Here is a 113894-nt window from a genome sequence, read left to right on the forward strand (position 1 = left end):
CTGCCCACCTCTGCTGCTGCAGAAATGTTGTGACAGCAAAAAGAAACAAAGGACAAAGTATGAATAAGCAATGCACTCGCACACACACATGCTCATATGCATATACAAGGGCAAAGAAACAAACAAAATCTGTTGAGATATGCATACCCTATCACAGCAGCCTAACTTTATTTGAGCTGCATGCTAAAATAAAGTGAATAAAATCATTGAAGGATTCCCCCAGAAGTTACACTATTTGGCCAAAAGTATGTGGATGCCTGACATCCAACATCCCATTCAAAATGATCGCCATTAATATGGAGTTAGTCCACCCTTTGCTGCTATAACAACCTCCACTCTTCTGGGAAGGCTTTAGCCTAGATGTTGGAGCATTGCTGCAGGGATTTGTTTCCATTCAGAAGAGCATTAGTGAGTGTCACACGCCAGTGTGACACCCCGTGGAGGGGGATGCGGCAGTACCGGGGAACACTGTTGGTCGCCGCATGAGAGCGCACACACCGACACAAAATAAAATAAACGCCATCTTCACCCTTCCCCCTCATGGGTTCCAGGCAAAAACAATAAACTAAAACAAGCTAAAAATAAGACAAAAAAAAGTGAAACAGCGACAACTATTTCTTTTCCCCGCTCTGTAACTGGCCTGCTTTCCAGCAGACCAGCTCCTCCAACTTTTCAGAGGCGGTTCACTTCTCCCCGTCATGTTAAAAGAAACAAAACTGAAATTAAATGAAACTCAAATAAAGAAACACACTCTTGGTGTTAGCTCCCTGTCTCAGCCCCAAACTGTGGAGAGCAGCACACCTTTAAGCACCTGGGCTGATTAGTTAACGCAGCCCAGGTGTGCGTGTTCTCCAACAGCCGGCAGACCAAATACTACAGTCAGGTTGGCCACTAATTGGGTGATTAGGCCTGGCTTGCACTAATTTGGGAATTAGGCCTGGTCATATAGTGCTAAGGAAGGAAGCTAAGGAAACAAATGCTCACATTAGTTTATTACTATTACTATTATTATTATTATTATTATTGAAAACAGTGCATTGACAAAGGTACAAAACACCATGAAACTGTATGAAAAGGTTTATTTCATATTGCTTACACTTGAGATGTAAATAAGCAACACAAAGCCATTAAGTGAGAACTACACCATTACGTAACATGTTTCTACACTAGCTGGCTTTCTTTGTTTTTATTTTTAAGTCTGCCTGCCTGCATTTTTGTTCTGATGAGCAATCTCCAACAAGAGCAATTATCAAGATCAAGGGCAAACCTGGATAATAAATGTATATTACTTTTTGACAACTATAATTTTACCATTATGCCGGACAATAGATCTGGCAGTCAAATGCAGTCTATTGCAGTGACTGAACAGCAGCTGATATTCACAGTACATCGATAAATAAATAAGCAAATGAATAAATACAAACACAGTTACATATTGCAGTGAAACCTGAGGAAAACAAACTAGCGTGGTACCTTTGAACCAGTGCTAAAAAACACTGTAATAATAACTTAAATAATTTCACAGAAACTCCCAGGCACGCTCAGGTGCCCTCTGTCTTGGAAACTTGTAGAGCAGTGGTGTCAAACTCGTGCCATGGAGGGCCGTGTGTATGCAGGTTTTCATTCCAACCAATTAATGCTGCCTTAATTGAGTCCAATTACTCATTCAGCCATATGCGTTTAACTGCATTGAAGCACAGAATATAAGAACATTTTTATTTAGACAATGCGGGTCACCATAGACGTCGGGTCACCATTGTGCACAAACCTGCATCCCTAATTCAGCAAATAATTTAACTAATTATATAATCAAGATCTGAGGCTGGAATGAAAACCTGCATACACACGGTCCTCCATGGCACGAGTTTGACACCACTGTTGTAGAGTCAACTGCAACGTGCTTAGGTTCAAACTGCAGGTTTTAGACCACACGACTGCATTACATCTGGAACAGCTAGTCCTTATTTGGATTTGGATAGCTGCTCCAGTTTTAATGCAACTCTGTGGTGTAGAGGTTTAAACTCCAGCTAAGCATGCTGCAATTGCCCCGTAAAGCTTTTAAAGGCTAATGCAACTAATGCATTCCACATGTACATTATTAAACTGGTAAGGATAATGAATGTTTTGTCTTCTACTTTATTAAGGCACAACTTGCAGATATAATTTTAATCACACAGTAACTACTCTATGATACTAAATCAATGTGCAAATTGAAGAGAAAGTACTACCTGTCTTAAGCCTTGGGTTTGCACATTTGAAATATGTTAAAACACATCCCAATTGTCAATGGGACATTTTAATTCCAATTTCCCCAACAGTGAGGAAACACACTGAATTTGTAAATGAAAAACATATTTTTTAAATTTTTTTAACTTTATGATTTTCCATATCCAAACACGCACAACCCTGATATGGTAATACTGCACAGCCAAACAATATTTAATATATACAGTTAATAAATAAAATCCATATCTTTACAGATCTCTCTTTCTGTCTTTTTTGTATCTACAAAAATGTTTACATTCACAGTCAAATACAATACACACTACTGCCTGACTTGTTTCAAAGCAAAGCAACTGGCGTCATACTACCACTTGTTAACAATCCCATAGATACTGCAGTTTTTTGATTATCATCCATTATGTTTTTATAGATAAAGTAATAGGTGCATTGCATGTTAAACAACTGAATTTCTGAAGACATCTCTCTTCCGTTTCATAAAATGAACATCAAACAATTTTCTTCTGTTTGAATTCTTGTTCTGATTGACTATACTTTGCTTTGAATGAAATAATGCTAAGGAAAGGAAACAAACAACAGGAAGGATTTGAAAAACATATGCAAACAGTCAAAAGCACACACAACAGTTTGTGGGCAGGTATTAAAGGTATGAGGTATGCATTATGACCATGAGTAATGTGTTTTTTCCTTCCAGATTTTTCTCAAACCACTTTGGAAGAAGCGTTTTCAGTTCGAGAATACATCTACCATCCTGCATTAAAATGTATTTTTTTTCCATAAGGATCATGCGTTCTGACCAAATAGGTAAAAAAAAAAAAAACAGATTTGTTTTGTCACATTAAAATCTAATTCAAATGCTGGTGCACTTAAGCACTCTGTTCCATCCTTTCAGTAAAGGTGCTTGTGTGAATGTTAACCAATTATCTTTCATGTTTCCCTCTGCCAATCAGCCTGTTTTTAGCACAAACTCTGTGCATTTCTCCATGCCGCAAACCGCGGGAGGACAACCTTTGGAATTCACAATCGACCGTTCACCTCACGGCACTTTTTGACAATTCTATCGTCGCCCATCTTGAGCTGTCGCTCCCCCTGTTCTTCCGACAAAGATACCCTCCAAACCAGATACTCACACACCCGCCGTGTCTCTGCCTGTGCCTCTCTGTCACAACGGCCAAGCGCTGCTGGCTAGCTTTACCGTACGCTGTGTTCAGAAGGGGTTAATGCGCATCCCTGTGCCAAGCGGTGAGAACGGATTCACTTTGGCCCACATCAGGGCGTCGTTGAGCGAAATCGCTGACTTCCCATCTTCAAGGAAAAATACAGGGCCCTGCGTAAGCCGAACAAAATGGTAAGCGCATTCCCGTAAGTGCAGTACTGTTTCAATTACTATCAATCATTAATATTTCAATAAATTTTTATACAAATAAAAAAATGCTATTGTTTTAGGTTGAACTGTGGTTGTCTGTTTTGCCTCGCATTTAGAAATGCACGGACATCATGTGTGCTTGATTATGTGATTCTGCCTACTGCCATCCTTTTTAAGATGGCGTCTATCCCTCGGAGTTCCACGCTGATACCTCCTCAGACACTACCACTCGTTAAACACTGCCTAGTTAAGCCGGCCTGCTAAACATGTTCCCAAAATCACCCATCTATCAATGTCACTGATAGACATCATTATAGGCAACCAGGTGCATTCAGCTGATAATACAAGGCCCTGTACATGCTTGGGCACATTTGTGGGGTAGCTTCTGTTTTGAATATACTTTTTTATCCTTTTTTATACAGGTGTTTCCATGCCTTACCTGTATCCGCAGGCCTGTGAAACAGGAGACCTGGACGTCGGAGTGGCTGGGGAGGTTTGAGCCGGTCACATAGTCCGGCCCCTCCATCCCCCTGAGGGGCTCCTCCCTAATTCGGCCCAGCAGGAGGGCGTACTCAGCCTTCTGGGCCTCAGACGGGGGCGTATATGTCACCTCCTCAGGGGACCTGTCAGTGACAAACACCGATACAGGGACTAAATTAAGCAGTCACAAACACTTACACATACAACAATTTCAAGCACGGCGAACGTCTTCATACTAAATTAGTCGATAAGAGTGCAGTAGGACTATGTGCTATATTACTTTTCATTTTCCTGTCCACTGTACCAAAATCAATGTAATAAAGGATCAAACAAATGGAAATATATTGGAAATATCTCTTGAAATTGAAACCACTATCAGGACATGAAACTCAACTGTTCTGTGTATAAATTGCATTGTTCTTCCTACTTCTCATGTTACTCATTGCAGACTCTGCCTTATAGTCTTGTGAGCGATATATAAAAAGCAACATGTAAACACTCAGCCTGAAAAAAACAGTTTTTTTTCCAGCAATGTATTTTAGAACATAATTAGAATGTAAAGAAAGCAGAGAGATACATGAGAATAAGAAGTCCTAGTGCTGTCATATTGTATATCAGAACTCATTTAATGTCTCTTGCCCAATCAAATAGGTCAACCGGAACTAACAGTTGTATAATTATTCTGGCGTTTGTTACATTGCTTTCCATATTTCGGTCTTATCTACATGCAAACCTGTTAAATACAAACTGTGCTGTTTGTTTAGTGACTCTGTGATAAATGAATAATACATGCAGCGTTGTTGTCAGGTGGGGGACCCACTTGTTGTGAGGCATTGTGCAGGCCCGCCACGCGTCCAGCTCCACAGAGAGCTGCTGGATCTCCAGAGGGATGGACACCTCCCGCCTCTTCAGCAGCTGGCTGGAGAACACAACGACACACCACCAGCGTCAGGCATCCTGCACGCAACACGCCGCGCAGCCTCGGCGAACGGCAAAAGATAAAACACACGCAGGAACTCCACTGGCTCGTGGAGAGAAATTGACGGTAAAAAATGTCTACTTCTGTAAAAAAAAAACGGGCTTGATAAATGTGTGGGACATTTCAGATGAAAGCCTTCATCAGGGCAAATGAAAGAATCATAGGTCACGCGTGATGCATTTTAAAATTGTATAGTTTAAAGTTGTTTATAATGCACATGATAACCATATGATTGTATTAAAATAAATGGTATAACGTGGCAGCTGACCTGGTGTACTCGTACAGAGCAGGAACGATGCTAGAGTACTGCCTCCGGATAGCCAGGAGAGCACCGATGTACCCACAGAGGATGAGCAGCTCATTATGGCTCCTGGCAATAGGGGAACAGGCATTGATTGAGACAGAGTATTACCCACAGCACACTGCAAAACCGCCTTTGTCCCTAGAGGGTATGTGCGATACACTGGGTAAAGATGAATACTGCTCTCATTATAATACATCATCCTATCGCATAACACACAGTAGAACCTCCGAGTCACATACAAAAAGGGTATAAAGAAACGTGCACCTACACTTTATCAATATCAATAATCACTAATTCAGTAAAGTGAGAATGTAACTGCTAGTTTAATTGGTTAATTACATTCTTTTTTTTTTAAATAAGAGACAATAGACTTACTCGTTAACTTTAGGAAGAATGAGCCTATCGGTTCGGATGTAACTTAGCAGATCGAGGATGGGATGCACTGAATTCAAAGTCCAGTCAGTCCTGCTAAGTTGTTCTGTTGAATACAGAAATGAACCATCATTTGCAAACCCAAGCCACCCGACTAAAACCATGCAATGTTAAGCACGCTTTCTTGAAATAGAAGAAACTTCTGTAATGAGACAGATGACAGCTACAGTATATACTGTAAGATAGCAACTCACCTTTAACAAATGAGATTCCTATAGGCAGGGCTTTCTCTGGCTCTTGACTCAAAAGGTAGTATTTAACAGCTTGGAAAATCTCTCCATCACTGTACGCCTGTTCCCCTAATTCTTTACATTCTTCTAAACTTGGCAGACTGCACTGAAATGACAATTGTACATTTAAAAAGACATTATTTCAATAATAAATAACAATTTTACATTTGTATTTGAATGCTACGATTCCTCACCGTAGTCATGCTAATCAATAGAGCATTATTTGACTATGCTAATGTGCATGATGAAAAATCTGAGCAATGCAATATAAAATTTTAGTTTGCTCTTGGTTGACATTTAGATATGTACAACAGTGCATTTTCTATCATAATTTGATGAACATCCCAGTTCCATTAAATGATGGTAAAGCAAAAACACATTTTAATGGCTGACACAGGCTAAAGGTGTTAAAGTATAATCTGCAGGGCATCTGTGAGACCATCATATAGATCCATAAATGCCTTTAATGAATAGCATACTTTTTCATGAAGATCATTGATTTCTGCAGCACTCCCTGGGTAGAATGCACACAGCTTGACCAATAGGATTTCGTTGTCTGGAATCATTTGTAACAGATCGGCAGCCAGGTCCCTGTACATGAAGATAAGTGTTATCACGTTAGTACCGGTGACAGACAAAAGGGGTCCACTGACCATTAATCGCAAGAAAATGCTTTGTGTGCCAGAACATTGCTAGGGGTAAACATTACAATTTCACATTAAATATTTAGTGGCTCAGATTGTGGGAGACTGGACATCAATGAAGCAATATCATCATCAATGCTCTGCCATCTTCTGGGTGTTTGATTCCATTTTTTTCAAAATGTAAAGATATCAATTAAACACTCAATAACATACTGATTATTTTTATCAAGGGAAAAATAAACAGCACCTGTTGATACAGTCACACAGCATTGAGCATAGCGATTTTGTTTTAATTTAAACTTTAAAAAACAAAGTAGCACTTGTATGCACTTCATTCTTTCAGTAGCTGCTGTTATATTTCAGCTCTTCTGGAACTCAAGTAGCTGAAGTATTGCTGAACATGATTTTCTTCATGCATATCCATCACCAATATTAATCATGATTTGCCCTGAACAGGCATGACTAAGAAATGCAGTCAGAATAAAGCACTGCCTAACTGAGTTGTAGGGTAGGCTAAAAAATACACTATGAAAAGAAATGGGTATCACTGGGATAGTCTTTATATCAGAGACACCTTTTGTAATTATGAGTGCAAGACAAACACAATGACACTAAACAAGAACTACATGCAAGTTGTCCTTTTTTATTCAACTCAGGGAAGTGAAATACCTGTATCCAACAGATGGAAAGCTAAAAGAAAATGAAAATCAGAAACACCTCCGGTGAATTTTTCAGAATGATGGAAAATGTAAGTATGATTAAAAAGTCACACATATTCTGTTCCCGAGGAGAACATCACTGCTGGGCAGGTGATGTGTGAACCCAACATCCTAATCCTTATCACTCTCACTGGTTTCTCTGTTTAGTATTGCCCATGAGTCTCAGGTCTGAGTCATATTATGACACAATTTCACAGTAATTTATCCAAAAAGCGACTGCATGAACTCAGGTCAAGGCACATAATTAACTTTTCATTCTAATGCATCACTCTGTTATTTTACCAAATAATAACAAATATCATTATTTTCTCATTTTCAGGCAGAAACAGACAGTAAATATCCAATATATCTGAATAATTCCTACACAATAATAGTACAGATATGGTTGAAACACAGTAGATGGGTCTTACCAGGCGGGAGCAGTCATGTACTTCCTGGCCAGAAGTTCCAAGACGTAATGTGTCGCCTGATTGGCTGCCTCTCCCAGCACCATTCCAACGCATACGGCCAGTTCCAGCTCATTACCCCTAATCAGACTGGCCATTGCCAACTTCGCCAGAGACCAGATGAGTTTCGTTATTCAAAATCAAATAAAAATACTATATAAACACACTGTTCAATGTGTATTCGTAAAATGTTCATTGTATTGTGTATTGTGTTCATTGTGAAAAGTTGTATTTCATTTAATACCAAAACAGGAATTTTACATTACTAAAATTGTTTATTTATTTTAAAAAAATTTATATTCTGGATTGGAACACTTGATAAAATGAAGTTCAATAAATAAAAATCATGAACTATCAGAGATGTGTAGTACACATATGAGCATGTATGTGGAGATCCCAGTGAGCAGGTCTGTGATGGTGCGCGAGCGTCTCTACCTCTGTGTTATCCACTGCCAGGTGACAGCAGGCTGCCAGTATCGCTCGCCCGTCCTGAAAGTACCACTCTGCCAGCTCTGTACAGACGCCGTGCAGCAGCCTGGAACAAGAGCAAAATACAGCCCGGGCCAGGGCCTTTTAATATTTAAAGAAGAACACTAATCACGCTGCCACAGATCTAAGGCTATTCTAAGGGGAGCGCAATCCCATCAAGTATGAGGAAATTGAAAAGCGCTATAAAAAGGGAAGAGCTAAAAGAAAGCGTACCCGTTGTACATGCTGATGTTGTCTTCGTCTGTGCTCGCGGAGTGGTTTATCGAAGAGGTTTGCGGCACGTGAATGTTCCCCTCACATGCACCCTGTGCCACCAGGACCAAGTGACCAATGAGAAGACAAAAACACCAACGCTACCAAATACATTACAGCCATACAGCTGTACTTATCAGTGGGTTGTATGTGCATTTGAGGAGAGGCTAAGAACACATGTTGTCCAATGTACAGACTGAGGCAGAACCTGGAGTACCTGGGCAACGAGTAGGGCCTCCTTCAGTTGGCCCCTAGAGGTGAAGAAATTGACCAGTTTCTTCACGTCGCCTGTTGCTATGCAGTATGGGATAACATCATTGTTGTCCTCTTGCATAAGCTGGTCAGCTCTCCTAACATGCAAGTCATATACCACTGTGAGTTAGCACCCAAAATTTCAAAACTCATTTTAGACTCATATGATTTGCTGAATTCTTTATCCCAGGGACAATCAATCCAATAATAAAACTGTTTTTAAAGGATAAATTACCTTTGCATCAGTTTTTTCCAATATTTCAAGGATACACCAGGTGCCACTGATAGTGCTTTATCCCACTGAAAAGTGAAACACCCATAAATAATTTAAAAGTTATCACCTATACGGACATATGATACAAACAGACACTGTAGATACTGGAATTCAATCAAAATCCAACGCTGACTGTTGTCAATTCAAAAAATATCATGGATAGCTTTTTTTAGTGTTTAACAAAAATAAATGGTAACAAATCTTTATTATTTTGTGTGTGAAGGCTCCAGACCATACCTCTCCCAGCTCCACCATGAGCTCGCAGTATCTCTGTATCTGTCCCAGCCGCAGGTGAATCTCAGCGGCGTCCCTCAGCCTCTCCTCCTTACTTGGAGCTCCTATCCCTCCTCCGAACTTGGACATCTTCACTATCGTCAGCTCCTGCGCCTCTGACTGAAGATCAGATCCATAAATCGATAAAAGTAAATAAATTGGGTAATATTATGAGAAAAAAAACTAACCAAAAAAAATATTCTAAATATTTAATCTGATCAAAATAAAGCAAATGGTAAATAATTCCTTTCACCTTGCCCATCCCATTAAGGGAGGCGAAACACACATAAATTTTGAAAATGATGTCCAGCACCTAGATGTACAGAGACTCTACAGCAATGTGACAAATACGCTAGTATATTTCCGCTGAAAATGCAATCAGTTATATAAACAATACATTGTAATCCGCTTTACTTTATTATGACAGCATCAGCGTTAAAAAAACGATAGATTGAACAGCCAGCCCCATAGCTTGTAACATGACCTAAAGCCAGGGTAACTTTGGGGTTTTATTAGCCCATGTTTGAAAGCTCTCGAGCATTAGTGTTTATGGATACGGGACTTACAGTCTTGAACCTGACCAAGTGTTTCATGTGCATGATGCCCTTTCCATAGCTCTGGGGTAGCAAGCTGTCATCCTGACCCGTCGTCACGGCTACAAGGTCCCAAAGGTTGTTACTTCCGCCAGGAGGCTGTGGCGTGACAAATAAACAATCAAATAAATTTTTTTTTGTTCAGCGTCTGAAAAGTGATACATCATACAGTGATGAAAGGCCCATACATCACACACATTATTAAATGCACAGGTGTCAAACTCAAGTCCCCCAGCACCAGGGTTGGTGCTGCTTGTCTCACTGACCTTTGCTCTTAATTGCTTATTTGGCCCAGAACAACCACACGTTTGAAACATTTTTTTACATTCTGCTCGTGGCCCTTGGCAACAATGAATGGCATGTGCGGTGCATGTTGGGAAATGCGTAGGTGTAAATGTATCCAACTAATTCACTAATTGGACCAATTAGACCAAGGGGAATTGTTGAGAACAAACACTAGCGCACATACGGCCCCCCAGGAATTGTGTTTCACACCTGACTACGTGCATCTAATCCACACTATATAACACAGCCTGTATCCACAGAGTGGAGCAATTAATATATATATATATATATATATATATATATATATATATATACAATTATTTTTGTACTCACAGAGAAACACTCAGAGAACCACCTCAGTTTCTTCACACGAACATCACTAGACAATTTATCCAGCTCCTGTTTGATGTCCCTGGATACTTTACCACAGAGAAGGGGAGGGGCACCAGGCACCATTGCACGATCTGCACAAACAACAGGGCAGAGGGAGGGTAAGCCAAGCTGTCCAGGCAAGTGGAACCAGGGCGGTGTAAGCAGGCAATTGGGCCACGTCTTCCACAAAGGACACAGGGCTGTCTCACTGCATGCGTCACTAATCAAACCCGTATCATGTACCTGATCTCACTCACAAGCTTGGCTCTGCCACATGAATCAAGACTTAACATGATTAACATGCTATGCCTGTGTTCTGCCTGTCCAATGTCACAGGACACGGATGTTTTTTTCGTTGTTTGGTCTCAAAGCCATAAAGTTACATTGGTGGTCGAACCTCGGAAAGTATACTTAGTTTGAGGTTATAGTCACATCCTCAAACAGTAGGCTTGGCCTTGGTAAAATCAATTTCCTGACCGGTGTGCTCATATGCACACATCCTTGGTATCTTTGTCTGGGTTGTAATACTGATACTTGGAACCAAAAATCGGTCTTCATGACTCTCCTGTCCTGAACGCAGCAGTGCAGAACACCCCCCACCCCCCAATTACAAGCATGAGACTCACCTGTGTTCCCGATGATGTCATCCCAGCTGCGATCGACCAAGATGTTGATGAGGAGAGGGGCGATGAGGGGGGTGAGAGACCACAGCCTGACTGTGGAGTCCCGGGAACAGGAGGCCATGGTGAAGGGGCGGCTGGGGTGACACGTCAAACCTAAAGAGTGACAAATAGCACCTTTAATACATGGAACAGCTGACGAGATTACCGAAACTACACAAGCAAATTAACATTCAGCGTATAAACTTCAATTCAATTAAGTACTGCCATAGAATTGACTTTTATTCACAGATCATTCCCTTTATGCTTTCTCAAAAAAAAAAAAACAATTGCCTTTTTTGGATTATGCGGTTGAATTGCAAAAAATGTTGGAATGTGAGAAAGGAGTTTACTCTAAACATTTATATACTTGTGAATAGATAATACCATAGACGTCTGCCCCATGATCGTACACAGTGTCCAGACACGTCCCGTCTCGGGTGTCCCAAACTCGGATGGTGTAGTCCCAGCTCCCGGAGGTCAGCAGGTACGGGACCTCAGTGTTCCACATCAGACCCCTAACGGGTGCAGTGTGGCCGCTCAGCACGTTGATACAGGCGTCCTGAGTGTAGTCCCAAATTCGCACGGTCCTGTAGGATTCAATAGCTCAGTTTTACCAGCTTAATTCCTTTAAATGTTCAAAACAGCAACAACAATGGAAGAGACCTTTTGGGATTATTTTATTAGTTAATCTGACAAACAGAATAAGAACATTATGCAATGTGCACAAAGAAGTTAACATGGCTAACTAGGCAAGCAAAACCTACTTCTTTCAATATTCTGAAAATAGAAATATTGCTAATAAAATACAACTCAATTTTATGTTTAAAGAAGTAGTTTGTTAAGAATGGACCGATGTGCTCTCCCAGCCTGTAGTTAAGAATGGTATACCCAACTCTCAAACTTCAATGACAAAAAATATTAGGTTCATACTCCAAGAAAAAGTCCTGGTGGTTTGTCTTTTCATTACAAATGGCTTGGTTCATTGACTCCTGACCCTCACATAAACGTTTCAGATTTTGTCATTCATCCACCGTCCATGAAAAAAAATATGCAGCAGGTCAGGGTATTTACCTAGCGGCAGCATGCAAATCACATGGTTGACAACAGCTATTTATCCAGTCTCCTTGCCTGAATCATAATGCCATCAGTTGTTTACCCACAATCCCCCAAGAAAATCATGTGATGACCCAGATGGATTTACCCATCGTCAGATCCGCTGCAGAGGATGCCCTCCCTCAGGGGTGACCACCGGACGTGGAACACCTTGGCGGTGTGGCCGGTGAACACCTTGAGCGGCTGGTCCGAGCTGGTGGCCAGGTAGTACACCCGCACGTTCTTATCCTCACAGCCGGTGGCGATCATGTCTCTGAGGGAAGTGGTACATAAAAGATCTGTCAAATAGGGCCTGGATATGCTTCAGCTTAATGGAACGGTGGAGAGCAGAATCGCTGTTGCTCACTTGTTGTTTTGGCTCCAGTCGCAGCCGAACACCGCAGCGGGATGCTTATATTTGTGTAGCACCTTTCCGTCGATCGTGCGGATTATGCTGTGAGTCACGCATGTACACACACAAACACACAATCGCACAGGTCACATAATGTAAGAACAACAAAGATGCTCACATTCAAAAATAGGTTTTACAGAATAAACAGATATAATATTTGGAGACTGAACTGAACTGAAGTTTCCTTTCTCAATAATACATTTCTATGTCTGCTCAGTAATGGATGCTACTACATGGGCACGTTTTACAGAGTAAAATGTTCAGAATTAAGTAAACTCTTACAGAGTTTATATGGGTCCACTATGGCCAGAGTGGATTCATGTAAACTCTGTTAGAGCTGAATTAACACTAGACATTTTACTGAGTACTTCCTATGCAAAATGCAGTTACTTCAACAAGAAAGTCTGACAAATGACAACACAAAATGTAAGTCTGCCTCCTTCTTGTCACTTGCAGTCAACTCTCGTAATCTACTCCACACACTCTGCTGGTAGATTAGCAATAAGCTCAATTTTAAAAGACAGGGGGAAATGACAGGTTGTTCCAGGCAGAACTGAGAGAGTATTCCGGAATTCCGGAGCTCACCAGAAGCCATCTCCACTGCACGTAGCGATTCTTTTTGAGTCTTTGTGGCTCCAAGCGATGCAGAAGATCCCGTTTTTCCCATGCTTGAAACGAACGAACAAAACCCTCATATTGCAACCAAATCACGCCATCCTATCTGAGCACATACTGCTGACGATTATTCAAGGCCGTCATGAAAAATCATTTAAGCACAAAATTTATATGCAAAGCAAAATATCTCATGAATGAAATGAATGCGCTGGAGCTGTTCTTATTTGACATAATATTCAGGTATGCCGTGCTTCTAAAACCACGGATTAAAAACTTGCCTCGTTAAACCTGGTGATCATTTTGCCTTTTTTCACATCCCAGATGAAGCCACCATTTCGAGACGTGGCACCGGCAATACAGTTCAGGTCTCCTTTAAAAAGAATAATTATCCCACATATTGCCTATTGTTTCCATTAAGAAACATCTCTGTTTTAAAATTTCTTTTTCTACACAGTGTTAAGTTCATGTAAGATATAAATGTCCCAGGCCTACCTGGAGCCCAGGAGAGTGAGTAGACAACCCCTTCATTTCCTGGTGATGTGTAAACCGCGGTCAATGTGTTAATGTCCCACACTTTTATGGTCCCATCAAAAGATGCAGTTGCCAGGAGATTTGGGTCATCCGGTTTGAATTTGCAGTCAAATATCGTCTCCACGTGTCCCTGAGGATCAACATTCCCCATCATTTCATCGCTGATACTAATATCAGAGAACGTCTACACACAAGGTGAAAATCTGATCATTTCCATTTGTGCAGAAGAAAATGCACATCATATGTGTCAAAGCTTCCAGTAAGCAATGAAATAACCTTTCCAGGCAAGGAAAATTAGTGAGCAATAATACTCGCTATAAACAGCTCCCTCCTCTGAGAGGAAAAATGGATCATTTCATTTGTAATAATTCAATTATCTAGCATTGGTCTTAATATGCCCTGCAGTCTGTTCAGTATTGTGTCCCATATCATGCACCCATTTTAAACATTAAATATTACTGCTTTCATTACTATAGTACACAAAATGCCTCCTATGCAACATTATGGTTTGTATATTCTTTAAGGTAGGGGTGGTGGAGTCTGTGTCAGAAACAGTGTGTTCACACCTGCTTCAGCTCCAACTATGGCAGGCCAAACACCAGGCAGATATGTCACACAACGCCCCAGAAGAATATCATTGGGGTTCCTCACCAGATCTCTGAGGAAATCCCACTTCTTGGCCCCCATGTCGTACAGCCCCACGCCCCCATCCATGAAGCAGCAGACGGCATGGCCTGGGGGCAGAGAGAAGGCCCGGTTCTGGGACAGCGTGGGCGGGGGGACGGCCTCGCTGGTGGAGGACGTGTGGTGGTTTTTGGTCGGGGAGATCGACGCAATGGCTGGGCGGCGAGGACAAAAAAACGGACAGGGCGCTCAGACCACTGTGTGGTGGAATTGGACTAAAAATCAAACGTCGTTGAGCGTGAGCTTCAGGTACAGTGATGTCACTTACCTTTCTTAGCGGGTGGGGAGTTCAGCACGTGCAACGCATGGAAGCCGGTCTTCTTCAGCTTGAAATTGTCCAGCGGCGTAGTCCTCGACACGTTCCATACCCTCAACACACCCACCTGTGAATCTTGGGTGAAAAAGGCCTAATTCAAACTTTCAAATCAGGAGTTTTAAAAACACTTGCATGACTTTTATTTAAATCACTAAAACGAAATGGGAAAATGGAAGAAAACATCCAAATGTCAAAAGCCAAAAAAACTCAGATATATTTCAGACAATCTTAAACATTTATTTCACATGTGCAATCATTTGTTTGGCTGCCATATAATTTTTGTAAAATATTCAGTGACAAAGGCTTAACTGCTGATTAGCCTCTTGTGCTCTCTGTGCTCTCAGCCCTGAATTTTTATTTAAGAGCTCTGAGTGCTGCTTCTGCATAAATAAACGCACCATAAGAAACACTTGCCAACCTTCAATAAAACTCCATATTTCTTGTATTAAAAACTCCAGCGACAAACTCACCTCCACTTTTAAACATCTTCATGGCCTAACAATCATCTACAGTAATACATTCACTCACCACCTGCAATAAACACTTTCACATCCTGTAATGAGCATTTTCCACTCCTGTACTAAAAATCCCTCTCCGGTAATAAGCAACCTTACCCCCTGCAACAAGCACTCTAATGTCCTGTAATAAACTCTCGCTTCAGCTGTAATAAACACACTCACCTCCTGTAATAAACTCTCACTTCAGCTGTAATAAACACACTCACCTCCTGTAATAAACACTCACTTCTCCTGTACTAAGCGCACTTACCGCCTGTAATAAACACTCACTTCTCCTGTACTAAGCGCACTTACCGCCTCTAATAAACACTCACTTCTCCTGTACTAAGCACACTCACCTCCTGTAATGAACATGCCAGGGGCACTGGGGACCCAGGCCAGGCACTGTACGGAAGCAGCAGAGCTTGGGAAGCTGAAGGTGGTGATGCATGACAGAGACTCTGAGTCCACCAAACGAATGCCGTTGTGCAGGTTGGCCACCAGGAGGTAGTCGGTGGACAGGGGGTCCCACTCCAGGGCAGTGACCGGGTCCTCCTCATCAGTACCCTCCAAAGACTCTGGCCTCAGGACGTGCTTCTGATTCTTAGAGCCTAGCAATACAGTCAATCACCCCCATTGTGCTTGAAACTCACAGGCAATGGTAATACGGAACAAGTGATTTATTTAAGTGACTTGTGTTTTGGAAAACAAGTTTAACACTTTATCTCCTCAGAAAGGATCGCTAAGCCTGTCTAGACCCAGGAAACCAAGGTTAGGTGAGTTATCACTGTAATCAACTGCTTTAATAGATCTCTAATTGATTAGTGCTGAATAACAATGAAAACTAACACTGCTTGCAGCCCTCCAGGACCAGGGTGGAGTAGCCCTGTCCTAACAGTACCTGACCACTGGCGCTAATAGTTTTTGTGCTGTAAATGAAACCACTGTGCATGGTGTTTTTTTACCAGGCTGGAAGATGGACAAGCTCCCATCCGTGTGCCCGAAGACGACCTTTCCCCGCTTCGTGGGGTGCCAGCGGAACAGGCAGATGTCAGACAGGAAACTGTGGGCTTCCTTGTGCACGGCCACGCCCGAATCCGGTCCCGACACGGTCCAGATGTAGAGCGGGCCCCGGTGTGAGACGAAGGCAACCGCATCACCAGCGTTCCAGCACCAGCTCAGAGAAGCAGGGATTCCTGCTGGACAAGCCACCCCAGCACACACATGCACACACACACACACCCACAAACACACACCCATCAATCAACATCAGCCTAAAATCTGGAAAAACATGCCAAATGACTAAAATACTAAACTAAACCATACTTCTTAAGTAACATCTTCCTGGTATTTCCCATTCACATACTGAACAGGAAAAAAACATTCTAACCCTGTGTTTTTCAGCCTAGTCATTTTTCATGCCATATCTGTTTTTTTTTCTTTTTTTTTTAAATTCATGTGAGTCTGACCTGTGCTGGTCAAGTGAGTTGTACCAATGCTTCTTAAGATTCAGGAGTTAAATGAAGCATCCGTCTACCTATCATGCCTCACACAGAACGACCGCAGACAAAAGTGTAGTGATTTGTAGGGCGCTGCGCTTTTATCCGTCTTTTCGGAGACAGTACCCTTAGTGTTATCCAGCCGCGCCACCGATTTCTGCTCGGCCACGTTCCAGATGATTAGCAGGTTGTCTGCGCTGGCGCTGGCGAACACCTCCGGGTTGTGGGGACACCACGATATCGCCGTGATGGTCTTCTTGTGTTCGGACATGATTGCGCGAAGCTTGAACTCATTGTACCTGTGATCCAGCTAGGAAAATGGGCAGATTTTTTTTTTTAAAGACTGCACTGTACACAAAATGAGACTTGAATGTATTAATGCTAATGCAAATTTTTCATGCTACTTATACCGTATGTCCTCTCGTACCTCTCTCTCTCTCTGAGGAGAACGAACAGATATCCTAAGCATTCTACTGAAAGTATCACCCACATGGATGCAACACAATGGTGGTGGATGAGGTGACTCACCCACTAGATGTAATGCACATTAAGATCGTAAGATGAAAGATGCTATATCCATTATTTATATATTTTTTGGCTGTCATGTATGATGTGCATATAGTATGTTTTCATGAACACAGGTCACACGAGAACCTCTTCAGAATAGCCACTGTGATGCACTAACCTGGTAAACATATATTGCGAGCGTCGCACAATAGGCAAACCTATCTCCACTGGCCGCACACACGTCTTTGTTCCAGGGTTGGCATCCTGCAGCCAGAAGCCCCACCTGTTTCACCTGGGACATTTTTATCTGCACAGAGAGAGAGAACGACAGAAGTGCTCACTGACCACAAGAGACACGGCCCACTAATGCACATCTCCCAGCCAGATTACCTGGCAACCCAACGAAAAGAAGACCACCAAGTCAAGTGCTAAATTTTTCAGCACTGATACAATATTGTGAGCCAAGCATTTGCATGGCATAGTTAATAAGCAATGAAAAAAAACCTTTCTTTTTTAGTTCATCAGACAACATCACAGAAAAACCACAGAGAGAGGGCACCAGATAGTTCCCTCAGAAAGAACATTGCACTCTTTCTCAGTTACTGTACACATGACCTTGCACAAAGCACAAATACCCTGCTAGGTTAACAATGTCATCATGGTTTATGGCATCCTCTCAAAAAATTGAAGTTCCACGTGCAAATTATTTTGAAAAATGGACAACAACGAGCTATAACTTTTAGAACATGTTGTATACTTTAGCATTTAACAAGGCAATTAAGTTTTTGCAGTAATAAGTATGTGCTAGTGTGACTTCATACCCAGTAACGCTGCCTAACCTTTGTCTGATTGGTACACACTGTGTTAATTCCTATTCTATACATAAGCTCTAATTTGTCATTGCTGTAATTATTTGTAATTGACGTATCGAGCCCTGTGAGTTGCTCTGGACGAGAGGATTTGCTAAATAAACACATAGTGAAGCTGGGTACTCATGACTTGGCTTTCTTTTCTGTTAAATGTCTTGTGTTTGTGCAATATTTCACTTGACAAAGATGAAGCATGCATTTCCTCCTCTATACATGCCACTCTTGATAAATATAGCAGAGCAGATGAAAAAAAGACTGTAAAAAAAGGCACAGGTTCTCAGAATTCTGCATTAGACATAGTTGACGAACCTCGATTAACTTATGACACAGGTGCGATTATTAGAGAAACTGTGTGGAGTCACTCACACACACACACACACACACACACCAGTAGAACCTGGTCCTGTGATTAAGTGGTACAGTAGCCTTGAGGACCTGTTTGTGACTGTGATGCCATTTAAAAAATTAATATAATATTTGACTCAAGCTAAGACTAAAATGACATTGATTACCTGTTCAGCAAGGGAACAACCAAAACATGCAAATCCCCAAACTGAAGGGAGATGGTACATTACTAAAGTAAAGAGCCATGTAAGAATAATGACCTGAAAAGTGGACAGAAACTTATGCTAAAGGGAATGAACTTCCCACATACACGCACACACATTTATGTATGTATTTATTGATTTATTTATTCAATTTACTATATCAACAGGAAACAAGAAACACTAGTATATGTTAATCAACCAGTTGCATACAAGCGTGTTTTACTGCGGACTTAAGAAATTCCATCTTTTCAGTAATAGGTGAATATCTTCTTTATCAAGATAATTCTGCTCATAACTGTCTGTAACGAATGCCTCCGCTATGCGTTCACTCTGATTAGGACAAAAACTTGGCGTGCACGCTATTCTGATAAATGCGTAGCCTATCACATACAGTAAAGCGTGCACGTTGACTGAGTCATCGCTTAAAAGAACTGCAATGCAATTTTAGTAAGCGGTGAAAGAAATTAGCTGAACAATCCTCAATGCGCATGTAATGTCAACGTTAAAAGAACATACAACCAGAGAGCAGCGCCAAATATGTATCTTTCAGCATTTGAGATCAGATAACAGCATTCTGCAAGAACACGAAAGCCAAACACGAAAACCGAGCCTCTTGTTCTAGAGTAGCCTATGGACGCAAAGGCGCCGCACATAGACCAAGCAAACTGACCGACTGCCACGGTGAGCAATCCTACCTTTACATCGGTATCGTTTTTTGTGAACCACTTAAGAATATCCATCTCGGTTTTTTGGATCCTTGGGGCGAAACGCTGCTCGCAATCGACTTCCGACCGCACAAAACGTTTGATGTTCTCGTTTCAAGCGGACGGCGAGAGTCGGCAGACCCCCGTGTATGCTCATTGACGGGTACAGCTTCGCTGTATGCGAGACGAGCGGGAGGCGGGAGCGGCGAAGCAGCTCCAGTCAGTAGCCAGGCAACTGCGGATCCTCTTATTTTAATGATGCGTTTTTACGCGCTCTTCCGCCATCCCCTTAAAGGTGTTTTCCTTTAGGCTTTCGCACGACTTATAATTCTCTATATATAATTTGTTCAACACACCTACACTTGTGCTCCCCCACCTCCATAAAATTGTCTGATTTCCTTTGCCCATATAAAACGCAGCAGCGTAAGTACACCGGTGAAGAGACTACCGTAAATTGTTTGTGCATAACGTTACTGTGAATTATTAGTGTAATTTTAGAAGGTTGTTTTGCACTACAGATGGTTCTGCAAATGACAAGACGTTTTGGTCGGAGATCGAAATGTCACGATTCCTCAAATATGAGGATCAGTAAATGTCAGCTAGCGGTATGACTAATGCCGTATCCGTGCTGAGGGTGTCCAGGAAGACCAGTAGGTCCTGATATGACCTGATTTTCATGGGAAAAGGTTTATTTATGTATTTATTTATGCCGAGCAATTTGTAACTAAATATCTACATGTAGTACCCCTTGTTTCCGAGTAGAGAGATATGTTTTCTGTTGAAAATTAACCAAAGAGACCACTCTGCACTGCAGTGACTGTTTCCTAGGCGATGTAGACAGACACTGAGTAGCAGTTAAGCTGAAGTGGCACGTGTTCAGCCAGAGGACGTAGGCCTACAGTCCTTGAATGTGTGGTCACAGTGTCTGTCTTCCAAACGTAATTAAAGTAAACTCAACATATACCTTTTTGTGATGGCATCAACCACTTGATGCCTAACCAGAAATCCAATTTGGAATAATCAACGACACAAAGAGGTTCCGTCTCCAATGGCACATATCAGCCATGAAATATGCACATTTGTAGCTTTAATTTAAAGATCAAAATCAACAGAGTAAACAATTATTGAGGGTTAAACATGCATCAGGTATTTGAGGTATCAAAATGTGTTAGCTATGCAAAAATGTTTCAAAGAACAGACTATTCACTTTTGAGCGTTACAACAATCAATCCACTGGTACATTGCCCCTTCCAGTAGCACATTAAAAGGGTTAATGCACTCCCTTCTTAGAACTGAATGCTTTCTAGATGTGCACATGTGTTATGGTAAGCAAGCTATCTACTCTCCTTCAACCACTGTAATAAGAAAATGGATAGTGTCACATTCACAGATCTATTGTTTTCATCTCTGAAATGAAAGCTCTCTGCCATACAATTCTTCTTCTGTTTTTATTAACAGAGTGGACATTTCAATATGACAAATAGTAATGGTGTACTTACAACAGCAAATATAATCATTGTCATCATGATCAAATAATTAATTCAGCCAAATTGGCCTTGGTTTGTGTATCACATTAATTAAGTATAAATAATTGTTTGTTGTTTCAATCTTTTCAACATTGTCATCAACAATAACAACAAATATCCATTCATCAATTATCTATATGTGTTTATTTCTGATCAGGTTCATGGAGTCTATCCCAGCTTGCATTGATCGAGAGGCAGGAATACACTCAGGACAGGTCTAACAACAAATAATTCAGCAAAATTGATGCATATTGATATATAATAAGACCAGTTAATCTGTAAAAAATGATGTAGCCCTGTACTGCTATTTGCCAATCATGACCTGCACACTGGTTTCTGAAAACTGGACATCTTTACGCCACAAGCACTGACCCAATGTGATTACGCAAGTTCATTATTTTGCACATAACTAGTCACTCTCTTCAATGACATAAAATTAGCATAATGTTCTATGACATATTGTGGTTGTCTGATTTATAAGAGTGTTTTGGCTATCATAAATTAGGTTTATGCAGTATGGACCATTACTCAGTGTCTACTTGTCATGGCCAGTTGACCTCTTGTAATCAACCAATCAATCAATCTTGGCTAACGCTACTAATGTCAGCATGACACACAGCCCTAGATGCATACCCAAACATTGCTATGCAACAGACATTTAAAAGTCTCTTTTGCATTGGATTAGCATGTAATCACGCAACAGACTGAACAAAATAACTGTCATTCTAAAAGGCAAATTGCAGGCTGAAGTATCACAATGCATACACTCAGTAGCAAGACAGACAACAGCCAAAATGGCCTTTCTCCTGTTTGATGCATATTGAGTTCGACAGTCCTTCCTAACAGTCACCTAGGCTAGAGCTGTATTACATATTCACCCAAATTAAGAGTCTGTCCTCCATTACTGGTTGTTGATAAATAAAGCCTGCTCGAACAGGAATGTATTACTCACAGTTTTTAGTTTGACACTGAGTCAAATGTGATCAAGTAGAAGCATGCATTCAATATATTTATTCAAGCAGCAATGTTAACACTGTGTCTTCCTGTCATAGTGTGCTTAACATATCCAAATACTGCATAACCATATAAGTCATTTAAAGATATGTTAGTCATTGATTTTCTGCAACATTATTATTTTTAAAAACTGTAAACCAGAATAAAAATCGATAAACAAGCACCACATGTCCCAGAACAGCTCACTAAAGAAAGAAAGAAAAAAAAAAACCGGCAACACTCAAGCCAACAAACAAGAGCATAATGAACTTCCCAAATCTTAACATTTCATAGCTCCACAAATTAAAAACGTTTCTTTGAATGCATTTGCATAATTGTATATTGTTTTCATTAACTTGATATTAAAAGAGTTTGCTGCAGAATAAATAAATAAATAAAATACAATTTACAGAGCTAAATAACTTGCCTCCTCCGTGAATCGGAACTGAAACACATTGAGAAATGCATGGCGAGAGACTAGTTCACACATACTCAAAGGGGATTATTGTGATTAAAAGTGAAAGGGCCGTGCTCAGGATTCTGCAAATCTGATTCCTCATTGGACGGAGCCTCGGTGCTTCGGCGCGCGGGTGGACCTGTGCTGACCGGAAACCCCGACCCCCAGCGCAACTGCTGCAAGACAATGCGCGTTGACAGGAGCGCGTTCAGCTACACATGAAGACCGACCATTTTCCCGGATGTCCAAACTGTCAGACTGTTCTGCTGTGGTAGTGCTCTCGTTCTTAGACTATTACCGCACGGCAAATTGAAGTGAGAATGCGAATACTGCCCGCAATAACTGGCAGAATAAATTAACATTGTTCATTATCATTTGTTCAATAGCTTTGGCAAAAGTGTACGAATTAAAATACACTAATCGCAACATGTCCCTTTAAATCCAGTCTGACCTCTTGAAATATGTTCACACTCCTCCCAGTTTGTCATCTTTTAGGAATGAGGGATACAGTAACATGAGAGTATCATTACTGTAATTACATTACGGGCATTTAGCAGACGCTCTTATCCAGAGCAACGTACAACAAGTGCAGTAATGTTTTCTTATATGTGCAGAGATGTACTCATAAGACCTAGAGCTGTGGTCCATGGCTTATCTACTGTATTTCATTTTGTCTGACATTGGCATAGCATGAAATATTTAATACTGGGCAATCCCAAGGCACATATATGCAAAACACATCAGGAAAGATAAAAAGTTGCAATGTGCGGCTTGTCCCAGTTTAGTTTCTGACAAACAATTTTTTTTTTTAGATTCTGAGTGTGTTCAAATTGACTGGATATACATTTTATTTACCATTTATCTTTAAGTCAATTCAAAGGCAAAAGTTTCAGCAACATCATCTTTTCTACTTCTGTACTGGTATGTTGTGTGCCTCATTGCAAAACAGTTGTCTATGCCATACGCACATGAATGCCTCCAGCTCTCTAACATTCACCCAAAGCTCCAATTATGCCCTATAGTCACCTGTAGACCACAGACGCAACATTAGCTTACTGTTGTCAGAACTCTACATCAGCAGGTATGAGGGTGGGGAAAAGGCAAAATTATACTTCCCAATTTTTAGAAAAAATAAATACATAATTGGAACTGTGCTGCCTGAACCAACCCTGAATGTTCATTCAGATTGAACTTTGGCACCGTCAGCAATTGGGGTCAATTGCAGTGTGATTAGCTGGAGTTTAAACCTCAGGTTTAAATCTTTAGACCACAGAACTGCATGACAACTGGAACAGTTATCCAAATCAGAGTTGTAAGGATTATCTGTTTTTGTTGCAATGCAGTTCTGAGGCCTAGAGATTTAAAATGAGGTCCTGCCTAGGGTGTTACATTTACACATGCAGAATGTTACATTTTTTCAAAGTTTCCTTATAATCATGTATCACCACCACTATCCTTATTTGTTCATTAGAACAAGCCTTTTAATATATGATTATTAAAGGCACACTCCCTTAGGACGTTGGCAGATTTTCCTCCCACCCCTAAACCCCCCCACCCCACCCACCCACCACCACCCCTTTCCCCCACCCCACCCCCACCCCCCTGCCTCCAGGGCCGGGTCAATATACTCAGTTGCCCCCAATTCTCCCTGCCATTGGTGGCCCTGGTGACAGCTGCCTCGTGTACTTGCAAAATAGTTTTAAATCGTGAGATGACACAAAATATGGGATTGTCAATTATGTTAGTATGCTGAGCTCATTACAACACTCTCCGATATAAACTTGGCATGAACTTTTAACTTCTACTGTGACATTACATTCATTTAAATGTTTACATTTTCATGTTGTGTATTACTAATTCCCTTTTTATAGGAGAATTAATGGTTTCTGTTCTGCTCTATTCTTGGTGTGATATGTGTATTGTAAGACAAAGATGACAGACAGGTCTGAAATGTAGCTCTTAGTAGGTCTCCTGGTGTGTTTGTGTCTGCTAATTATGCTTGTATCTGGATGGATAGACTGTGGACACATGGGAATTTGCCACTGTGCCATTGAAGACTAAGTGCCTAATTTAGGAGCACAACTTCAAAAAGGATGGTAACAACATCAGCTGCCTTGAACTAATTGCACCTTATTGCATGCACCGTTCTTACATGTCGGTATCATGCATTCATGGGTAGAATACATTAACTACTATAACATTGACAAATGTGTCAAATTCAGCAAAGTGGCTTCAAACCTTATGATAGAGAACAAGACTAATAATTCACTTTTTTCCAGACTTTAAAAAATTGCTGTATGACTGTATTACTATTTAAACCACTCTGAAATGTTTGTCATGAAAAACTAATTTTGAGTAAATCATGATTAATTAGTCATAAATAGCTAATAATAGCTAATTGTGTAGTAACTGCATCAATAAATTACTACTATGCTACTATCAAACGGTAATAATAATAATAATAATAATAATCACGGCAATACTTTATTGGTATCAACTGGGTGTCATTGTTGTTGTTGTAAATTCATCAAAAAAAACTTTTGTTTTAACTTCGCATGTATGTTCATGTCATCATTTGCTGCACTACTCTTTACTTGCGTTCATGCGAGCCTGAGGTTCGGTGTCAATCAGAAGTCTTTCACTGAAGTTTCACTCGAAAGCGTATGTTCATATGTACACAGACAGGAACAGTACTGAGTTTCATTTGTTTCTCACTGTTCGCGTTAATGTGCACATACAGAGAGACTTACGGTTGAGAAAGAATTGAATCTTGGGTTGGTTACATTAAATCACAATGACACGCTTTAAATACCCATCGTAGCTATACAAAACGAGGGATAACAGTACGTGATTCGTAGGTTCTCCGCCATTCTTAATAATATTGTCATTAAGAAGTCAAAATCGTCAGTACACTTACCTTGCTTAATTCTGATAGTGGACAGCGAAGTGGTTCTGAAATTAGGTGTATTGCCGACCAGAAATACTGCTACGTGTACTGTAGGTACTTATTTCTGTTCATGTATTGCAGCGCCGATTGGACAATTCAAGTACTTTTCGTCGCTACGGTATTCTATATGTGAGCGGCCATTGGGTAGCTGATGAATCCATCAAATAAACCTAATCCCCATTTCTTGGTTTTACACTGGCAAATGGTTTCGTCCCTGTAAAATCTTGACCAGAAGGCGGTGTCCAGGCGCCATGGATAAGCGAAACTGTCGTCCGGATGAATCGGTTCCAGTCAGTTCTTCAGGGCAATTGTGTACTGTGTGTTACGATCATTTGAATTTAACAACGCACATTATTCCCGAAATTGTTTTGTCGTAGGCTATTTGGCTTTTGCAAACATGAAGGGACACACACCTCTGCATGTCGCACAGTTCTTAATAGGTAATGCATTATCAATTGTGCCATAAACATAAATTGTTTCGCCGTTGTGCAGCTTTTAAAAGACACGAAACCATTCCTAACAATCCATTTTTCTTCGGTATATTTAAGAGGACACTCGACATACCTCAAGTAGGCTATGAAAACATCCTTAGATTAGCCTACATCTAGCGGGATAACATTGCAATCATAGTATAGCCTAATTTGCCGGACATCTGAGCTCGGTGGGCTATATATGATGGATGGAAAAAAAAAAAAGTTTTATTTCTGTTTCGTTCTATGGTGTAACATGGGTAGGCGTACTCGATGGTTTCTCTTTATCTTCATTGTCTTGAGGCTTAGCAAATAATCAGTTGCGAATATGTTTGCAGGGTTAATATTGTGCCTACTGTATAGATGGAAATGTATGTTCATAGTATTTAATTATAAGAGATGCTTATATAATATTGAATTTATTTCGAATTAAGACAAAGAGCTTTTATATTTCAAATGAGAGGAAGCCTAATGGTTAGTTTTTTTCCCCCGTTTATTTATTACGTGCTCACAGCAACAGATGGCGCTGCTCCCATTATAATCGTTATTTTTTTTTCAAGCGAGATAAGGGTGTGTTCAGCTAAGATAGGTGAAAACAGATCGAAAGAAAAGATGAGAGCACCACAGTAACGCAGACATGATGTGGTAAACACAGACAATTGACAGTGTAAGCCGGATAATTAATAGACCATCTTAGTTGGATATGGACTAAATAATACTTAGGCAAGACAATTATACATAATATTAAGATTTATTTCTGTTTCTTTACAATTGGTCAAAGTGTAGGCCTATTTTTTGGTTTCATAAGACTAAGTTAATTATATACCATACGTTTTAATACACGGGACAAATATAGTTTTGTGTTCTGCATGGATGGATTGAGGAGGGCTTTCCAAACCTTAACTGTGCATTTGCATGCGTACATGTGCAGGTAACAAAACTGAATCAAAACTCATCTGTTTCTTGTCCTTCAGCAGGGAACATTTAACTACAGCAAACATGCCTGTACATCCCTTTCATCATAAAATACTGTCAGCACATTTTTTTTTTTACATAGTATATTGACTACAGTCTTTCAATGGTGTGAGTGCGCTGCCTAGCATTTCCTTGGATTCAGCCTGATGAAATATCGCCTTGAGCATATTTAATTACCCTTTAAGTTGATCAATAAAACTTATAACCAGGATAAGCTGCCCTGGCCCATGGACTGGTGTTTAGTGGATACAAACACACACACCTACATAATTTGATTCATTATTAGGATTAATGAATCTAAGTGTCCATGTGTTAGAGGTACTGAGCCATTTCATTTCATATACCTGCAAAAATTCTTAACTAGAAGTATTGGCCATTTGTATCAGCATTATTTCAGCTTTGAATGGTTCACACTCCATTCTCCAGGGCTAACAGCATGGTCTAGACCTCTGTACTGTATGTTCCACATGCATTATCTTGTTATGCACAGTAGAACCACAGAGATACAAATCTCAGTTCACACTGACTGGTCTAACAAACAGGACGTGAACCTGGAAGCAGCACAAACAATCAATCTCATTATTATATAATGCACAAAAAACAGAAAAAAGTGAGCATTAAATGAAAACAGGTCATAATTTTGATTTGAAAAAACAGGCTGGAAATACATTGACTGGGAGTAAGTTTCTCAGCATAATGAAACAAAAAAAGCCTTCCCCTGTGTAAAATAAAACACTTGTTTAAATGCTTTGCTTGAAACAATGACAAATGCATATTTAAATGAACAGTGCTAGGAACATAAGATAATCTGGGAATTCCACTTGTGTGCTAGCGATGTGCTATTCCTCATGCAGTGTTCCCTCATGGTTGCCTTGTCTATTATCACGTGACTAGAATTATCCTTAGCTTGCTTGGAACCCACTGTCCCGTCCATGTGTTCTTCAACCTCATACATTTCTTTTAAAAATTAATTTTCAGTTTGTTCTTGTAAATGGCACACATACATTCCTTATGACATTCAGCTTATAAGAATAAATGAACGGATACATTGCAAACCATGTGAAAATGGACACAATGAGAAAATCACATGAGAAAGAATTATGTGAAACACAACAAAAAAAAGTACAAAGTACAACAAAATTACCACTCTTCAATCCATTCTAAAAGAGTACTTTATGCTCTTGATATAGTAGGTCTAAATATGTTCCCTATTGGGCTCATATTAACTCTGGTTTAGAGCTGAGCTGTAACAGTGACCATTTTAATGTGTGCTTTAATAAAAATGATTTAAAAAGTGATGCATTATGCTATTTTCTTTTAGGAAGAAGTTTTCTGCACTATGCAAGCTGACAAAGGACATACTGTTAGGAATGTGTTGTTGAATGATAAGGGGCGCATGCCCTCCCATTAATGCAGATGGGCCTACTGTAAAGATAATTTAGGCATATCAGCTGGTAAACAAGCCCCTCCTGGGATTGCAGTTGAGTCAACCCTCAAGTGGGTCCTTTTTAATGTTGAAAAATAACAATGCAGACAAAATTACAATGACTATGACGGGTTAAACCAAGCGCATGCATGTACTATCCTGGCACTTTCTAACGGGCTGTTTCTAAACAGCTTGATATGAGTGAAAGTCGGGATAAACCCGGTGGACGGATTTCCACAGAATACAAAACGCCATGCACTTTTCTTTCAGGAACACTTTTGTAACTAGTTTCTCATTGATTCATTCGCACAAAACCCCATTGATTCTCAATCACTTTCTGCCGCAAAGAACTCCGCCCGCTTCTGGGCTCAGTGACGTCGACTGGTCCCACAGTCTGCTTTTTCCGACCCATGCGAAGAACATCCTAACAAGTTAGCCCACAACTCTGGAGTAAAACTCGAGTCTACTAAGCAGAGCGTCACATTCAGAGCACAATAACTCTCAATGGGTGAGTACACCTCGGTCATTACTTTTTAAAAAGTGAAGTATGCGGAATCACTTCAGGCGATTTCGTCTGCTTCTGACACTGCGAACCTTGAAGTAGTGAAGGCAATGAACGGTGGACCGTTTGCGGGGGATTGCCTAGCAGAGTGATAGTCTATTGCAACTACATAAGCACATGTCCTGTCGCTATGATAAGCAAATGTGCTTGTTAAATAGGCTATGTTATTTTTTTTATAGGCTAATATTCAAAAAGCCCATGTTATTGTTGCATAGCCCAATAGGCTTGTCGATGCTGTTTCCATGCAATCAACCATCACAATGTAGGCTACTCACTTCAATCCACAAGTTTAAGGGACAATTATATATTACTTCATTGTTGTTTAAAATAATACACTGAATTGGATAGCTCAAAAGTTGCTTTGTCTCGTGGGGCCGTCTGTGTTTTGCCGTTTGCTGACCGATGGCTAAGGGTCTTAGTCTGTCCAAGAGAGTGCAGAGAGTTCCATTCATCGCCAAATGCACTGAATTGTTTTAAAACGAATGAACGCGAATAAAAAATAAAATAAAAATGTATAAAAAATACATTCATAAATAAATAAATAAACCATGCGCCATCAGCTGCAGTTGCGCAGCACGTTTTACAAGCAGCCCGCATTGAGAAAGTGCAGCTGCACTGTAATTAAAAATGAAAAAGATAAAGCACACGCAGAGAGAGAGAGAGAGAGAGAGAGAGAGAGTTGACCTAGGCCAGGTTAAAAGAACTGTTCTTGTTTTTTTCTCTCCCTATATTACCACCCACACCCCCCCCCCCCCCCCCCCCACCCAAAATAAATAAGTAAATAAATACTTGACCATTAAGTGGTAGAAGTAGTGACAGCCGTGGCTGACTGTGGTGTTTATTCAGTACTGTACATACGTCATACCTATTTTACAGTTTAATTTGTGATGTAGTCATGTCATGTAGTCTGACACTCACAGATTGTCCAACCAATTGCAGAAACGATTAAAGCACACAACTGGCTGAAGTATTCACATTCAACTCTGTACCTTTGCGCAGATTAAAAAGATGGAACTAAAAAAAAAAGGAAAAAAAACGTTTTGTGAAATTTTACCTAAAATTTAACTAAAATGACTCCATGCTGCCTGTGTTAGCACATGAATCATTCATTTTCTTGACAAATAGTTTATTGGACTCTTCTTCTTGCTGAGCATTATTATTGGTGTAAAACAAAATCCTATCAGGTGTTACAGTGTCAGGAAGTTCTCCTCAATAGCAGGAAATGTTTTTTCTTTTTTGTCTGCTGAGCTGTGGCATAAAAAAGTGATTACACCGTGGAAGCAAATTGCTACTTCACACAGAGAAAGGCAGAAATCCATGGAACTTTATTTCACATGAAACATGGTTTGGCTGAACATCGTCTGGTGACATCTTTCCCAGTGCTGTAGAAGCACTAGTACAAGCATAAAAGATTAAATTTCATCCCGTAACTTTGAATCTTTATTCTACTGCACTACTATAACATGACACTGTCACTCACAAGTGCTTTAACATTATTGTCAATTTGTGTATGAAAAATCGATAAAAACAAAGTTCATTAAAAAAAGAAAGGATAATGATAGAATGTAATTTCACTGTATTCGGAGAAGGTTGAGAATGGCCAAATGGCATGAGAAAGCCATGAACCGGCATAGTTTTCAGTACAAAGACAGTCTTCATCAAACCTCATTATTCAACCAGATTGCATGCTGAGAGGCAAATCAATGCAAAAAACTGAGGGAAAAAAAGAAAGCGAGTGTCTGAGTAAGACATAAAAATATTCACTGTTACATAACTTCCTGGCAACACACTAACCTTTTTAATTTTATTCGTACAGCTTAGGAAAAAAAGAAAATAGTCACAGAAACTTCAGAGCTGTGCGTTTGGTTGCTTCGTCCAATTGTCTCACCATACTGTGACCACAATACTTAATTGTTGATTGTTTCAGATTCTGTTTCAGATTTTCATGCTTTTTCTTGCATATTTACTTCTGTTTACCACACAATGATGACATTTTGAAATCGATACAACCTGTCCATTTTGCATTCTAGTGGAGGCTCGCTGCCATGTTGTAATGTACTGCAGTCAGTAATGAGTGATGTCGAGCGATGAAAGGGACGCTGTTGAGGATCTCACTCCTTCACCCCTCTCTGTGGTTTTGTTTTTGCGTTGTTCTCCACATGCTATGCAGTCAGCAGTCACATGAGGGGCTAAATGGACGCATTGTGCGTGCGTTCTCCTCCTGTGTGGGGCCTTTGATAGGCTCAACAACTGTTACAGTGTTTGTGTAAGCATTTCTGTCCCTCTTGGCACTCGAGACTGGGATTTTTCTGCTTCTTTTTTTTTTCTTCCTTTTTTGTCAATGCGCATAACTTCATTTGGGTCACTGGGAATCTTGTTCCTGACTTCACAAGGGGGAAACGTGCACGAGTGACCCTCATTCCGTGTCTTGTTGGAGTCAGAGGGATGGCGATTGTGGGAGGGACTATCTGTTTCCGGCGCCTTCTACCCAGAGGCATGGTCGCAATGTATGGTTCTGTGATCCTGTCTGTGATTTCTTTATTCTTGCTATGTGTTTGTGATGTTGCAATGTAGTGTAGCAGTTGGGTGGGGTGGGGGGGGGGGGGAAGGGGGGGGGGGTGCGGGCACCTGTAGCCAAAAGCATGTTGGATCCCAAAGTGAGGCCCTGATGTTTTTCCCTTCCAGCACCATACTAAACCTGGGTTGTCTGAGTGAACATCTGTCCCTGAAAACGTATCACGCATAGAATGTGTCAGCTTTTATTTGGCTTGGATAAGGATACGTGCGAAATTAATCAGCAACACAATTTCAAGGAAAGGACTATAGTGTTACAAAGACATTGTTTGTAGGTCATGGTTTCATGCTTGTGTACATTGGACTGGATGACACTAATTTGTTTGGTTTGGTTTCTGCTTTTATTTGTCTACGTGAGACAAATAAAACCAAAATAACACCGAAAACCAGGATGAATTTCAGTATGCTAATGCTGAATTTCATCCTGGAGCCTGCAATGTGAGTCAGGAAACGCTGCCAAGGTATTTTTGCTGTGGAAGTTGAGTCTCAATGATTTATAGTGAAGAGTCCACAGCATTGCATGAAATAGTAGTCATAAGTGCAAACCACTGTGCTTAAAACATCCATCGTTCTGAACTTTATTTGCTCCCATGGAAGGAGCTAGTGACCGTGTTCGGTGTTTATTTGTCCCCAGACTTACCTGGGAAGGCAGGTCACCCTTTAGTTTAGGGCCACAGTGTCCACAGGCTCGGCCTTCTCATCTCCCTCCACTGGCTACTGATATCAGCTCGCATCAGATTCTACATCATAGGGCTCGCCTAGTAGGCGACAAAACGGAATAATCTGTTTCGTCACCAGCCTCGGCCTCACTTGGCCTACACATCCCCAGTCTTTTCTGGTCATCGGACTGAGCTTCTCATGGTGGTCAAGACAGCAGAGCTCGCACCTGTCATTTGAAGCGGATTGAAGACCCATCTCATTTGGCTGCCCAATGGCTCCTCCGACCCTCACTAGCTATTTATTTCCTTTTGAATGTCCGTCTGGGGTAGTAACGTTATGGGTATAAGCTGTGTTCAGATAGGTTATCTACAGTGATGTTTATTTTTTATTTATGCTACTAGTTGTTGGTTTGTTTGGCTGACTTTACATGTCTTGAATATAAATGGGCTATCTGTGCCTTCCTGTTTTGTATTCTGGAGCATTACACTGATGCTCTTTGCTTTCAAAACTCTGTCTGGATAAGAGCATCTGCTAAGTGAATGTAATGCATGTTTTGGGAAGAACGGCTTCCAGCCCTGACAGTGAATTAAAACCCAACATTTGAAAAACAGACGATTTGCTGTGATGCACGCCAAACCGGAACAAGACGTTTGGCAGCCAGACTATTTATGTTTCTCCATCCTGTTCATGTCTCAAACGCGTTGGATTCCCTCAGGGACAATAAGCACACTGTGCAATAAGCCCCTATATATACACGCTTTCATTTTTTATCAGAGTATCTCATCCCCCTCATTCTTCCGTTCCTTACTGCTTCAGAGTATTTTATCTAATTCCATGCGGTGCGATTCACAGATTCTTGGTCTGTCAGACTGTATGCAAATCCATCTGTCCAAGGTTTCTAGAATCACGGTTGTGTGCCGGTGGGCGGTAAAAGTACTCATCTCCAAGCCTGCAGTGGTACAAAGACTACAGTCTGCGTGGCTGCGTTCTTCATTATTACCATTGTGTGCTGGGGGCAAGAGGTGAAAGTATTTACATCTAATCTGTGCCATGCATGTAGGACCAAAATAAAATCGTATGGACATGTTTTGTGCAAATAAAAATATATCGTGGAGGTGTAAAAGTTGACTGCTGAATATTCCCTATCTGAAAGTATTCCCTATCCCCAGAACGTGTATCAATTTATCGAGCATATCACTGAAAGTATAGTTTTGTCCAAGTATAGTTGTTCAGTCTGCTGAAATGATTTTATCCTATTCAATGAACAATCATTTTAAATCGGTGTTTTACTGTCATCTTATCTGTGTGAGTACATAAAAAGTGAAGTCCTGCGTTAGGTCGTTTTTTTCATCTTCTTCTTTTAGAAACCCAGCGTGAGTTCACACATAACCCTGAGGCCTGGCAGGGCTCCACTGAGTCCCTGCCAGCCATTGTGCTAGAGCAACTGCAACTCATTCTCACAAATCTTCCCCCGCGTGGACCGACACCCCTCCATGCGCGTCTGACCAGCCACTGCTCCTCTGATCTCCTCTGCCAGGCTGAAGACACCTGCAGATATCGGCTGCTTATCCAGCTGAAGTTGTGGCGGGGGAGGGGGCTTTTAATGTGAAATGCAGTAGATCGGCGGAAACAGCCGGGATTAAGTCTTTCGCCCGGGACACAGGAGGCTCCATTTCCTGTTATTTTGTCTGGATTTTTAAAAATGATTCATCCTTGAGGTGTGTGTTCTGAAAGAAGCTTCTTAAAAAAAGGTTGGGAGAAAATCATAGAACCCCTGGCTCAAAGTACCAGATAAGCCCACATACAGTTATAATGACTAATGAAATGGTCAAATCTTATAATTGTCACAGTAAAACCTTGTCATACATCATTCATATTGCCTAGGCCTTGCTCATCAACATTCAGTTGAAAGTGTGGACTAATTATGGAAAAGTCTTGTGTAATTGACCATCAAAGGTATTTCTCGGTGGCAGTGCTTATTTTCCAGGCCAGGAGTATTAAGTCGGAAAAATGGGGCGGTGACGGATGTCAACTCATGCAACTTCATCTGCTCATGCTCAAATTTCCTATGAGGTCATAAGAGGGCTTTCAGTAGGTTGAGGTTTTAGGAATTTCAGATTATGAATTAGCCAATCTGATGTTAGTTCTGTGCATCATGACCGTAGGAGTGTGGCTGCAATGTAGTGCTGAGAGAACTGGACTTCTAACCAGAGAGACGGTTGTAGGTTCAGTTCCATAGCAAAAACAGCTACACTGTTGTTTAGTATCACAGAAAATGTCCAGTGAAGATTTGACTCTAAATAAAAAATGATGTGAGTCCAAAGCAGATAAGATATATGTATCAGAGTACAATGTACTCACGTCAGATTGAACAGTACTGTACTAGCAACAGTGTGTTCATGTGAAACTCTTTTCTAAGGAGACATTGTGTTTTTCTTTCAGTGAATTCTGCTCCTCATGCCTGACCACAGACCCATTGCTTTTATACCCCAATCACAGGCCCAGAAATCATGATTTCACAGCCATTTCTGTTGGTTGGGTTTATTTTCATTTTCTTTCTGCCAGTGCGCACTCCCACGGGTCAAATAATTATTATAATGGACAGAAAGATTTTTAAATCCTGACACTTATGCTGAGTGCTGAGAAACTTGGCTTGAGATTTAAAACAGTGTTGCAGTGGCTTTCATAACCACAGGAAGAGCTTGAACATGATTTCACAATCCCAATAAACACATTGGAGTCCTCCTGGCAGCCAACCTTTAAATGAACTGCTTTGTCTGTGCATTGATGCTCTTGTGCAATGTTTATGTTATCAATGTTAATATGCAAGAATGTGATGTTTTTACTGAAAGAACTGGCTAATGTCAGCAAATGTTTTTACCCACAAGTACTATGCTGCTCTAAAATCATAATTTAGCAAAATATGGTGTATGTTCAGGGATTAGCCTGTCTATCAGACCAATGTGATCATAGATAACACTAGGCTGAATAAATCTAAATGTCTTTGCAGAATGTTCTTCTTCAGTCCTGCTATGACTTACTTAGTTTACGTCATCTGACCAGAAGGGTAGCCAACTATCTCTCTCTGTATCTTTTCAACCATTTCAAATCCTTAAGCTCTCTCCAACAACCAAAAGGCAGCCCAATGCTCACTCTTGTTTTCCCATGGCCTTTATCACTCAGCTTTTGAGATGGATAGTGGGGTTTTTTGGGTCTAGTGCTTACGAAACTTCCTAACTTCTGGCAGTCATTGAAATGAATGGAAAACCTTTAGGGAGTGGTAGGAAGAGTGGTACTGTACATGTGTTACTCAAATCAGTAATGTAGATTGAAAAGCCTGGGATAAGCAAAGGATCACTACATGACCTATGTGAGAATTTTAAGCCTGTGATTTGACAAATGCAGTCGAATGTCTTTGCTGCATCGTGCCTCTTCAGTATCTTTTTTAAGATGCATACATCTTTCAACAAACCTCCTTGCAGTTGATCGCATATATATCTGTGTGTTCATAATGCCCACCATTGCATCAACTCTTGCACACTGGATTCATTTCTGAGAAATGCCTCTCAAGGCATCATCTTAAGGCTTGCTTCCTGATTTCCTATTCCTACAAAGAAAGGAGTATTTCTTAATCTAATCGCGAAATCATGTTGTCTTAATGCAAGGCCTATGCTCGGTGTTCATCTTGTAAAGATGGCAGATCATAGCACCACGCTCGAGCGTTTGCTAAAGCAATATTTAGAAGGAAAAAAAGGATAGATGTAGGATTACATCAGGTGTCGTCTGTTTTTTTTTTTCTTAGGTGCCCCTCCCACCCCTTCCCTCACCACCACCACCACCACCTTCATAGTGCAGCTCTCTGGAGTTAGTTGCCATGGTTACAAGCTAATACTGAACCAGGAGCCAGTGATAAGCTTGCTTTCAGCTAATTCCATAACTCCCTCTGTTCGAAAAATCGGAAAGGAAACCGTGCGTTCTGCTTCAGCTGGGGAATGGCATTACATCATTCCTGCATCTGTTAATGTATATGTATACTGTATGCTTTATCTGGCCATCTGCTGTGGGCATGTATGCGTTTGCCCTGCACGCATACAAATATGCTGCTGCTTTGATGGCAGGACAGCAGCCCTCTTAAATATCATCTGCAGAATGATATGCAGTTTGATCAGGGCTGCACAGCGATGTCCACTGATAATGCAACTCCTACAGAGTAAATCTGAGTCAAACAGAGACCATTATATACTCTGTAAGATTTGATTTAACACTGAACATTTTACTGTGTGCAATATAGGAAGGCGGGGTGGGAGTCCTGATGGATTAACTGTCACTAGAGATTCAGAGAGGGAAGGGTGGCTGCAGGGTGTGGTATGGGCATGTCAGGGTCCACAGGCCCTCATGTTGCGTTGTGTGGTAACTTTGGGGCACACGGTGTCTGACCCCTGAACAGATTGGCCAGAATCACAAACAGATACACGCACACACGTGCACTCATGCTAACACACAAGCATTCGCACACTCATTCTTAATTGGGCAAATGTGGGGAGGCGACAGTGTCATCTAAGTCACGGGTGGGGCGTGCATGCATGTCTCTGTACATGCGCTCGCCGATGATGGTTTAATGAACATTTAAACCTTTTTTTATTTTTATTTTTTTGCTTCCAGCTGCAGATGCATTATTTTGCCTTCGAAAAAATATCTGGGAAGGATACTTCTGGGAGCTTAGCCATTCCTCTTTGAAAAAAAGTCTTCCAAGCTGTTCTCTGACATCAGACTGTGATATGAGACATCTAAGAGTAAAAAAAGGGTAGGGAGGTTTCTATAAATAAGCCATTCAGTTACACTTCATCTCGCTCTCTTTCTCTCTCTCGCTCTATCTCTCTCATACCTATCAACAGCATTTTTGCGTATGTGTTTGTACGTGGTCTTTTTGAGAGCCTTATTTCACCCAGTTAGTTATTACCTCTGAATACCATTTTTTCTCCAAACACTGCTCTCTCTCTCGCCTTCTCTGTCATCTGTCTATAAAGTTCTAATTTTCCTCTGTAGTGACCAGTGCAAGTGCTAAAATGTCCCCCAATACCCCTAAAAAGTGTAGTACTCTGTAGTTTTGAACTGCAGTTGCACCTGCTTTTATGGTTTTTCAGGTTGCTTGAGAGAAACTGGATACATGTACTTCAGGTTGTTGGAAGGGCCCATCTCAACAAAATTCTATCCATTCACCCCTATTGAAACAGTCACTTTTCTTTGTTCATCTTTTAGGGAAAAATAAATGTGAATCAGGCTCTTAGGAGATTGATTAAGCTCTTGTTACTAAATAAATACTAAATAAATGAATACATTTTTTTTAAAAAATAATGTGTTCATCCCCATGATCCTAGCAAAGGAAATTAACAAAATTCAGAAGTTAGAAATAAAATTCGGCCACAGTTATTACATCATCGTATTTCCAGGCACTGCGTATGCATTGGTCTGCGCAGATCCTGTCTGAGGCCTTCTCCCTTACTGCCCGCCGCATGAAAAACTGCGATGCGCAGCAGTGCAGCGGCTGCAGCAGATGAGCTGCACCATGCAGCGCGCATTCTACGAGGGAACGCGGACGCTCCGTGCTTCTTTGTGCATCTTAAGAATGAGCACACAGCCCGCTGTGACTTCACTGCCATTCGCTTCTGAAGAAAAGGAGGGGGTGTGGGGGGGAGGGGGGGGCATTTGACGGTTCTGTTTGAGAGTAAAACTGAATGAATTTTTAATCCTGTTTGCAGAGCGCTATTTAAAACATGAAGGGACTCCTTGGTTGCTGTGGTGCTTGCTGACTGGCTGGGAATGTAACAGGGGAGTAAAGCAGGGAGCCGCTGCCCTTTGTGTGTGTGTGTGTGTGTGTGTGTGTCCGAGTATGTGCGTGCGCATGCCTGTGTGTGTGCGTGTGCATGTATGTGTGTGTGTGTGTGCATTTTCTGCATGACTCAGATGAGCCTGTGGAAGTATCTGGAGCAGGTTGGCACAGAAAGGAAACAGGCACTTTTACTGAAGCGGCCAATGCATTAAGCATCGACGTAATGCCATTAGATATTTTCGGAATCATATTACGGCGGTTATGATTGCGATTGTTTCTGTCAATGGTATCCAGTGATGACACAAGGACTTAATTTGCCCTGGTCTGTGATTGCATTATGTCATATATACACGGGGGCACGCAATGGATTGCCTACCACTTAACCATCAGGCTGAAATCTGATTGTGTAGTGCTGGGCATTTTCATTAGATCTATCCTAATGTAATAGCACACACATTTTGAACTGTAATGATCTCTGTGGCTTGCCATACTTTATAGCCGATAGTCGGGGAATGTCTGAGGGAGCTGGGTAGACCGCAATCCGGAAAGGCGGCCATTTTCCGAGTGCCATAACAAAGTGCCACAAAGAGCTTGTTGATGTCCCCATAGGTTCTTTTTTTGGCCCCTAAATGCTTAAAAATGCATCCGACAATCATCAGTTGTCTCCGTACCGGGAGGTTGTCATCCGGAAAGTTCTGTTAAGGGCTTATAAGGGCTGTATGTCCCTGGTGGGGGCAGGGGGTGGCAGAAATCGCAACCACAAGCTCTGGAGCTCCAGTCCAATGGAAATTGCGCCATGGGCCGGTAAGCTTTTGCCCTGCCCCTTTTCAAAAAAAAGGAAAAAAATAAAAACACTTAAAAAACTAGGCTTACATTTGGGAGGTCACCCCATGAATATCACTTATAAAGAGGGCTTTGTATGTGAATATTCTAAGCAGTCAGGCAGATAGGGACCAATATGGCCTGGTCTCCATGCATGCATGTGTGTGTGTGTGTGTACAGTACATGTGTGTGAGTGTGTGTGTGTGTGCATGTGTTTTTTTTTTTTTTTTCGTATGTGCTCTTCTTGGTAATGCATTAACTGGCCAGGGAAAGGAGCATTCCTGCAGATCCCAATGAACCTTTGCTCAAACCCAGACTCACAATGTAATTTTACTTAATTACTATTTCTGTACAGTTAATCAGTCCCCACAAGTAAGAAGAAGAACAGGCACTGCTGTTCTGAGAGTTCAGGAGAACAATGAAAGTTTCTGCAACACTATCATACCATATGGGATTTTAAATGCCCTTTTCTGTCCGGATGTACCTAATCTAAATTGAAATTGGCTTGAAAAGAGATATGCATATATGATGTATATATATATATAAAGGATATATAAAGGACCACCTTGTTGCTACGTTCGTGAGTAATGCTGTATCAATAAGATGACCAGAGATGACGAAACACTGAAAGTACAACCTTATCTTTGGAGTAACATCCAAAAATTAATAAAAAGCAGGACAATGACATGACAATACAAGCTGGTTTAAAATCTGGGAAAGTGAGGGAGAATGCAATGAAAATAATCTGAATTTCTCAAAAGAAAAAACATTCATATTGGGTGACAGATTGCACACAAAAGACAATCGATCTGCTGAGTGCAGTGTTTATTATGGGCTGTGCGTTACCATTTAGGCACCAGCTTCACACAAACTGATGAGCTATTGGGCTAATAATTCCATCCAGTAGATCACAAATACAGCAGATTTCTGAAGGGAGTGATTAATAGAAGAGCACTCCCCTGCTTCCCGACTACTTTCAGAGAGCCGGCCTGCTGTCGATTTTTCGTAGCCGAGGTTCGACGGGTCTCTATAGTTACAGTGCTCCCGGTTGCTAAGGAACCCTTAAATAACTAATTGCGTGTCAAACGGCGCGCTCTTACAGTGGAGCTTTTCGGGGGCGACGCCGCCTTCCGCGGAAACGCGGCGGCGCGGACCGGACTCCCGGGCTTACGGCGCCGCGGTTCCCCGCAAGACGCCATTGTCTGAGGCGTACAGGCTCCGCCCTTTCCGCGTCGCGTGCGCATTAATCACACCGAAGAGAAAAGGAGCGCAGGGGGGCTGGGCGTTCGCTGTAATTGAACGTTCCGGCAATCGGAAGGACAAAGCGCGTGAACAATTGCCGTGTCTTTATCCATGTTGAGTGCATTCATTGCAGTAATTGTGCTTATTTTCTTTACCCTTGCAGAATTAAAATTGGGTGTTTTTTTTTGGGTGCACCAACTCAATTGGTTGGTTCAAGCCTGTTAAAGTTCATTCTGGTGAATGTTACACCACAAAAGAGTTTAACAATAGATGAGTGGTGACAATGTGCTAATAGACAGAAATGATGGTTCTTGGCGTTCTTTTCGTGTAATTATTTGCAGTGTTCCAGGCTTTGCGGTTCTCGTGTTGTTGAGAGGAAAATGGCTGGCACACCTACTCACACCTACTGCAGCCACAGTTCCTCTGTAACACACCAGCAATAATTGCCTTTAAATTAATACACTGCTCCCACCAGTAAATTTGATGCCTCTGAATGTTTAATGCCTTGTCGGTAGGTCGTGATAACAGTCAATGGATTTTCCATTTAGACAGAGCGTGTGCTATCAGGCAGAGATCGGCTGCACTACCATGGTGTGAGGCTGTTCCTCTGTCAGCACTCTCACTCTTACTCAATGAAAGATCAGCATGTTTCTTTCCATAGCAGTTCCCCCAAAGCCAGTCCCCCCCCCCCGCCCCCCAAAATTACATACAAGCATTATTATGCTCAGGTCCCACTGTATTATGTTTACCATGGTACCTCCTTGCTCACATGGGACAACATAATAATATTTGCTTAGAATGAATGAGGTCTTAATAATTGTTGGGGATTGAAGAGTGTGTATATCGGCCCTCACATGATGTCTATTTGAACAGTGCGCAAGCAGCGCACCACCATGTACTCAGGGCCTAACGGATGCATAAAATGACTAATCTGAGCTAAATAATAAAGGGGCTCGGCCTGCCCTAGGCAACTCGCCTTATTCAATCCAAAGTCATTTGATGATTCAGGGGCAATAGCTGAATCGCTGAATAACATACACCGGTCGTCCATCCACCCCTCTGAGAGCACAGCATCTTCTCTTAACGCTATCGTTGACACGTTTACATAATGTAAATGTTTAAAAGCCACGTTTGATGGCCGACTTGCTGTCTGAGAAGAGCCAGGAGGTGTCTGAAAAATGGAGGATAAAAAAATGTGCTGTCACTATAGGGATGTATTGTAATTAGCCGGCTGATCAAGGGTTTGCATTGTCGTTGGAGACAGGCTGCTGCCATTGCCCAGGTTTATGAAATCATGATCAAAGCTAACTTTCTAGCTGAACAATTATCACAGCAGTGGGCTTCCTTCCAGAATGTAAAGCTGAAGAGAATACTGGGATCCTTAAAATAACAATAGGTTTATAACAATAGCTGAGATTCTCATCTCTACAATGTGTCCTTTATCCCCTACTCCCTGTGGAAGCTGGATTTGATTTTTCCAGATTATGGAATGGCCCAGCTAATGCAGTGTCCTCTGTGCGCTGATAAGAGTGAGGACTGGTACAGACGTTCTCCATCAGACGTGATGTGAGCTGAAGGCTTCTTCTGCTCTGAAGTCCACAGCATTGGTGTGGCACTGGGGGATGACAGAGCACATGTGGACTGATTAACTGATGCCTGAAAGCCAGGCAGTCACTGATGGCTGAGGAGGGGGGTACTCTGTCCAGGGGACCCCTGCCTTAATGAGTGACCCTGTAGGAGTGGCTCCCAAACCTTCTCAGAGCTAAAACTTAACAAGCAAACCGATTTTCTGTGACTGACCTTTATCAACAAGTGAACTGAAATGTGTTTAAAGCAATTTATTTCCATTTTTTAACATACTTCAGTGCATGTTACAAGTGCAACATTTATTTTGGCTGGAATTAATGTAAATACAATGCATGATATACAATAAGTTATTCTCTTTTTTTCTTTTTTGTCTTGTGACTGACCCCAAACCGTCTCACACCCCACTAATGCACCTCAACTGTTTGGGAACCCCCGGGCTACAGCTAGTTGTGCATCACCGTTTGGGGATTCCAGCTCTGACAGGGATAAGACTCCAGCTGGGTTATTTGTATCAATGAAAAGATGGGTTCTCACTCTTCTACCAGTTGCTGTCTTTGCTCAAAGATCCTGTGTGACTCATATAAATCATATATTCATATAACGGACCTCCGGAAGAACCGTGAGGAGGGGGAAATTATGTAAGATGTTACAATTGGATGCCATTAACTATAAATTACATTAGCTACATACATCAGTAGCTAATAATACATCTCTGCTTTCAGTAATATTCTACACTGTGAAAATGTTATGTCGAAAAGCTTGAGATTTGTTTTTTGAGTCCCTGCACAGATTTGATATAAGCTATTTTCCAGCCTTAAATTCTAAGCTGGATAATACATTGTCTGTGCCTCCCTCCCCCCCTTGGAGATGCATTTGGGTTCACAAGCCCATCTGATTAGTATCCAGAAGATATGTTCAGCACTTACTCATACGGTAAGTAGGTCACAATGTATGGTGCTGTAAAAACAATTTATGAAGCAAGCTGAAGAGGAGAGGTGGTTTATTTCCCTTATTTTTCTTGTAACATTTTGCAGGTTGTCGTTTCTATATAAAAGAACAAAGAAGTCAAAGAGCCAAGAGTCAGCTGCATGGTGTGCTGGCTATGGGGATCAACGAGTTGATGCCCATTCTTTATATATATTATATGTCACTTTGATCTTCAGGCTTTTTTTGCTAAATTGATGCAGAATTATTTTGCTGCGGAGCTGGGATTCACTGACTGTTGTGAGTCTACCCAGACTCCGCGTCTTTTACATGCTCAGCAAATGCTTAAAATACCAGCTCGTTTGATGTCATCTATTACCGTGTCTTTACATACGCAGGGGCGGGTTCCACAGGGAAAGCCTGATACAGCTCAATCTATACACAAGTAAGCTAAAAGCTGCAATTCAGCACTGGGGAAATTGGATGTAGAAGCTACATCCAGCCATTGCTTTATGACATCATTTGAGCAAAGGTATACTGATTGTGAGAGATTTATACATTAGGAATATTTCATGTTGATGTATACAACTGGAATTCTTATGAATTTACTTGGCATTGTTACTTGGATATTGTATACAAACAATCATTATGCCTTACTTTTTCCTTGACTAATATGATTAATGTTAATATTGTACATGCATGCTATATTTGAATTTAATTTCCAAGTCAAGGTGCAATTTGAACCATTTTTGCTGAATGAGGAATATACTCTTTGAGTTTGTTTTCCTTTGAACCATTTGCCTGAAGTAACATAAGGAAATCAGGGACATTCCCCTTTTGTTTGCTGCTATTTTAGCATTGTACTGTGGAAGCGACCAAGGTAGGCTTCCCAGGAGCTGTGTGCTATATTATGCATGTGCAGGCCCGATTCTGTCACTTCTCTGCTCTTCCATTTGTAGCACTGTGATTGGCTGTGTGTGGCTCTGTGGGAGAACCCCTTGGCTTGGGGACGTTGATCCTTTTCCCTGGGTGAGGACTGGTGCTGGTTAAGGTGAAGTGCTCATGTTAGTGCTAAGCCATTATATCTTTCAGGAAGGAGTTCTTTTCATTCATTCTGCACTTGTAATGCGGCAATAGAACTCTCAAACAAGCAGTGATATTGATGTGTCTTTTTGCTGGTACTGGTGCTGATGCAGGGTGGCACTGTTGCATCATAACAAGAAGGTTTATGGTTTGAATCCCGGCCGGGGCCTTTCTCTGTAGAGGTTGCATTTTCTCCCTGTGTCTGCATGGGTTTCCTCCGGGTAATTTGGTTTACTCCCACAGTCCAATGAAATGCAGGTTAGGTTAAATTGGCAGTCTAAATCGCCCCTAGGTATGAGTGTGTGAGTGAATGGGGTGTCCTGCGATGGACTGGCGAACTGTCCAGGGTGTATTCCTGCCTCTTGCCCAATGCATGCTGGGATAGGCTCCAGAACCTCCCACGACCCTGACCAGGAATAAGCGGATATAGATAATAGATGTATGGATGGTGCTGATGTGAATCCTGCAGAATAAGTTGTGTTAAATGTGTTAGGTGTAGCTTGAACCCAGATCTCCCACAGACTTTAAAAATGTGCTCAGCCTTGCATACAATCTGCTTTTGTAAGTTTGACTACCAGTCAGTGAATGGAGAGACTGCAGAACATGATGCAAGTTATGTGATGACAGAAGCTAGCCTTTTAAACTTGACAAACAAGGCACCCATTTAAGATTAGAGTAGCATGGTAATAGTAGCCATGGTTCAGGGTAAAGTGCAATTGTCTGGGTCTTTGCCTCAAAGTGTAGTGGTGACACGAACCTGACCTCTGAACAGCCTGTATTAGCGCCAATAATGTATGTTCAGAGTTACAACCACACTTCAAGTTTTACACTCAACATTCATTCTCTCTCTCTCTCTCTCGCAAAGACAACTGACACAATAAAGACATCAGAAACGAGAAGACAGGTTAACAGCACCTTTCAGTCTTGCCAGCGTGTGCAGATAGCAAAGAATGCGGTGTGCATGTTGCCACTCACTTTGTCCCCTGTGGAGAGCAGGAGTCATGCAGGGATGTATGGAGAGTAGATGCCAGACTCACAAAGGCAGACATTCTGACGTGCGTCTGTGCTTTTCAGACTGTGGGCTGCAGCACAGTGTCTCTCCCGATACCAGAAGGGGGGTGTAAATGGGCTGAAGTCACAATGGCAGGTATTTTGTGAAGCTGGTGTATGCTAGTTCCCTTCATACCCCTTTCGCAACAGTCAGACAGCAGCTTAATTAGATTTAAAAATTCAGCTGATGAATTTGAGGACCTGTCAGGGACTTGAATCTTGGCCTCAGCCAGAGTTGTGACTTGCTGTATTTAGTCGAACCGTTAAACCGTCTGGGCAGCAAACCACTGACAGCTTGGACGCGAAACTACTGAAAAACCTGACACCAAGTCAGTAACAATCTGGGCACCAAGCCACTGACAAGCCAGACCCCAACCAATGACTGCCCTCGTGAAAACAGCATAGGAGAGACAGTACTAACCTCTCCAGCTCCATCACAGCTTGATGTTATTTAAGACTGGATGTGTGACAGAGCATGAGTGGGAGTGTGTGTTTCTGTCTATAGGTGTGCCTGCATTTAAAGTAGTTATAATGATGTACATAATTACCAATTATTAAATGTTCCCTTTATCTCTCTCTCCACACAAACACACTCATATTCAAACATGCATGAAAAAACTTATGAATTATGAAAGACTTGGAGTTGGTGACATTGTTTTGTGCAAAGTGAGTTAATGGGCTGTGGATGTGATGTAATTGGTTGAGGAGTCTGAATTCATCAAAGTGATTTATATTTTTTTTACAGCAGAATTGATTCACAGGCAAAAAAAAAAAACAGCCAGTAACACCATCTGGTAGCTGGGGAGTGTCGACTAGGGTTTGGAAAGTAGTTTCATGATAGCGGTGCATGCTGGTTAATCTCCTTGTACTGTAACTCGAATCATATGATACAGGCGAACATGTTTGCGCCTATATTTTCCTGACAACAGACATAATCTGAGAATAAATATTACAGTACACACACGATCTAGCTTCAAGGTCAAATTTAAATCTATTTTAAATTTAAAGGTATCTATCAATAGCTTTTTGTTTCCCATTATTGTGTGAGTAAAAGGTAATTGCATGAACATATAAATTACTCTGAGAAAGACTATTTATTTTGTATAACCATTGTTCTCACTATACGGGTGCGTCCCCTGAAGATCATTTCTCTGTTAAAAATAGGTAACCGAGCTGCACCTCGAGGCCTTTGCCGAAGTTCTGCATGTGAAATGCACCGCCATATGTGAGCGTGTGCCTGTGTGTGTCTACCTCCCACCATCAGCGTGACTCAACCACAGAAGGTGAACGCCACCTTTCATGCACGCTAGCCAATGAGAGCGGGGCTGTCAGGTTGTCATGCCAGCACTGCTTTATTTCTGTGAATCGGAATATAAACCAGAGTGTAGCAACTGTGCATACTAATGCAAAGCCAACAGGCATATCGAAACATGGCTTGTATCCTTCCCAAGAGGCAACCGTAAAGATAGAGCAAAAAAAAGCAACATGGGTTTTACATTGCAGTTGACACAGCTGTCATTTTTCTATGTAAACATCATTGTTTTTAAATGGACTGTGCTGCTTAAAGGTTCAGTGCTTTCTAAACTTTCTTAATAATTAGAGATGGACTGAGTGAAAGCAACAGCTTTCTGCCACTGGACATTTGCAGATCAGACAAACTGAAGCACTGGCTGTAAAGCTGCCCAATTAATGAATATTGATATTTATCACCAACATTCTCTATGCCAGAATGCACTCATTAATGGGGTGTTCTTTCAGTCAATTCAAAGGTAAAATTTACTACAGATGTCAGTTAAATGATAACTTTGCGATTTCACAAAGGCCCATTTTTAATATTTAACCCTTTAACCCCCTCCTTTTCTCCTGTTTCTTTAACCAAACAATAAACAAATAAAGGTACACTGTCTTGCTGCACTGGGAGTGCTAAAGGTACACTTGACTATGAATCAGTGACTACATTCAGCTACACAGGCCACAGCGAGCTACACATTAGCTGGGGCCAGTCAGTCGAGAGATGACTCTCCGAATACAACTGGTAACCTGTGTGCCCCTGGTGAGCGCTAACACAGTACCCGGAGTCCCGGTTGACTCTGGCACACTTCGTGCCAGAAGGATAGATTAACAGCCAATTGAATACCTCACCTGTAGACTCCCAGGTCATAGTTAGCTGATGGCGTACCTCAGAATGGAAAAGATGATATCTAGGCTATAAGGGCCCAGTCCGTGCATGTGGCTGGAACCGTTCCCAAGGGAGTCGCTCAGCTGAAGTGTGTGGTTTCTGATATCACCCCACAATAGCACCTGTTCCGGTTTCAAAACTTTGATTTGTTGTTACTCTTTTTGATTTTGAGTTCAATTTAAGTGTCTGCAAAGCAATTTGGCTTCAGCTAGAGAGGCAATGAAAAGAATATTGACTATTTTCTGTTGTAACATTTTTTTTTTTAAGTGCATGCATTTAAATGTGGTTACGAATTACAATATTAAAACAAAAATCTGTTATTCAAAGTCAAGTTAAAACATGCTATGAATGTGACAAATCACAGAAAATATGTTGAACAGAGGAGGAAAGAACACCATACAGATGTTATAATTATATTAATAAATATTAGGAATGGACACATGCTTATAGCATTACATTGAAAAATCATAGCCAGCATTACTGTATGTTAAATTGCATCTTAATCCTGCATACTCATTTAATCTGTAACTTTAAAACCATATGCGGAGAATGTGACATATGTCAGTTAAGTTGTCCTTTTAAAGAGACAACACCAAAGCATCATAATGCGTACATATTACAGAAGGTGCTCCTGTTTAAAATAGTGGGTACTATTATGGGTACTAATAGTGGGTACTTGAACTGAATACCCACAACATTTCTTTGATCATATGTGCTTTTGTTTTATGACATGCTGGCAAACAATAAACAGTAAAACATTAACCCAGGGTACGGAGTGTTATGGCCTTCATAGCAATACACAATGATGGAAATGAGATTTCATTGTTTACATTACATTTGGCTTGACCAGTTGTCACTTAGAATTCAGATGCAAATTTCAGCTGTTGTCTGGAGTGAAGAAGACAGTTGTGTTGGTGGCATGAATTTCACTATGAATATACATGGGACCTGTGCTAAGTCCTGTTTAGTAAATTCTAAGAGAGGACAATGTTTCAGTCTCCTGACCATTATTGACCATCTATAAATGCTACCTTCACATTCCATTCCAGGCTTGAGTTCTTTCCTGAAATTAACCTTCCTGAAATCTCTCTCTCTCTGAGTGTTGTTTTAGGGTCAAAATGAGGGAAAAAGTTTGTGCATTCCAGGAGCTAGTGAGTGACGGTTAAAATCACACTCACTGCCTCTGTCTGAAGAGAGTGTGAGAGAGAGACGCTCTGCTCCCAGCAACTGTTGCTAGGGCAGGGCGTCCTTTCCCCAGCAACAGCCAAAACCCGTTCAGTGTGAAGGCAAGAATGCACTGGCTTTCCGTTTCTCCTCCAGCACTGTTCATTTATATTACGTTATATTTATATTAGGCAACACACATTGCTTGTGAATTGACACGTAATTCAGCACTTGATAATATAATTTATAAATGTTATGTATTGTCCTTTTAGCAGTTTAAAATGACGGTGGGTTGTACAGTCGCGCCCCCTCTAATGGTACGCCCACAAGGAAATGGTAAAAGGTCTACATTGCCTACGCTGAATGCCAGACAACGTGCAAAAAAAATGGCTGCTTGCTATTTTAATTTTTCATTCAGTAGCACTTATATACAGCGCAGGTATTTGGACAGTGACACAATTTTTTTGTTGTTGCTATTTTGCCTCTGTATTCCAGAACATTGGATTTGAAATAAATCAATTAATGTAGTGTTAAAGTGGAGACTGTCAGCTTTAATTTGAGGGTATCTACATCCATTTTGGGTAGTCCTTGTGGGAATTACAGCCCTTTGTGTGCATACCTTGCTTTTTTAAGCAGAGCAAAAGTAATTGGACAGTTGGCTGCTCTACTGTGTTTTGACCAGCTGTGTGTCTTGGCGTCACTAATTCATGCACAAGGAAGCTATGTTTTAGGTGTGAAATTTGCGTTTGGAGTCTGTTGCTGTTGTCTCACAACATGATGACATATACAGAGAGTGGTTGTGATTTAACAAGTGACGTAATTTTACATGGTGCTTTAAGTTCACATTACCTGCCTCCTACTCTGATGTGGACATCATGTGATTTAATTAGTTCTAGTTTTTTTTTTTTTTTTTTAACCCTGTGGGTCCCTGCCTGTCTGTTTCATTTCAGAGCATGTTCCACTGCCATGTAATTTTTACATTGGCATTTAATGATAGGCAGGGTGAGTTCACTACAACTTACACCACTGCTGCTGCTTGGCGTCTTGACTAGGCAGCCATGATTACCGTACCTGTGTACACAAAAATAAATAAATAAATAAAATACTTGCATGCAGTTTCATGGCAGATGCTATGTGTTATATGTATTTGTATTTTTTTTTCAACCCCAACTCCCTCTTATTATTGGGAGGACAATAATGATGATGGTGATGGTAATTATTTCCAGTCTTCTAGCCGAATTGGGGTAGGCTACTTTCTCAGTGATGATGGTAGCCTGTGTTTAGCTCAAGCGATTGAGTAAACGTGGAACACGACTGGATAATGGTAACTTATTCCCATACAAATCATGCAGTATCCAGCATCAGAATGCTCATGTCACACGTACGGGTAGTGATGCCACTACATGCTGATATAGTAAATACGGATTAGACGATAAACATGTTATCAACCCGAATCCCAGATCACCCAAATTTAAGAGACGGGTAGCGACCTGTTGAGGACTTGCGTCTTCTTCACCTGGAACATTATAAACGCAGAATGGATTTGCCGCGTAAATCCTCCACCCCTCTTTGTGTCTGCACCTCCCCATGCAAAATTAAGCTACTGACGAACAACCATTTTAAACGCCTCGTTCCATTTCTTTAACAATAAAAAAGTAATTTTCGATGGGTGAGAATTACGCGAATGTAACATGATTTAGCCGGGGGCTGGTGGGCTTTTCCATTCTGCCAGAAATAGGGGGATCGTGGGTTGGTGGTCTGTTCGTCTCTGTGATACACCCCTTCCCATCTGTTCTTGGTGCGGAAGGCTGTTTTCAGTGCGGGCGCATCTATTTCAACACAAACCCTACCCCTTCTTCTTAAACACCTGCCCTGCCTAGGTCCAAAGCGGCACAAAGCTTAACGTCTCTTTGCCCCTGTTGCAGACAGCGCAGAATTTGCCCTCCGTTTCGGTGGGAGAGCTCCAGCACACTAGCCGCTGAGGCTTACAATGGACAGCGTTGGGAAGGAAAATTGATAATTTTCACGGACGAGTAATTTGAATGAAATCACTGTTGACAAGCAGTCTCCGAGCAAAGCGGGCGGGGGAGAGTCTGTGTGCTAAGCTTCGAGGACTGTCCTAGGTCACTACCCGTGGGTGCTTCCTGGGAACCAAAAAAGATTATATCAAACACCAGAACCAAAAAAAAGGGCTTTGACCGTTCTACCGAGGGCTTTACTGAATCACGTACCGCAGCTGCAAAATAAAGACTAGCAACAATGGAAGAGAACATGGAAGAAGGACAGACACAAAAAGGTACTGTGCCCAAAACAGCTTTTTTTGTATTTATTTATTCTAACATTTTATAACACGTTATACAGTTGCCTTTCCTTTTTGTATCACAGCGAATGTACGTAATATCAGTATCATTTGAGCGAGTAAATGCAAAAACAAACACGGGTGGAATGTGCACGGTATTTTTCGCTCCTTGTGATTGCTCGTACAAACCTTTTGTTTCCTCGTGTACAGTGAGACTGAGGTGTGAGCGAGGGTTGTCTTTTCAGCGTCATCGGCTGAGATGAGTCCCAGATATATGAACATTTTCTCTCTTTTTGTATACAATTTATTCATCGCTGTTGCATTTGCCAAGATTTTTAGGACAAGTATTTTGTAAACTAAATATTGCACCCACGCGACTTTTATTTCCCAGTGTAAATTTCGAATTTACGGTCTTTTGTTTTTTTATTTGTTTTGCCGAGGCTTAAATTCACGTAGTCTGAAGGGGGACTGTGTTGCGTGGCAGGAAAAAATAAGATAAGTGTGTCGTGATCAACCCGAATGAAAAAAAAAATATAGAACATAAATCACTGTACAATTATCAAACACGTTTTGAAGACCAACTGCAAAAGCCATTGAAAATAATAAACAAAATAAAATGCATTGGCGTGTTTAGCTCCGTCACATCACTCCGCCGCAGCACGGCAACATATACACAATTTTCATTCGAATAAATAAATAAATAAATAAATGGCAAAGGTACTGGGTAAACTGGGATAGCAACGGCGACAGACCATTGATAGTGCTGCCATCTATCATTCTCCGCTTGTCTTTAAATGGCTGTACGTTTGCTTATTAGACCTGACCCACTTATGAAAACGACAGAGTAGCTTTAAGCATGCAGAATTTTCGTTTTATTCCGAGTTCCCTTTGTTGACTGCCAGAAGGATAAATTAAGACCACAGCTGTCCAGTAGCCATATGTCAAACCATTTCATATGGCAACGCACACGCGTTAAAACAGTGGTCGATGAAAACCTCTGCGAGAGCGTTTATTGGTGGTTGGCTCTCACGGTTCATTGCCTATAAAAACTCACTGACTTTGGAAACCCAAGAGAATGTATTGGTATTTTGGCGTGGAGGTGTGTGCGGGCGAGCGCTTGCGTGTGTCGTGTGTTGTGCTCAAGAAGCTAGTCCTGTGGAATCAACCACTGGAGTGTCCATTAGCAAATACCCCATTTGTATCGGGAGTTAAATTTGAATGAGCATGTCAATTTCACAGATATGAGAAATGACGGCGTTAGAACATAACGGCGCTTTGGAACGGGTGATGCCTTGAGATGAGAATGCCATGGGATTGACTGAAAGGCAGCGATGGTTTCCTTGCGCTGCTGTTCTAGACTATTTAATTAACACACTGTTGGTTGCCCGCAAATTGAGAAGAAACCAACGAAACGTCAATGCAAATCCAGTTAATAAACTGTTTGGCAGTGGAATTGTCATTGGAGGCGCGACATGGCATAGCAAAGCTTTCCAGAGATACAAAGGGAAAGGGGGCGATAAAGAGTGGAGGAGACGCTACCCCCTCCCTCCCCATCCTATGTTTTTGTTGTGGGTGGGAGGGTGGAGGTAATGGGGGACTAGCTGTAATGGCGCTGATTTCTCTGGCAGAACAGCGTTCACACGCCCAACGCCCGACAGCTTCCCCCCACGGTGCGAACGGTGCTCGCCTGCCCATCAAATCTTCATAACACATAAATAAAACATTCATCTTTAGCAGATGGCAGAGAGCTTCGGATTCATTTTTTTCCTTTAGTGCTCTTAAGTGGATCAGCCGACAGATGAGCCTCCGCAGAAAGCGTTCCCTTGAACCCCGATGCTTATGATGTCCAGTGGGGACCGAAAGGCTAATAAATGTTTATGATGACCATGATTATGATGATGACAACGTTGTCAAAAAAACCCCCCCAAAAAAACAGTTAATTTATTTAACGTTTTTTTTACGCATCGAATGATACTAATATGAAAATCTGATTTGACTGATTAAAATATGCATCAAATTATTTAATATTTGAAATTGTAAATGTGATGATGATGTTGAAGAAGCATGTTATGTAGATTATAATGGTGATAGTTTACACTATACAATGACTGTCGTGAATCCATATCATGCTATCTTTGGATGCGCCTCTAATTTTGAGATTATTTATTTGTCATATTCAGTGCTAGTTAACAGTCAATTAACAGAATTGTTTAATCTTCCCTCTATATTGTCAACAATAAAGACCTTTAACTTTATTATTATGGCACCAAATAAGGAAAAGGCACGTATTGTGTATACTGTAGAAGTCACAGCCTGTCTGGTCTTCAGGCAGGACTTGTTCAAAGGAGTCCGTTTTCCCCCTGTGGTGATGTACACAGAATCTAAAGCTTAAAACTGAGCTGCATGCAGTGGTTGTCCCCCAGTGTAACAATCTGTCTGTCTGCCTCTCTGAGTCTGCATGAACTGTAAAGCCAATATGTGGAGTGCACGTATCACTGGGAAACCAATATATACAGTTGCAAAATAACCAGTCACACATTAACTGTGTTGGCACAGGTTATTCAGCATGAATCTGAGAACAAGTGGGAAATGTAGGCGTACCACAGTAATTGTTTTCACATACAAAAAGCTGAAAATATCCTTCGGAAAATGCATCTGAATTATAGCAACGTGATCTACAAGAGCAACAGCATTCATCTTGGGCTTTGAAGTTGGTTGCTTGGGGCTGAAGTAGTATTCAGGATCTGGCTTCATTTGGTAGACCTTTATAAAGCCCATCAGATTGTATTCAGTGCAGAGAGATAGCTTACCTTCCTCGGGCCGTTGGCCTTTAATTATGTTAATGATTTTAATAATCTGTGTTGCTGGAAAGAATGCTGAGCTCTCGTAAAGAGGTCAGCCTTCTGTTGTAGTAGCACATTTCTACAGAGCGCTCATTTTCATGGTGCTGAACTCTACACTGTGTACCATTTATCAATGTGGCCTGTGGCTTTGGAAAGTTCAGGAATGAAATGCCTATACTGATTAAGTAAAAGCAAAAACAAAACACACAACTCAAAATATTGTAAACCATAAACTAAAGCAAAATCATATGTATCATAGTCATGCATATTTCTTACTACTTGTGCTACAGATATATGTAAATGTACTGGCACATTCATTTGAGAGAGAGGTGTTGTCTATAGTACTGTGGCTTAGACAAATTAGAGCCTCATGTGGTTCTGCTACTCAGGTGAGATAGGTGCTGTCCATGGTACTGCAGTGCCTCTAGTATTGAGCTCCAGTGGTGGGGTAGGCCACACGACACCACTGTATGCACTGTATCACAGTTATATTGTGATATATGTGGTCTTATGTAGCACATTAAGCATTCTATAATGGGAGTATGGACTCCGTAATCCAAATCTATAATTTATCATTAGTTGTATCTGTACAGGTGAGGCCATTGATCTGAAGACTTGTGGGGGAGTCAAGCTTATCTTCCCCAATGGGAAACCAGTTAAGCCGCAACCCTTGGACATCTCTGGCTTTACTTTTGTAGGGCTATTGTGACATCACTAGTGTTAGATTAGAATGCAGGATCTGAAATGGTAATGAAAATTTCTACATGTAATACCTATCTGGAGTGAAATTCTATTCAGTGGAATGATTATAAATCACTTGTGACAGAATAATCAAGGTTTGGATGAAAATGAGGGCATTGACCCACACAGCAATGATAAATTATAAACACAACTGTTCTGATAAATTGTTTTTATAATTTTTGTTTGGTACAGAATTGTTTATTTAATAGCATATCAAAGAGTTTATGGATGCAATGAGATAGATTGTACTGCATTGTATTGAGCCTCCAAATGAGTTGTGTGTGTGTGAGAGAGAGAGAGAGAGAGAAAGAGAGATTTATTGTCATTGCTTTTTTGGAGTACTTAATGAAAATACTATACTTGCAGTTGCACAGTATTTTTCCTTACTAACCTTCTTCTCTCAGACATTTTATGTTCTCAGACAATTTGTTGGGAGGAACTGCTTTGCCAAGTTAAAAGGCATTAGTGACACTGCAGTCAAGATTCCTTCTAACACCCCAACCTTTGTTTTCTTGATGACATTTTTCACTTTTGCAATTATTCATGGTAATGTGTCAAGTATATGATTAAATGACACGCCTGCTCAACTGCAATATATGTTGTGCCAATTAATTTGCCAATGCTACTGCAATACAGAACCATTATATTTTCCATAAGACAGGAGTCACCAGATTTTTATCAGATTTTATTTTAATGAACCAAGTGCTTTAGATATTGCTTGCTAAAAACAAAAATGACAGGTACGTGCATTTTGGAGCTTGGGTTCAAATCAACCCTGGCATTGTTATTGCTCTCAAGGGACATACTTAACATCTACTTTATGAGCATCAAACTGTGGGCCATTTAGCATAGAAACATGCACTGTGTGTATGAATAATGCAAGAAGATGGAAGGGTTGTTTCATGATTGTCAAGCCTAATGAGGCTAATGTTGTTTATATAGCTTCCGCTATGTTGAATTCTTAATTATGAATCTGTCTGTGTTATTGCAGGACACAGGTACTGTTTTTGGCATGGAGATGTCAACTGCACAAACTATGTGTTTTAGCTCCGAATCACAAATGTGATTCTAACAAACAGAAAACACATTTGTTCACATATATAACCCAAAAGGGCTGACGTTACATGGGACTATTTTGTATGGGCCTAAATTGTTTCTGAAAAATACTGGAAAGTGAATGAAACCATTGAGCAAAGCATTTGTGGCAGTTGAAGCCATACAAATGTAACCCCCAGCGTTCAGCAAAGTTGTGGAACAGCACACCCAGAAGGAGAGTGTTCAGTGTTTTATTAATTTTATTGTGTTAATTCGAACAGGAGCCTTTGCCCCGTGTTGATTAGGCTATAAAAAACCTCTTCATGTGGCACAGATGCACTGATTCAAGTCGAAACAGGTTTTTATGTTACATATTTTATCAGACAAAAATGAATTGCCATTTTAGTGGCATAGTTTATACCCAATGAAGAGTTTGGCTGTGCTGATCCACAAACACATTTCCAATAAAGGTTGCTAGTAGCTACAGTGTTTATTGGATTAGTAAATAATTCTCTAATAGATAATCAGAAAAGCTGATTTTGCCAATTCAAAATGTACTTAATGAATTAATGTTGGGTGAATAATAACACTATCATTTACAAGACTAATTTACAGGATATACCAGCTTTTTTGTGTTTTATGTGACTATCTTGATATCAGTATAGAGAATATCTGTGTTGTAACGTCTCTGTCCATCTATCGATCTTGGGATCGTTTTAGCCCAAAGAATTGAAGATCTTTGTTATGCAGAAATCCAGGCTCTTGCTGTCTGTATTCCCAGCCAACAGAAGATGGGCACAGGAAGAAAGCTCTTGCCTAGAAGCTGTCAGCTTCTATTCTGGGAAGACATTTGGGCCTCTGGACATTTTTCAGTCTTGTGAGGGTTGGGTGTGAAGTTTAGCTGGCTTATTTTAAAGTTTGGAGCACTGGACATCCCCAGGGCCTTTGAGCGTGATAAGGCTGAGAAGTCAATCAATCCTCTTTTTTCATAGTCTGACTGCAATCCACTCCATTTAGATCAGGGACAGAGATCAGAGGAAGATCTCAGTTCTTCTTACCCTTGGGGAGATTATCAGAGCTTTTCCTCTTTGTTCATTGCCTCTTTAAAGGTAGGTACCGGAGGTAGTGCTAATCTTTCACGGTTAGCATCAGCATTAAATACGACGACTCTTGTGCCAGCATTCATCACGTCATAGTCGGGGTCACTTGAAGCTTAATCCCCGACGTGACATCAGAACTGGACCAGGCAGAGAGCTCAATTTTAGGATGGAGGGAACAGTCAGAGACTCAGAGTTTGGACCAAGCGGAAGTGATTCCCACCAAGGCTAGCGTAGCAGGCAACCTGCAAAAAGGTGATGGTTTCTTAACCATTACCCAACCTGCACTGAGCATGTGCTGGAGGCACACCTTCATACTCTGAATGGTAATACCACAGTTCCACACAGGGATGAAGTCATATATTTGACATTCTGAATATGTGAATATTCAAGCATGAGATAATTAATTGATTACCTGGGTCAGAATATTACAGATTGTCAATTAACAAAAGTCAGTGGCGTGCCCTTTCTCATCAGTATTGGTGGGCGACAGCTTCAGAAAAAAAAAAAAAAAACATCTCACTGATATTCATTTTTATATCTGAATGCATGAGCGAATTCAGATCATTAGTTTTCACAGACATAGGGAATCAGTGCTTGGGGGGAATGAGGAATTGGATAATTCAAGCATTCAATCTTGGCAGTCATCAAATGCATTTTGAAATACAATGAATAGAAGTTCACATCACTAGCAATATTCACATAAAGGGGAAGCAGGTCTTGACTGTAGGAGGAGATTTGAAAAACTGTGCTGATTGACATTTTGGAGGGAGCTAATGGACCTCATGACTACCTTCTGAACTGTTCATGTTGATTAGATATGTAGATTCACATTCAGTTCAGCGATGACCAGAATGATAGGGAAAAAAAAGACATTGTTTTTGCTTCATATAGATTCATATGTTATATTGCTTTATATTTATTGATTATATTTTATTTATTTCCAAGTAAAACATAAGGACAAAATGCAAAATTTGTCAAAGATTATGTTTGTTGGTAAGGGATGTAGCAGAAGGTGTCCCATTCTAAGTTGGTTCGAATATTGTATGTCTTGGATAAAGAGTAGCCATACTCAAGAGGATGCCTCTTAATGTGATGTTCAGCCACAATAAATTGGTTATAACCACAGAGTATGCATCTTTAAATACCCCTTTAACACTGAAAAGCTTGTGGTTTGGGAAGCTATGCTATGGAATATGCCTTTCATTTCATTCGTTTGTCTTTCTAGGGTTGATCCCCTGCAGTCATGTGGCACGTACCGCAATAGCAAATTCTGTTTGGTCTAATCTGATTCAGATGTCAGCTCTTTTGTCACACAGTGATTGACGAGCAGTCATTGCCTTGTGAGACCATTAATCATATTTGGGGGAAAACAAAAACAAAAAAACAAAAACCTTTCAGACCCAGTCTCAGTTTGGCACCATGGTGTAGGCGTTTATAAATGCTTACCTTACTTATGTCAGGAACAATTAACAATGGGCAGTTTTGATCCCTGCATGATTTTGCTTTCATTACGCTGTCACAACTAATTTTCATTGATCTTTTTATTAGCTAATTTGTTTGGTATTTTGTAAATGTGTAAAACATTTTAATCCATAAACTTTGATTTGATTTTGCTGCCATTATTTTGGTTTGAGGAAATCGATTTTCTCTTTTGAATGCTAATATAAGAGCTGATAAATAATAAATAATAATTTTTAGATGAAATGTGATATACTTAAAAAATGTATATAAGCGGGAAATAAGAAATGCATTCTGGGTATCAGTGCTATTGCATCATCTCATCTTGTTAGTTTCTGGAGGGGTGTCTGGCACGTGTGTGTGCTGCTACACAAATGGAACCTCCTGTTGGAAGTGTCATTGGAGTGTTCGGTTTGACAGGCAGATCTGAAAATTGTTTTAGGGACGCGTGCTAAACTGCCGCTGACCGGGAGTATCAAATGACATTCATCACGCAACTCCCCTCAGCAAAAATCTGTCATTTCTATCCAGGAAAGAGAACACTATTTTCTTTCAGAAGAGAATTGATACTTAATCCTGGGAAATGCAGTTATCATGCTGTCAACAGAAGAATGATATCTACAAACATATGCATCAGCCATGAAACACTGAGGAATACATCTATGAATTAGCGACTTTTTATAATTATTTCACTGTCAAATAGGGCCCATCATTTTACTGTATTATATAGGGGCCTACAAATGACAAAGTGTGTGTGTGTGTGTGTGTGTGTGTGTGTGTGGGAGAGAGAGAGAGAGAGAGAGAGAGAGAGAGAGAGAGGGAAATTGTGTCACAGGGTCAGAGAACAGCGGCCATATTTTAATGTAAGAGGCCCATTAAGGCCGGACTTGTTTTGGTTAATGGGTCAGATAGATTTTTCCATCTGGCAGCCGTTAAACATTGAACAGGCAGGAGGCCGTGATGGCGGCGTTATGAGCATTTCGGAGATGAGCTGTTGAGTGGAACCGCAGTGACATCTGGATTCTGTCTGGCCCGCGCATGCAGGCCCGTCTTCAGTGCCCCGGCACACTGTCGCCCTTTACGCCGCAGCCATAATCCATCATGGAGTCAAAGGTTTACACTGTGCCACATCTCTATTAATCTGTACCCTTCTGTACTAGAAGCACTCTAATGATGAACCACATCTCTACACAACAGTCTTACTAATGAGGCATTTTCTGATGGGGCATAGACATATTGTACGCTACAGCCATAATGTACTGCCTTACCCTGTTGAGGCGTAGATATACACACTTCACGAGTCACTGTTTTTAACAGGGCCTTTTAAAATTTTCTGAGGCAGGGACCCCACCCAGGCTCAAAGGCATCCATGGGACCCCATCATAGGGGTTATATAAAATTTTAATTTTGGAATATTTTCCCAAATCTGTGCAGTATATTGTCATTGTATATCACGTCTGGCCAGGGACCCCCAACAGTACCTTCAAGGACCCCCAGGGGTGCATTGGCCCCCTGTTGTTGTCCAGTTCTACATAGTGGCTTCACACTATGTAGTCTTGCACTGCTGAGTAATATTTTTCTTTAAGGAGACATGGGCTTACATAGCAGCCTCTTCCTATTAATGAGTAACAGATTTATGCTTCCGTACAGTCTTATGTCATTAAAGAGACACAGGCTTGTACTGCAGGCTTAGTGCATTAAGCATTTACAGGTTGACGTATCGCAGGGCAAAGAGGCAAGAGGGAGGTATGAAAAACGCTAAGGCCAATTACTTTCAGGTCAGTAATTTATATCACTAACGCTGGGTTTTTAAAAATGTCATAGAGTCAGCAGACACATCTTTGGATGGCACATGCGGTATGTGTTTGATCAGTAGCTGGGTCTTTTTCTTGCATTGCTCACTATATCAAGTGAATCAGGTAACTGTCCGGTGGCGAAGCATAGATCACACTCCTGCAGCCGCTGCGCGTGAAAGATCATTTTCGGTGGGGCAGAGGAGTCGCCCCGGTCTCCGGGTTTAATGACGCTGTTCTTCATACAGCTCGGGACGGGGTAATGCATTGCTCCACCGCCCAGTGCGCCCTGTATCTGATGCCCCATTCATTATGACGAGTCCGGGAGCAAGCCACAAAATTAAATCACGCGCCCCACACAGACAACAGAACCTGACCAGCGACAGCCTAACGGAGTAGCATTTTTAGATGTATTTTGCATTGAAGATGCAAAACACGCAACTGTTTTAATACTCGGTGCATTTTATGCGTGCGGTATGCAGTATGTGGTCTGTGGCTATGGAGTCATTTGTGATTAAAAAAAAAAAAGTTGCATTAGGCCATTTGTAGTTGACTTGCAATGCAATGTGGAACACAAATGGTTATTGTCTTGCTGTGTGTGCGGTAGTTGTTTGCGCGGCCGGTGTCCCAGTCTTTATTGTCCCCCAGTGTCTATTGTATGTTAATAGGACGGGCTCGATTTGCATGCGCTGCTCTCTCTGGGCACCTACACCCCCTCTCCCCACCACCCCCCTCCCACTGAGCTCAATCTGTCTGCCTTGCCCGATGGTCTGGCAGGTCCAGCCTGGGCCTTTCCGGGGGATTTATATGGCTGCCATAAACCAAGGGGGGAGGGTGGGGGGGGGGCGGGGGGGAGGGGGCATGGACCAAAAAGAAAAGATTTTCAGCACTCCCAGCACTGGATAGTTGGTGTCAGTTTCAGTCCAAAGCACTCTGCCATTGCACTCTATCGCTATCTTTTACTGTTATTTACAGTATTGTATTACAGAGAGAGAGAGAGAGAGAGAGAGAGAGGGCTGGTTTAATGAGGCTGGGTAGCTGCAGTAGGGTTTTGGCTGTGAACGCGGAGCTCGTCACCTGGAACGCTGCCGATGTCGTTATCATCGCTATCAGTCGAATTTCACGTCCAATCTGCTTGCCTCGACTAGTCACTCATCTGTTCTCAGGGTGGTTGGTGAAGCTGGCCAATCTCTGTTCATTAGTCAGATGGGACAGGTGCACTTGGCTTTCCGCAGCTGCCCATACAAACATAGCACCTTATACACATTTACCCCACTAAAAAAAGGGGGGGGGGTAATTTATTCATATCTAAAATCCAGAATTTTTTGTGATATACAGTATATTAAACATGTAATCGTAGACAGCATTAAAAGTAGTATATCTGTTTAATTCCATAATTAAATATATTCTATATGCAGTTGCATATATTGGCAGTAATGTATTTCTTAATGTAGGCCATACAGTGGGGTGTGCATTGAGCTCTGTGGAATATGTATAACTTATGATTTCATTAAAAAGTGCAGAGGAGGGGACCTAGGGCCTCATAACCATGTCACACAGCCTAAATCCTCACCCCCCTGCCCCAGGATAATCTTCAGTCAAACAGGGGCACGCGTTGGGCACTCAGAACATTCTGGAGATCTGTTATTCTGAAGAACATGGTGGACACCATGAAGAACTCCAAAAACCTATTTTCCTCCATATATAATTGTATACATATTGAGCATTAGCTGAAGGGCCAATCACTTTAATAAAAGCAGGAATGCCAAACAGACATTTTCATTCACTCACACACTGTTTCGCTGTTCTTTGGATCAGATTCCCAGACAAACACAATCCATGAAAAACATAACCAGGTCCTGTCCTGTTAGGGTTTGTAGACAAATGGGAATCCGGCTTCTTATTTTTTTTGCTCAACCAGTTGAACCAGCTGCAAGATTTCTGGGAAGTAACCCTGACTTTTGTATTGAGAAATACATAGCAAAAATAAATAAATAAATAAATATTACTGTAATAATGATAATGTCCATAGACCCAAAAGACTAGATTAAATCTAGCGACAATGTGGTAAAACTTTACTCTACTTTTTATCTTGTGTAAAAGGTTCTTGCACAACACAACTTGGAAATAGGGGAAATATGCAGATGATTGAGACCACAGCCTGCATGACTGGAGGGCTTAGAAGAAATGAGTAACAACATTCCCACAGCTGTGAACCAAGCAAACATGCAAGTGAATTCAGAAGAAAAACAAGCTAAATCAATGACAGCACAGTTTCAATGAATCAAACAGCATCATGTACCTCCTTATATGTACGGAACTATATATATATATATATATATAAATAAAAGCATTTAAAGCCACAGCTGTACATTAATTACCAAAATTTATACAGGAGATGATGCCATTTGTAACTACACAAATGGGGTATTCATGTCCAGTAAGAGAACAGAAACAGGCACAGTCATTTGTACAGTGTGAAATACTTGTCTGAATGTACAGCTTGTTGGCAGAACAGTAGACAGCTGTCTCAATCCCTTATACAATAGGTTGGCAATGGGCTTTTTGTGTAAGGATTACCAGTCCTGTCCCTTAAAACCAGTCTTAACTGTATTAGGCCAGCGATTTTCCTCAGGCTTCCTGGAGCCGTGTGTCGAAGCAGGGCACAGTGCTATGCCTCCACCCCCAACCGTGCGCCCTTTAGCTGCACCCTCCTGTACGATTGCCCCCACCACTCCCACCCCCACCCCCACCCCCATATCGCACTGATCTCCGCCCATGACTAGCTCAGGCCAGTTCCACAAATTGTTCTTCATACTTGCTTTTATACCTATTAATAGCAATGAAGCATGCAGAGCTCTGAAGGATGTAGCTGGTGAGGTCAAATCTGGGGGCATTTCTCGTGTGAGCCATCAACAGTGCTCAGATACATTCTTTCACCTCATTAAAAAAGCATGTTACAGTCGTCGGTGCAGATGTGAATAATCACTTTTTTGGCTATGAGTTTAATAAGAGATTACTAGGATATAAACAAGGTGCTTGTAGGGGGATATTGTTGGGTGTCATAAGTTAATTGTTTTCACATGCACATTACGGTGAACGAAACTGTATACTCAGCTATTGCGTTTTTTTTTTGTTTTTTTAACCCTGAAAATCAGTGTTTGAGCTTTCAGGCAGGAGCCCTTGCCTAATTGCCCCAGAGCACAATCTTTGTAATGTGTCTGATTCACTATTGTCCCACAGAAATTGTTGACGTACAGTAAGTGGGTCACTGCTCTCAAGTAGAATTTGCACCGTTGGTTGGCATGGCAACCCCGCTGGTCGATTAAACATGCGCGGATGATTCAGGAGCCCGTAGAGTTCAAAACCTGCTGGCTTCAGGCAGGGGGGTGGGTCAGAAGTGAAGGGAGAAGGGAGCTAAATGTTAACAAACATACAAACCCTTCACTTTTTTTTCTTCTTTGTTTATTATCAGTGGGCCAGGCCATAAAGACCCACCATCCCTGGTCTTGCTAAGTTATTCTGTACTGCAAATGTTTGGCGGCACTGTTGGTGTGGAGTGAATAGTTAGGGTTTGTAATTTTTGTCCATGAAAAATTGAAGGTGCCATGTCTCAAACGTACCTGAATTTCACCAATTACTGTCAGATTTCCTAGCGGTCTGACAAATGACTCGATGAAGACATCAATAATACAGAAAGATTTAAAGCCTAATTTTTGTGTTATTTTTTAAAAACCCAGTTGAGGGTGCTTCTGGGGTGATTTTATCCCAGTCTGTATTGTCATAACTGTATATATTGTCATAAATCATTTTTGCACCACAACCGCCCCAGTTCCTCTGACCGACCCCTTGTCCTCACAAGGCTGTGTGTATTCATGTAAAGTGAGATACAGGCAAGGCTGGGTCTCTTTGTCTTTTAATTGTTACTTGGTCACTCTTTCTATAAAGCACCTCCTCTTTTGCTTCCCCCAAGAGGTAACCATTAGATAATTGTGACCTCTGACCTCGTTTGGATTAAAGCAGAGGCTAATCCCCCTGTTGCCCGTTTGTTGTCTGGCAGATGGGGTGGGGATCGGAGGGGGAAAATGAGGGGACGTCGGGACGGATGGACGGGGGGGGGGGTGGGGGGTGGGGAGGGGAGGGAACCCCTTTGTCGTCGGGGGCAACGCGTTCTGTTGCTCTGAAGGAGATGTGTCGTCGGCATCAAAGCAGTGATTCAGATTTGGGTCATGTTAAAATTAGAGGCAGGATCACATGCCTTGTGTTATTCTGCCCTTTGTGTGCAGAACAAAGTAATCAGCAGATCCCTCGCAGTAAGAAACCTGCTAAGTCATTTCAGCTGTGTCGTAAGGCTAATGGACCACTGTATTGCCATTCAGCTGGCGGTTGTATTTCAACACAATTCACATTAATTGTGGACTTATGTTAAGGTCTGTGCATCAGTTACTGTTATTTGGCACAGGACATGTAAGATTGCAGTTTCAGACCTCAAAAGCTATAACCCCAATTAATCTGGATGAACATTGTTTTTGACGTGATCCTCAGAACTTTGAGTTTGCCCAGCAATAGAGAATCACACGCAAAGCATAGCTGAAATACATTTGTCTGTTTGGGACTGCTGTCTTTGATACATTTTATAATTATATATTTTTTAAAATTATATGTACTGATCCTGCACCTGAAAAAATAAGTAGTTTTCAGAATTTTAATTTGGAGTTGAGAACATCTAGTTCCCTTTCAACTCAGAGCATTCTCACAGCATTTCTGCTATGCGTCGACGACACTGGGATGTTGCCCTGACATTGCAGCAGCCTCGCTATAAAGCTACCACTCACGCTCACTCACGCTAAAACCGCCCACAGCAAATATTACCCTGTCACTTTTTTCGACATCCCATTGACTCTGATCTACCCACCAGCCTACCAGGAGCTGAGGAGAACCACAGCCGGCGAATCCCTTCAGCCTGGTCTCTCGTTAGGGAAGGGGCCTGAATGAGAGAGCGGGCGGGCGGGCGGGCGAAGAGCGGGGCGGGCGCCGCGAACGCCGCTGAATTATTTATGGGCTCAGAGACACCTCTCGGAGAGGCAGGCGCTGAGCTGGGCCTAAATTATGGATGAAGCAGCCAGAGCTCTCTCACTCGGCTCACCATTTGTTGTTTTCGATAGTGTGCGCTCATGGGTGGGGTGGGGGGGGGCAGCGCAATAATTAAGCCATCGTGGAAAATAAAGTGGACGATAAGTTTGCGGCAGAGCGGTCCTGGGGCCGTCGGTGCCCAGAGGAGACGAGGCCGAGATTCAGGATGACTCATTTGGTTTACTGTGGAATGCAGGGGGTGGTATTGGCGAACTGCTGGCTCGAGAATTGGAAAAAAAATCACATTGTTTTATTTTGCGAAGTTGCCGCTAAACCATGACATGATGGTGGCCAGAGTAAGGGTGGGGGGAGGGGTGCATCAAAACTGATACATGAGACATCACTACTTCCTGGTCTGTGGTGCTGGCATATGGTTCCCCTGAGGTGGGGAGGGTATGGGGGAGGGGGTCTTCAAGACAATCAGGATGCTCTAGTGCAAATCACAAATCTCTGTGGTGGAGGGAAGGTCATGTCATGTGGTCATTTTTTTTGTTGCTCATTCTATTCTGATTCACACTTTGTGGCACATTGGTGTGTCAGTCATGGTGCTTGACTGACATGTTAATCAGGCCCTGCAGGAAGCTCATCTCAGCTGCCCAGGGTTGGGAGGCAATCTGGGTTAAGTATTTTGCTGAAGGGACGCAAACACATGACCTGCTCGTGTCACTGGAGGTCCAGAGCCCTCCATGACTCTACGTCCAGCGCAGCTGGTGATTTAGTGGGCCGTTAACGTCCCGGACGTTAAGGGATTTGGACAGTGCGGAGCACGCGGTGGGGGTTGGGTGGAATCGGGGCGGGGCATTGATTCTAAGACCAGGTTTCATCAGCAGCTGTCTGTGTTGCATCTCTCTGGGGACCAGATGCTGAAGTGGTTTCCATAGACAGTGTTTATGGTTCAAGGGCACTTGGAATGACCGAGTGGCTCCCTGTTTGCACAGAACCGTGAAGGAGAGTATCCCGTGTATTTGCCTACTCCCATCCCAGGTCTGCAGATCTTGGGTATAAATCTTGGGTCTTGGTTATGGCTTTAGAGAGGAGGCGGACAGGTTCCATGACATTTGATCCTATTTCAGAACTTCTTTAACTTCAGAGACAAGTTAGCATTTTTATTTCTTTCATTCTTACACAACACACAGTGTACACTACATGGCCAAAAGTATGTGGATGCCTGACATCCAGCACCCTCATCCAAAATTACAATGAACATTTTACAAAATGGTTACCAGGAATGTGAGGCTTAAGATGAAAAATCCTTTGAAAACAGGCCTGAGCTACTATTTTACAAGCCATTCAGTTATACCCCCTATCTCTCTATTCTCTCCCTCCTTCTCTGTTTCCCCCTTCAGACTTACCCAACATTCCATTTAAACTTTTAAACCTATGGGCTTGTAATTCCCTTGGCCTTATGTAACCACTGTTTATGTCTTTCTCTGGTGTTAGGAGAGGCCTGCACCCCAAATCTATTTCCTGACTTGTTCTTCAGTCAGTGTTTTAATAAATTATGTGGTGGGGGAAAAAAACAAAAACAACAGGAACCTACTGGAGTGGAATCCTCACACTGTTAAGATTTTTATTTTCATTTGACGGTTTTTATCACCTCATGCCTCTCTGGTCCCTCCCTGGTGAAATTGCAGTTGCTGCCCCGGTCCGCTTCGGGAAAAAAGCAATTAATTCTCACACCATTCTCACACCTTGTAATAACCCCTTGTAACTTTGACACCACTTGGTGCCAATCAGGAATTCAGCTGGGGGCAGGAGGTGCAGCCAGTGTTTGTGGTGAGCCTGCCAGCAGTATCTTGTGCAGTGGCATCATGCGATACTTCTGTCTAGCTCAGGGCAATTGACTCTCTGGCCACCCCTCTCTGGTGATTGGATTCTATTAGAACTTCGGGAAGCTCACTCCAGTCAATTTCAGCGCGCTCTGTAATAGGGTTGAGTACCGGAACCTGGTACCACTATGGCACCGGTTCCCTTATGACCAGTACCTACCGGACCGAATCGTAACAGATTTTGGTGCCACATGTCTTCACTAACTGACTTCACCCTCACGCTGACCACTCATTCAGTGACAGCAGGTACCATCAGCAAGCTAGCTAGCATTAGACTTGGTCAAAACACCCAAAGCAAAATAGTATAACTTATAAGCGTAAAGTATAATTCTAACAAGAAAATAAAACAACTCTGCACGTTCATTTTACCTTTGAAAAAAAAGACATTATTTAATGTTGTTGTTTATTTTAAAGAAGGTACGGGTACAGGCACTGTTTTGGCACTGCCCCAGTATCATTTTAGCACCAGTATCAGCAAAATCTAAACTATTCCCGTCCCTACTCCTTAGCAGTGTGTAGTTTCTCTGCATTTCTCAGCACGTTTTACTCTTGAATCAACCAACCACCCACCCCCTCTCCCTTGAGATGTGCAGCCCAGGTGATATATGGGACTGCGGCGTGTGTGTGTGTGTGTGTGTGTGTGAGCACCCCAGAGCCATTGTTCTTCTGTGCTCCCGATTGCTCACACTCCCGTGCCACCTCAGCCTTTCTAAAACGCCCAGAATATACTCTTCTCTGATAAGGCCTGCGTCATAAGGCATTTTGGGTGGCGAGAAAAAGTATTAATCTTTTCTTATTTCCTCGTTTCTTCAGTTTTTTTCTTATCCCTCCATTAGAATAATCAAAAATCATTTAAGAAGTAATAGCTTAAGCTAAGCCCGGAGGCAACTTATTATATCAGACCCTCACAGCTTGCTGTACTGGGGATAATTTCATCGACCGTTGGAATTTTTATACGGTTTACAGCCTGATTTACCAAACACTATTAGAATGAAACAACCAGTCTTACCATCCTAATGAATTTCACTGCAGCATATGACTTACGCTGCCATTTATTAGACCTGCCTTTATTAAAATTAGCACGTTTGTGTTTAGCATGTTAGCATTTTCTGGAATTGGAACTGGCAATAAGTGAATTTCTGTTGTCACTACCCTTGTTTAAAGTAAACTGTAGCAGTGTGAGTGCTTTACCGTTGGAGCCAGCGGTAGGCCTTTGTTTTCTTAAGCTCCTTGGGTAGCATGTTCTGTTGCTATAACGATTACGACTGTAGAGTCACAAAGTCCAAGCTCTGGTTCGGTCTTAGAGTTGTTGCATCATTGTCATCTTTATCCGATGGGTTGACCACATGATTGGCATTTCAACGGCTATAGTATTAAAATTTTTTAAACTAAGCCAATCCATTGAACATATTTGTGTTTGAACGTCAAAGATATGTTTTTTTACAAACAGAACCAGAAGTGCCTTCAGCATGTGAGTTCAGCATGCTTTAAAATGTTTCTGCCTTTTGCATTTTTCATTTATGCACATCTTAATGAAGGAAATGACGTGCAAGCATTGTTGAAGCGTCACAGCAGGATTAAGTTGCTCCCATTTTTTATCTCCATGGAGACAACTGCATGAGTTTATGTGGGCACCTTCAGTATCAATATTCACATTGAATGTACAATATCTGCACAGTATTTATCATTGATGCTTAATAGTAAGTAAATAAAGGATGTGCTTTAGATACCAGAGGTCATTGTTTTAAAATGATATCCACACACACACACACTCACAAGCACACAAGGCCAAGTAGCACTGTGCCTTTGCACTGTGTGGTACTGTGAGGTCCCCCATTCCACTCAAAAGTGGTAGAAATGGACGTTTTATTGACTTCCCTTGCCAAACAGCTCTGTGCTGATTAAATTATGCTGGAGCAGTGGAAGTCTGCGTCTCACAGAGGATCTGCAGGGGGCGCTCCACAGCCCCTGATTGAAACATTAAGCGATTCGGTGGCGTATTAGATTTGTCTGCATCTGGAAAGGGAAAGTGAGGCCATGAATTCTGTTTAAACTCTGTGCTTCTTCAGCCATTAGCTTCAAATAAACTTGTAAAGAGAATGGATGTGCGTGTCTGCCTGTGTGTATCTGTATTTCAGTATGTCTTAAATGATAACGTGTGTGTGGTGTGTGTGTGTGTGACTGGACGTTTGTGTATATTTGTCCATTTGCATACATGTCTGTGTACATCTGAGCACTATAAGTGGTGTTGGGAAGTGTAGATATATAGATTATGCTATGATTTGTTTGGTGTCGTTACACAAGAAATGCATTTGCGAAGGCTTATGCATCTTTGTAGTCCATCAGTATGTGTTCCTGCCTTTAGATTGACTGCATTATTCCCCTTTATCCCCCATACGCATTAATGATGTCACAGACAAACAGTCATCACATCATTATATTCCAGTCACACATACGCAGGAAACCAAGCAGAAATTCACTGGAGATGAAACAGAGCAACCTCTGAGCTTGATGGGGCTCTGAATGCCATCGCACCCCATGTCCCTGACAGCCCAACTTGATGCATGGATGCTAACCACATTCATGCAGGCATCTGTGCACAGATTTGAAACAAACGACGGATGGAGATGCCATTGCTTTGCATATATGAAAAGGGTCTCTGGCTAAAGCGGCTAGCAGTTTGCATCTGCGACCAAGGTTAAAAGGATGGCCACAGCATCGGCAGCTGTTAGCTTGTGCCGTTCCAGCTTTTGGTAGGACCGTAAATGCATGTGGATGGTAAATGGTAATGGTAAATGGTAAATGGACTGCATTTATATAGCGCTTTTATCCAAAGCGCTTTACAATTGATGCCTCTCATTCGCCAGAGCAGTTAGGGGTTAGGTGTCTTGCTCAAGGACACTTCGACATGCCCAGGGCGGGGTTTTGAACCGGCAACCCTCCGACTGCCAGACAATCGGTCTTACCTCCTGAGCTATGTCGCCCCATATGGGCAGCTGTACTTGTACTGACTGCTGCTGAATGCTGGCAGGCCACTATATCAATCACAGCCAATGAAAAGTGGGGAAGATTAAATGAATTGGCTTCGTCCAGCAAGCTAGCATCATGGCGTCAGTACTTGGGGTAGGGGTTCCTACGAGTGACACTATATCACGAATGAAGTTAATTATCCAGCCGCACACAGGCTTAATGAATACCGTCTAGGATGTGTATTTACCTTAATGGGCAGCGTGCAATAAATTAAGTAAAATGCGGCGCATAATCGTTTGATTCAGCTGGCATTTATTTGGCTACGGGGGATGCTGTTGACATATAAATGTTCCTTGATTGATGGGTTGAATATCTTTCGCAACAGCAAATAATCCCCCTCCCGGCCAATCGCAGGACTCTCACAGGAACATTAAAGAACAATGTCATCATGTTCCCACAACAGCGAGGCCCCAGCAGTGTTTGTTATGGGTGGCGCACTACCCGGCTATTCACAGCTCAGCTATCTTCAGATTACATCACTGATGTGAATCTGTGGATCTTAAATTGCTCTGTCTGTTTCATAACCTTAGATTGAAGATGGCATTGCTGCACAGCTCTCAGTGATGGAAGGGACTGAACAAAATTCAAGACATATGTGGCCAATCAGACTGGCTCTTGTGGCAATATATGTACCCTGAAGTCTTGTCTTGTACTGTATAACTATTCAAGGCAAACACACACACATACACACACACACACAATTATTTTAATGTATTGTTATATTCCACTACAGGTATATTGAACACTTATTAAAATATCCTATGCAACACATTGCTTGCTGAGAGTCTAACAATGTGAAATCATGTTTATTTTATTGGTTAGGCCGTACTCTATATCACAGTCGTTTCCTTTTACTACCAGTTAATTTAATCACTGGCAGACGGAATTAGATCATTTCACAGATGGACGCGCAAGAATAAAAAAAAAAATTCATATAGGCAGGCATAGTCAGTTACAAATCAATTTGGAAATTGGCTCGCAAGAACTAATCACATGCACGCAGCTTTTTTTAACTAGAGGGTGATTGCTTGCACAATGAATTTGTGGCAAATTGTAAAATTCTGACAGTTATTATCACAGAGGAATAACTTTCTGAGAGTCAAAATAGAGGAGGAGGAAAAAAACTGCTTCAAGGAGGCATATCTGGTAAATGGACTGCATTTATATAGCGCTTTTATCCAAAGCGCTTTACAATTGATGCCTCTCATTCGCCAGAGCAGTTAGAGGTTAGGGGTTAGGTGTCTTGCTCAAGGACACTTCGACATGCCCAGGGCGGGGTTTGAACCGGCAACCCTCCGACTGCCAGACAATCGGTCTTACCTCCTGAGCTATATCGCCCCTATATCGCTATATCTTTGGAAGTCCATTACAGTCAATGTGCAGTCCATTGCCAAGGTGTTTCAATATTGGACTAATAGATACTAATTGAGTTGTCTTGGCTGATATAATTCAAAGACAAAGTGTTCATTGCAAATGGGGAAACAGGGCATACATTTTTAATCTTTAATTTTTAACTTAATATCAGTTACCTGCCAGAAACAACTAAAAAAGTAACAATTTTCTAAAACAAAAAATATAAACATAGTTTTTCCTGTTTCCTTGTTTCATTTGCTTCTTACATTGTACTATTGTACTAAAAAAGAAGAAAAAATTATCCGCAATCAAGAACAGACTGTAGTGTACTGTGCACTTGTGTGAGGGAGGCGAGATTGTCAGGTACTGAACACAACACAAAGATGCAGATTCAGGGCTATATTTGGCCGTGGGTATCTGTGCACGAGCATAGGCATGTATGAGCTTGTTTGAGCTGTGGATGTCAGATAATAATTGGCTTGTAAAATCAACTTTGTGCGTGTACGTGTGTTTTGTGTGCACATACTTGCATATTTACGTGTATGTGGATAAAGCATTAGCCATTGCAGGAATCTGGCACATGTGCACTGTGTGCTCTACGACAGCTTCTGATTGGCTACATTCCTGTGCACAGGCATGACTGGCAGTTTTCTACTTCAGGGGAAGAAGCACTGCCCCTGTGCCGTGTAAACCTTTGGCTTTGAGATCACTGGCATTAAGGTGAATTAGAGATCTGTCGCAGATAGCTGCTGTGCATTTATGACCACTGGACCAACCCAGCATCTCCATCCCACTGGTTTGGGGCTCTGTATCAGGACAGCTTATGCCTTCAGTGTACATTTTCCTCAAAGAGTAATTCCACCTGTTGTTTCAGCATGGCTCCACCTACCACAGAATTATGAAAAATTCTTCCTGGGGTTGGTTGGAGTGGGAGTGTCCATCTCATTTGCATAAAGTGTTCTCTATGCAAATTAGTTTACAGTGTAGCTGCACCTAGCTGTTTTAAACTCTGATAAAATTGTCCCACTAGGTGTTTCTGATCAAATTTGATTCAAGACTCAGCAATTACATGATCTATTTCTCACCTCAAATGTTTTCAGAAACATATATTAGTGGGCTGTTTAGGTGGAATATGTGAGTTTATGAACAGGCAGCCATGTTTATCTGGTTTGAAAATATTGGGCCAAACAGCAAAAAAAAAAAAAAGAAGTTATCTAGGGTATAATGACCCTTTAAGGGAAGTTGTTCTGGAATCTTCTCCACAGATGCCAAGCAAGAAAAATGCATAAGCTGTTGGAAGTTCAGCAACTTCGTGTCCACCTATCCAAGTTTTATCCAGAAGTCGGATGCCATTCTAAATATCTGAAGCTGAGAATAGATCAGAAAAAAAAAACAACAACAAAAAAAAAAGAAAACAGGGCAACTAATGTATGGTATTCCCAGAAAACTCAGCCTGTTGCTCATACATATTAATGAGTGCAGAGAGGAGCATTCCCTCCTTTAGTTAAAGTAATGTTTCTGCTTTAGGCAAAAGCAGAGGATTACCATTTAAATGAGTTTTAACTCAGGTGTGTGTCCCTCATCCGGTGGACAGGGGCTCGAAATGGCGTTGTGCTGATAAGGCGCTATTGGGCTCACCGAGCAATCCGTCTTGGTGAGAACTCTGGAATAAGCCCTGGATGTGTATTAGCTCTGTCTATTTCACAGCTACCCTGTGTCAATATTTTCTGGAGGAAATTTCTATGCCTCATTGATCAAACCGCCACTGCGTGAACGCTGCTTGTTTATTTCGCATTTTAGATGTTGCAGTGTAGAGGAGCCACGGCTGGGATGTTAAATCATAACACTTAAAATGGCATGATATTAAAAATATTTATTTTTATAGTGCTTTCTATGTGTAGTGCGCTAAGTGAGCATATTATTGAGTTTGCTGCATTACAAGTCTTTATTTTTTCTACCGGAATTGAGTGTAATACTAGAACACCCTTGATATGAAATTATTGACCAAAAATACATATCATGTTGGGAATTTTTTTTTTTTTTTTAATTGTAAGTTTTCAGTGTTGTACCCTTAGCTACATGTTGAGCCTTATTAGTGCAGTAAGTGACATAATGCTCAAATTTGTACCCATCTGCTAATACTAACCATTCAAAGCATGGTTTCCTATTTGTCAGTATTCCCGAAAAAGAGCCTGCCAGGTAATACTCTGCACCCATGTTAGTAATGAAGGGAGGGGTCAGGGTATTATATTATCATTGGCCAGTCTGGGGTCAGTGGAAGCTGTGAATAGGTGGGGGAAATGCATGTACAAAAAAAAGTTAATTAATTAAAATCCCCATGGAGACCAGATTTGACAGATCAGTAAGGAGCTGGCCCATGAGGAACTGAACGGCTTTCCTTAGGCCATCTATCTGTCTTTGTCAGAGGTCTGCAGGGTCAAGGAGGGCTTTGTGTGGGGGTCAAGAGGCCATACTACCTCTATACTGCCACCAGGGGAGCACAGACAGACTGTAGGCTGGATTTTGGGGTCAACTGGTGGTCAGTCTGTCAGGGGACAATGTAAGGATGTTGGGGTGGGGGCTGGAGGGGTGGAGAACATGACTGGTGTCCCCACTCACCACTCCATGGGGAGACCAGTAAAGCTGCTGGTTGAAAAAAAGGGGGCAGGGAGGTTGAAAAGGGATTGGGGTGGGAGTGGGGGTAGAGGTGCGGGCGCGGAGGGGGGCGCATATGGATGCTGCCTGGGAGGAATGAGTCATCACAGCCTGTGTCTGAGAGCCCCGTACCGCTACCTCTCTCCCACTCAGCCAGGGGGAAAACATCATGAAAAATCCTGACCCATTCCATCTGATGCTCATCCCCACCCATGCGTGCGCAATAATAATGACAAAACAGCCCGTCTCATTTCTCCCTGCAAGCCGTGAATCTGTAACTGCACTTAATGGCCGACGGGTCCGATGGCATTCCGCCTCCGACTCTGCGCTAGACTCCGGCTTCTTTAGCATTCCTTGCGTGCATCCGAGCTGATTTAAATCCAGACGCTCTTCCGTATTCCCAAATGAGGGAACGCTGTGACTTTATTGTTCTCCTGCTCTGAACCGGCTGTGGCTTCCACGGCATTCGAGTACCGGGCGATCGCCTCAGATTTCTGTCGTCAAACTCTTGGCATCAAATTCCATGTCCAGATGATCAGAATGGGGCCTTATACAAAGAAGCAATGGTTTCAGGATCACCAAATGTCTGTTATTTTGAATAGACATTATGCATTAATAATATTTATATAATTTGGTTTTAGGGCCAGCATGGTGGAATGGCAGGTTGTGTTTTCTCAGGGGTCGAGCAAGAAGGCTCGTACATATCTGTGGCAGCTATAACTGAACACAGATTCTACTCGGCTAGGGATAGGTTACTCCATTTGCATTCCAGAAAAAATAATAATACTATTCCATATATTTACTATCCAGCATTTATGTTTTCAGTAGTGGTAACTAGAAGCACAATGGGCAATTCCAAACTAGTGCGGCAAAGAGAAATTAAAGGCAGGTAATTGTGTAGAAAAAAAGCTACAACCAGGCGCACATGAATCACAACGCACAGTACGTGATCTCTACACGTAGACATGCAGACAACCTGCACACACACTGCTCTACACACTCAAACATACAGCGAGTGAACAGTAGCTGTATTTAGCAGTTAGACTGGCAGACGGCCCCAGTGGGATATTGATCTGAAATTATATCCCACAGAGATCAAATCCCAGGCATAGGTTACATTATTAATTTTCCCACTCTGGGTCAGTAGATCGTATCACCTTTCAGATGAAGAGATTCACGAGGAGTGCAATCCCTACGCCCATTTTCAGTAACAGGTTGAAATAAACAAGGAGGAAAGAACTATGAAAACAATCAATCTTTTTCCTACCTACTCTGGCATGCACACTGACTCTCTGAATTTGCACTGCATCAGAAACATGGACATTCTCACCAGATATTCAACTGCTACTGTTCTTTCATCTACTTTGCTACTCAGCTGCATCAGGCTGCCCTAACTGCGCATGAGGCTTTACTCCTCTGACACAAAGACTGCGTAGCACAGTTTATGGACTGTGCAGTAGCTAGCAACATGGGATCTTCTGAATGTAATAGAGAACATTGCACTGACAATGGGATGGGATCATTGGACTTCAGAGATTGGGAGAAGATTGAAATATAGAGGAAGAAAACATTTTTCCTCTATATTTTGTTTCTTGACTTTCTGTGTAAAACACATTTTTTAGTGTTTTCCATGCTAAAGAGAGCCCTGAACATACTCCAGTCAAGCAAGGTCTGAAAAAGCATGTGGAGGCATAAATAGTATGGGCTATTTTAAGGCGTGGCGTGTGTGTCGAATGATTGTGTATTGAAGCATCGACAAGATCTGGGGTGACGCACAGTTCAATTTCCCACAGTGTTTAACAAGCAAATGATCCAAGCCAGTGGTCCAATATGGACCCATATGGACTAGTATGGCAGTTGGGGGGGGGTGGGGTGGGGGTGATGATACAGACATTTTCATCAAATAACTACACAAAATAGCACATTTGTGAAAAAATAAATGTGACAAAACATGGTTGTATGGGTGTGATTGGTCACGCGAGTCACTCTTATGATGTACGGTCATTTTGTGGTCTGGTTGCGGTGCCCCGGTCTTCAGCTCCCAGCCTCGTTCACTGTGAACCGTAAATCGAGTTCGCTCACAGCAGCCTCAGTGGCTTCCTAACATGCGCTGGCCCCTGTATGGGCTGCGGGCGCAGATCGATACTGTTTGCGTGCTGTGTATTAAAGCACTAAATCTGCTGCCGGCAATTTCTTTTGAAGAGCACCACAGAAAACGTTCCGCCCGGCGACAGGGAAGTGATTGGTCAACTGTCAACTGGCTCCCTTGTTTAAATCCGGGGGGTGTTCCGCTTTTTTTAATGCATATATTTAGGTTTGTATTTATTTATTTATTTATTTATTTATTTATTTATTTATTTTCCCAGGGTGCTTTGAGTGCTGCATCAAATGCCTGGGCGGCATCCCGTACGCCTCGCTGATCGCCACCATCCTGCTCTACGCCGGGGTGGCGCTGTTCTGCGGCTGCGGGCACGAGGCGCTCTCTGGCACCGTCACCATCCTCCAGAACTACTTCGAGGTGGTGAGAGGACCCGTTGACTCCCTGGACGTCTTCACCATGTGAGTACCCCTATGACAGCAGCAAGAGCTAATGCTTTGAAGAGTTGATTTTTTTCGAAGTCTAGTGTTCTAGAACTCCATTGCTGTCAGTTACCAGTAGTGCTTGTTACATCAGCATTAGAATGTTCAGTTAAGAACATTCTGATCACACAGCTTGTTATTTATGCATTGCTGGTTGTGTTAATCTTTCACTTTTTTAAATTGATAAAAACCTACTTGTGCATGTGTACTTTATATATATTAGATAAAACAGAGTGTGCTTAATTATTTTCTGTAAAGGTTTTGTAGCACTCTACAGACCCACTAGTGGATGATTTAGCATCTGCCTTCCCCAATGTGTGTGAAGAATAGCACCCCACACATTTTATTTTAGGCAAACACATAGCAAGCAGGTGCAACAATTATCAGTCAGCCCAGTCTTTACACTAGGCACCTAAACAATGAATTTACCTCTTTTTAATAGCTACCCTCCCCCCTCAGTCAACAAACTGAATCCCAGTCCAGGATATCAAACAATGGACATCAATTCTAGTGCCAGGACAGATATTTCAGTTTTTGTGTATTTGTGTATATACAGTTTCTAAGCATCCATCTTCAGCTTACAGTCAGTCATTAAATATTGTTGCTTTCACTCTTTGAACTGGATTTCTAAAGGGAATTTAAATAGGCTAAAATTATGATCTGTCTTATTTGGGGTAACCCCAGTTCATTTTCAGTTTATATTTTGTCTTTCAGTGGACTGCCATTGCTTTCAAATCACTCAACTTCCATTTGAAATGTTGTAGGCTGTTGATTATACAGGCAGCCATGTTAGAAAATCATCTGTTTCACTTGGACTGGGGGCTGGTTGACTGTGATTATCCATGCATGGCCATCATTTAGAAGCAGATAAACAGTGAGTCTGATGGCTGACAAGAATCAAATCACACCATCCACCCAGATAAATGTCACAGTGACCTGAAAAACCAAGGTACGAAGGTACAGCTAACAAAATATAAAAAAGAAAATGTATTTACGCCCTCCTCGCGGGTCGTGGATACTTTTTATTGGGTGAGGCTGGACGTGTCTTGTTTTTTCCGTGACATTTCTCCCGTGCGCCTCCGGTATTGATTTGGCGGGGTTCCCGCGTGGAGCATTAAGCGCTGTGAAATCCCTTCGGGGCGTCCGGGCCACACCTGCTCGCCGGAACTCCGCCAGCTGAGAGTGGCGGAGCGTTGCCGTGGCAGCCGCGGGACGCCGTGTCAGAACCGCGCCCCCGCCCCCGCCACGCTCAGCTCTTCACCTGTCACGACGCTCTCCTCCTTTCACACACAAAGACCCGCGTGAACCGTAGATTTACCGATATGTGAGCTGGGGTGTTTCCCCAGTGGTGCGGCTTGAGCATCGAAAGACCTTGTGTACCACCTGTTTCACAAAATGGATAGCGTCAGGGAAGGAAGTTGCTTACATTAATCACACTGTCAATTCTGTAAGCGTCATTCCAACAAGTGCCTGGCAGGTCTTAAAATGGGAAAATGTGACTGTTTATTAGGTCTTATTTTCCAGTTTTTTTAGCAGTATGTGTGTCTGGTTAGTTTTTTTTTTTGCCACTGTCTTGATTTTTACACTGTCCTGACATTATCTACCACCCAACAATGTAATGACCACAAATTTAAATATTCAGCACTGATGTGGTTAGGGTACAGCTAGAAATTGTTATGAGCATACGTTGGACAAGATTACTAGCACATATTTTTATAGGACGGTTAGCACAGGTTAGACAGCATTTTTACACACATTTGGATAGGATGGTTAGTACAGATTTGGATAGTATTATTAGCACAGGTCTGGATCAGGTGGTTAGCCCAGGTGTGCATGAAATTAATAAGTATTCTCTGTTTTACTCTACATAGGTTTAGCATCAGGGGGCAGCTCTCTCACAATTGCCTACCCACAACTGAATGTCCTCTGGCTCTGCTCTGGAAATGAATCCACCCTGCGAAACTGAGTGGTCTTGTTAATTACACGAGCGAAGGACCAGAGTGGGAGAGGATCAAAGCCAATCATTAACCCAGGCAATGGAACAAATGGAAACATTTCTTCCAAGTTGCTGAAAGAACCGAGGAGGCAAATTGTACCCAACAGCATTCGACATGCTTTCCCCATCCATATTCCACATAAAGCGCTATTATATTCATTTTTCCATTTCATTTGCTGCATCGAATTATTTTTTACATATATTCAATAGGCAATTTACCTGTATAGTTACAATGTAGCAAAATGAGCGTGCTGAATATAGCTACAAGCCCATATTGTATCACTGCTGGGTTATGACGGGTTTTGGGGTCAGCAGTTTTGAAGTTACGCTTAGAGTCAGGTACTGGAATAGGTCTAAGGTAGGGCTGCACAACTCAAGATTCAGTGTCTATGCTGGTTTTTGTTCTGATAGATCGTTGTGACAGTACACAACAGTAAATCGATTTCAACAAGACTGCAGTTTCCAGCTGTAGCTCCTGATTTTTTTCAAAAGGATCACAAATTAAGTCATTAAGAAGAGAACCTGGCCATGCAATGTTAAAACATATCGGCCCTCATAGCACATGCCTGGTTGAAGGTTATTCAGGTAACCTGCACAAACAGGAACTTCCTACGGCACGCTTTCCTGAATGTGCTTCTTGTTCCTCTCTCTCTCTCTCTAGGATTGATATCTTCAAGTACGTGATCTACGGCGTGGCGGCAGCCTTCTTCGTGTACGGCATCCTGCTGATGGTGGAGGGCTTCTTCACGACCGGGGCCATCCGGGACCTGTACGGAGACTTCAAGATCACCGCCTGCGGCCGCTGCGTCAGCGCCTGGGTCAGTGGCGTCACGCGTGCCAACGGCAGTGAATGCCAATGCGCGTTTACTCAACGCCATGACTGGATATGAATAAATAAATGAATATGTAAATAAATAAATGAATTGACAGGATGCGAGGGAAATGAAATGGAATAAATTACTTCCTGCCTTTGAAACGTTACATCAATAAACTTTTATCCAGTTTTAATTTGGAATATGTAGAATGTTGTTTATGTAACTTCTTATATCATGTTTAGTTAGCATATATCATAAATAATAATAATATGTAAGTATTTTGCCATTTTCAACTATATCCATTATAGACATAAATAAAGATTTACATGGAGAGAAGCATTCTCAGACATATAATTGGCTGAAACAGAGAAGTATAACCATTAATACAATTTATTGATGATGCCTCGACTTTTTTGCATTTAGAAAATCCCAAACTTGTCAGTGGTAGTTCTTTCTATGGCTGGCAGTTACGCATGTGGTCTGTATGAATGAGGAGGGACGTGTTAGCAGTGTTAGCACGATGTTTGTTTTGTGTCAGACACGGTCAGACAGGTGTGTGAGTGACAGCTCTCTTTCCCCGCCTCCTCCCCAGTTCATCCTGCTGACGTACATCTTCATGCTGGCCTGGCTGGGAGTGACTGCCTTCACCTCCCTGCCCGTCTTCATGTACTTCAACATCTGGACCATCTGCCAGAACACCACCGTCATCGAGGGGGCCAACCTCTGCCTGGATCTACGCCAATTCGGTACACCCTGGTGCAATTTGGGATTTTACCCAAAGCCAATTTCTAACTGATTATGAATAAATATATCCTCAGATTCTGTGATGAAGAACTGTTTGGTATTCAGCAGACCACAGTCCCACTGCTCTCCTTTCTGGTTCAGCTCAGGGTTCATGAAATAGGTTCAGGCTAGACTCTAACAGACAGATGGCTTCCTGGTGTTAAACCACAAAGGAACTTCATTTCTGTACATGGCTGCTTTACTTCCGGTTTGGCACAGGTCTATACTGTAAGTGAATTTGTCACGGTCTGTTGTAACGGTAATCCCGCTTGTGGAGTTTCTGTCATTATTTAAATAACCAAACTAAGAAGTTCCTATGAAGTTTGGGTCCAATAGGGGCAGTGACAAGACTTATACAGACAGCCGTACACAGACTATTTCATGTTAGCACTGTATGTCCATGCGTATGTATTTAGATTGCACTTCTCTTTATATTGTCTGCTGTATGACATGACTCACTGTAGCTCTAACGGAAATGATGTGTTGGCCATCTGTGGTCTTGCTCTATAGGACCCTCCTTGCTTCAGGGGGCTTTCAGCACACAGCACAGGCTCACTGTAGCATTTTTATTTTTATTTTTTTCAGGAATTGTGACCATCGGAGAGGAGAAGAAAGTCTGCACCGGATCTGAGAAGTTCTTCAAGATGTGCGAATCTAACGAGGTCAGCGGGAAATGCACAGCGGAATCTCCCCTCATCTATGTTCCATTTAGCCTTCCCTATAATGAACTCCAAGACTTGGAGTGCATCCATTTATGCTAAGCACCTGTGATCCCGAGATTTATAGCCGCTGTTGTTAAATGTAATTGATCGGTGGGCAGTAAAATCTTTTCACTGCTGTCTTTTGGCAACCATAATGCATTCCCTTAATATTAAAATAGCACCGAGGGTTTCCCTGTATCGTTTTTTACAGTATGGCAGTCACGGCTCTGCATTGATCGATTGCGATGCATTGAGAATGTCTGGAGCATGCAATTTTGTATCCAACATTTACACCAAGTACACTAAATATTAAAACTATAAATATTAGACATTAGTATGTCATACATTAGGGCATCACATTCCTATTGTGGTCATGTGGATACTCCTTTAATCTCATGTGATTTATTGCATTGTGTTCCTCCTTCTTCATCCTCATCACCCGAACCACCACCACTACTGATGTATGGAGTTTTTGGTGTGTCACCCTCTCCTTGCCCCCAGCACTAATAAAGCTCCCCTTCTCTTTGGACATCTTCCAGCTGGACCTGACGTTCCACTTGTTCATCTGCGCCCTGGCCGGGGCAGGGGCGGCGGTCATTGCCATGGTGAGTGCCCCGAAAATTCATTGCCCCCTTTATCTCCACAGCTTTGTGCAGCCTGGTGCACCTCCACTGCCTTCCTGTGATAGTACAGGCGCTCCCATATTTCACACCCGTCTGAACACATAAAGATAGTCTATGATTTCAGTGGTACACTGGAGACAACCCAATTGCCATTATGCGGTTAATGTATTATGTCGTGTTATTTAATGGAACGTGCGCTAGGCTAAAAAAAGGCCCTGGTAGGTATCTTGCACTGGTAGCGGGGGAAAATGTAATCCCATTGTTTGGATTTGTGTAGCGGGAAATCTCCCGTTTCAGGTGAAAGGTTAACGATGACGTACGCGCTCGTGTGCCCACATTAGGGCTGATTTGTAAGCTGTTTGCGGGGAAGGGTTTTGCATTGTAGCGCGCCGGGGAGAGAGAAAAGGGCGGGGAAGGAAACGTTTCCGCGCGGCGAGGGGAACGAGGCCGCTCGGCGTCTCCGAAAGAGAGAGAGAGAGAGAGAGAGGCTGGGCTCTGAGAATGCACGGCGAGCGGTTGCCATGGAAACTGCGAGAAGAAAGGAGCTTGTTGAAAACACGGCTCTGGCTAAGTGATTGCGAGGAGCCATCTTCTAGGAGAGAGATGGCAGTCTGCAGTCAGAGATGATGGCTTCAGATTTTAATTAGAGCGCATTTGCAATAAATAAATAAAAAATATATAAAAATCTACGGACACACGAAAAACTGATAATTAAAACAAAAAAACAAAAAAAAACAAATGATGTCTCACAGAGCCTTTCGACCGCAGCTGAGCATGAAGCGAAATGGAACATGATTGCGGTTCATTTCATAGCAATTCATATCCTGCACATGGCTGGAACGCAAACAGAGCAAAATGATCCTTTCACCAAAATGTATTTATTGCATCAGAAATTACCGTCTCTCTGGCCGCTCGTTGTTCGTTCCAGTCGGTGGAAAATATGAGAGAAAATGACTCTGAACTCCTAAAGGATAAAATGGACACGCTGTGATAAATGCGCTGCCCTCGCACCGGTGTGCTCCATTACCCCTCATCAGCCCGAATTTGCTGATATCTAGCCTTCCGCGGAGTGTGTCTGAAAACCATATCCACCTGCCATATCCTGTTCCAAAGCTTTTGCTCCGCAGACAATAGGAAGACAAAAACGATAAATATTTAACCGCAAAATAAAGCCAATAAATACGGTAATTAATAAGGTTTGGTCAGTATTTCGATTAAATTAGTCCCAGCCGCAGGCTTGAATGAATATGAATGTGATAACATTTAGAATACAGAGCATGGAAAATTATGACATTAGTTACACATTCATTAAATTAACTGCTCATAATTAAACACACACACACACACACACACACGCACACACACAGTATGACAAAGAACCTGTGTTTCCAGGTCCTGGTGTCTAAGGTATTAGACATAGTTATAGAATATATAACACAATTCAAAAATGTAACCTTTGAACAATGATTTAAACCCACAAGTATTATTTTCGTGTGGCCTTTTATCCTATTGGCTCTTGATGGAGAGCAGAAGTCATTCAGAATATGCCCTTATCAGGATGTCTTAGAGCATATAGTAGGGCAATTATTATCCATGTCCAACGAAAGCTTAGTCACGGACATGTAATTGCAGTAATGAGATGTTGACAAATAAGCAGCAAGAATGTCCATGTACCTTAATTTGATTAAATAACCAAGGAATGCAGTGTAAACAGGTGTGTCCAGATGACAGGCAACAGAACTTAATTACAAATAATTGATTATGTCCTTGAATGCATGCGATCTTTATTCTTCTAAACGATCATCACATTTGCCTATAATATTTGGAGGAAACAAGAAGGGAACTTTTACCCAATCAAAATTTAGCCAGCAATAAAACTGAACTGGTTTAACAGGAGGGGAAGTATTAGAAAGTCTGGATGCATGATTTGTAAGATGTATTTCCTGACTAGTAGAATGTAATAGGCACCATTTTTGTTAATTGCTGTTGTTAAGCAGTGCCCTTAGGTTTTAAGTGCATAAGCACAATTGACGCACCCCTCAAAATCCATGTGTAACAAAGTTGTGATTGTATATCCTGTCCACAACCAGGGATTGAGAAGCAGGCTGATTAGATCCAATCAGAAGCCAGAACATTTGAACCTGTTACGCACCACTGGTAATATTGCATTCAGAATACAAGAAATGCAAGCCTGATTTGTTGATATGTGACCTGATACTTGTGGGTTTGTGTTTGAGTGATAATTCCAATCACGTCGTATCCAAAACAAAGATACAGCGTGATTGGAATTATCATTCAAACTCCCACAAGTATCAGGTCGCATATCAGCAAGCCCGGGTTGCATTTCTTGCATTCTGAATGCAATATTACCAGTGATGAGTAACTGATTCATGTTTTCTGATTGGATCTAGTCAGAAGCCATAAAATATATATATATATATATAAGATTAAATCATCATCACTGTGGATTGGGCCAAATTTTATTCTGAGTTTCATCTCACTGTTCAACTCAGAATAAAATTAGAGATTTTAAAAATCCACAGTCACGGTGATTTGATCTGAATTACCGGGTTAAAATTACAGCAGATCCTCGGTCTCTGTCTGGATCCTGCATCTTGTCCGTTTAGCATCCTTCAATTGTCTGACCGAGATTAGAGTGGAGGTGAGGAGACGCTGAAAGGAGAGCCTCGCAGCTGATAAGGGCAATGAAAGCCGGAGGGTGTATGAGCAGCCACTGCCTTTGGAAGCACAGCCCTGGTTCAGAGCTGTGTCGCTTATCGCCACCTGCTGGATCTTCGTAGAAACACAAGGGCGTGAAATACTCTTTCCCCACTTACACCTATGTCATAGACTGGCGTGTGCAAATATTATATCATGTGTCATTTTCCTCGGTAATTAGTATTAGATGCATATGTAGGACATAATGTTTGATTCTGTTATACGCTGTTTCATAATATATGAATTGTTTATACATATACATTTGATGTGGATTAAGTATTAAATATATGCATTTGTATGTTTGTGTGCGTGCATGCATGTGTGTGTGTGTGTGTGTGTGCGTGCGAAAACTATATTGAAACAGGTGAGATTTTTTCTCCATTTTTTTAATTAATTACATCATACCTTTTGGACATCTTTGTGCATCAGAAAGTATGTGCATTTTTCCAAAACACCCCTCTGTGGCCATGAAAGGTATTGCAAGGCACATTTTTTCTAAAGGCGTGTCAAAGCGCTTTGTTAAATGATCGACGGTTCAGCTGATCCACAGTCAATCTGTCCATTTTGAATGACGTAGCTTCTCAAAATCAGATCAACGAGGCCCAACATATGTTAGCTCGTGGCATTGTTTCGTCGATGTTGAATGAAGAGAGGCGGAGCCCGCTTCGCCTCAGTAATCTCCTCTCTTTTCTCCTGTCGTTGTCTCTCGCCGGTTAACAGGTGGCGGGCGTTTCGGTTCTGATCCGAAACTTTGTCGCCCTGAAGTCCCACAGTCTGGGGAAATACTGCACGCGGTTCTAAAGGGAAACTCCACCGCCGTGCCGGGGGACAGCTCAGGACACGCTTAACTGTCAAGACTCCCAGGCTCACCAAAAGAGTGGCCTTAAGGAAGACGGGGAGGCTAGGATGTTCTTAATGCCGTCTTGAGTTATACGATTCTATTAACTGCAGGCTCAATGGCTTTATGCGCACTGACTCTCGGCTCGGTCTGCCGTTTCCCCTTAATAGCAACCTGCTGACACGCCGAAAACATAACCGGTTTTATGCTATAATACACTAATGCACTCGACCTCCCCGCCCCGAGTTTCTATAAATTAATGGATAATAACCTGTGTGCTAGCTGGACAGTATTTCCTATTAATATGTGCCTACATTTGCTTTTTAAAAAAAATTTCTTTCTAAATGTGTGGTTAAGCTAATGTGCGTTACGTCCGCGGTCGGCTTACCGCTAACTGTCCGTAACGCTTGTGTCTTGCAGGTGCATTACCTCATGGTGCTCTCTGCCAACTGGGCTTATGTGAAAGATGCATGCAGGATGCAAAAGTACGAGGATATCAAATCTAAGGAGGAACAGGAACTCCACGACATCCACTCCACCCGCTCCAAAGAGCGACTCAACGCATACACATAAGACACACACTCACGCACACACACACACACACACACACACGCACGCATACAGACGCATACACACACATGAACACTCACATTCCTGTGCACGCTTGTCTCTGCTTTGCTTCGTTTTTTCGGGGTTGATGGGGCGGGTGGGTGGGTTTGGGTTCAATGTCCTTCACTGAGCTTTGAGTGTTTCTCAGGATTGTCTCTGGGCGGGGCTTACAGGTCACCATGACGACGCTCCTGGGGATGACACTTACATATTTCTTCTATTCTTCCTCCTCATCCTCTTGTTCCTCTTCTCCTTCTACTGCACCAGTGCTTTTCACTTCAGAGACAATTAATTGTTTTGTTTTGTTTTTATCTTATTTTTTTATGCGAGTGACTTACAATCCTAATTCTAACTATTGCTGAATTTTACCATTTAATTATTAATGTCATTGAGTGTTCCTGGTGATATTTATTTATGGTCATGTTGGAGGGATGGGGTGGGTGGGATGGTCTGGAGGTGGGGTGATGTGTATCTATTGCATTTTTCACCATTGTGTAACTGATTTGTATGTTTTTTAAAAAAAGTCTCATTTTACAGGGCTTCACTCAAATACATTTTTGATTAAAAGACCAAATTTTGACCAGACTTTTTACAGGTATCATTTACAGGTGAATAACACAAGCTGCCCTTTGATGAGCATCAACAGTATAAATGTACAGATTCTTTTCCAGCAAATTCTGTATTGGATAAGATTGCCAGCGATTTTTAAAAAAAGAACCTTAAAGTGACTTTTTTCATACTGTCATACTGTAGCTCGGCGTAACCGCCAGAGAAAATAGCTGTTTACCAACTATGTCAAGTCTGCGATGGCACTTTGACGTTGATCTTTGAAAATGTCAGTTTGTGTGAAAGTGAAGGGAAGTAATTACTGAAATGGTAATTTCACAGGAGGTTTATTATTGTGATGATGACGATGAAGGTGATGATGATGATTATGAGGTCAAAGGAGGCAGGATACGGAATCTTTTTTTCAGAAAGATCGGCTTTTTTAGGATTTGCCTCGGACAGACTCTGTACATAAAACCACGCTTTTCCATCCAAGCCATGCAGTCACATGCAAATACCATTTTTACAGTGTTTTTTTCTTTTTTTCTTTGTTTCAAGCAAGACTTTTTAAAAGCAAAGTATTTTTTGTCAGTATTCTGCACTGTATATATATCTCTATATAAAATATATACATATATGTTCAGACACTTCAATTTCAGGTCATTTCATAAGATCATAAAACACATCTCAGTGGTAATATCTGGGTGATATTCTTCTGCCAGTTAAAATTTTGAAAAAATCTTGAAGTGTGGGTGAGTTCAGGTGGCATCCCTGTGGTGGCCTTCGATCTCAATGGGGAAAAAGAGGATATCACACATAGAACGAAACAAAACTTGGTTGTTAAGCTACTTACTAAACGACATTAAATGTCACTTTAAAAAAAAAAAAAGTATAAATATATATATTATTCTTGATTATGGACCAAACTTGATGTTTTGGATCTGTCTTGCCTACATATAACTGCTATAGGATTGCAGTACAGTGTCTCATAATTTTGTTGCCTGACAATACCTGTTTTGTCAGTGTTTCAAAAAAGCTAGTTTTGTGCACTTATTGAACCATTGTGAGCTCTTTCTTGGTGTAAGTGCATTTTTATTCAATCCAGAGATGAATCTCTGTGCAGTTACTAGTCTTGCAGCATTGTTTTTTAACCAAACTTGTATTAACGTAGGTAAAGACCGTGACTCTAGATGTTATTTGTGGCATGGTTATGCATTTAAATGGTAATAGTTTTACGGATTCAAAAGTATTTTGTTTCTTTCTTTTTTTTATACACTTCGACTGTCTTGCTGGGTCAACTGTTTTCTTAAATGTGCGATATAACAGTTACGACGCTAACAGTATTACGCTAAATATCTTTACTAGGTTGTAGTGTTTGATTTGTGTCTTATATAGTTTGTGATGATTTTCAAACCATGTCTTAACCTGATACTTGTAATGATGTTGCGTATTCAGTATTAATCTGGCCATGCTTTTCAGCTGCTCATATTAGTCTTTTGTACTTTCACAAAGAATGCTTAGTAGCAGGCTGTTTTGTACATAAATGTCCCAACAGCTTGACGGTGGCTTTTTTTTTTTTTTTCTTTCTGAACTGTAGGAACAAATTTGCTTGCGTAAGTAAAATACACTTGTGTAATTGTTAATAATTAAGATCGGCTCTGTGTCTTCATTTCTATAAAACACCCACACCCTGAAATACCAAGCAGCACTTCCCACTCCAATGTGAATAGACAGAATTCTGAGGCGATTTTTCATAATAATGTTGTTCACTCATCAAAATCTTAATTGTCAGAACACAACACATCAAATAATGAGTTTATGTAGCAATTTTATTTCTCAAAATTGGTCAACACTCTCTATATGCTGCCAATATTTTAAAAAAGAGTAAATAAACAAACACGGGATGTTTGTTTTTTCATGATTTTTTATATAATATTCCCAAGCAAACCTTTGGTCTCTAAAAACCTATAAAAAGCCTATTGGCTCAGGTGCGACTGCATTACATGGCCCTAGAGGGCAGTATAAGAAATGGTGGGGTTTTCCATGTCTCATTGTGCAAGAGTGCCCCTATTGGTCAGCCGCTGCCAACACATCCCCAGCCGCAGCTGCACATGCTGCACAGCTCAGTCTGTGGACTGCAGGGCCGAAACCATGTGACCGCTGGCGGGGGAGGGGGGTGGGGGTGTAGGGGGGGCTACCAGGTGTTCCAAAGTGGGAAAAAGCCCCAGTAATCTATTTGAGTATTCCCGCAAATAGCCAGCAACGGCATACCAGTCCCCTGTAGCCAACAGCAGCATACGAGTCCCTGATCCTGCACCAGTCAGCATGCACCTGGTGTCCGTTTAGTGCTTTGAACAAACAAAGCTACACCCAGGAGGTTCCTGTGAGGTCGGTGCATGAGTAGGATTAATGAAAGATTGATGGCTAATCCTGTCAGTATTGTGGAACAAGAGGCCCACACTAACCAGTGGGTGGTGGGTGACAACATTCTCACGTGTGTGCAAATCAAATGGTGGATAATGAGAGTGAAAAAAAAAAAACAAGGATTCTGTACTCTTTTTGTGTTGACAGTTCTTGGAAATCAGTGACAATCCCCTTCCAGCACATTCACGTACACTCTCCTTTTTTAAGACACAAAGACAGCGAGACCAGCTGCTCTAAGTGTGAATGTGTCTTGCACCTTCCCCTTGAAGTTTTCCACATTTAGCATCTGCATCTTCACTTGCTTGCTGTACTTCCATTTAGGAAACGTCCTTATCCAGACTTAAAATGAAAGAACATACACGCATCCACTCAAATTAAAAGAGCAACAGTTCTGGGTAAAAAAAAAAAAAAGTGTAAGCGCAACCTCAATAAAGGACTAAGTAAGGAGATTTGTGTCGACCTAGAATAATACACACTGTGGCACTCCCTGAAATAGACACCCTTGTCTTCGTCTACCAAGTCTTTGTCTGAATGTGACTGCTGCTGTACTTCAAAGGTCCTTCTTAAATAGCTAATTTAACAATGCAGCTGTGAAGTCACTCTTCCATTGAGCTTCTCAGTCAGCTAATTAATAAAGGCCATCGCTATAGTGACTAAAACATCGATGTTATGGAAACACAGCTACTCAGATTAAAAGCAAAACATACTACAACTACTCAATGAACAACCACACAATGAACTAACAAAGTAACACAAAGCATAACATTACCACAATAGTTATTTCTGCCACAAACTAAACCTTACGCTAGCCACTAAGAAATTATTCAGAAAAATCAATGGATGATTACAGCACATTACTGCGACCATAATGAAATCATTAGGTCTCCTGGTACTGATCCCATATATCAACACCACCAATGAACGAGGTGGTGCGTGTGTGTGTGTGTGTGTGTGTGTGTATACACTGTTGGTCTTTAGCTATCAGCAGTTATTTGTTTTAAAGTTTGGGTTGGAAACACATCAGTTTCCTTACTTAAAGTGCACAAATCTCATCAGACATAAAGCAGATGAGCGCTGGTACTGTCTCCTGCCCTGCAGACAGAGCCCGGGGCGTATGGCGGTAAGTGACATTAATAGCTGTTCAATGAACCCTGAACGAACGGCAAACATTTTCCGAGAACATAAAATATGTATAAAAATGATAACGGGGGGCTTGGATACACAAAGGGGAAATGGAAGATGGTGGCAATACAGAAAGACAAACAGAGGGGATGGTAGCTGACCTCCATGGTCGTGGTGAAGTCACATTTCATTAGAGAGAGACCATTTGTTCGGAGGCGTTTGCTTTTCGACTGGTGCTTCAGATTAAGCTATTTTAGGACTTGGGTTGCAGGAGATCAGTCCCACACTGGTGAGTGTTGAAGCAGAGAAGCTTTGCCTAATGCAATGAGGTGGTGTGGGATGAGAGAATAAATTCACATCTACTGTGAGCTTGGCACCTATGGCTGTCAAACTGTAACATGGGCTGTTTAGTAATGTGAACACACACATACGCACGCGCGCGCACACACACACACACACACACATAGACACACGCACAGTCCTTACCAATGCACGGTGCCAATCAGAACAGAAATCACTGGCAGAATGCAGCTCAGAAAAATATATGCCATCTAGTGGCTGAATATTACTATCGCTTGAAAACACACACCCTAATTCTCTCAGGCACTAAATTTGCAGTAATTAAAATGTCATTTTTTTGAAAATTTAGAACATTTTTCCTATTCCATTTTACATTATTTTACTTTTTTCTATTAAAGCATTTTTTTTTTTGCTCCAAATCAAAGTAACATTATGTGCCTTCATGCAATACTAGGTTTAAACAGATGATGGCAGTGAAGTCCTAAATAAAATGAAATGAAATGATGCGTCAGTTTACAGCTGTGGATTGAGAAAGGTCCATATGATCTCCATAAAAATTACTTTTTTGTCATGAAATTATTCACCAAATCCTCACGAGAGAGACCCTCAGCAAAGATAGTCTACACGAAATGTCATAAATAATGAATGTGCACGAAGTATCAGACAAACAGCAGTCACAAACATAGCGCAGTTTTACCTTGTATGCCTGAAAACAAATGCTGTAGCATTTATTATGAGCAGAGTAGCAGATATTTTCAGAGACTGCTTGTTTGATTGGACACTTGGGGATCCTAGTTTGTGTGTGTGGAAGGAGGAAGCTTGATGTGAAATGTCAGTCTATGGCAGTGTCATTAAACACAGTCTTTGTCTTTTAATTCCGAGCTGACCTGTTAGCTTGGTGGGACTCACCAAGGACTGTGATTCACTGATGGATTCATGGTGAAAGTGGAACGCTGGTAATGAAGTACACTGATACTATGCACTCCAAATGTCAGTATTAATACAATGCTAATACATAAATATGCATGCATATCACATCTTCCCAGTCAAACACTGTAGGGAAAACAGGTCTTCTTAAGCAACATCCTGAAATAAAAATCTTCAGACTGAGGGGACTAAAATGAATACAGAGATCAGTTTCAATACACAGGTGGATATTCCGGTGGATAACCACAGCCTCTGTGAATAACTTTGAGGTCGGTGAACCACAATGTCCGCCGTCATAAATGTTTCAACAGAAGCGGATTCCCTCTTAAATCTCTGGCGCCCCACGAATCGTAGGCTTATTCGATAAATCTGACGGCACGTTCCTAAGCCAAGGGTGAACCCCGCTTTATCCTCCAGAAGGTCCTGTTTGAAATGCAGGCGGAGAAAGCCTCGTCTCAGCCACGCTCCAGCGGCCTGCCATGGGTCCGGAGACACGGCGGTTCAGAGACCGCCGCGGTCACATGGACTGGACCACAAAATTAATTAACCGCCGTCCCCCGTACCGCCTGTCTCATCTGTCCATCAGAGCCCGTCAGGAGGGGGCCCAGCTCCGCCACTTTCCAGTATTGAAAAATGCATTCCGCTCAAATAGCTTTGCATTGATTTTAATCCCCCCATCCCCAGCCACACATCCACCCACCCCTTTCTGGAACTTTGGATCAATGCCATGCCTCGTCCCCCCCAAACAATCATTTAATGGGAGCTGCTGTGGGAGCGTTTCGCCTGGACACAGTGGGCTCTTCAGAGACTCGACATGTACTCAATGATAATTCATATCTGGGCTTGGGAAGAAAAAAAAAATAATACAAAAGGAAGCCTCAACAGAGGAGCCATGGAGTTCAGACTGATGATAAGAAATTGTGGCTACACTGACCCCACGACAGCAAATCACTCCGCTCAACTTCCTGTAATTGACACCAGTCATTCACTACCGAGGAAGTCATTCAGCCATTGCTGATGTGACAGACACTTAATTATTGGTCGCTGGACTTAAGCTCCTTGGCTGTCACATTTGCTTCTGTATGACTGGCAGGCAGCCAATCTTAGGGGATCGTCTCTAATTTCATCGAAATGCGTCTTGATTCTCCGAGGCTAACTAGAATTATTTCAAGTGCTGTGTTTTCCTTTCCAGCACAGTTAAGGCTGGGACCAAGATTAATAAGCATGGATCTACTCATATGTGTACTGTTTACTTAATGATTCCAGAGGTCCACTCTCCCTGCCTGAAATGGACATTAAAAGTTATAAGTGGCTGCATATTCCCTGGTAACTTTGATTACTGCATGTCCACGGAATGGTATGATGTCCTAGATTGTCCTAAGAAGGTTGTGATAAGATGAGGTGTGATTATATTGTTCAATGATGTAAAAGAGTGCAAGTGAAAGAGGCTTAATTCAAGTAAATGAGACTAATTCAAGTAAACAGTGAAGACCAAGTGTTCACAATCCCTCAGCACTCTTGTTTTTGAATTATAAAAATGTGGTCCCCAATTTAGGTCTTCCAGTATGTTTGCTGTTTAATGTTAATAGTCAAAATAGTGAATATGCTGTTGTGTTTATTTCAGGAATGTGCACCTTCAATCTCACCAAAGTAGAATGCAAAAGCTAGCAATGAACACCCTGCAAACTGCTCTTGCAGATAGTATGCAAATCTGGGTTTTTAAATAAATTATGCACCAACTACTAAGCATCATAATGTCCTTATCATTGCTCCTCAAGATTGGACTGAAAATAAAGTCAGTAATTTTTCCCCAGAATACTACAATATTCCTGTGAGCATCCTTCCAGAAAATAGTATTGTGAATTAAATTCAGTTCAGTTGTATTTGTATGATGCTTTTTGACAAAGGCTCATTTATGAATATGTTTTAAAATAAGAAAACACAGTGCAGCTCTAAGAAAGCCGACGCATGTGCTCCCCTACAGTCCCTGCCATGATGAATTTCCAATTTGCAGCAACAAGAATCCCCAAAGCAAAGAGAGGAAGCTCTATGTGAAATCACAGCTTTACAGTCTTTGTGTATTGGCCTCCAGGGGTGTTTGCAAAAAAAAGATATTCCTCGCTAGGCACACTTGACCTTGAAGATCTTGAATATGAAAAATACACAGTAAATGTGTATCCATCCTACTGTCAAGATGATATGAGCTGAAGATCTGACTGCATATAAACAAGTAGACACATAAAGTGAAGGAATAATTTTACATACAGTGTATGTAATGATAGGTAGCAGACCTCACAAACACAATCCTTTTTTATTACCATGATTTTGTACCAGCATGACAGGGACAGGCTGCCAAAGAGCACCTTGGTAATCTTAAAATGAGAAGATTCCCTGCATCTTACACAGATACAGACACACACATATATGTATGCACACACACACGCACGCACGCACGCACACACAAAGACACACACTAAACATCTGACAAAGGATTACTGAAATGTTCAGTTTTTTACTCTTGTTTTGTGGTTTGTTTTTGGTAATGTTTACCGACAATAAAAGCTCATGGATACATGAGATACTGTATTTTAAATATATGATGTGTGTGGGATGGCAAAAGACCTTAAAGCCAATATTGAAAAATATTGCTCATCAATGTCCTCTTTCTGCAAAATTGTTTTCTTGTTTTACACAGTAGCTTGAAATTTGAAAACATTTTGATAAAATATAAGAAAATTAAATAAGGTGAAAATGTTTGTCTGGAAAATAAACACAAAGTCTTTGGCCTTCAAAATATTGATTTTTATACTTCAGGAATCAGTGACAAAAATTTGGTACAGCCTTGGTGTTGAGTATGAACACATCTCCATCACATCCAGCTGAAATGAAATCCATAGATAAGATTACTGCATATCATTGTTCCTTTAATTTCAGAATGAAGAGGAAAAAAATAACTATTTTCTAAAATGACACCCAGCACTGAAGAGAGCCAGTGCTGAGGAGAAGCTGTACACGCTTGGAATTCAAGATGACCATCTCTGAGCGATCTGCAATCCCATCACCTCACGTTTCCATGGCAGTCCACGGCCGGTGACCAATCAGAGGCAGAGAAGGAGCACAGTGCTGATGGCATTTGGGGTGTAGCCATTGCAGCCTATAATGAAACGGTACCGGCTGAGTTGTTTTATTGTTGCAACCACTGGACTGACAGTCAGAATTGAATCCATAATGACCATGTGTCATACGAACATATTTAGAAAATCTCAGCCCGAATAACAGCTATTAAGCTGATTGAATCTGCCAAGACCTGACTGTCCATCCGTCATTAACTTTATGACTACAGGTATATATAGAAGATACACACCACTAATTCCCTTGTGTAAATAGTTCTCCCTAAATAGATTATTGATATTGAAAATACTGATGGGCAATGCCCAATTCAACCTCAAGATGCAGGCTGCCTGCAAGGAAATCAAGAATAAAGTAATTTATTGCTTTTTAAAAATAATAATATTATGGAAATTTAGAGCTTATTTTTCAGAGTTGCCACTGTAAGGAGGAATATATTACATATGTAAAATCATCTGTAAATATTCCATAATATTATACATTTACTGTCACACTAAAGATCAGTCAGCCCAATCAAAAACATCTAAGTTATAATATGTTGCTTCAGACTTTCCTTCTCATAATAAACATTTCAGTAGGTGTAACTCCAGTACATTCTCAAGTCTCTACCTGCAAAGAGAAGATTTAAGACTCTATTTTTGGCCTGGTGCAAATTTTGTTTTAGCAAAAGTTAATCACTTCCTGGGAAAAGCTCTCATGTTATCATGTCAAAACAAACCTGCTGAAAATGAGCAGCTTTTTGTTTTTTAAACGATTGATGATCTGATTGACCATAGTGCAGTCACCCTTGCCACACCAATGGGTAATATAGTTCTAATCAAATATTTTTTTTGTTATTGCACAAGCCTTGCACCCACTACCAAAATTAAAAAAGGGCTCCATGTGATGCTCCATGTGCAACTCCCTGGATTTATGACCAACTATTGGCTTTATTAAGTCAAAACTGAGCAATTGATATTAATAATGGCTGTGTTAATATGGAGAAAAGAAATCTGTTATAACATTAAATTGTTATAAATTATCCAAAGCGAGATGCAATAAGTGCATACAGAAGGTCACTGAAACAGCTAAGAGACCACAGGTCCGATAAAACAATTCTCAGTTATCCATAGCCGTGAAAATCAAATCTAGTTCACACAGTAAACATAGGCTGTCAGTAGAGTTACTGCAAGTCAAACTTGAAGTGAGAAATGACTACTGGAGATATGATAAACAGCTACAGCATCAAGATAACAATTTAAGTCTGTCACACGCCAAGCGTGACACCCCTGAGAATGAGATGTGGCAGTACCGGGGAATACCGTCATTTGTCGCATGGAGAGAGAGAGAGAGCGCGCATCCACACAAACATGAAATAAAATAAATGGACACCTTCACCCTTCCCCATTACGGGTTCCGGGCCAAAACAATAAACTAAAACAACAAGCTAAAATAACAGACAAAAGAAAGTAAAACAGACCAACAACTTTTCAGTTCCCTGCTCTGTATCTGACCCGCCTTCCCAGCCAGGTCCAGCTCCTCCAGCATCCCAGCTGAGGAATACTTTATTTTACTTTAGTGCTCAAACAAAAACTAAACGAAAATCATAACTGCGCTCTCGGTGTTAGCTCCTGGTCTCGGCCCTGAACTGTGGAGAGCAGCACACCTTTAAGCACCTGGGCTAATTAGTTAACGTGGCCCACTTACCATAGAGAGGAAAGTAATTTTGCTCAACTTTTCCAGCATATACCACCCCTCCTTTTACATGACCAGTACAGATGCAACTCCAGGTCTTCATTCAGGAGGTGAGGCAATCTGGAGTCACACTATGCCTTTGGTCCTCCTGACCTCACGGGGGCAGTGTTGAAATGCATGCCTCCCTCATGCAGTGCCTGAATGTGTTCTATTCCCTCAAATACGGTTTGTACTGCTCAATTACATAACCAAGCACAGGATAGTTCTTAGGAAATGGTTTTGTGAAATGCAATGTTCATGTAGAGAGATTTTATGTAAAACTGAATGATCTTTAGTGGTATTTGAGTTTGTTCTTGAAATGCATATATTGCACTTAGTTCAATGTAAAGATTTCAATGTATGTATTTTTTTTTGACAATTTAGTGCCAGGATTCAAAACAACAATCCATCCCACAATTTTTCTGCACAGCCATTTAAACTGAACTCCTATTTCTGAACTGTCATTTAACTGCCATTTCTGCTGTCTTGTCACTCTTCTGATGCAAATGGCAATATATTACTTTGTGTATGAAATTACATAATTTCTTGTTTCATCAGCCATATTTCAAAATGCCTGTCAAATATATGAGAACTGTTTATGCCTTCATGCATATGTATCTACGAAAAACTGTATTGCTGTCGAGCTTCCAATATAAACACCAGCATTTTGTAATAAGCTTTCACGTATCAAGCCTCAGGTCCATCATACATAAAATATAAGGTAATATGAAGCAGTTTTTTTCTGTTTTGTACACTAAATGCCCTTTGCAGGGTGAATTCCTTCTTTAACACTCTGGGCGTGGCTTGGCATTGTGGAGAAAGCACCACGGTAAGCCAGAGCTTTTTATTGGCTGTAGGTTAGCTTTGCCAACGGGTGTTAATTACTGAGATACAAATAACTTTCAGAGTCCTCTTCACGCCACAGTTCACTTCACTGAAAGTCCTACGTCGTCATTACTCCACAGAAACTCAACCCTTTGATGCTAGTAATTGAAGAGAGTGTGGAAATCCCTTTTCATTCTTTTTTTTTTTTTTGTGCTGCAAATGTTATTTTTGTATGGATCATTTTTCTCCCAGAACATGTGGTTCTGAAGAAGCAACAGGGGCATGATTCATTGGCAAGTAATGCAAACCTGCAGTCAAAAGGGGAAGAGGAGGATGGGGGTCAAGCATAGTCCTGGATGACCTCCTTTCTGATCCAGGCTCTTCCCAGGGATGAAGAATAGAAAGTAGCTTTATCATTTTGTTGAATACATTTTTTGAAATTGCCATTTACCTAGAGTGACCAGGACAATTATATATCTATTAAGTGTACTATGTATTAATGGTCTTACTAGTCTCAGTTGCAAGAATATTTTCAAACATTCATCGGTTTAATTTTATCCTTCTTTAACAGAGCAAGAAGTATAACCCCTGGGGTCCACAGATGAATAGTAGTTTTACAGTCTTTAAATAATACATCGCTTGCTTTCATTGTGTTGAGGAAATCATGCATGCATTACTTAGAATGATGAATAGGGTAAACATAAAACTCCCTGTGCTTCCGATTTATTTTATTTTTTATTTTTTCTTTGTTAGTTTAGGTGCAACACCACGGGGACAATCTGGATTTCAACTCAAAGGAAATACTTTCCGACGGGTGGCGATGTGATGAGACTACAGGTAGCATCCACATCCCTCCAGAAGGTTTACCGGATGGGGAATGTTTGCTATTTAAGCATCGCAGTACAAATGCATCTGACAATAATGCGGTTGAAAGTTACACTCACTGGCAGTTTATAGGGTCTCTGCTGTGTTGCTGCCGGCGAGGTAAATCCCTTCCAACAACAGTATCATTTTGAACACAATGTGCGGCAAACAGAAATAAATCTATATTAAAGAAGACGACAACGTTCAAAGAATCGTGATTAACTTCGCCCGTTAAATTCTGTACAATCAGTTATAATAAAATAAACCACAGGCACGTAGCCAGGACATTATCTCTCTCCAAAATGTATTCATTATAGCACAATATGTGCTGATGAATTCATGAGAAATGTTGTTGAACAACTTGATGATATATTTGTAATCTGCCTGCGGTGATGTCATCAATCATGATATGAATCATCTTTCCGGTGGTTCATTATACTGCCCCATGCTGTTTTTAACTACAGTGAACCTAACTCTGTTGTTGTGTTTATTACCATAAAAAATAAAATACACATATATAAAAATAAAAAATAAATAAAATAAAGCCCGGGGGTTCTCTTTGACATTTTATGCGAGCTTGTTAATGATTAATTTCTTTGACTCCCATTAAAATAATGTGGATGTCATAGTTTCATTTTAATGAGGCAAAGCACAATAAAGCTGGAAGGAGTGGTCTGCAGTGGAGCTCCTATGACACATCTGTTTGTTGAGAGTGTCACCCCCCTCACCAGGGTAAACGCTAACCTTCATAAGCATGCTAAATCTTGCCGATGTTCAAGAGGGTAACTGAAATTAGGGTGTGTAGCTGATTTGGAATGGTACATCTTGGGTGATTTCTGACACTGCATTAGGGTTCAGGGAGAACAGACGTTAAATACATTTTGTAATAAACTTCACACAAAAACATGACCCCATGAAACCCAGGAAAGTATCATTCTTAACGCATAAATAGTTCAGTTTGGGGTCTCACCCCATCTATGACCATTCCGCCAAACAGAATCTTTCAAGACCATTCAAATGATTTGGTCTGAGTTTGTGGGTTAACCCCCCTTAAATTCATTATATAAAAGAAGAGCCATTAGTTTGTCCTCCTCCTTTTTTTGCTTTATTTATTTGCTCCATTGCGTAATAATTTGAGGCGAATCCCTATAGCAACTTGTGGGAATGTGCGGCTGTTCGATCTCCCACATGGCACATCTGTGGCTGGGGAGGAGTGCACAGAGTTAACATTTTCCTCTGCCCGTAGGGATCCTGATGACTCAGTCTCTGATGGATGAAATACATTTCACTCCCCTGCTCAAAAAGGGCACCCATGCAAGAGAGTGATGCAACCCATTCTGAGGAGTGCAAAAACAACTTTGCCTCAGCGTACTCAAAGGCCCAAAATTAAATAAAGGGAAAATAAATATTTAAAAAGACTCATTACAGAGGTTCTAACAGTCACATCATTCTTCTAGGGATTCATGCTGTATAGATTTGTATTGATCAGGCTTGTGGTTCTGCTATGGAAATTAGCCTTTATTTAAAAGTTCAAATTAGCCTTTAATTAAAAGTTTTTTTTTTGCAACTTCTTGATCGTGTACTTCAGGTTGGAACTCATGACAATGTAGTAGCATGGCAATTACTTCCTCCCCAGTTTGCAATATCCAATTGTATAAAGCCACATGGTGCAACCTCAATAGTTGATATGGAAGAGTACAGACAAGCACACTATTTCCTCCGAAACACACAACTGCCAGCCACTTTATAAACTGCAGCCTACAAGCGAAGCTCACACAAACATGAGGCTAAGGAAGACACATAATGTGCAGCTTTAGCAAGCAGACCGCATGCACTTGATTGCAGTGGCGTAGGTTTCGTTTGAACATTGGGGGGGACACATTGAGTGTCTGGATGTCCTCCCCCACGAAATTCTGAGCGTCAAACACTTCATTTCCCGCATTCTGGTGAATTTTTATGCACCAATTTGTGCCTTTTCTGCATCAATTTATGATGGAAATGCTTCTTTCATGTTTTTATTGGGGGGGGGGAGAGATCTCCCCCCCCGAAATCTCCGCCTCTGCTTGATTGACCATTGATTGAGATGCTGATCGTTGCCAATTGAACATTACATTACAAGAATAGAGCAGACACACTTATAAGCAACTTACACAACTTTAGCACTTACATTGCATCCATTTATATAGCGGGATATATACTGAAGCAATGCAGATTGAGTACTTTGCTGAACCAGTGATCTTTAGGTTACAAGACCAGTTCTTTAGCCATTGAACTACACTGCCACTGTGGGGCTACCAGTCACGTTCAGCACGGCCGGAATTCAATCCTGGACTGCGGGGCACATCCATGAATTAGAAGAGAGCCTTAACAGAATGAGCAACCCTGAAGTGCTTGTCCATTTTGAAGCCTTACTTTAAGACAGTATTGCTTTATTGCAATTACTCCTATGCCCTGTAGTCTTACACTCAACTGTCACATGAAAAACTGAAATTAATTTCAATCAGGCAGTACCTACAAGAAAATCAACTCGATTGCAGGTCTGTTTCTTTCAGGTCCAAAGTTCAAGGCTATAAATATCAACCAAGATTAAGGATGACATTTGGAAGAAAAAAAATCCGCATTTACATGCAGGATTCAATGAAAATGTTACAGACTGCTAATGAGCAATGCAAAAATCCCAAAAAAAGGAAAATAAAATCATCAAGAAAAAGGTATAGCTCACATAAATAAGGCCTCTTCATTCAAAAATTATGCAATATTTTTTGTAAGGGTCATATCCCCTCAATTTCTCTCATCCCACAATTTGGAAAATTTTATTTTTAAACCTTCCAACAGTGGAAGATGAATGAATTACAATGCATGAAATTGGCATTGTACGAAATAATGCATAAGCTATGTCTTCACTATAATAGAGATTCTTTCTCAAGGAGACAACCTAGTTAAATAAAGTTTTAAATCTAACTGGAAAAATCTGGTCTGTTACAATACAAGTATTAATTTCCAGTCACATTAAGTTTATTATACCTTACGCTCTTTTTCCATTATGCAATTATTTTGTACGTAACATGCACAATATGGCACCAGGATGTATTGTGTCTGTAGGAAGTGAAATGACTTCTGAACAGATTATAGATGTGTACAGCATGGGAATGGCATGGAATTTCCTGGATTCAATTGTCGCTGAACAATCTTTGTCCTTGTAACTATTTAAAACCTCCAAACAGACAATCACAGGCTGTGGAACCTGGTAATTGAAATTCGCATTCGCCAAGGGACATGATGGTTGATTGAGAACAGCGAGCCCTCGGCAGAAACCGCTTCCCAGTATCCCTCTCTCTCCCTCCCGGGACAAGGAGTGAGATGCCAGGAGAGGGGAAAAAGCAGGAAGAGCATGGATGACTATTGTGTACAATGTTGGGATGTACAGCTTGGTGTGCGTGTTCAAAGGCAGTATTGAGTATTGTAAAAGGAACATGAGTATTGAGCTTCTGATCCCAACAGGCAGCTAGCCAGCCGTCTGCATTGGAGGGGGGTCAGTGAAATGGGACAGCTTGACTACAGGAGAGCACAGTTACATCATGCCAGCTCCCTGGGGGAAAGGAACTCAGGGAGGAAGAGCCCATCCTTTCTGAAAACAGCTTGCTCTATTCTCCAGGGGAGGGAGAGAGAGAGAGAGAGAGAGAGAGAGAGACGTGTGGAGGGCTGCTATGCTCCAGCGAGACACTGGAGGGGTCAGACCATAGTCTGAGACTCCGGAATCGTTTACAGAGGTTATAAAACTGACATATACTTTTAAAACCTCCTTCAAACAAAACCTCATCAAGATGAGTTTAACCACTGATGCGCATAAAAAAGTCAACAAGGGCAAGAGTTGGCTAGAACTGTGGAAGAAAAAACCTGATGTTTTAGAGACAAACAGTGAGCGTGTCATGTGAAATGAGTTTCTATTCTGTTGCAGAATTTGGGAGCAGAATGAGTCACCTCTCAGATAATTGTCAGTAACCCAAAATAAGCTTTGGTGCCTGTTCTCTCACGTCCCCCCCAAAAAAAAGCCTCTGTGTTGGGGGCGCAGTGGGATGACAACTCAGCGGGAAGTATATTCAGAATGACATCTGCAAAACATTTCACCCAAAACAGTATTAAATGTGACAAGTAGAGAGAAACCACTGTTCTGTGCTTTCGCACACTTCAGCTGCCACACACACACACACACGTGCACACATTCACTCACACACACACACACACACACACACACACAAATGGATGTAAGGGGTAAAGAATATGGACTAACCATGAGGTAGTTTAATTGGTTTCACTGAGGGTATTGAATTATCGATCATTCAGTTATTTAATTTGATTTATATTATATAACAGTCTGGATTTATAACAATTGTATTTATATTATATAACAGCATGGGTTTTTATGGTCAAAACAGAACAATGAATTGTAATGATGGAATAGTGGGATTCACACACACACACAGATACATTTTATTTGATGAATAGATAAGTTCAAGAGTAATTATTCATGCAGTTTCAACCAATTCAGTATTGATTGTAATTCATATCTGATCATGTAATTTGATAAAGGAAGATGCTCAACAACAGTTTTTTTCTTCATTAAAGCCACAAAGGAAATGAATGAAAGACAATACCAAGCCAAAACTTGTTTCTTCGAAAATATCCCCAAGAAAACCGACACCAAAGTTAAAAAAACCAAGAGACAGCAGAATATTCCAGAAAGACAGGGGTGAAAATGTAAAAATGCTTGATGAGCTGTAAGAAAAAAATGCTAGATCCTTCGCACACCAAACACCAAGAAAACACCAGGCCCAGATGCAAGGTTCAGATTCCCCTGATGGCAACAGCAAACATCAACCCCCGAATGTCCCTGCAACAGATGTTAACTGCCTGATGTCAAGCGCCTGGAAAAATTGTGTTAAAAGAAAAAAACACCTGCTAAATCCTGTTTATAACCCTGAGGGAATATCATCAAAATAGCCTGTCCCCAGACGTATAGGACTAATTGCTGTTAATGTTCTGTTGACACATTCCGCAGTAAGCAGAGAAGAAAGTACTAAACAACCATTTTAACTTCAAATTCTTTTGATCTACACAACAGCAATAATCTCACTTTGAGCAACTTCAACTAAATTATTCATAAACAATGCATATTTAATATGTTGATTCAAGGAGAGGAAAAAAAAACAACTAATAACTTTGCATAAATTGTGCTTTTAATTCACTGCATATTGTTTGGAGTGGTTTGCTCATTTTGTTTCTAAATTATTACACCATGTCCACATGATCTGCATACTGAAAATTGGAGAGTATATAAGAAGTTCATTTGTATAGCTGAAAATCTACAAGAGATACCCGCTTATGTGTGGAAATATGCAATCCGGCTGTTGTGCATTTGTGATTCATACCTTGTCATTCCTCATTAAAGGTTTTATTATGAGCTGCACTATGCTCTTATAGTCCCGTTGGGCAAAAGTCACGGAACAAGCCTTTTCAAGCCTTCGAGCCAAGCTCAAACAGTTCTGTTTCTGGGGCTTACAATTCGAGGGCATGCCACGTCTCTTCTTCCACCAAGCTTTTGATGTTGTTTAAGGCGATGGTACTCGCTACAAATACGAAAGTGGATCTTTCTCTGATATCGAAAGGGAGTGTGTTTTCAAGAACGTGTGCTTCAGTAGTGCAAAAGGGCTCACCTGCCATGAACCGACACTCACCGACTGATCTTCATATCTTCGACCCACCTCCCCAACCCCCTAAATCGTGATGATACTTCCCATGAATTCTGAACATGCATAATTCTACATAACTCTGTTCATTTTTCAGTCTTTTTGAGTAGAAAGAAATGTAATGAGAGCATCTTGAGCTTAGTTTCTTTTTTAGTGATGTGTTCATGTTCTTTCCTTTGCACTTGGAAGCACCATACAGCTTCATTGTGTTCATAGGAACTCCTTCCGCAGTATTCTACTCTATTAACAACTATAAATAGTACAGCATTATGGAAACTGAATAACATGGGGCCATTTTAGGCAAACCATCTTATGCTGTGAACATATAAACTGCAGATACACTGCAGGTTAATGGTAACACATAGGCAGAACAATAGAGTCACTTAGAGGTTTAGCAGATAAAGCACAACATCCTGAAATGCATGATCTCTTATAATGTTATGTATTCCATCCGAAACAATTTAGCAGGACAATGTCAGGATATTTACAGCACAACTATTAAAGGTCAATGATGTGTCATACGAGTATGTATTTTATAATGATGTAAAATGTATTTCCTTCAGTTGGGTTCCAGGTTTTTTTTTTTCTTTGGAAAATATATCAGCACAGATTTGTTGAAGAATATGCTCTTTATTGTCTATATTTGCAGGCCTGCACGTGTCTACTGTATGGGTATGCATGTGTTCTGTAGGTGTAAGCCATGGGTCTGACTGCAAGGATAACAGTGCATTCGGAGCAGTGAAGCAGGGGGGTTTTGTGGACTGGCCTGTGAACAGAGAAACTCATGGGCACTGAAAGGGTCTGCTGGCCACGATCACTTCTCATCAGCTAAAGCTGCGTGTGCTTGGTTCACCTCGCTGTACCACACACAGCTGCATGTTTCCCGAACTGACAGAATCATCTGCTTGTGATGATTCAAAGGTATGTTGCTCTGTGAAAGCCAAAATTTATACCATTTACACATTTGGCTTCTGAAAAGCTTGGCAGGACATGTATGGTAACTATAAGCCTTGTATATTGTTATATTTTGTTAACAAATTAGAAATCCTACTCTGATACTGGGTAGTGATTGTTAGCAATAGCAATAATATCACTGCCTGTTATAGTTCCGACCTGCGGCCACTAGACGCAACTATGTCCCATTCTTTCTGTGCCCTGTGTTTAATTCATTGGTTTGAAATATTGTATTAGGGTTTCACTTTATTCTCACAGGTTCTGTTTGTTTTTGCTCAACGGGTTCACCTGTGCCTTTGTGTATTTTAGTTCCTTTCTTTGCATGGTTCTAGTCTTTGAACTCATTGAGTTTTACCCCATGGATTCACTGCTGATTCCTCTGTTGCTGTCTAATCGCTGGCTTCAGCTTGACAATCCCCACATTAACTGGGTTGTGAGGACTATTTTCTGGGGTAATGGCTGTTTTAAGGGTTAGCTAACTGGTTCTTTCCTTTCTTCCTGGTTGCCTGAGTCTCTGTTTCTGTGTTGGAGGGTGAGAGGGACATGGACCTGTCGTGGGAGCCTGCTGAATACTGGGACCTTTGTCAGGCTTTTAGTAAGCAGCACACCTGTGGGCTCTCCCCTAATCGTCCATTTGGCTGTTCTATTGAACTGTTGCCAGGCACTACATCCCGTTGGGGGTCTGTTCTCACTGTCCACTCCAGAGACTAAGACTATGGGGCTGCCTTGAGGCTGAAAAAATTTAGACCAGTGGTTCTCTTGGTCCTGTGTATACTGGTTTTCTTTCCAACTGCAATTGCAATCCCAGAATATTAACAAGCTGTTCATTGTTATTAATTACACTTTTAATATTTGAAGGGATTATTTACCCTCCTAAGTCACATGAAGTCAGAAATAGCCATGCATTTAAACAACTACAGGCTGGATAGTGTTAATGGATAGGTAGCTTTTAACTCTATTAGTATTATGTTGGATTCGCATGGCTGAGTGAACAAAAGTACAAAATCCCAACTTTTGTATATCTGACGGAATTATATCTGACATTTATGAGGAGGTAATCAGGCAAATTAGACCTCATCTGACATGCCAACTTGCATTAGTGTTTGTGTGAAGCAGTACATATGGCCGTGCATATATTACATAGTCCCACATCAGCCAAGGTACGTACCAGCTGTGAGAGAAAAACAGCTGTTCTAAAATACCTTTCCTTTCAATTGTACTTGTATTTAAGAACTTATTTTTAAAAACCGCTACATTGAATTCACAGGATCTATTTTGACCCCAAATATTTAGAAAATGAATGTTACAAAAGTACCCAGGTTAAGTTGTAGTTGTGTGTTCTCAGTTCATTTCAAGGACAGAGTGAAACATTCACAAACCATACTACTTAGGGAATCCAGTCAGGCTTTCTGTTTCAAAACAAATTAATATTATAAGAATTAACTTTGTGTTGAGTTCATTCTTATTTCACTTTCATTTGTTCTTGTACTTAAGGACTCATTACTCATTTGTACTGCTTAGGGAATCCAGTCAGTCTTTTTGTTTCAAAACAAATTAATATTAGAAGAATGAACTTTATGTTGAGTTCATCCTTATAACACTTTCATTTGTACTTGTATTTAAGAACGTATACTTAAAAACCGCTACATTGAATTCATAGGGTCTGTTTCGGCCCCACATATTTAATAAAATTAGTTCATTCTTATAACCCTTTGCCGCCCAAACCTCCTGCCCCCACCCCCCAGAAGAAGCTCTTTTCATACCCTGCATGTTTACAGTTCACCCTAAAGAGGTAAGTAGGAAGGACTGAATATTCGAAGAGCAAGGATTTTATCTTCCCCTTTACTGATTTGATTCAGCTAAACAGTGTCTCTTTATGCTTGGGGTTGACTGCCATTAAGATAAGTTGGCCTCATAAAAGAGGCAAAACGGATGCAGCCATATCTCTCCACCCACAGGTTGGGGGAACAGCTGACAGGAAATGGTCTAGCCCTTCACTGGTGGAATTGGAGCAATATGGAGTGGACAGATAAGAGAGTGCAGATGATTTTGGATCATAACTGCTTCATTACTGGAATATATTCAATGCATCTCACTAACTCTGATATTCAAGGCTTTCATGACATAATAATGCAAATGATACAACAGAGAAGTATATTTATATTTGAGATTTTATCACAATAAAGGAAATTCTGGAGTTATAGCTCTACGTCTCTGTGTTATGCTTCATTCTGGTGTTATAGGAGCATGATTCAAAAGCCAACAATACTATGTGATAAAATCAGGGCTGAAATATGATCCACGGGGATCTGAAAGTCGCATTAGTGGAAAAGAGCCCCTTTTGCAGCCTTGAGTTTAGGGAAAGTTGTTTTCCTGAGGCACTGTTTTATATTTAAACATATTCTCCTTTACTTCCTCTTCCTAACATCCCACTGCTGGGCTAGAGAGGGCAAGGTGTGCAGTCATAAACAGTCGAGCCCAAAGTCCCCAAACCGAGGACATCTGCTTTGGGGAAAAAAAAAAAACAAGGTTATTCTTAAAGACTACAATATTTTCAAACAAATCACATGAAGAACCTTACAGTACAGAGCTAAATCCTTTCAAGTGAGTTGAACCGACCAGCATATTTGTTCCAAAGAGCCTGTGGCAAGGCAGTGCCTTAGGAGTCTGTGGTGGGTAGGAGCTGGAAAGACAACTTTTTTCAATTAAATTCGCTTTGTGTTCCTCTGAGTCTGTCATCACACCACATGGAAACAATGCAGCGCAGGCTTTAGTGGTTTATGCTAGGGACCGGCCAAATATTTGCTCACATGCACACATTTGCACACATGCGCACATGTCATTAAGTTTTTAGTGTCACAGTGTCACGTTCGTTGAATTTGAACTTGACTTGATAAGTTACGTTTGCAGTTGACAGTGTAGCCAAACTATACAGCGTAATGTGTTCAGTAACAACTTCCAGAGTACAAGGGTTACCCTGAAGTAGGGCAGGTTTTTTATGTGTGTGATGTTGTTTGTCTGTTCGTTTGTAACTGCTTTGGATTGTTCTTGATGCTGGTGATGTCCCTTAAAAAAGACATTTTCAGATTTTTTTTCGCATCACCATTTGAATGTTTTCCTTCCAGGGGTTTTTTTCAGCCTTACTTGTTCATAGGGTTCGGGGCTTTAATTTGCTGCCCAATTTTCCCTTTTCTGTTTTCTCTGTACAGCGTCTTTGTGACAGAGTCCCTGTAAAAAGCACTACACAATTAAATTTGAATTTAATTAAGTCTCACAAGAATTTCTGATTAAATAATTACCAAATAAAATGAATAAAAGATGGTGGCTATTAAATATATTGTAAATAAATCTGCTTAGCTTCCTTATCAGTAATAGCAGCCTTGTGTGCCAATCTTAACTGTCTGCAACATGAAATTGAATTTAATATTGAAAACAACTGTACCTGTGCCAGCTAGCAATGTTATTAATGTTATATAAAATAACATTTTTCCTGCAAATTAATTAGCAAGCTTGCGCTGGTTTTGGATTAATTTAGAATGGAAGTGACTGGATAATGTTGGCCACAGTAACTGCAGTTGTTTTGAATTTTCCTTAGTTGGATAGGGAATAGGGAATTGGGAGTCTTTGGCAAAATGCATCCTAGGTTATTCCAGAAAACTGCCACCTGTTAGTCTCATAATTGAATAACTTATTTCTCCTACCCCCACACCCTTGAACCTGATCTACTTCCCCTTGACTATTATATTACCTTGCCTTGCCCTTGGGAAGTGAAAATAGCATTTGAGTAAATACTTTCTGTCCCATAGCTCAGTTTGTCAAATAACAAATACAGTTTCTGTAAATAAATAAAGCAAAAATCTTGCATTCACCTTGACAGTGATTTTAGATGCACATGTGAATCACATAAAATAAAAAAATAAAAAATCAACAATATTTTCAAATGTAAGAGTCGTAAACATTTGTACTAGGCCCTTGTGGGTATGTTTGCAATGTTAAGCTGGCTGCAGTTATCAATGCTGTCCCCGATTTGCCTCTTATGAGTTTTGTAGCTCAGTAGGTGTCGTAAATCATCGAGCTGTGTCCGTAACGCACGGAGAGCCTCCTCATCAATCAGATGGAAATCAGCCTGTGATTCAAGTGCTACTGTTCCCCAAGGGTGTGTCTTTGGAGAAGGGTGGGGGATGCGGGTGGTTTAGTGGATGACAATATGGCAGAATCTAATACTGCCCATTTTGTCAACATTTTGCTCCCAAATTATTATCTTTCTAATTATTTTTGACCTCACTTGGGGATTCTGCCAATTCCGTAGACTGTTTTCAATTATTATTATAGTACATATCTGCTTTGTCTTGAAGAAGCATACTATCTGTGCCATAATGCACAAATTGCCTGCACAATATGGCTCGTGTACCCATCAAGGCACATGTAGTATGTAATACTTTTATCGATATTGTTCGGCATCGAGTGAAGCACCGACTTAACTCCATTATAAGAACAGCAGACGGACAATATTATCGTAATGCCTTTCAGTACCCTCGTATTGTTTTTACTGTGCTTTAAAATATTAAATCTCTTCTTCCGCTAAAAGGGTTATAATTCATCGGGTATTCCGTCGTGCTGCTTCGCTGTCAGGCTTGATTTCATTCCCCGTAGGTACCTCTCAATTCAGCGAGTCCTTCCTCTGAGACTCACCGCACCGTGGCTATCTCAGAGAGAGAGCCGGCTTTGTTGCCACTGTCTTTATCTCCGCATAATATTAGATAGAGCGAATGCCAGTCATTTTTTTATCTGCTTCGCACTTATGTTTCCCTTGCGGTGTACTGCATATGAAAATTTGCCGCTACCCTCTTTTCAGGTAACAGGCACTTGTTGGGGCTAAATAAATATCTCCATTTGCCAGTCTCTCCCTTCACCTCACCCAACCCCCCATTCTTCCTCTTAGTAGCATACAGGAATTACATTTATTAAATCATGGCGTAGCCTACTCTCCAAGCACACCATCAACCCATTCATAATGGCATTTTCCCAAGGCTTTTTATATTTCATGTATTTGTTCATTCATTTGTTGTTTTTAAGAATCAGTTTTGGCAATGCGTGGCGTTTCAACGTGAGGCTCTGAATTGCTCTCTGAGAAGCAGAAGCAGTGAACAGACACTCTCCTTTCACTTAACTTATGTTCCCACTCACATGGGAACTCAGCCACGAACTGAACAAAGGGGGGATGGCAGTGCAGCCTTTGACTAAAAATATGGCCCAGAACCAAGAACTCACTCAAGCATGTTAAATAGATAACAACATTGTTATTGTTTGGGGGAGTAGTAGTGGGCTACACTTTCAGTGCATGGACCAGCAGAGGAGACCTGGAATGTTCACTTTTGCATTACTTATGCCTTGTGTCAATATTTGAGTTTCAAAAGTTCCGTTGTAGAATATCCAGTAAGCTGTAACCTTAATTTGTTTTAAATAATAATAATAATAATAATAATAATAATAATAATAATAATAATAATAATATGATTCCACTCACAGATGCTCTATTAAAATGGTTTTGACATATGGAACTCTTTTCCAGCAACCAAAGACCCCAGTCAGTCAGAGGTACATCACTTCCTGTGTTCCTGCAATATGGATGAAACTCATTTCAATTAAACCTCACTGGAACCAGAAACAGGATAATGCTGCCAAAACAAGCCACCATTGAGCTCTGTGGGTACAGCACTGTGGTATGATGCAAGGTCAAAGTAATGTCATGGAATGTGAATACTACAATCAGGTCATTTTCCATCTTATAGAATAGAGCACCATGTCCATGTTGGCATGATTTCTGGATTTTTATCTTGGACACAATTTCAGGGAAACAATGTGCATGGAATAATAATTACTGATGCATGCAGGTATTCTGGCACTACATTGTAGCTTTGGATGGATTTATGGATGTATGGATGTTCAATGTATCCCCTGATGCATATTGCTATGCATGTCTTGTAAGTCACTCTGCATAAGAGCACGTGATAAATAATTAATTTAAAAAAACAAATAGTTTTTTTTTAAATTTCATTGGTTGATGAGTGTTCTCAGACAAGGATTGCAGGAGGGCTGCATTGTGGCTGTGGGACAAGCGCTCAGGAGAGGAGTTCAAATACAGGACAAAAACAGCATGAGAAACCACATCAGATCTGGCAAATAATATAATTTGTTCAAAAGCTCTGTGTCCCTGCTTCATGAAAAAATGATATCCATGACCCTCTCTGCCTTTATATTTCAGTTCAAAGCAGCTGGGCAGCTTTGAAGGGATTTCCAAAAAGCTTTTACCTTATTTAACAGGCACCTTCGGAGAGATGACGGGCCCAACAAGATGGCCTCTGAGTAGCTCTCTGGCCTAACTCCCACTGGTGCTACATGGCAACCCAGATCAAATCGATATAAGAAAGGATGCATTTGAATCTCTTCCACCCAAGCAAATCTGAATTACGTCGCCTTAGGGGTTGATGGAAATAGTTTGGGATAGATTCCCGACAAGAGGAGTTAACGGACACAAGAGACACAAACCAGAGAGCAGCATTTGTAGATATGTTTTTTTATTTCTCTATTTTTTTAGCCATCGTTTTTAGTGCCCATTCATATTTGCAGTCCGGTCCCAGTGCTGTCGTACCCTGTCAAATCAGGAAAGAGCAGACAACCGCCATGTACTTGTGTATCCCACTGAAGTCCACCAGTCTCCAAAGGTCAGGCACTGTTGGTCTCCTCAGACCAGGGCTAGCCAGATTTTTTCAGGTCACTGCTACATTACTTCCGCCCAACGGTGTGCCATGCACCAGCCAACTGCCCAATGTCATCATCAGTGATGGACTTTGTTCTCAACCAATCAGCATTATCCATCTCCTCCAGTAGTCATGGACTCATAGTCAAGTGCCATAGGACTGCCTGCACTTCAACTGCTGTGTTTGTAACCACAGGGATATCTCAGAATTAATGAAAATCTCTAAATTGGAGAGGAAAAGAAAACAATTTTGTGTTTCTGCAACATTTATGGAAAACTCACAGCTTTGCCTTGTTCAATTCCACATTTAGACATATAGAGGAAATGGATTTTGTTACTTTCAAGTTGATCTTATGTGCAATATTTTTAATTGCAGTGGTAATTTTTTTGCGTTGCAGAATGAAAAAGAGGCCATTGTGGTAGTCCTGCACAGTGCTGACATTAGAGACATCCTATAAGAATTGAATGGTTCTAAGTGACATTTTTGAAGAAAATTAGTTGTAAATAATGATAATTATGGTATTTATTAATATATATGTGGTGTTAAATGTAAAACATTTCAAATCTGGGTGTAATTCCAGTTTTAGGAAGTTCTAAGTGATAAAACCAATGTAATTGACAAGACCTTTAAAGCCCAATATCTCCGTTCTGTAGAATTGGCTGGTAGAACCCTGTAATACTTAGGTCTCGATAATTTATTATGAATGGGCAGATTTGGCATACTGGCAGATGAATAATAGATCGATGTACAACTACAACAATACCATTGCTATATATTGGTTGTGGGGTAGTATAAATTACATGTGTGCATATCAAAGGCATGGTTTGGAATACAAACGATTCTACCAAAGCATTTCGCTGTTGAAAATGCACTCTAAATTCAGTAATGAACCAGAATTCCTTAATAATGCTCAAACACATTGATTTAATTCTGTTTACTTATGCACCACACTGTTACATTGATTTTCCAAAGCTGAAACAATTCCCCTTTGCTAGTGAATGAGATCTATATGATTTATCCCAATTAGAGGCAAGAGAAGAAAAAAAAATCGTAGTTTACACAATGATTGATTTTTTTTGCATTCTATAATGTAAATGTTTTTTGTGGACCTGTAAAAACAGATTAAAATGCAAGAGGAGGTACTCCCAAGAGTACTTTTATAGGCCTGATCTCCTCTCCTCCCTACAGGAAGACAAAGAATGTATACGTTCTCATTCCAATAAATTACTAACTTCCCCAGAGAACCATTTTTCAGTTCTGCCTCGTGCCACCATCCACACTCACGCTCGTGGAAACTGTTGGCGAATAAAATCTGATAAAACCTTAATGGCTTTCCACCTACACTCCTCCACGGCACCTGCTTTTCTCTTCCACCGCCGACCTTATGAAATTTAAAACCAAATTACCTGAAAGCCTTTTTATAGTCCTGGTTATAAAGCTCTTCCAGCTGAGGAGGGGTGCTCTAATTCTGCCCCCCCCCCCCCCACACTCACATGGCGAGTGAGGCATGCGGGAGTGCTCATACATGTGCGCAAGTTCGGCTTCGCCCTGTGGGAGACCAGGAAGCTACATCATGCAGAGCACTGCAGTAGTCCACCTGTTTGACCTTGCTCCTGTTCAACCTCTCCATCCATTTTATAGAGAATCTTTATACAATGCACAGGTTGTTGTTCACGCTTCAATTTTATTCATTGCTAGTATTTTTTTTAATGAAGTGAACATCATTTTAAGAAGCAGTTTGTTTAAAGCAGTAGCATTTCATAAATCTTTTTCTTCATGCACATCAGAGAAGCTATGACATTTGTTTTCCTTGTTTAGGAATGGACAGACTACTTTTTGCATACCACCGAGTCCTTTCAGTCCATTTAATAGGATGGCTTTTTAAAAACAGCAAATCGATATGAAAGTTACGGGTTATGTTTAGGCAAAGTTACATGAGAAATGCATTTGAATGCATTGCATTTTGAAGTGACCTACTTTCCAGGGCACGATTTGCGTGAGGCAAGCACAGAGTCAAAACGTCACTTCTCATTACCACCCTGGTGTCCATCCTGCATGTAAAATACCTACAGTGCTTTTCAATTTGGCGGTCTTTACTGTAGGCGCCTTGATTCTATTTTTTTTTTTTTTAAACATTGTACAATGAACACGTACAGTAAATTAAATATTCAAAATACAAAGTGATGCTTTTGAAACAAAGATACTTCTGTGAGGGCAGTTGCAAGACACAAGTTATTTTCTTTAAGAAAGCAGTAAGAGTTACGAGTAAAGAGGAAATGCCACAGAGATACGACCCCCCCCCCCCCCACATCAAAACATCTTGGCAGGGGTGTCAGAGGGACAATGTTGTCTGCTGGGTAATCTCCTCTCAAACATTATGCATGAATGACAATGGTGAAGCAATAACATAGCTCACTGTGACATAGCAATCTCCATATAAGCAATGGATGAAAAAAATCTAACTGAATAGATTCCACAGCAATACAAATAATATTTTATTTGGAGAAGTCTTGTGTCCTCTGATGGCTACTTGGTGCATGCGGGACCTTTTAAGATCAAATATGAATGACATGCGCTAAGACTTGCATGGAGCTTCAAAGAGGGACTAATGTAAATTCTTCTCAAAGGATTATGTAAAAGCATGAAACATTGCATCATTATAATGACGGGAACAGCTACAGGGGATTGCAGGCCCTTGGATGCAGGGCCACTTCTGAAAAACTGAAAGCCTGTCTATTTGAACCATAAATCTGTTATCTTTAAGGACTATGATGCCATACATGCAGTCCAAAATCCAAATTGGTCATGATTGTTTAGACAGAAAGATGAGAAGAGGGTGACAAAATATAACATTTTTGTTTCAGGACAAAGATTCTAGAGATGTCCTGAAACTGACAGCAATTTTTTAAATTATTTTAAAGAGAGAAGGGTTCAGAAAGCATTCTGCAGCCTTAATAAACTAGCAGAATGAAGTGAAACTTTCAGAATAACTCAATCCCGTTGTATGTCACTGCAAATATTTTAATGGATATTTTTCATATGATATATAATTTACAAACACGACTGATGCCTTCAGCATCAAGCCCAGTCGAATTAAACAACTACCAGCATTAACTGTTTACATTACACAAAATCAGACTTTTTTCAATCCTCGTGATGCATAGAAAATATAAACATGTAAAAAGAACGGGAAACAAATGTCATTTTCCTATTTGTGTTTTAGATGAACTACACCATATTATTTTGCGTTTCAATCTGAACATATCCTCCACTTTCCTCTAGGCTGAGCATTGAGCTTGAAGAGAGGTGAGAAGGGAATGCAGGAAAAAAGGTATGGCTCCAGCGATGCCACCCTTGCAGCTACAATAACAGAATTGGAGAGGTTCTGACACCGTCTTGGCGGCTCAGCAAACTCATTCTGGAGCCCCTGTCCTGTATTTACCTTGCACCCGCAAGTCACCTTTGAAAACACGTTGAAAAAGAAAGAAATTCACCCACAATGCGAACCCCGAAGCAGTAGGTCCTATTGGTCTTCATAAGGCTTCCTTGTCACAAATCTTTGCAGCCTAAAGGTCTCGAGTGTTTTGTCTCATTTTTTATTCCGTAAAGAAA

General features: G+C 41.2%; 2 protein-coding genes across 5 annotated transcripts; one reads left to right on the top strand and one right to left on the bottom strand.

Moving 5' to 3' along the window:
* Nucleotides 1-2921: 2921 nt before the first annotated feature.
* On the bottom strand, nucleotides 2922-25676 carry wdr17 (WD repeat domain 17). 2 transcript variants are annotated; one of them, XM_035416751.1, is made up of 30 exons: nucleotides 25461-25676; nucleotides 17625-17753; nucleotides 17066-17249; nucleotides 16406-16636; nucleotides 15800-16051; nucleotides 14896-15018; nucleotides 14595-14782; nucleotides 13905-14073; nucleotides 13691-13782; nucleotides 13383-13465; nucleotides 12753-12839; nucleotides 12495-12659; nucleotides 11678-11880; nucleotides 11258-11407; nucleotides 10593-10723; nucleotides 9948-10073; nucleotides 9346-9501; nucleotides 9070-9134; nucleotides 8800-8932; nucleotides 8544-8635; nucleotides 8277-8376; nucleotides 7806-7945; nucleotides 7346-7366; nucleotides 6512-6623; nucleotides 5997-6138; nucleotides 5746-5848; nucleotides 5335-5436; nucleotides 4908-5006; nucleotides 4047-4230; nucleotides 2922-3568 (listed from the first exon to the last, which is right to left on the bottom strand). In XM_035416751.1, the coding sequence occupies exons 2-30, from the start codon at nucleotides 17745-17747 to the stop codon at nucleotides 3449-3451; spliced, it is 3876 nt and encodes a 1291-aa protein (XP_035272642.1). In that variant the 5' UTR covers nucleotides 17748-17753; nucleotides 25461-25676; the 3' UTR covers nucleotides 2922-3448. The 2 variants fall into 2 exon arrangements, with proteins under 2 accessions (XP_035272642.1, XP_035272641.1); XM_035416750.1 differs by lacking the exon at nucleotides 25461-25676 and adding an exon at nucleotides 19559-19975.
* A 3050-nt stretch (nucleotides 25677-28726) lies between these two features.
* Nucleotides 28727-86471, top strand: gpm6ab (glycoprotein M6Ab). 3 transcript variants are annotated; one of them, XM_035419154.1, is made up of 7 exons: nucleotides 28727-28869; nucleotides 75674-75866; nucleotides 78545-78701; nucleotides 79291-79444; nucleotides 80067-80143; nucleotides 80722-80787; nucleotides 84782-86471. In XM_035419154.1, exons 1-7 carry the CDS (start codon nucleotides 28866-28868, stop codon nucleotides 84932-84934), a joined length of 804 nt encoding a protein of 267 aa, XP_035275045.1. In that variant the 5' UTR covers nucleotides 28727-28865; the 3' UTR covers nucleotides 84935-86471. The 3 variants fall into 3 exon arrangements, with proteins under 3 accessions (XP_035275045.1, XP_035275046.1, XP_035275043.1); XM_035419155.1 differs by lacking the exons at nucleotides 28727-28869; nucleotides 84782-86471 and adding exons at nucleotides 49797-50334; nucleotides 84244-84743; XM_035419152.1 differs by lacking the exon at nucleotides 28727-28869 and adding an exon at nucleotides 49810-50334.
* The last annotated feature ends 27423 nt before the right edge of the window (nucleotides 86472-113894 follow it).

This window comes from Anguilla anguilla, chromosome 5, assembly GCF_013347855.1.
Source record: "Anguilla anguilla isolate fAngAng1 chromosome 5, fAngAng1.pri, whole genome shotgun sequence".
In the NCBI taxonomy this organism is placed as follows: Eukaryota; Metazoa; Chordata; class Actinopteri; order Anguilliformes; family Anguillidae; genus Anguilla; species Anguilla anguilla.

Excerpts from the sequence above, each read along its gene's own strand:
- gpm6ab (XM_035419152.1), top strand. The coding sequence starts at position 50,298 with ATGGAAGAGAACATGGAAGAAGGACAGACACAAAAAG. Across the intron at positions 75,867-78,544 it reads TCCCTGGACGTCTTCACCAT|GATTGATATCTTCAAGTACG; the intron begins GTGAGTACCCCT and ends CTCTCTCTCTAG. Across the intron at positions 78,702-79,290 it reads GCCGCTGCGTCAGCGCCTGG|TTCATCCTGCTGACGTACAT; the intron begins GTCAGTGGCGTC and ends CCTCCTCCCCAG.
- wdr17 (XM_035416750.1), bottom strand. The coding sequence starts at position 19,603 with ATGGATATTCTTAAGTGGTTCACAAAAAACGATACCGATGTAAAG. Across the intron at positions 16,637-17,065 it reads GCGGCTGGATAACACTAAGG|GAATCCCTGCTTCTCTGAGC; the intron begins GTACTGTCTCCG and ends CTTGTCCAGCAG. Across the intron at positions 5,437-5,745 it reads ATTCTTCCTAAAGTTAACGA|GAGCCATAATGAGCTGCTCA; the intron begins GTAAGTCTATTG and ends CCCTATTGCCAG.